General features: G+C 43.1%; 2 protein-coding genes, 1 long non-coding RNA gene and 1 other non-coding gene across 6 annotated transcripts in view; 2 read left to right on the top strand and 2 right to left on the bottom strand.

The window, feature by feature from the left end:
* WASHC3 (WASH complex subunit 3) overlaps nucleotides 1-7,061 on the top strand; it is a 55,620-nt gene extending 48,559 nt beyond the window's left edge. For all 3 annotated transcript variants that reach the window (XM_065921060.1, XM_065921049.1, XM_065921069.1), the window contains one exon: nucleotides 6,824-7,061. In XM_065921060.1, coding sequence (XP_065777132.1) covers nucleotides 6,824-6,908 — 85 coding nt within the window. In that variant the 3' untranslated portion in view covers nucleotides 6,909-7,061. The remainder of the gene's footprint in view (nucleotides 1-6,823) is intronic.
* Nucleotides 7,062-84,390: 77,329 nt separating this feature from the next.
* DRAM1 (DNA damage regulated autophagy modulator 1) lies at nucleotides 84,391-118,107 on the bottom strand. The gene is made up of 7 exons (XM_065937837.1): nucleotides 117,201-118,107; nucleotides 100,819-100,886; nucleotides 98,207-98,349; nucleotides 93,300-93,477; nucleotides 89,357-89,415; nucleotides 86,885-86,977; nucleotides 84,391-86,282 (listed from the first exon to the last, which is right to left on the bottom strand). Exons 1-7 carry the CDS (start codon nucleotides 117,329-117,331, stop codon nucleotides 86,238-86,240), a joined length of 717 nt encoding a protein of 238 aa, XP_065793909.1. The 5' UTR covers nucleotides 117,332-118,107; the 3' UTR covers nucleotides 84,391-86,237.
* Nucleotides 107,741-113,914, top strand: LOC136169783 (uncharacterized). The gene is made up of 2 exons (XR_010663436.1): nucleotides 107,741-107,919; nucleotides 113,041-113,914. It is a non-coding gene; the product is annotated as an uncharacterized lncRNA (long non-coding RNA).
* On the bottom strand, nucleotides 112,458-112,564 carry LOC136156613 (U6 spliceosomal RNA). The gene has a single exon (XR_010661107.1). It is a non-coding gene; the product is annotated as a U6 spliceosomal RNA (small nuclear RNA).
* Nucleotides 118,108-144,179: the final 26,072 nt, after the last annotated feature.

Here is a 144,179-nt window from a genome sequence, read left to right as displayed (position 1 = left end):
ACCATTGAGAATAATGTTTGCTATGGGTTTGTCATGTATAGCTTTTATTATGTTGAGGTATGTTCCTTCTATTCCTGCTTTCTGGAGGGTTTTTATCATAAAGGGATATTGAATTTTGTCAAAGGCTTTTTCTGCATCTGTTGAGATAATCGTCTGGTTTTTATCTTTCAATTTGTTAATGTGGTGTATTACATTGATTGATTTGTGGATATTGAAAGAATCCTTGCATCCCTGGGATAAAGCCCACTTGGTCATGATGTATGATCTTTTTAATATATTGTTGAATTCTGTTTGCTAAGATTTTGTTAAGGATTTTTGCATCTATATTCATCAGTGATAGTGGCCTATAGTTTTCTTTGTTTGTGGCATCTTTGTCTAGTTTTGATATTAGGGTGATGGTGGCCTCATAGAATGAGTTTGGAAGTTTACCTTCCTCTGCAATTTTCTGGAAGAGTTTGAGTAGGATAGCTCTTCTCTAAATTTTTGGTAGAATTCAGCTGTGAAGCCATCTGGTCCTGGGCTTTTGTTTGCTGAAAGATTTCTGATTACAGTTTCAATTTCCATGCTTGTAATGGGTCTGTTAAGATTTTCTATTTCTTCCTGGTTCAGTTTTGGAAAGTTATACTTTTCTAAGAATTTGTCCATTTCTTCCAAGTTGTCCATTTTATTGGCATGTAGTTGCTGGTAGTAGTCTCTTATGATCCTTTGTCTTTCTGTGTTGTCTGTTGTGATTTCTCCATTTTCATTTCTAATTTTATTGATTTGATTCATCTCCCTTTGTTTCTTGATGAGTCTGGCTAATGGTTTGTCTATTTTATTTATCATCTCAAAGAACCATTTTTTGACTTTGTTGGGTTTTGCTGTGGTCTCTTTTGCTTCTTTTGCATTTATTTCTGCTCTGATTTTTATGATTTCTTTCCTTCTACTAACCCTGGGGTTCTTCATTTCTTCCTTTTCTTGTTGCTTTAAGTTTAGAGTTAGGTTATTTATTTGACTTTTTTCTTATTTTTTGAGGTAAGCTCGTATTGCTGTGAACCTTACCCTTAGCATTGCTTTTACTGAGTCCCATAGGTTTTGGGTTGTTGTGTTTTCATTTTCATTCGTTTCTATGCAGATTTTTATTTCTTTTTTTATTTTTTCTGTGATTTGTTGGTTATTCAGAAGCATGTTGGTTAGTTCCATGTGTTGGAATTTTTAGTAGTTTTTTCCCTGTAGTTGACATCTAATCTTCCTGCATTGTGATCAGAAAAGACGCTTGGAATTATTTCAGTTTTTTTGAATTTACCAAGGCTAGATTTATGGCCTAGAATGTTATCTGTCCTGGAGAAGGTTCCATGTGCACTTGAGAAAAAGGTGAAATTCATTGTTTTGGGGTGAAATGTCCTATAGATATCAATTAGGTCTAACTGGTCCATTGTATCATTTAAAGTTTGTGTTTCCTTGCTAATTTTCTGTTCAGTTGATCTATCCATAGATGTGAGTGGCGTATTAAAGTATCCCACTATTATTGTGTTACTCTTAATTTCCCCTTTCATACTTGTTAGCATTTGCCTTACAAATTGTGGTTCTCCTATGTTGGGGGCATATATATTTATAATTGTTATATCTTCTTCTTGGATTGATCCTTTGATCATTATGTAGTGTCCTTCTTTGTCTCCTTTCACAGCCTTTATTTCCAAGTCTATTTTACTTGATATGAGTATTGCTATTCCTGCTTTCTTTTGGTCTCCGTTTGCGTGAAATATCTTTTTTCAGCCCTTCACTTTCAGTCTATATGTGTCCCTTGTCTTGAGGTGGGTCTCTTGTAGACAGCATATATAGGGGTCTTGTTTTTGTATCCATTCAGCCAGTCTTTGTCTTTTGGTTGGGGCATTCAACCCATTTACATTTAAGGTAATTATTGATAAGTATGATCCCATTGCCATTTACTTTGTTGTTTTGGGTTCTCGTTTATCCACCTTTTCTGTGTTTCCTGTCTAGAGAAGATCCTTTAGCATTTGTTGAAGAGCTGGTTTGGTGGTGCCGAATTCTCTCAACTTTCGCTTGTCTGTAAAGCTTTTGAATTCTCCTTCATATCTGAATGAGATCCTTGCTGGGTACAGTAATCTGGCTTGTAGGTTTTTCTCTTTCATCACTTTGTGTCCTGCCATTCCCTTCTGGCCTGAAGAGTTTCTATTGAAAGATCAGCTGTTATCCTTATGGGAATCCCCTTGTGTGTTATTTGTTGTTTCTCCCTTGCTGCTTTTAATATTTGTTCTTTGTGTTTGATCTTTGTTAATTTGATTAATATGTGTCTTGGGGTGTTTTGCCTTGGGTTTATTCTGTCTGGGACTCTCTGGATTTCTTGGACTTGGGTGGTTATTTCCTTCCCCATTTTAGGAAAGTTTTCAACTATTATCTCCTCAAGTATTTTCTCATGGCCTTTCTTTTTGTCTTCTTCTGGGACTCCTATGATTCAAATGTTGGGGTGTTTAGCATTTTCCCAGAGGTCTCTGAGGTTGTCCTCGTTTCTTTTAATTCTTTTTTCTTGTTTTCCTCTCTGCTTCATTTATTTCCACCATTCTATCTTCCAACTTACTTAACCTATCTTCTGCCTCAGTTATTCTACTGTTGGTTCCCTCCAGAGTGGTTTTTTTCCTCATTTATTGCATTATTCATTATTGATTGACTCTTTTTTATTTCTTCTAGGTCCTTGTTAAACATTTCTTGCATCTTCTCAGTCCTTGTCTCCATACTATTTATCTGCAACTCCATTTTGTTTTCAAGATTTTGGATCATTTTTACTATCATTATTCTGAATTCTTTTTCAGGTAGACTCCCTATCTCCTCCTCTTTTGTTTGATTTGGCAGGCATTTATCATGTTCCTTTACCTGCTGAGTATTTCTCTGCGTTTTCATCTTGTTTAGATTGCTGTGTTTGGGGTGGCCTTTCTGTATTCTGGCAGTTTGTGGTTCTTCTTTATTGGAGGTTTATTCCTGTGGGTGGAGTTGGACGAGTGACTTGTCAAGGTTTCCTGGTTAGGGAAGTTTGTGTCAGTGTTCTGGTGGGTGGAGCTGGATTTCTTCTCTCTAGAGTGCAGTCAAGTGTCCAGTGGTGAGTTTTGAGATGTCTATGGGTTTGGTGTGGCTTTGGGCAGCCTGTATAGTAAAGCTCAGGGCTGTGTTCCTGTGTTGCTGGAGAATTAGCATGGTATGTCTTGCTCTGGAACTTGTTGGCTCTTGGTTGGAGCTTGGTTTCAATGTAGGTATGGAGGCTTTTGTTGAGTTCTTATCGATTAATGTTCCCTGGAGTCAGGAGTTGTCTGGTGTTCTCAGGTTTTGGATTTAAGCCTCCTGCCTCTGGTTTTCAGTCTTACTCTTACAGTAGCCTCCAGACTTCTCCATTCATAAGCACTTGATGATGAAACATCTAGGTTAATGGAGAAAAGATTCTCCACGGTAAGGGACACCCAGAAAGGTTCACTGAGTTACATGGAGAAGAGAAGAGGGAGGAGGGAGATAAAGGTGACCAGGAGGAGGAGAGGGGGAATCAAAAGGGGAGAGCACAGTCTAGCCAGTAATCAAATCCCTATGTGCTCTCCACTGCCTGGAACACCCAGAGAGGTTGACGAAGTTACATAGAGAAGAGAAGAGGGAGGAAGGAGATAGAGGTAACCAGGATGAGAAGAGGGGGCATCAAAAGGAGAGAGACAGATCTAGCCAGTTATCAGTTCCCTAAGTGTTTGCCACAGCCCAGAACTCCCAAAGAGATTCACCGAGTTGGGTAGAGAAGAGTAGGGGGAAGGGAGGAGATAGAGGTGACCTAGGGGAGGAAAAGAGTCAAAAGGGGGAGAGGGCAGTCAAGCCAGTAATCACACTCCTAAGTAAAAATGGGTACTGAAGATTGGATTCTTAAAGGTACAAAATTGATAACAAATACCAAAAAACAAAGAGTAAAAATGTAGAGTAGAGGTTAGACTCTCAAAAATACAATATTAAAAAAACAAAACCACAAAAATTATTAAATAGATGAAATTTGCTTTAAAAATAGAATCTTTTTTTCTTGCAAGGTAATAGTAGGTTTTAAAAATTAAAATTAAAAAAGTAATAAAGGACTTACAAAAATTTTTTAATTAAAAAAATGATAATAGTAAAAATATATCTAGGAATTTCTCTGGAGCTGTTGTGGGCAGTATGGGGTCAGTTCAGTTTCAGATAGTTCCTTGATCCAGCTTATACTTCTCAAGGTCTATAGGTCCCTTCCAGTGTAGTCAGTGCTAACTACAGGGTTTTAATCTGTTGCACCTGTCACTTCCAAAGCGGTTCCCTCTGTTTATTTTGGCCTCTTCTGTTTGCAAGTCTCCTGTGTCTAATTTCTGCCCTGACACAAGGGGGCGAAGGTGGTCACTTATTTAGGCTCACTTGTTCAGTCGTGCAGTGGGGAGGGAGGAACACTGCAAGCAAATATCACTGGCGAGTGTGGGGAGTGCGCGCAGTGTCTCCCAGGTTTGCCCCCGCTCATGGAGTGTTTGCTCTCCCCGTCTACACTGCTCAGGCCCCAGGTTGCTGTGCAGGGGAACTGTCTAAAGCAGTCCCTGGGTTGCATGCACTTCCCAGGTCTAAGCCACTCAGGTTCAGGTTCTCAGGTTCTACACAAAGGCGCAGACTCGTTGGGCCTGCGTTTTATGCCTTTTCCAGGTCCACGCCGCCCAGGCGACCAGCTGCTTGGTGAGCACACTCTTCCCAGGTCGGGTGGTGAGTCTTATCACCTCCCCGGTCCCAGAGCGCCATCTCAGGTGTGTCGTGTGTCTCCTCTGGGGCGCTGATCTCTGGCTGCGACCCTCCTGGTGGATGGCCACCATCCAGGATCCCAGGAAGACTTGGTTAGCACCTGGGAGCCTGCTCACAGTTTGGTAGAGGAAGCTGTCTCTGGGGCCGAGATTGCCCCTTTCTGGCTCTGGCTGTTGCCCGCCTGCCTCCCTGCCTCCAGCAGGGTTCAAAGCCAGCTAGCTCTTCTGTGGTATTCACTCAGTCCTTTGTTCTGTGAGCAGGGCGGCAGTGCCTTAGGTTAGAGCTTTTCACGGGAAAGTTCTCTCTCTCTCTTTTCTGTCTCCCTCTGTCTGTCCCACTGTTTGGGTTGCCATCTCACATTAGCTCCCTCAGATTGCCCTCAGGGCATTCAGGCCCAGTCCCTACCCTAAACAGTGCAGCCGGTGCCTCCCTGCTCAGCCCCCGCTTGCTGGTGGCAGATGCGAGTGTCTGGGCTACTTCTCTGCTTGGAGTTGCCGTTAGGCACATGATGTGTGGGTTTTATTTGTTTGTTTATTTTTCCTCCTGGTTATGTTGCCCTCTGAGATTCCAAAACTCCCCACAGACCCGCCAGCGAGAGGGTTTTCTGGTGTTTGGAAACTTCTCCTCTTTTAGGACTCCCTCCCCAGGATGGGTCTCCATCCCTAACTCTTTTGTCTCTCTTTTTATCTTTTATATTTTGTCCTACCTCCTTTCGAACACAATGAGCTGCCTTTCTGGGTGCCTGGTGTCCTCTGCCAGTATTCAGAAGTTGTTTTGTGGAATTTTCTCAGCATACAAATGATCTTCTGATGAATTTGTGGGGGAGAAAGTAGTCTCCCTGTCCTGTTCCTCCACCATCTTAGGACCACCCCCCATAATCTAAAATTGTACAGCAGAGCAAAGGGGTTTATGTTTGACCCATTGCTAGGGAGCAGTGCCAGCATTTCTTCTGTTTCATAGCATGACAGACATGGTATTAAAAACTAAGTCAGAACTCGGCCATAATAACTAATAACATAATTCATGATAACAAGTAAGTAGGAGACTATACATTTTCTTATTTTAGTGATAATTATTATATTTGTGGCAAAGAAGAGTTTTATTTGTTGGTGTCTTAAATCTTATTAAGAATCAAGGAAGCTGAGGGAAAAATAAGTTTTGTAGCTTTTACTTACTAAAATACAGCAGCTATATTAGTCTTCCTTTCCCTCTTAGTTTTCCCCAGGTAGACTTTGCTTAATTTGCTTTCTTGGTAAGAGTGAATAGGTGCTGAGTGATAGTGCTGCCACATTGATCAAATGATTTACTAACAAACACTATGGAACCTATCAAGTTGACTTTTTTAATAACACCAATAAATTTCCTGTGGTTTTTTTATAGCACATCTATACAAAGCTGCAGTTTAACCATTCTCACATCATCTTGTGCCTCGTGAATCTTGAAGACATTGTTTTTATGAACTCATTCTTCTTATGTTTATCTGATGATAAAGCATATAAGTAAAGACACTCAGCGGACATTAAGAACCACCTTTGAACAGTCACTTTCCTCCCCCACAGGATTTCCATTATTGCCTGTGTTTCTTACTGCCCATTCTTGAAATCTCTTCCATTTTTAAATTACTCCCTTCAACTTTCCTGAACCTGAAGGTTTTCTTTTTCTTTCCACTTATAGCTTTCTTCTCTCTGTACCTTACGGACACTTGGAGGCTGCAAGGATTTAGCACTGGTCATGCCAGCCTCTCCAGATCACATCTCTGTCTGTCGTTGGGTCTCCATGGTGATGAGAAGCAGAAAGTGCTGAAGCAGCACGCTGTGTAAGGACGGGAGGGAACGGTGCCGTGGCCTATACAGGAATAGCCCTGAATCCCCTGGTCCTGGAGAAGCCTGCGAGAGGCGTGCCGTGCTAGGGAGCAGGAGGCGCTCAGTTAAGGACGCGAACTTGGCAGATTTATTAGCAGCAGTATTCTAGGATGAACCTCATTTACAGTTAGTGATTTTTTTTTCAACTGGAAAAAGTGTTAAATTTCTTTTTTTTTTCCCTTCTTTTTCAGGAGGCCAGATGCTCCTGTGCCTGATGGTGAAGGTGAAAAAAACACAGAAGAAAGTTCAGATAACGAATCTTCTTTTAGTGACTAAGCTTAATTTTCATAACAATTACATATATGTGTGTTAGTGCACCTTTGCCTTCTGTAAAAGAGCCTGAACTGTAGTTAGTTATAATGACATCAAGTGGCTGCAGATCTGCCACCAAGCTTCCTCCGTGTTAAAAAAATAAAGCATTTATAATAAGCTGGCAGTATGTCTTATTACCAAAATAAAGGGCCCTGCTGAGAAATAGAATAGCCTAAATAAAGTACTAAGATGGAGTATTTCAGAGATGCAAGGAGCATGTAGAGTGAAGTCAATGTGAGGTTAGTGATCAAAAACAGACTCAATGCAAAAAAAAAAAAAAAAATGAATTTGGCAAAGTGAATGATTCAATTTTTGTGAATACTTTAGCATGAAAAGTATTATGTACACTTGTATCATAAGAGTTAAATTTCTGGCAGAAAGTAATACTGGATTGAAATTTTTTGTGACAACTGGAAGCTTATATATCACATTTATTGTTGGTCTGGAACTTACTGGTAGTATTTATTAGCATGTAAAGCTTTTCACAGCTTGTTCATTAGTTAGATATACCATCAAAGTCAGATATTTGTCAGCAGAAATTAAATTGTAGGTAGTTTCAGTGTGGTTCAGAGTGAGCTGATGGCAGAAGCTGACAAAAGGATGTGATGTGGGACAAAAGAGGTGTTTTCTGCTATCTACCCCTTGCCTATGCAGAATTGAGTCCCATGTTACATCTCCCCATCACCGTATCTTCAAAGTGATGAGCAGTCACACTCTATTGAAGACTACCCAGGAGGATTAGTGAGACAAGCTATAGTTCCTGTTTCTACAACTGAACCAAAGACCAAAACGCATATTCATCATCTCCTTCCTGCACCACCAATTTGAGACTTTGCTTGCTCACTTCCAGAAATTCAGCAGGTCTAGTTTAGCTGCCTCGTAGAGTGACCCAGACCTTCATGCCTTCAGAGATCTAGGGCCTTGGTTACTTTGCCCCTTTTCAGCTACAGTTATCACATTTGTCTGTTTGCCCTTCACACCAGGCATGGAAGCATCAGGAATCAGGCAAATCACTGAATTACATGAGTTCCAGATACATCTTCCTTATTTTGTAGTTGTAATCCTAGCTCCTCATTAACCAACACATTAACTCCCCTTTTTTTTTTTTTTTTTTTTTTTTTTTTTGCTTGTTTCCCCAGAGACATGAGCAGTCCAACAGGATCAGTTGGCAGCAGTTCTATTTAAATCTTACTGTGCTTCTTGATAGAAATGTGCTAGCTTTTTCCTGTTCCCCTGGAAATAACCTCCAATCCTGCAGAGCCTAAGGTGGTAAGGATGGGAAGCACCATTATGCCTATAGGTCACTGAGAATGCAGGAGGGCCAGTCCTCTTTCTATCCCCTTGGCTCTTAGCTGCATGAATCCTAGCAGCTGGGACGTGAAATCACATACCGGCTTTTGGTACAGTGCATGTATCCCATCCTGAAAACAGCACCCCAACCCTGCAGACTGTCATCTCCAAGCTGGTGTCTAAGCAGATACTGTAATAGTTCATTTCATGATTCCTTTTTGACTGCTTCTAGATAATGCTGCATATGTTAGGATCATGGGCCCAATAATTCATGTTGCTCTTCATTTGCCGCAAAATAGTTCCTTGATCTGAGGTGAGGTAATGCAAGATACCATGTTGGTAATAGGCATTCTGTAGACTATCAGTAATGATGACAGAGGGACTAATGAAAGGGAAAACAAGAATGCAAATTAATTTCAATGGGAGAGAATTGCTTCCCTCTCCAAGATGGAGGAAAATTAATGCAAATAACTTGCTCGCAAGTGACTAATTTATCTTCTGGAGTGTTACCAAATCACTGGTCTCTACTGCTGACAGATCGCGTATTCAATAGTGGCATAACTACATCAGCCTTAGAGAAAGCCCAAGTTGTTGGATTCATGCATAACCTCTCTCTCTGCCATCACACTTACTTACCTCCCTAACCAATTCCCAGCTGGCCCTTGATGCCTCTCAATAATGAATGCTCATGGTTGAGTATCAAAGATGTTTTTGGTTGTTACAAAACATTATTGCAGCAATAAATACTGATACAACTGACCATAGGGGATTCTCCGTGGATCACAGGAGTAGGTTAAGGAGATACATCACTGCGTGAGAAGTAAATGATAGGGGAACCTGGGCTGCTTGTCTGTGTAACTCACATGTGCCCTCTGGACTTACTCAGGCTTGATCCCAGATATATCATTTGGCTCAAATAATGCATTGTTACTGTTACTATCTGACCTTATGATTTGATGAACCTGACATCTAGCTCATGATGAGTAGCTCTGGTTCATAACTTGATGTCATATGGGAACAGATTCTGAGAGTCTGTTAGGCACAGAGGCATGCCAAGGGTTGCTTTTCAAACAATGAGAGGACAAGCCTTTGATCCAGAACCTAGTGTTTGTTACTGTTAGTTACTAATGTTACTGTTAGTCTTCTGTTGGAGCTTGTCAGAGATGCCATACAATATCCTACCACAAATATCTGTATCTGTGTAGCATTGATAATCTGTCATATAGCCTGAGCAGGAGAGCCACTTGCATCACAGCCTGAGCCTGCAGCAGAGTACTCTCTCTTGCTCTGAGTCCCACTTGAAATGAGAAGCTTTCAACTCTTCCCCAAATAAGAGTGAGGGCAGCATTTAACTTCAGGAGTCAAAGTTACCATCTTAATGGTAGAGGGTGCAAGTTCAATAACTTGTCCTTAACTTGAAGGGCATGTCCCAGTATCCTCCAGACCATTGGACCCCTAAAATATGCAGGAGTCTGAATCTTCCATTCTCTGGCTTGTGTGTGTCTTATAGAGTACCAGGAGTCTTTTCCACTTCCTGTTCACCAGATCTGATTAGCCTGATTTATCAGTACAGGGGAACAGAACGAGGTTCAGTAGAATACCAAGATGAACAAGATACCTGCAGACTTCCCTGTGGGAGAGAAGAGGAGAGTGACAATAGGTTAACATGCATTGTGTGCTATCCTTCCTATGTTAACATAAACACTTTTGATGTGCTTAATGATTGGAAAAAAAAGTTTGTCAAATCAGCAGCCACGTGCCATGCCAGAGCTTGCATTGATACGTTCCAGAAAAAGTATATTAACTGTCATAGCAGCCACAATCAGTTCTGATGCTTCGTTGAGTTTATGGTAATCTGCTGTCTCCTACCATGATGCTTGTGGTTTTAGCAGGGGCCTTACAGGTAAATGCAGAAGGTGCCACCCCTGCATTCTTTACATCTTTGAAGGTCATGCCCATCTCTGCAGTTCTACTCAAGAGTGCATTATTGGCTTTGGATTACTATCTTACCTGGGGAAAGGGGTACAGTTTTAGAGATTTCTGCCTGATCCTCCCCACCATATGGATTTTATTCCACATGGCAGGGAACCAATGTAAAACTGTTAAGAAAATTCCAGGGACCCATCTGACTGCTACAGGGACCCATCTGGATCAATTGAAACTACTGTAAGATGGACTGGAGCCAGGACTTCATTTATTACCCTGGCATCCGTAAGTTCCCACTCTTAAGTGTGGGACATGACATTTTAGATCACTTGGTATCAAGTCAATTCAGCCCTCTTATCCAACTACCTTTGAAAGGATTGCATTGTAAAGTTACTTTGATAAGTTGCTTATGGTACTCTAGAGAAAGTGGGCAAATATTTATTCTATATATTTGTAGTGGCTTAGATAGCATCCTTCAAAGAGCACTGGCCATCTTTTCAACCGATGGACATAAAATAATATTTAAAACACTTTTCCATTATATAACAGTTGACATCAACTTTCTGCTAACCAGCTCTTGCTTTTTTGGGTTTTATAAGTAAAATTACACTCTAGTCTACTCTCTTACACCTCGAACATGAGGTGCACTGTGCTCCTACACATCAAGGAACCTCAGTTGCCCCTTCAGCTTTGCTGCTACTTTGCCAGAGATATTTGGAATACCACTACCTGCCCCCTGCCGTTACTCTATCATCTCGATGCAAGATAGACTAATCTTGTGACATCATTTCCTACTGTGAATTCTGGTCTAGATAATTCTAATTTTCGCAAAGATATTGTTGCCATTCTCATTAATACAGTCTTTAATGCCTTAGTAAACAGAGTAGTCTCTGGGCTCTTCCTGGGAAAACAGTTGGCTAATTTTCTCAACACATGACATAAATCCATTCTAACATTCCTGCCTCTTTGAGCCATTAACCTCTTCTTTAGTACTTTGACAAGGCAAATTCCAGCATCTCCATCTCATTTGGTGTAGGCCACCAAATTTCAAGAAGTCATTCCAAGAGCCTGTTAGCACCTACTGTCCTTGCCAGGATGTTAAATCTTAAACCATAAGAGAGTGTTCCCATGTCAATAAACTCTCCTCTATCCAGTCTTATATTCTGCCACTCTGGTCCAGCACATTCAAGATCTATTCCCACACATGTTCTCCAAACTCCTGCCAGTAATTATTAGCCAGTTCCTACAGTTCTTTCAGTGAAAGCTATCTGTTCCCAGATCAAGAACTATGTTTTCTCTCTCAGCTCAGACTTGGCATTAGTTATTCTTCTCGTGGCAATGGGAGGAAAAGAGTTCAATTTTGAGGTCATCAGAGTCATCTTACAAGATCTACTTCAGGTGGCCACTGCATAGGCTCCAGCTAAGGGGAGGCTGCTCTTCTCTGCTGCTGCTGCGTCACTTCAGTCGTGTCCGACTCTGTGCGACCCCATAGACGGCAGCCCACCAGGCCCTCCGGGCAAGAACACTGGAGTGGGTTGCCATTTCCTTCTCCAGTGCATGAAAGTGAAAAGTGAAAGTGAAGTCGCTCAGTCTTGTCTGACTCCTAGTGACCCCATGAACTGCAGCCTACCACACTCCTCCGTCCATGGGATTTTCCAGGCAAGAGTGCTGGAGTGGGGTGCCATTGCCTTCTCCACTAGAGAGGGAGAAAGGGCTGCTTTGTCTGGTATGGAAGATTCAGAGAAAACCAGGAATTCAAGCTGTTCAAGAGCATCTACCAAAATTGTCTTAACCCAAGTGTCAGTCCCTGTCCTTTGCTATCAGAGCTATGATGCTAACAAAGGAGACTTGTGCAAGCTGCAAATTTCATCTCCTTTGCAGCTCTGCCACCCTTACTGTTACACTCTGAGCCTGATTATCACGGTGGAAGTCCTATGGCTAAGGAGATACTGGTCACTCTAAACACTGCCAAGGTGACCTGGCTTTCCGTGTGGCCTGATTTGACAGTTGGCTGATCAGAATTTGCTACTTTCTTTTTTCAAGGCTTCCAAGGCAGTTAACAAATGCTAGCAAATTCCACAATCCTTTACCCTGCTAGGGACAGAGATACTGGATAACCCATTTCTTCTTGTTTCATTCCATCCCAGGTGAGATTCCCAGGGATTGAGATGCAGGCCAGGGATTACCACCACCCTGCTTATCCTATCACCGAGTGATCCCATTCCAGAATCCCCTCCTCATGGTCTGTTTGTGAGGATCACTCTCATACCAAAGTCGTGTGTTATAGTTCTCTAAAACAGACCTTGAGACAAACATTTGGGTACAAGTAGTTGATCTGGGAATTAATCCTAGGGAGTGGGAGAGCGGGAAGCATGAGAGAGAGAAGAAAATGTAACACAAGGATGCATTACCAAGATTTCTGTGGGAGTGTTTGGGACTTGATTCCAGGATAAGCACTTACTTGTATATTTATGTATTGACTGTGTTGGCTCTTCGTTGCTACCTGGGCTTTCATCTAGTTGCAGTGAGAGGAGGCTCCTCTCTAGTTGTGACGCGCGGGCTTCTCCTTGCTGTGGCCTCTCTTGTTGAGGAGCACGGGCTCTCGGGACTCGGGCTTCAGTAGCTGTGGCCCCCAGGCTCTAGAGCACAGGCTCAGTATTTGTGACACATGGGGCTTAGTTGCTCCGCAGCACGTGGGATCTCCCCAGGTCGGGTCAAACCCACTTCTGCATTGGCAGGTGGATTCTTCACCACCGAGACACCAGGGACACGCCCAGCACCCCTTTAGAAATGAGCAGGTGCTTCTCAGGACTGTCCACCAGAAGAACTAGAGGTTGGATCATATATCCACTAGTCTGGACCCATTAGCTGAGGACATTTCTCCTCTCCACTTTGGGGATACATTTGCATTCAGGCCTCAAGGGCTCCCGTGACCTGGAATAGGACACTGTCGGGAAGTGGAGAGATGAGGTATTCATTTGAGGGGGGTGGTTGTCAGTGAGAGGTGAGTCTGAGGTTGAGGTGAACTGTCCACTACCTATGGCTGAAGTCTAACATGGGCCTGGGCGAGGTGTTTCAAGGCACTACCAGAAGCATCCAAAACATCAACAGCTTCCAAAACACCAAACTGACCTGAACCTCTGTGTGTGCCAAGTCGCTTCAGTCGTATCTGACTGTGGGCGACGCTATGGACTGTAGCCCACCAGGCTCCTCTGTCCATGCATGGGATTCTCCAGGCAAGAATACTGGAGTGGGTTGCCATGCCTGCCTCCAGGAATCTTCCTGACCCAGGGACTGAACCCGTGTCTCTTACATCTCCTGCATTGACAGGCAGGTTCTTTGCCACTAGCGCTACCTGGGAGGCCCAACCTGAACTTACCTTTATTTAAAATGTATAATTTTTTTCTGGGATAGAAGGACAAACTGAATGGTAAGCCACCCTCAAGATTTCCAGAACCTTTTCATTAAAATTTTTAGTTTTAAAAATCTTCCAAGAATGAGCAAAGGAGAAACAATGACTTAATCTATATCTTTATACAGTATGTTTTAATCATAACATGATTTATAAAGGTTTTCTTTTAAACATATCCTACCAAGATCCTCTGTGAAATTTTTTTTTATCTGAACTAGAGCATGGCTTTCATCAAAGAATAAATTGTGTCCATGTGCTGGTGAAGAGTGCCCAGACAATGTAACATTCAGTGAAAACTGTTTTGTTTCTGATCAAGTTCTTCCCCAAAACAAACTTGATTTGTAGAATTCCTGAAGAACTTAAATTCCCACAATTTAACCCTGTACTTTAAACAAATGCTGCAATGGTGCCAAGGTGTCCTTTCAAAAACATTCCATTTTACCTTTCTTGTTAGTAAGATTAATAAACAAAAGAACTGACACTAAAGCAGGTGTCCCTCTGACTTTGATTTCAGATAGATAGCTTTAAATTAAGCATTTATCTTCCTTTGGAACATGGAGTGTAATAATTTTATTTGTGACCCCATTTCTTCTCTTCCCCAAACAATATTACTTTGAATTGGCAGCTTACAAATAAATAACTTTGGAAAAAATTCATTTCACACTCTCTACAAAGTATTTACTAGGTATCTGTGTATACTTATGTTTAAACTAATATAATTAGATTAAAGCACTTTAAAAATAAATACTTTGATTCACAGTTAACATCACAAGCTTTTTTCATGGTAAGTTCTAAGTATTGGAATAATAACATTCTAGAAGAAATGTTAGCAAAATATCTAGTCTAATTGCCTCATTTTTACCAGTGAATAAATTAGCCCAGAGGAGTTGAATGACTACCCCAAGAAATGTAAAAAAGAAAAGAGGTTGATTTATATAAACAGAAGTGCTTAATCTATCAGTAATATTCTTATCTTAAATATTAATACTATTAGTTATTCATACAAAAGCAAAATACTTAAAATTTCAGTAATCTTATTAAAATTTCACATTGTAATCTGCAAAATAGAGTTGTGAAAAATGTTTTATAATTAAAGATACTCTAACATCAATATCTCGGTTTTTTTACTGATATTAAAATATGTGACCCTGTGACAGTCAAGTAATGCTACTTCTACATTTTCTTAGGGACATCTGAGAGAGTCATTTCCTAGGCAGGTTGATAAGAAGTCTAGGCGTCCCCAAGGAAAGAGGGGTCTGGAATTCTCAAGGAGGAAGAAAGGACAAACTTTTTTCCCCTCTACATTCCTTAGGATTCTATAACAATAATGTACCCTGCCGGAGGACAGTCTCTGGATTAAACCTTCTGGCTAATCCTGCTGTCTTAAAATTAAATTATGGGAGTAGGTCTGAGATCTTTACAACCTCCAGATATTCTTTGGATTCATTGGAGAGTATATAACTCCATTGCTAACACTAGCAAGCAGATATTCTTTCTAACCCCTTCTGATGTCTATGTCAGAAGCTTTCTCTGTCTCTTTTATACTTTAGTAAAACTTTATTATGCAAAAGCTCTGAGCAGTCAAGCCTCGTCTCTGGCCCTGGATTGAATTCTTCTCCAGAGGCCAAGAATCCCTGCGTCTTTGCATGATTAAGCAACAACCTTTCACATCTTAACCATACTGGTTTATACACTGTTATGCTATCAGTCTAGTTTTCCAAATCAAACCTTAGAAAGTTCTAAGAAACTGTCAGCATAGTTTTTAAATTAAATGGTCTATGTAAACCCAGAGTACCTAGAGAGCAAAATTTTAAAGACCCCAAGGATAAAATCTATGACAAAATTCCATGAAAGACACAAACTATCAAAAAATCACTCCAAAAGAAATAAATAGTTTGAATAGCCTTATATTTATAAAAGAAATTGAATGTATAGTTTAAAAGGTTCCCATAAAGAAAACTGGACACCCACATGGATTCTTAGGTGAATCCTACCAAACCTTTAAAGAAGAAATAATACCAGTTCTACATAAACTCTTCTAGAACATTGGAAAGGAAAAACCACTTCCCAGTTCATTCTGTGAGGCCAACATTAATAGGACACCCAAAGCAGACAGACATTGTAATAAGACTATAGACTAATATCCTTCTTGAAAACAGAGGTAAATATTCTTTAAAATGTATTAGCAGATTGAATCTAATATTATAGAAGATATAGAGATGTCTAATAAAAATATGAAAATTGCTCATCATCATATATCATTAGAGAATTGCAAATTAAAACTACAGTGTGATTATACCACATACCTATTAGAATGATTAAAATCCAAAATACTGAGGGGCTTCCCTGGTGGTCCCGTGGCTACTCCCAATGCAGGGGACCTGGGTCCAATCCTTGGCCAGGGAACTAGATCCCACATGATGCAACTCAAAGTTCGCATGCCACTACTAAAGGTCCCACGTGCTGCAACTAAGACCTGGATCAGCCAAATAAATGAATTAATTAAAATAAAAAGTTTTTAAAATCAAGACAAATGTTCCACAAAGAATACATGTAGAATATTTTATGGATGTACTGAAGAAGGACATCTAATCTCACCTTGGAGAAGGGAAGTATCAGAGAAAGTTTTTAGGTGGAGCAGTGTGTGATATGAGTGTTAAAGAATGCCATGAAGAGGGGGCAAGATCAGCAGAAGAAGTTTCAAGGACAAATACGAGGATGAGGCACAATGAGGCATCCAAGGAACTGAGTAATTCTGGATGAAGAGAGAGAGGAGGTAGGCAGTTGGGGCATTATGGGTCATGATGTGAGTTTTGAGTTTTATCTGGACATCTGTGGAGAGCTATCAAAAGATAGTCAATTCAAGATATGGAAGTGACATAATTCGTTTCCACTTTAGATGCATCTACTTGATGCATGGACCTGACTGAAAGAAACGAAGGCCAGAAGCAAGGAGGTATGACTAATGGATCCAAAAGAGAAATTATAAGATTGAATTAAGGCACTGACTATAGGAATAAAGACTCATTTGAGACCCATCAAAGCAAATCAGTACAATTTGGTGACCAACTGGTTGTGAGATTTGAAGGACAGAGACATTGAGGATGATGTCAAGGTTTAAGGCTATGATGACAAGGTACCATATACTAACTTAAGGACTACAAAGGAGAACAAATTTAGGGTAAATAATAATTCGATTTAAGACTTGTTTATTTTGGACCACTTGTGGACATCCACATGAAACTGTTGAGTAGAGAAAGTCTGAAGCTTAGGAGAAAACTCTGGACCGAAGATACAGGTTTGGTTGTATCATCCTGTAGTACAAAGATGGAACCATGGACCTGGATGAGATCATGTGGAAACTTGAGATATAGATTCAGAAGGCTGCCAAGGAAGGAACCAGAGGGGAAGGAACGCCTGTACTGACGGGACAGGTAGAGAAAGAGCGGCCCAGCACAAAGGCCGTTAAGGCACAATCAGAATTAGGTAAAGGGGGTCCAGAAAAGATGGCATCTCAGAAGCCAATATCAAAGAGTTGTTCAGATGGGAGGGAGCAGCCACCATCAACCATGGCCGTATCTTGTTACTTAATTGACTTCCGTGCCAGACTTGAGCTCTAGGAGGACATCTGTGCTTCTCACCATCTAGCTCACATTTCTAGCTCCATGTGCACAACAGATATTTACTAACTTTTGTTGAATAAACAGAGATTAAAGCTTAAAGAATCTGTTGGATTTGGTAGCAAATAGGCAACAGGGCAACTGAACAACAGCAACAGGTAACCGGAGACCTTTATGAGAACAATTTTAGGAAAGTGATGAGGGTAAAACCGTAAAGCAGTGGGTGCAGGTATAAGTGGCACTGAGAAAAAAGGAGAATCTTTTCAGAGATTTAGTTGAGAAGAGGAAGAGATGAAACAACAGCTAGGAGTCAAGTAGGGCAGAAGGAACATGGGAGGGTTTTAGTCGTTAAACCTTTAAATTTTTTTAGCCATAGTAGATACCTGAATAGGGAAAGAGGAGATTATTTTGAAGGTAGAAAGGATAGAATCCCGAGCTTGGGTGGAAGAAAGACATAAATATGGCAACCCACTCCAGTTATTCTTGCCTGGAGAATCCCACTGACAGAGGAGCCTGGCAGATTGCAAAGAGTCAGACAGGACTGAACACACACACACACACACACACAAAAGGCTACAAATAGAAACAACTATGCAAGAACTCCTGTCAGCATGCTTAATTGTCAAACAACTGGTGGTTAAAAGGGATCCATGTCAGGAAAGGATGAAATCAGTTGCATGGGACTGGGAACTTTTGGGAAGACTGGGGGATTGGAGCGGGATCTTAAAAGTCTGTGCTAAGGGGAGAAGATAGAGAAGCAGAGGGAGAGCATTCTGCCTGAAGGGGCTTCTGAGATAGTGCTTTGTATAAGAAACATAATTTTAAAGGAGCTCCTTATGGCTTCCCTAGTGGCTCAGTGGAAAAGAATCTGCCTGCCAATGGAGGAAACGTGGGTTCCATCCCTGGTCCTGGAGGATCCCACCTGCTGCGGAGCAGCTGAGCCCGCACCACAGCTGCTGAGCCTGTGCTCTAGAGTTGGGGAGCCGCAGCCACTGAGCCTGTGTGCCCTGGGGCCCGTGCTGCCCCACAAAGGGCAGCCCCCACCTGCCGCAGCCACTGAGCCTGTGCGCCCTGGAGCCCGTGCTGCCCCACAAAGGGCAGCCCCCACCTGCTGCAACTAGAGAAAGCCCTCACAACAACGAAGACCCAGCACAGCCAAAAAGTAAATTTTAAAAATTAGCTATGGTTTAAAAAAAAGGAAGATCCCCAGAATCTTTTTCCAAGCCAAATTTTATCAAACATGGAAAATATCAGCCATTGTTTCTTTTAAATATTTGGTCTGTCTCCACTTGCCTCTCCTTACCTTCTGGAACTCCAAGTACACATATGCGGGGCTGCTGGATGTTGTCCCATAGCTCACTGATGGTCTGTTCAAGTTCTCCAGTCTTTAAATCTCTGTGTTTCATTTTGGGTAGTTTCTATTGCAGTCTTCAAATTCACTGATCTTTTCTTGCCATGTCAAATCTGCTATTAATCTGTGTCCCATCCAGTTTGCTTTTCAGCTGTAGATGTTTGACTTGGGTCTTTTACTCTTCTTGTCAAGCTCATGCTTTACTCTCAACTCCTTGAACACATGGGATATATTTATAATAGCTCTTTTATGTCTTCTACTATTTCCACCATCTATATCATTTCTAAGTCTGTTTCTTGATTTTCTCCTCATACTGGATCTTATATTCCTGCTTCATTTCACGTCTGGTAATTTTTAATGTCAGACTTTGCAAGCTTAATTTTTGGATGTTATTGGATATGTTTGTAATCCTTTAAATATTTTTGTACTTTCCAATAGGATGCAATTAAATTACTTGGAAAGAGTTTGATATTTTCAAGACTTGCTCTTCAGCTTTGTTTGGTGGGTGCCCAACAGCCTCTAGGGTTAATTTGGCCCTTCCGTTGAGGCAATATGCTTCTGAAGTCTCCGTCAGTTCCTTGTATGTTTGGAAGTCTTTCTATTCTAGCTAGCAGGAACAAACTATTACCAGATCTGTGTGTCCTCTGGGGACCATCTCCTTTCCTATGGTTTCTTCTCCAGTGTTGGTAGTTTCCTGAAAATTGTGAAATTTGTGAATTATTATTTAACTGAAGACTCAGGGAGAACCTCTGCAGATATCTGGAACTCTTTCTCATTGCAGCTTTCTTCTCTCAAGTTCTCTGCCCTGTGAAGTCCATCTGCCTGAGCATCCCTGGACTCTGTCCTGCAGCTCAGGAAGATCACCCAGCCTGCTGGGATCCCCTTCTCTGCAGGACCTGGGAACTTCCCAGGCAGTAAACTGAAGCATTCATCAGGCTCATCTTACTCTTTCTTCCTCCTTTTTTGCAGAGATTTCTCTGCCCTAAATTGCCTATTTTCCAGTGTCTGAAAACCAGCTTCGTAGATTTTGACCGGTTTTTCAGTCGTTTAAGGACGTAGGGTACATGTGGTCCCTGTTAATCCTCCACAAATGCAAGTGGCAATTCAATGTGTTAACTTTGTGTGCATGCTAAGTCACTTCAGTCCTTTCCAACTCTTTGCAACCCTGTGGACTATAACCCACCAGGCTTCTCTGTCCTTGGGATTCTCCAGGCAAGAATACTGGAGTGGATTGTCATTTCCTCCCCGAGGGGATCTTCCCAGGTCTCAAACCTGGGATCAAACCCATGTCTCTTATGTCTCCTGCATTGGCAGGTAGGTTCTTTACCACCAGCGGCCCTGGGAAGCCCCATGTGTCAACTTTAGACCCTTATGTTTAATTATACTGTGAGCTCCTGGAAATTCAGCTACCACCTAGAACAGTGCTTAGCACATCATAGGCATTCAATAAATTTTTTTGAATGAATGGGATCCTCTTTCCTCCCAACATTTTCCTCAATGAACTTTTCCCCTTTTAATTCTAACCATTTTCCTAATATGCCAAGAACATTATTGATTGTCTTCTCCAAAATATACCCTGTTTTTTCCTATATTCATCTTGGTGTAGTTAACATTCATTCATATCAGTTCTAAAATGTTTAGGAAAGGACTTCCCTGGTCGGGCAGTGGATAAGAATCTTCTTGCCAATGCAGGGGACACAGATTCGATCCCTGGTCCGGGAAGTACCCACAAGCCACAGAGCAACGAAACCCATGCATCACAAATACTGAGCCTGTGCTCTTGAGCCCAGAGCTGCAACTGCTCCAGCCCCTGCCCCTGGAGCCTGTGCTCCACAGCAAGAGAAGCCGCTGCAATGGGAAGCCTGCGTCCCACAGCCAGAGAGCAACCCCTACTCGCAACAACTGGACAAAGCCTGTGCGCAGCAACCAAGACCCAGCGCAACCAAAAATTAAATAAAAATAGGTAAATAATTAATTTAAAAAAATAAAATGTTTAGGAACAAAATAAAAGATCCTAAGAGAGAACCTGCATAAACTGTAGGTGTCTCTGGTTAACTTACAGAGGTATCTACTTATACCTCCTTGAGCAGAATTTCTAATCAATTGTGTACCCATCACATGGTGATCTAATCCAGTGGCCTAAATTTTCCTCAAAGAAAATGCTTCCTATGCCTCATCTGCCAAAATAAGTTAGCCTGGCCCTGGTCTAACTCTGTAATTTACGGCCTGAAGACTAGAATGTGCTAAAAAAAAAAAGTCTTGAGTTAAATCCTCCCCTAAATCAGATCTTCTTTTAGAAGGATAAAGTAAATTTGGTTCAAAGCTAATAACTGTATTAGTACATAGTGAGCATTTGGGCTCCTTCCATCATCTCTACAGCTGGTCTTCTTTTGTCTCTATTAGCACGTTTGCTCTTTTGAAAAGTAGAATGACATAAGAGTAAAACGACATATATCATTCCAACACTAAGAGGAAAAAAAATCTTTTTTCCCCTCATTTTTTTATAAATCAGATGTGGGATTAAATGGATATACCTTTTAAAGTGAGAATAAAATTTTTGGTAATATATTCTCCTCAAATTAAAATGGAACATGGCATTGGGTCAGAGTGCCACCTACAAACCATAGCATATGTGACATTTTACTGCTACTTTCAAAGGGAGCATTTCCCAACTTATTGTCCTTATTCTACATCCATTTTTCACTATGGAATAATGAATATGGATCCTTTAAGCCTTGGGAGAAATTGGAACCACTCTAAGTAACTTTGCTGACAGTCCCCAGACTCCTGGGGCTTATCAACTAGCAAGATATGGAAGAATAGTAAGTCTGAAAGGGTTTTGGATATTTCTTCTCAGATTTTGATGGAGAGAGCAATGAGTCTGTTTATTTAGGCTCACCGCTGAGTCAAAATTAAGCCACAAATCTCTTTCCTGATTTCTCTGGGGAGAAATATGTTAGTATTTAGTAATATGTTAGTATTTGACAATTTTCTTGTATATGAACTATCAAGTCAAAATTTGTTTCTCATATACACAAGCCTCATAATAGCCACACATTTCTAGAAGTCCATGCCTCTCTTCAAACTTCTCCCTTTAGACATTGGAATCTGAATGGGGGAAAAAAATAATTTCATAGAGTTTCCTTCCTTTAATTCAAAGAATTTAGGGAGTCCCCTGGCTGTCCAGTGCTTAGGATTCAGTGCTTTCACTGCCTTGGGTCAAGGTTCAATCCCTGTTCAGGGGCTGAGATCCCACAAGCCACATGGGCAGCCAAAAACAAAAACAAAAAAATTATTTCAAAATTTAGGGAATACACTGCCCAAACAGGGCAATAAAGTAATGAAAATATAATAGTAGTGAAACAAAGCTCTGTAAAAATTTAATTATTAAGCAGAAAAAGAGTTTGGTTTTACAGATGAAAAAGGTGCTGAAACATTTTGACCACAGCTTGTAAGGTGAAGAAGGGGCTGTAACAAGAGGATGAGAAGGCTGTGTTTAATTTATTTTCCCCTCATTTTGTTTGCACGAGTAATTTGAGGGAAGAATTTTTCAATGCTGGCTATAATTATTAGGCCAAGAAATTTTAGTTGACATAAGGTTGCAACATTCACTATGCAGGAAAAATAGGGCAAGTCAAAGTCAAAATAAGTTTCTCCTCATGGAGCTATGAGATGAGTGGGAACAGCTTGTACACTAACTGCACAGATGAAGTCATCTTTGTTGTACCAATATTAAAGACTTGACATAAGAATCTTTCAGTTCCATCTTGCTCTGCCATGTAATGTTGGCGACAGGTATTTAAGAACTGCCTGTTCTGTCCAAAAGGTTCAGTAGCTACTGAGCACTATCAGAGTGTCTATGTACATAGTTACTGCTCCCAACTGCTTTGAAAGCACAACAGACCATCCATGTGGCAGGCACCACTCAGGTTGTAATTCTCCCCTTTGAATTTCATAGTCATCATTTAACATATGAAAAAAAAAATGTTTTTCTCACACTTCAAAGATAGTGAATAAGATTTTGCTTTTTTTTTGAGACCATTTTTATTTAAAAAACAAACTTACTTGCTTTCTACGTGCAAAGAGCCTTACAGAAACATAGGAAAATACTTTACATAATGTCTCAGAACCTTCCTCAAGTTTGCTTTCATTGCATAATCAGTTCCATTTGGTGGAGAATTCTTGAGATTATTTCACATTCTGTTAAATAAATGCTGCTGCTGCTGCTGCTGCTAAGTCACGTCAGTCGTGTCCAACTCTGTATAACCCCATAGACGGCAGCCCACCAGGCTCCCTCGTTCCTGGGATTCTCCAGGCAAGAACACTGGAGTGGGTTGCCATTTCCTTCTCCAATGCATGAAAATGAAAAGTGAAAGTGAAGTCACTCAGTCATGTCTGACTCTTAGTGACCCCATGGACTGCAGCCTACCAGGTTCCTCTGTCCATGGGATTTTCCAGGCAAGAGTACTGGAGTATTGCCTTCTCCATGCTAAATGCTAACACACCCCAAATACATAGAATCATAGGGGGCTGTTGGTGTGAAGCAGGATGGTTCTGCAAAATTAGAGGAAATTAAGCTAAAGATCAGTATGATAATCAAATGTTACATTTTCCACTAACCCACAAGGAAAAAAGAAAAGAATTGGAAGCCTTGCAGTTGAATCCAGGTATGCTTTTTCTGAACAGTTACTTGGTGTTTACCAATGTGAAAGCAAGATGATCCTTTAAGTACTCTGGTTTGAGAATATCCAATTGTTACTTGATATTCTAATGGCAGAGATATTGACTTCAAGCTTTGCAAAAGAGGGGTATTTTGCAATAATCTCTTCTTTAGAGAAGGGGGAAAAGTGGAAACAGTGGCAGATTTTATTTCTTGGGCTCCAAAATCACTGCTGATGGGGACTTCAGCCATGAAATGAAAAGGTGTTTGCTCCTTGGAAGGAAAGCTATGACAAACCTAGACAATGTATTAAAAAGCAGGAGACATCACTTTGCCAACAGAAGTCTGTATAGTCAAGCCTATGGTTTTCCCAGTAGTCATGTACAGATGTGAGAGCTGGACAATAGAGAAGGCTGCGCACTGAAGAATTGATGCTTTAGAATTGCGATGCTAGAGAAGACTCTTGAGAGTTCCCTGGGCTGCAGAAAGATCAAACCAGTCAATTCGAAAGGAAGTCAGTCCTGAATATTCATTGGAAGGACTGATGCTGAAGCTGAAGCTCCAATACTTTGGCCACCTGAGGTGAGGAGCCCAACTCATTGGAAAAGACCCTGATGCTGGGAAATATTGAGGACAAGAAAAGAGGGCAGCAGAGGATGGCCTCACTGACTCAATGGACATGAATTTGAGCAAACTCCAGGAAATAGTGAAGGACAGGGAAGCCTAGCATGCTGCAATCCATGGGGTGGCAAAGAGTCAGACATGACTTATCAACTGAACTACAAACAACTTCTTTAGAAATGTTGAGTCCATTCAAACATGTCAGAATACAACTTGCCCTGATATGAAAGTTATTAACATGGGAACTTTTCCCTTCCTTGTCTTTTCTTGCCTTTTAATAACCCCCCAAAATGAACTGTTTCAAATTTTATATACATATATATATATATAATTTTTATATTCTACAAACTGTGTAGAACACCATGGCCATTAACATTAAAACAAGCTTACAGGTGAGCTAATCTCCATAGTAATATTGAAAAGCAGATAAACAATTCTGGATAATAGACATGAATACATTAACCTGTTTATAACACTTTTAATTTCTTCCTAGTACACATGTTGACAGCTTCAGTACAAGGAAAAAGTTCAGAAAAATCAGAGGAGATAGAACTATTTTATTTTTGCAATAAAAAATAACACTGAAATTTCTATAGTAGTCCTGTCCTGCAGAATAGAATATAAGCTACATAAAATTATTTAAAGTTTTCTAAAGAGCTTCATTTCAAAAAGTATACTTTAGTAATACATTTTGCTTAATCCCATAAATCTAACAGTATTATCAACATATAACCAATACAAAAAGTATTCATGAGATATTTTAGATTATTTTTCTCACACTAAATCTTTGAAATCTGGTGTATATTTTATACTCACAGACAATCTGAATTTGAACTCTGGTCACATTTCAAATGCTTAATGTCTAGTGATTACTGTGTTGGGCAGAGTGAACCTGTAGTGCTGTACATATTCACTATGTTTAAACAACAAATGGAGTCTATTTAACGGAGATCTCTTGCAGTCTTCCCTTGAACTGTTTAGAAACTCCGTTGCACCCCCTACAAAGGACTTGCCACGTTCCTGTCCAGACTATGCCGCAGGGTGCTCTGTATGCTGTAAGGAAGCAGATCCACCAGAAGCTGGTGGCATTTCACTTTCATGTATCTTCTGCATTAAAATGTGCCCCGAGTCAAAGATAAAACTTGGCTTCTGGCTACAGTATTAATCTTCTAGTACCTTTCACACTTTGGGCTTCCCTGGTGGCTCAGATGGTAAAGAATCTGCCTGCAATGAGGGGGTGACACTCGGGTAATATCCCTGGGTTGTGAAGATTCCCTGGAGAAGGGAATGACTACCAGTATTCTTGCCTGAGGAATTCCATGGACAGGGGAGCCTGGTGAGCTATAGTCCATGGGATTGTAAAGAACCGAACGTGACTGAGCAACTAACAGACACACACACACACACAGCTTTCACACTTCAGGGCATCTGGCCCAGCAACCTACTGCTAGAGCTGGTTTGAATCTAAGAGGAGGCTCATCTAATTCTGATGCATGGGTCAAACGCTGCTGTCAACCTGAGCAGTCTATGAGCTAGCACACATTGAGTATCTACTATAGGCTAAAGTGAAAGAAGTGAAAGTGTTAGTGATTCAATCTTACCAACTCTTTGAGACCCCATGGACTAGGGCCCACCAGGCTCCTCTGTCCATGGAATTCTCCAGGCAAGAACACTGGAGTGTGTAGCCATGCCCTTCTCCAGTGGATCTTCCCGACCAAGGGATTGAAACTGTGTCTCTCGTATCTCCTGCATTGCAGGCAGATTCTTTACCATCTGAGCCATCAGGGAAGTCCATTATAGGCTAAGCTAAGTTCATAACCTCATTTACTCAGATCCTCAATTGCTTTCAGTAGTACTTCATAGCATCCTCATCTCTGCCTCAGTTCCTCCATTCTTAAGTCATGCACTAGAGCCACCAGAGTTTCCTTGGACACATCTGATTGTCGTGCCTCCCCAGTGGACCCCTGGGATGGCTCCCACTGTTAAGAAAGTGCAAACTTTATTTGGTGTTGTATATGAGGCCCACCCCGCTCCCTGGCCCCAGCCCAGCTCTCAAGCTGCAGCTTTGTCTAGTTCCCTGATTGTGTGGCCTCTCCCTCATATTCTCTACACACGTGCTCCAGCCAGATGGCTTCTTGCCATCTGCCGATGGTGCCATATCATTCTCTCATGCTAGGTTTATATACACTGCTTTCTTTGCCTAGAATGTACTTTCCCTCTTGTTTACAGGTCAGAATCCTACATTTCCAATCTACAAAATCCAAGTTAATATTCTAGTTTCTGTCCTTGTTCTTGTTCCATGGAGGGGAGCTGCCTGCTAATCTGAAAACACCTTTGTTTCTGATTGTAGAAGTCAAATCCACCTGCTCTTTGGGGGAGGTTTTCTCAGTATATTTCTTATTCACTGTCTTATTTCAGATGAGAGCTGCTACTAATCCATGAGCAATTCCAATAATGCTCAGGTAGTAGTATAGCACCACTCTTATCAAGAATAATTCTTGATAAGACAAGGAAAAACAAGTAGAAGTTTTTTCAAAGTGCACCTGAAAGTAAGAATGATTATTACATTTTTTACTGTATTTTTAGTACAGTCATGTCAAGAAAAGACTAAAAATAGGACATTGACCTTTTAACTCTTTTTTGTGAGCTGAGCTCATGTAAACCCTCATTTTATATTTGTTAACCTTTTAGTGTTTTTCAGGCCAGTTTCCCATTCATGCTTTTCACAGCAGAGCTATCAACAGTTGACTCTCACATCTCAGCATGTCCCAAGACAAACTCATCACCATCTTTTTAAGCCTGTTCTTTTGGACTTTTCTAGTTCGTTCTGGAAAGTTCATCACTTGGAGTTAAACCCAACACGTCCTTCTCCATCACTCCTGACAAAAATAAGCTGCCATGTCCTCTTATTCTATTCTGCAGTATTTCTGACAATCACTCCTTCTCTGCTGTCTACTGCCTACATCCTAGTTCAGGCCCATGTTGTCTCCCACTTGTGCCCCTGGAATTACCTCAGCCCTATTTCCCTTTAACTCCTAAATTCCAACATTCACCAAGATTTCTAAAGCCCAGCTCAAAGCATGTCACCTCCCAGCTCAAAAACCCTCAGTTCCTCCCCATCACCTAATAAACAAAATCCAGACTCTTTAGCCTGACAGCCAAAGCCCACCCATGATGTGACCCCAATATAATGTTATAATGTGATCTCCCTACTCCCCTCCATGTACTACAGTCAAAATGTACTAGTTGTCTCCCAAATACGCCCTGCCCATCTTAGCATCTGGCCTTTGTCTGTGGTGTATTTGTCTCTTTAACTTCTTGCTAATTGAAATATGACCCCATCCTTCAAGTCCCAGTCACAACCACTGCCTCTTCCATGAAGACGTTCTGCATTTTCCAGCAGGAAATAATCTTTTAGTCCTTGTATATACATTTTTGTATTTTTGTTCTAATCCTTACTACAGCTTATATAGCAAGCTTCTTTGTGTATGTATGTGTGTCAATATATTGTATCTGCTCAGATAATAAAGTTCATTTCATTGATGAACAGATATTTCTTAAGTACTTACTGTGTGCTAGTACAATTCAGAAAACAGAGAGTAAGCTGAGCAATAGAGTACCTATTTTAAATGCCCAGCTTACAGCACCTAGCATGTATGTTGCACTTTGTAAGCACTCAGTGATTCCTTGCCAAACTCATGGCTAAATTTCTAATTGATCTGAAAAATGAATTTCCGGAAAGTTTTACTTTCAGACCAGAAAAGCGAAAATGGAAATTAAGTTTAAAAGGCTTCAGAGCAGCTCAACTAGGAGTTCATGACATAAATGTTTTTGTCTCTTGCACAGTTTAGCCGTGGAGACCCTAGCAAGCCTTCACACAGAGCCCTTTGCTCCCAGTTTACATACATCCTTAACAATAATAATCATGACAACAACCACAGCAAGCTCCAGTATTTGATTTACAAGCTCATTTCAGATGAGAAGCAGGGAATTAGGAGCAGGGAATAGACATGACATAATCAGTCACATTGGCATCAGTGAGACTGACAGTCTAGCAACAAGAGAGGACGCAAAAAAAAGCTAAAAAACAAAACAACGATTAAAAAAAAAGCAATCTGCAGCCCTTTAGAATAGAGACAAACAGTTCTACATACCTCCAAAGAGCCTGAGGGCTTCTCAGCATTATAGCACAATACCACTTCTAATGACAACCTCGAGTCATCAAGTTGGATGATGTTTACAATGCATTATTTTAGAAGGCAGGGAAGATTAATATACTGGAAATGTTTCCATACAAGATAATTAAAACTCTTGGTATTTAAAAGGATAAATCCTCAGCCATCTATTAAACTCATTTATCCAGAATAACTCTCTTGCACCCCCACCCGTAGGCTCTGGAGCCAGGGTTTTATTGTACTTCCTTGCATTACTTGATTCATTTGCCTCAGAACATTCGTTGGCTCTCAGCATTTAGTTTAATCTTAATTAGGTAAGTTTTATTCCCATTTTATTTGCACAACACTCTACAAGGGCCAGTGGAGAACACAACCGATTGGAAAAGTCTAGACCCTAGGCTTGTCTTGGAGATGCCCAAGGTCTTGTTAAGGAGCTGAGACTTATATCCTTGAACCACGTGAAGACACAGTAGAGAAATGCAAATAAGTATATACTGTGAAACAAACTTTGCAATGAAGGATCATTTGGGAAATGACTAGGACTTATTAAGATTACTTTGATATGAGCCTCTGAGCCAGAAGTGGAAGCTTTGGGGTAAAGAAGACAGCACAAAGAGTGCCTACCTGAGGCAAGAAAGAGCAAATTGTGTGCTGGCAGCAGTGGCCAAGAGCTAGACTGACAGACTGAGACTGAGACACCTGCTTGGGGATGATAACAGATAAGTTTGAAGTGTTCCACCTTCTTGTATTAATACAAATCCCTTTGTATTAAAATAAATCATCTTTCTTAAATCATGTCTTAGTCTATTCAGGCTGCCATAACAAAATTAGATAGACTGAGTGACTTAAGCAAAACCACATTTATTCGCACAGTTCTAGAGGCTGGGAAGTCCAGGATTTCTGTTTCTGGTGACAGCTGCTTCCTGATTCATAGACAGACACCTTCTTGCTGTGTCCTCACACTGGGGAGAAAGAGAGCGAGCTCTCTGGTGCCTCTTCTTATAAGGACACTAATAACATCATGAAGGCCCACCCTCATGACCTCATCTAACTCTGATTACCTCCCCTAAGCTCCATCTCCAGATATCATCACACTGGAGGGTAGGCCTTAAACAGATGAATTTGGTAAGATTGGGGGTTGTGGGTGGAGTCACATCTGGTCCATAACAGGTCATTTGAATGTAAATCTCTGCATCTTTTGAAAAACTCAAAAAATCAAGTTTGATATACAGACTAGTATTTATCTTCAGGGTTTCCCAGGTGCCCGTGGTGGTAAAGAAGCTGTGTGCCAGTGCAGGAGACATAAGAGATGTGGGTTTGATCCCTGGGTTGGGAATATCCCCTGGAGGGGGGCATGGCAACCCACCCCAGTATTCTTGTCTGGAGAATCCCATACAGAGGAAACTGGCAGGCTACAATCCTTAGGGTCGAAAAGGGTCAGACACTACTGAAGTGGCTTAGCACACACACACATTTGTCTTCAATCATGTCATTTTACAAGAGAATCTATGTAACAGCTAGTTACAAGCTACAAAGATGATTTGCTTTCTCTATATTCATTTTACAAAAAGAAAAAAATCATAGGAAGTAAAGTTCTCCTTTGGTTAGGAGCTCTGGAAATGTTCTCCTAGAATACATCATCCAGTGTATCTGAAGCTTTGGATGATGGCTAACGGATTCATGAGTTCAGTTCAATCACTCAGTCGTATCCAACTCTTTGCGATCCCATGGACTGCAGCACACAGGCCTCCCTGTCCATCACCAACTCCCAGAGCATGTTCCAACTCATGCCCATTGAGTCAAAGATGCCATCCAACCATCTCATCCTCTGACATCCCCTTCTCCTCCTGCCTTCAATCTTCCCCAGCATCAGGGTCTTTTCAAATGAGTCAGTTCTTCACATCAGGTGGCCAAAGTATAAACACAAATAATGGAGTGAAACTTTCTACAGTTTGTTAACTGGTAAAGACTGGAGATTTATCAGTCTGTTAAAATGAGGTTCTAATAACTGTGCTTTTACCTAAACTGTAAACTCTGGGACCATGGGGTAAGTGTTTTCCCCAAGAGTCTAAACCATCACCTACCACAGAAATGGGACTTAGTGTCAAGTGAAAAACAATAAATGATTGAATGCAAGACAAATTGACTTGTTAACATTTGATTAAAGTAAAATTCTACATTTCTAAAAATTAACTTACCCTGAATTGGCTGAGATGCTTATGACTGATGGATTATGCCTATTTAACAAATTAAACACAAACCACAAAATCAGGGATTTTAAACTAATTTTTTCACAGACACGTTTGTTGTAAATCCAGTACATGTATCCTGTTGAATTGGCTGCTTTGTGTAATTGAGAGCCAATTTCAACGTTCACATGACAATGAAAATCTCAAGCTTAAATTTATTAATATGTTGCCTTGGCAGAACACCAGGCTTCTTAGTAGCGAAATATGGAGAGAATGGATATTAGTCTCCAAAGATTTGAGTTTGATTTTGAAAATAAACTGATGTTGTTCTTTAAAAGATCATTCATAAGGAAATATAACTGTAGAGATGTGGACTAGAAAGCAATTTAAATGAAAAATATTTCAAAGGACAGAGAATCAAAGTTTCAACATGGTATTTGGTTGGAAGGTCCAGGGATCAAAATATTTAAGTGTTTTAAGTCCCACCTGAGCAATTCAAATCCTGAATCATTGCTCATGCATCTATCTGAGAACCCCTAATCTAGACATACTTAACAAAGAATTTGTCAAACACACTAGAATAGGGAACAGAAGAGCTACATATTCAACCAGACAGATCCCAGAAAAGGAGAATTCATCATTTCTAATAGCCAAGATTGTAATTTATTTGGCACACATCAGGTATCTGCCCAGCCCTGTCAAGTGACACATAGGATTCTCTCTCTAATCCTTACAAAAAGCCCATTGAGCAGATAAGGAAACTAAGGCTCAAAAATAGGTTAAGCAAATCAACAAGCCTGTAAATGGCAAAGGCAAGATTTTAGCCTTTGTTATTGACCACTCCATTTTGTTTCACTTCTCCTCAAGAGGTGGTCCTTGAAAGGGCAGCATCAGCATCGCCTGGGAACTTGTTGGAAATCAAAGTCCCGAACTCTACTGAATGAGAATCACTGGCTATGGGACCCAGGAATCTGTTTTAATTAGCTCTGCAGGAAATTCTAATGCACACTAAAGTCTGAGAAGTACAACTCTATCCTACTCTATTTCTCCAAACTTTAGCAAATATATATATTTCACTTTGCCAATGTAGTTTCTTACAAAACTCAGATAATTAATATCACATCCGTTTCTTTGTTTGAACCATAATCACTTGACCAGCAACCTTAATTCTGACAAATAGAATATATAAAATGAGCCCCAAGGAAAACAGCACAATGGCATTACTATCCATCTATAATATAAACGAGGGCTACAGTGATTGGAATTCTCTCAAGACCTGACTACACATATTGATTTAGGATTAGAATAGTAATCACTTAGCTCATTCTAAGGTTTAACAGATAAAATAGATTTTTAATATAAGCTCAGAAATGAGTATCTTGCCAAGAGGGCAAGAGTAACCATCCAATGTGCTGTGACAAAAGTGAAATACAATACATGAAAAGGGCAATCAGAATTCCAATCTATTGCTATGAATGATTGTCTTGCCGGGAAATGAAATGTATTGATGTTGCTGCTAAGCTGTCATTAACATGTTATACAGACATTGAGATTTTTCTAAGCAAAGTTACTGGAAGTCATTCAAATATTTATAATGGTGTAATGGGTGAACTGGAGACTTTCTCTTTCAGGAAAAAAAAAAAAAAAGTGTGTTCCAAGCTCCTTGATGAGAAAATATTTGGAATAAAGCACAATAGATTTATATACAGACTTATAGGGTTGAAATTGATTTTTGTTTCCCTGGGAATTTAAGAATCTTTTTAATAGTGGAGAGCTGGTGTACAGCTGCAAGAGGTTGGCTTAATACAGAGCCAATATTTATGCTTTCTTGATAGAACAAATGAGAGTCCTTGCTCTGTTTTCTATCTTACTTTTGTTGAAAGTCTGGCAACACTGGGATATAATACTTGCTTCTTCAAAATGTTTCTAAATTGTTCACTGTTTTGCATTTAATCTTGAAGCTGCTTTATTTATAATATTATTAAACCTCAAAGAAACCCATATGGTGGAAGGGAATGGAGAAATTTTGTGATTTCACTGTTTTATTTTTCTTTAATAGAATTTATGTGAAACCAAAAATCGTTCAAGTTTGTGTTTTTATTTTCAAGGAGTGTGTCCATGCCTTGCAATAGGACTCCTTAAACAGATGGATAAAATATAGCACATAATGAATTTTATGACCAATACGTAATTCTGCAGAAATTGCCCTCTTTCTAACAGGTGAGTGAAGGTTTATATAGAGATTTGTTATCTCTATATTTAAATTAAGAAAATACAGCCTTGAAAAAATATAAACATGTCTTAGTCCAAATGCATATCCAACACATAACTACCAACAGCCTCTATTTTTTAATAATTTCTAGGTTTAGGCCAGCCTTACTTATTTATTCCTACTGCTTACCATTTGTCTACTGTATTGATGATCTACTAAAGGCCAGTATTGTGTTTGTGTTTTGCCTGGATATCAAGTATACAGGCGCAGTATTTTGACATATGATAAGCACTCAAGCAAATATTATTATCTATATACAACTGCCAAAAACACAGAATTTGCCTGTAAACAAAGTAATTTATGCTTCTTGGATCCTAGGTCTCACTGGCAGAGTTTTGACGTCATCTGTACCATCTTTTAGCATGCATAACTGGAATCCAACTGGTCAGTGTATGGTAGTGGCTAAAATCATGGACATTGGTACCAGAAAACCATTATTCCAGTCTGTGTTCTACTGCTTACTACCTGTGTGACCCTGAACCAGACATTTCAGCTTTCTATTCCCTGTTTCCTATCTCAGAGTTGTTGTACAGATTTAGTCAGAGACTGCTTGGAAAAGTGTTTGGTGTGGGGTAGGTGGTCAATGTTTGGTAGCCATCATTGTTATTCTCTGGGCCCATTAAGTCACCTGTAAGTAGATGTAATAAACAAACCTATGGAAGGCTCAGACAGTAAAGAATCCACCTGCAATGCAGGAGACCTAGGTTCAGTCCCTGGGTTGGGAAGATCCCATGAAGGAAGGCATAGCAACCCACTTCAGTATTCTTGCCCGGAGAATCCCTGTGGACAGAGGAGCCTGTCAGGCTACAGTCCATGGGGTCGCAAAGACTCGGACATGACTGAGCGACTAAGAACACAGCACACATGGAAAGCTAGGGGTTCCGTGAGGCCAAGAACCATGTATGTCTTTTCACTATTGGATCCTAGCACAGAGCCTAGATGCCTGTCTCACAAATAAAAAGTAAATCAATAAATGAAATTATATATATGTACATAGCAATTGACACAGTGCACACAGAACCCTTGCACATAGCAAGGATTCAATAGATGAAGGCTGTTTTAAGTATGTTTAACTATTTTGTGAACTTCATTAATAGAGTTTTAGTTCAAGTCTGACCTCTGTCCGTAATACTGGTAAGTCTTCGGGGGAAGTCTTCATTCCCTGGAACTAAGACCTCCAGGGAGCTCTGTCCAGTTGCATTATGGAATAGCTCCTTAAGCCTTGACTAGAAAGGAGTTAGTGGTAAGGGCATTGGGCCAGAAAAGCAGAATATTTGATTCAAGTCCTGGTTTTGTGGTTACCTGGTTACATGGCCTTAGACAAGTCATTGCCCCTCTTTGGGTCTGTTTCCTCTGCTGTAAGATGAATGGCTTGGATTGAGAGATCCTCTTTGAATTCTGGATCTCTATAATTTTAGAAACTGTATCATAATTCCTTGTTCCTGAGCATATGAACAATTTCTATGACTTACCTCTCATGTATATAGCATATCTGTCACACACATGTGAATGCACACTCATGCACACACACACATAAATGTATATATATGAGTCAGCAAAGCCTTCTGTGAATTGTTCATCCAATAGAGGAACTTTTCTTCTAAAACAATGAATTCTTCTCTCCATTTATACCTTTCAGGGTGATGCCTACATGTGAATTATACATTTAGATTTGGCATCCATATTAGATTAGAACTGAGAGATGTTTCAAAAGGAAGACTTAAGAAAAATTAATGACTTATTTTGTCGGCTCCAGCCCAATGTAATTTCCCTCCTCCATACTAAACAATTTTTCTTGTCTGTGCCAATTGTTTGCCATTTCTTAAACATCCAACTGCTCAGATGTGTGCGTGTGCCCTGTCCCCCCATATAAGAAGAGCTATCACTTATTAAACACCTACTGTTTGCCAGGCACTGTGCTAGGAAATTCTCTTAATTCTTTCAGCAGTCCTCAAAAATTACAGATGAGGAAACTGAATTTCGGTGTTTAAGTCGGTGCTCAAGTTCAAACCACAGTCATTGATGAAGCCTGCATCTGAACCTGGCTCTGTCTCATAAGACCCAGTGTCCTTTCTTCTCTATACTATCTTTTAAACAGCTGCTTGCCACGTCTAATCCCATCAGTCTAAACATCTCCCTGGCAGTAGATCTGTTTATTACATTTATTTGAATCCCACCCTTCCAAACACAGAGAGCTGTGAATATAATAGGTGCAACATAACAACGTAATATGAAATGTATGTTGAATAAATGGAAGAGAAAAAAAGACATACTGGGTCTTCTTCAGTTTTGTTGCCTCATTTCTCTCTTAGCGTTCTTTTTTTTTTGGATCAAAACAGGAAGTGGTAAGGTTGTCACATGAGTACAAGTCATTGAGTGGTGACAAGTGCCAATCTGGCTCTAAGGCATTAAGGAAGTCAAAACAGTTCTGTTTCTTTCCCAGCATTCACAGGCCTAAACATCAGTCACCCCATCCTAGCCAGCCTCTGTAGGTAATAGACTGGTTAGCCTGGTCCTAACCAGGCATGGGGATCCCTGGACCTTTTCACATTTTACACCAAAGAGTTTTCTCTGGGTTTACTAAAGTATATTTTGGGAGAAGTTGATCAGCTCTTTGGTTCTGTTACCACTCATGTGTATTTCAAGGACTATAAAAGTGAGAGACTGAACAAGCCATTATTTTTGATCATGGAGATGGGAGAGCTCGTACTTACACAAAGTAGTAGATTCAATTTTGGAATCTACTGGGTGCTCTTGAAAAGTAGGTAGTCATGATCAATCTAGGAAGGTTGCATTAAACTTAGCACTTGAATTAGGCAAGCTTAAACTGACAGTGATAAAAAACAATCTTCAACTTCTTTCTATATTTTTAGGACCAATCTCATTTTTAATAAGGTAAAAAAAGAAAAAAGTCTAGAGGAAAAAACTCCTCTTTTTGCCATGTGATGTTCCACAGTGTAGCTGTAGAAAAGTTCTTGTCAGTTGAATAAAAACCACATTTGATAGAGGAAGAAAAAAGTTTATGGCTGACACATGCAATAGTGTAATGCAAGTATTCCTGGTTAGTAAGATGCCCTAAATAGTATCTCAGGGACCCAAGTTCTTTTGTCTTTGAAGTGTTACCTCTTTGAGATCTTCAGAGTCTTCTCTACTAAGCTGCAGGAGGGAAAGAGAGAGATTGGAAGACTGGACAATTAAGCAAAAAGTTTTGTAGACCAGACTGGATGTATATCATTTCCCACCCACGTTCTGTTGGCCAGAACTCAGTCATAGGGTCCTACCTAACCTCAGGGAAGACTGGGCAAAGCAGCCCGGCAGAGTGCCCAGTAAGAAGAGGAACTGGGGTAGTGAACTCACAGCAGTCTGCCGTAGCCCTACATGTGTACTTCCCACCCGGCATCATGGTGCTAGCAGGGGTCCCTGTGAAGGCCACTAAATGGTTACTGTTGTTGTTAACAATTAGTACATCTGATACAATCTAATAACCATTATCTGAGGCTATGTGGAGCAAAGCCAAGTGTTAATTGTGGGCCATGACAAATAAGACAGGACCTCACTCCCTAAGAATTTTGCTCTAAAATAGAACTCTTTAAAAAATAAAATAAAATAGAAACTGTTAACCAACCCTTTTTTTTTTCTTTGTTCCATGCCATGTGCTTTGTGGGATCTTAATTCTTTGACCAGGGGTTGAACCCAGGGCCCCTACTATGAGACCACTGAGAGCTAACCACTGGACTGACAGGGAATTCCATGTTCTCTTTTCTTTTCTCAGCCAACTCCAAAATGGAGAAAAATAAGGTAAAGATAAAGTGGAGGTGAAAGTCTTTTGTAAATAACATACATTTCATTATATGTCTGTTTAGCCTAACTTTTAAGTCACTCAGGACTGAGACCTGATAACATACCTTTGTGTCTGTGGTCTTTATTCAGTGCCTGGCATATAGTGGGTATTACAAAAGTGATTTTTAAAGAAACAAAATAAAGAACCATGTTGAAGTTGTGCAGAGAAGGAAAAATTACTTACGACGATATAACTTTATATATATTTATATAGCTTTAGGAGATGCAATTCACACTGTAGTCATCGTGAACAGCTCTCCTTACAGTTGCATAGTACACATCCTGGACAGCTGTGAGAGGCAGCCCTGGGCAAAAGAGCAACCAGAAAATGCATCCAGGAGAGCATGAACATTGAACTGAGTTTTGGCATGTATTAATACAAAGGATTTCTACATGTGAAAAGGAAAAAGCCATTTTATGCTGTGAAAAGAGCTCATTCAGAAATGAGAGTCCTTGAAAGGGAGCTCATAGACCAGGTAGCTTGGAGTTGTAAAGGAGGAGTTACTTTGTTCTTCAACAATGAGTGGTGTTGACTGCTACAGTGAGAAGTGTGAAGCGACTCATTTTAGGAAGGCCATTCTGGCCATCATGTGGAAGGTGGAGGAAAGAAAGGATAAGTAAGAAGACCACATGTGAGGCCACCATCATAATGCAGCTGAGAGGTGACACAGAACTAACCAGAACCATGACAGTGGAGAGAAAAAAGAGGATTTTGTGACTTACTGGCTGCCCCAGATAAGAAAGAAGAGTGAAAAATTACTCCAAGGTGACTTGGTAGACAGCGGGAGCAACTAATTGCAGAAGAGAACAAGAGTTTTTAAAAAGGAGATGATGTGTTCAGTTCAGTAGCATTTGAAGTGTATTGCCAGTAGGACTCCTATGTAAATCTATATAAATACCAGGTCCATCTCACCTCAGGAAAGAGGTGAGATGATTTCTGAACTATCAACCCATCGTCAGTGGCTAGAACCATATCAGCCAGGTAGACAATATAGGGCAATAGTTCTTCACACGGTTGCATGCACGATGGGGAGAGAGGTTGGTCTGGTTTACTTATTTTTGTGTAACAGCTACCCCAAACTTAATGTTTAACACAATCATTTATTTTGCTCATGATCTTGTGGGCCAAGATTTTGGTAAGAACTAAGCTATATAGTTTTGTTCCACATGGTATTAACTTTAATGGTTGGGCCTGGAGGAGCCACTTTCAAGATGGTTCTTCATTTACACATAGTGCCTCAGTGTTCTGCACATGAGGTCTTATCCTTTGAGCTGCTCCATGTGACTTGGGTTTCTCACATCACAGTGGTCTCAGGATCTCCGGTCACACTTCTTACAAGTGGCAGGAGTAAAGCTACCAGGTTAGTCAAGGGCCATGTCCAGGACTGGCAGTGTCACTTCTGCTAAACTTGGCAGGACCTAACTACATCCAAGAGGCTGAGAAACAGAGTCTACTTCTTGATGGGTAAAATGACACAGTCACATTGGTGAAGGGCATGTGAGATGGGAAATATTAGGGGTTATCTTTGGAAAATACTAAATGCTACCAGAGTGTCCACCAAACTCACATGAGGAGTTTTTTTCAAATCATGACTATTATGCTTCCAAACTTTAAATAGGTACTATGAGGAATTCTGATACATATTTTGACCTCAGACCCACTGATATAGAACAGAAAGAAAAAGTTGCTCAGGGCCAAAATGTAAAAAGGAAAAACAACTCTGAGTAGGGAGTTTCTGCTGATAGACCAGAGATGAAAGAAATGAGCGCAGAGCATGACGGGAGCCAAGGGAAGAGATGGTTTCAAGGAAGATGTGGTCAGAAGAGCCAATGCTATAGAGACCATGAGAATGAGGAGAACTAGGCAGAGGGGCCCAAATATGGCTTTAAAAGCTCTCCAGGGACTTCCCTGGTGGTCCAGCGGTTAAGGCTGCATGAGTTTGATTCCTCGTTCAGGAAGATTCCACAGTCTGCATAGCAACTAAGCCCCTGTACCACAACTACTGAGCGCTTGTACCGAGAGCCGTGCTCCACAACAAGAGAAGTCGCTGAAATGAGAATCCCACACACTGCCATGAAGAGTAGCCTCCGCTTGCCACAACTAGAGAAAGCTCGTGTGCAAAAATGAAGACCCAGTGCAGCCAGTATAAGTAAATGAGTAAAATACTTTCAAGAAAAAAAGGTCTCTCCACATCTCTGTTTCAGTTTGGGTTGTAATCCAGAATCAAGCTTAAAAACTGAGCTTTCAACCATAATAGGTTCCATTTTGTCCCCTAGTAGTTTGGCTATCCCCAAGAAACCCTATTTGTTAGGGCTGGAATAACAGCTGTCTGACAGCAATACCTAAACTGAAATGAGAAAGGTTGGTGACAGACTTTACAGGTTAATTGTGAACTTCAAAAAAATGGAGATGTTTCCTTCTACTCCTCCCTTTTATCTTTACAACTACGTTCTTTCGCAGTTACTTTGGTACTTTTCTTTGTTTCGAATATGAAGTCAAAATCAGTGTATCAGCTGACTCTTGCTGTACAACAAATTGTCCCAAAGTCAGTGACTTATAATGAAGGGTCTGCACGCTACAGTCTGTGAGCCAGACACTTGTCTTTGTAAATATAGCTTTATTTGGACATAGCTGTTCCTGTTAATTTACATGTTATCTGCCTTATATGTTTGTCTGTTTTTTACGCTACAATAAACCGAGGGCTTTTCTGGTACTTTACTCAGTGGTAAAGAATCTGTCTGCCAATGCAGGAGACATGGGTTGGGAAGGTCTCCTGGAGAAGGAAATGGCTACCCACTGCAGTATTCTTGCCCGGGAAATCCCATGGACAGAGGAGCCTGGTGGGCTACAGTCCATGGGATCACAAAAGAGTCAGACACGAGTCAGTCAAACAACAACAACAACAAACAGAAGAAAGTTACTATAGAGCATAGGCCTCATGAACCTATAATATTCACTATCTAGCCCTTTAAAAAAAAAAAAAGGTTTGCTAGATTCTGCTTAAAAAATAAGTATATTTTATTGCTCATGAGTCAGCTGGGTAGTTTTTCTGGTCTCAGCTATGCTCGTTCATGATCAGCTGCGGGCTCTGATTCTCAGGTTAGGTTCTGTCGTATATCCTAGTTGACTGGTTGTTGTCCAGTCTGACTTTCGCTGGAGTAACTGGGATCTTCTGTGACTTTTCATTCTCTACCAGAATGGTGTAGGCTTCTCCTTATGGTGTTAGTAAGATTCCAATAGAACAAGTGGAAACTTAAGAACTCTTGAGATTAAGGCTCCAAAGTGGTATACCATCACTTCTACCACATCATCCCACCATTCTACTACATGTGATACTGACCCAGATTCCAGAGGTGATGAGAGGACCTGCTAAGTTATATTTCAAAGATGTCAACATGGGAAGGCATGAAATATCAGGGCTATCTTTGCAATCCCATCTACTGCATAGAGTGTAGAAAGAACATCAGGCTGAATTGGAGAGAACTGAGTTCACATCCTGAATTGGCTGTAAACTCACTCTGTGACCTTACACAAGTCACTCAAGTCTCTCTGGGCCTTAGGCTCCTTAGCTCTAAATTCTACATTCATATTAAAAAATGCCATATTCTGTTCTTGTTTGCATCCAACAAATGTTTATTTTCTTGAAATACTTTTTAAGGAGACTTGAAAATACTCTCTGTTTTCTAATGTGGTATTACTTGGGGCCAGCATAAGGGAAAAACATCTGCTTTTATTTCATTCCTTTGACAGGGATTCTAAATATTTGTAATTTGCATGAAAAAAATTACAACAGTCATACTGGGTTTCTTTCAAATATGAAGAAAGAGAAAAGGTTTTGCAAATGAAAATGATAGAAGCCACCTTAGCAAGAGAATAATCTAAAGATGACGCTTGCTCAGAATGACTCAAAAAAGTCCCCAAGTCCTTGTCTTTACTAGGAAGTCCTGGTAGATAGGTAATATAAGACAGATTTAGGTTGATAAACTCTCTGGAAAATTTTGTAAGAAGGGTTATGATGACTGGGTGTGCTTTATGCTTGTCAACTCCTCTCCAAATGAAACTAGTAAGAGTGGTGCAAACCTGGATGTTCCCAGATCAGTCACTGGGAAGATCCTCAAGCAGTATCTTTCCTACCCAGCCCCCAACAGGGCTCCCTGGGCATCTACCTTCAGCAAGGCCAAGGCAGAACAGAGTTTACACAGCTGCACCTGGGTTTCATGTAGATCTTCCTTCTCTGTAATCTGGTTCTCAGTGCTACTTTGGGATACCTCTGAAGATGAGGAGTCTATTTAGCAGGCTAAATAGTGTTCAGAGTGCTTGTAAGTCAGGGTTCTAACCCCCTCCCCCTGCCTGATCATGCATGGACACGCACACCCACACACCCACACCCACACCCACACCCACACACACACACACACAGGGAAACCTCAGATGCAATTAATGTATCCAGAATTTTGAAATGTAAAAATCTATAAAGAATTTATTTTAACATGTGTAACCTCTGTGACATTTCAAGAAATAACATTTATTCTATATCACATGGGGAGAAGGGGCACAAAAGGGGTACTTTTTTCAGTTTAGGGTCTTTTAGAGTTCTTGACTTTGTAATGATCTCTCCTCTGAAATGATATTGTGCTTACCATGTTTTCCACAGACTTTGGCATTTAATTGTATATTGTCACGTGTATGTGTGTGACCTAGTGGCTGAGCATATGGAATATTAACTCTGACACCCACGAGCTCTGTGACTTTGGGCAAAGTATTTTTGGCAAATAGTCTCCAACCATGGCTGTGATCAACTCCCTCCCTCCCTGACACTCCTTCCAAAGTGAAGTGAAAGTTGCTCCATCGTGTCTGACTCTTTGTGACCCTATGGACTATACAGTCCATGGAATTCTCCAGGCCAGAATACTGGGGTGGTAGCCTTTCCCTTATCCAGGGGATCTTCCCAATCCAGGGATTGAACCCAAGTCTTCCACATTGCAGGCAGATTCTTTACCAACTGAGCCACAAGGGAAGCCCACCATTGAGAGGTGAAATGTGTCTCCTCTTCTCTTAAATCTTGCTGGGCCTGTAACTGCTTTGACCACTGAATCACAGCAGAAATAATATTATGAGACTTCAGAGGCTAGGCCTTAAGCAAACTGGAAGGTTCCATTTTTTTTCCTCTTGCACTGCTCCTTCTTGGAGTCCAGCAGCCATCCCAAGAAAGGCAATGGCGGAACGGAATGTGGTCTGATAGGCAGTCCTGGCTGTGCTCCTAGCTGACATTCAGCACCAGTTGCCAGCCATATGAGCAAGCTATCTTGGATGTTCTAGGAAAATGGAGTCTTCAGATAAATGCACATCATCATGGGCAGACGACATCACATGGAGCAGAAGAACTGCCCAGCTGAGCCCAGTCAACTCAGAATCATGAGATATAATAAAATAGTTGTTACTTCAAGCCACCAAGTTTTGGGGTCTTTATTATATAGCAATAGATCTTTGAAATAGTGTTTAAGCCTAGTTAGATTTGGTTTCTTTCCATGTAAAATGGGTCAATAATGGTACCTATGTCATAGGATTTTTTTGAGGATTAAACAGGATGAAATATATGTTGCAGTACTTAGTGATGTGATGCTATATATTTATGCTATGTTGTGGTGATTACAATATTTTATGTTTTATTTTTACAGCTTGCAGGATCTTTGTTCCCTGGCCAGGGATCAAACCCAGGCCATGGCAGTGAAAGCAAAGAGTCTTAACCACTGGACCACCATGGAATTCCGTATTTTTAAACATGCAAGAAAAGGCTCTGTCATTGGTGAAAAGATTTCAAGAACCAGAGAGCAGGAGGTGGTGGGGCAGGAGTGAAAACAAAGATATAAAAAATAAATGGTACTAAAAAAAAAAAAAAAAGAAAAGAAATGATAACTAATATTTATTGGTAACCTACTATGTGCCAGGCCTACACTAGGTTTTTGCACATATGATTGCACATGCTCATCACATAAACCTTGTTAGGCACATGTTTTTAGTCTTTATACCATTGAGTGGAAGTTCAGAGAGGTTAAGTAATTTAACCGAGGTCCCACAGCCCAGAGTGACCAGAACAGAGTGCAAGTGGGCTTCAAAGTGCACTGACTGCAAAGCCTTTTCTTATTTTTTTTAATCCTCCAACACATTTTGGATAGAGGAGCTTCCTGAGATCTTTCAAAATGTAATTACTGTTTTCAATGAGAAATTAAACATTCAGTCAGACTCTATTCAACCCAACCAATATTCTGCCTCTGGTAGGAATACTGATGAAAATTTAAGAACATCCCCTGAAGTCCTTCACTTCCAGTAATAAATTATTACAAACCTAGCACCAAGGAATCTAGATTAATCTTTCATGATACTGGTTATTTTTAGCTTATGTCACATCTCTGATAAACAAGTTCCATGCATGTGAAGCTGTACTTCCTTTCATTTTTTCTAAAATACCACTTTTAATGCTCTAGGAAGGGCTGCCCCTTTATGTCTGTATACGTTGCTGCTCAATTTTTATATGAGAAGTTGACTTGTCTTTTCTCATGGACACAGTTTGCTTGGTAAGGTCAGCAAAACGCTAAGAAAACCTGAATGATGCCCCTCAAGCTGGGCCTCTGAGATCCCAGCTGAAAGCTCCCCACAGATCTGTGTCCAATAATAAAATTCTCCTCGAATCTGGGAGCACTCAGTTCATTCCTGCTGTTTCAATCCTTTAAGTGCCTCCTTCCCATGCTCCTTCTTTTCCTTCTCTCCCCAGCCTCTCGCAAAATCTTGTTCCAGAATGTCAGTCAACCATCAGCTAATGGGATCAGAAGTTGCCTCACAGTCACAAAAGCCCCTGGTTCCCGGCCCAAGCGCCCCCCGTTGCATGCAGTGTCCCAAGATGACCTCCCAGCGCCCATGACGTAAGGGAACATCGCAGAGCAGCTTCACAAACGGAGACTCATTCGTTATTTTTTTCAAGGGGCCGAGAAAAGAAAATGTTATGAATAAGGAAATTGTTGGTGGGTCACTGGCCAGGACTCTGAAATCTCAACAGCGAACAATTAATTTGAGGATAATATAAACAGGTTTCATTGTACAGATTTTAGGACTATGATAGGAATAGTCTGTTGTTTTGAATTCTAGAACGTTACTCCCCTGCTGCACCCCTGCCCCGATTCCAGGCCATCTTACTATGAGTTGGCATTCTCCCTCCGCCTGGTTGTTTTCTCAACCCTCTGGTAGAGCACAAATGAACTCACTCTGTGATTGGCTTCATGTGGTTGCCTGGCCATTTATTCTGGTTTCCTATTGTGTTGCCGACACACATTTTTAAGAGTTCCATTATATTAGGGTTTTTTTTCCTACTCTTTTCAGAAAAAAATGACTTTTCAAAGGAATATTAAAAAGAATTTTTTTTTGTTTATAGAAATAAGGTTGCTTCTAGTTCTTTGTCCTCTTTCACAATCACAGCCATGCAATCCATAAGGAATCCATTAACGTGCAAGATGCATTGAAGCTGCTGGATGGGTGTGTGTGTGTGTGTGTGTGTGTGTGTGTGCACGCGTGCACTGTTTTTTTCTTTTTCTCTCAGAATCTTGCCGCTGCCAACCACTGATTTAGGAATGTTTAGGGGTAAATGCCAACTCAATAATCAAAATCATTTCGGTACTGGGAACCCAAGCTTACTCTCTGTAGACCAGTGGAATTTATTGCTTGCTCCAGTTTATTAAGTAATAGTACCAACAATGTTTTGAATAAAGAAGAGTCTGATAAGATGTGATAGAATGTCAGGATAATTCATTCTGATCATAAAACAATGCTTGTTTTGAATTTGAAATACAAAAAAGCATGAATAACCTGATAGACCTCGGCTTCCTTCCCCTGACCTGATACAGGAATACAATTCCTAGCTCACTTCACAAAAGAGGCTCAGGACAGACTGTGATTTTCTGCTGCATCCACACCTCTGTATTCATTCCCCAAATGCACATCTAGTATCAACTGTGGGCCAAGCACTGGCCTAGGCATTGGGACCACAGAGGTGAAGAGGATAATGCAACTCCTGCCACACAGCACTTTCTGAAGGTAGATATCTTGGCTGCAAAGATTTCTGACTGTTGAGACATTTGAGGCACATGCAAAACAGAGTAATTAATAGTGAAGCTTGTGGGCTGAGTTCAGATCCAGGCTATACCACCCTAAGCTGTTTTATCTTCAACAGTTGACATGGCCTCACTAAGCTTCAGATTCCTAAAGCAGTGGTACTTATGCCATAGAGTTATTTTGAGGGTTAAGGGGAAAAGCCCTTGTGCAGCTTTTACCATAACGCCTGGTTAATAGCCACGAGTAGTGGTGTGTTCGTAGGGGGCACTGGTGGTGAAGAATTCATCTGCCAGTGCAGGAGACACAGGAGACTTGGGTTTGATCCCTCAGTCCAGAAGATCCTCTGGAGTAGGAAAGGGCAACCCACTCCAGTACGCTTCCCTGGAAAATTCCATGGACAGAGGAGCCTGAAGGGCTACAGGCCATGGGGCCGCAGAGAGTCAGACATGACTGAGCACCAGCGTAGCAGCAGATATTAGTAGTAGGAACCACAGTACTCGTAGGTGGGCCATGTTGTCCCGCAGCAGAGAAGGCCATGGCAAGTCCATGGACCCAGCCATCACCGGGAGGTCACAGAATCATCCCACCCTGGGAGTCTTAAATTTGAGGGAGAAAATAGGCTTGCCCCATGCTAGAAGCACAACTTCTGCCTTCTAAAGCTGCAGTGCCTCTTACTGCTCATGGAAGAAAATGCAGCTCCTTCCACCCTGTGTTTGCCAGCTGGCTGTGACCAGGATCCCTCACACTGAGCCCTGCCTTCCCTGACCCCAGAAAATGTGACTCCTCCTGATCACTGCAACTGTGGAAGCCTGCCATTCGGGGATGTTGACTCTTCTCACCCACTCTCCCCCTTCAGAGCCTCATCCTGCTCCATGTTGAGCCCAGAATAGCAGCTCTGGAACTTCTAGGGTTGCCGGGGCTTCAGAGCTTATAGAAACCCATCTTCCTGATGGACCCTGGGTTGTTTCTCCCCCTTCACCTATCTCCAAAAGAGCACCAAACGGTTTCCATATGGCTGCCACGTGCCCTCATGACTGCCATACTTAACTAGAACTCATCCAGAATGGTCACGAGGTTCTCCTGGACACAGCAGGGCTGCTCTGCCCAAGCTGTGATGCAGAGCAGAAAGTACACCGCCTGGTCCCTCTGCACCCATGCCGCTCCAGAAGCTATGTCTTCTACCTGGCAGGAAAAAGAAGTTCACTTGGTTTCCATTGTAGGGATTTGATACAAAAATAACCTATCATAGCTAACTGGCCCACTCCTTTCCCTGTGAAGTGGACAGGCACAGTAAATCTCCCTACCCCGCCCAGCTCATCTACCCCTAAGGGGCCTTGCGATAGCTAGCCATGTGGGAGGAGAACAAATTTAAATGAAATCAGCATGAGTTTCCTCTTAACGATAATCAGTTCGGTTCAGTCACTCAGTCGTGTCCGACTCTTTGCGATCCCATGAACTGCAGCACGCCAGGCTTCCCTGTCCATCACCAACTCCCAGAGCTTACTCAAACTCATGTCCATTGAGTCAGTGATGCCATCCAACCATCTCATCCTCTGTCATCCCCTTCTCTTCCTAACATTAATAGTTCTATTCACTCAATGCTTACTGAGTTCCCAATCACCTACTTGGTGCCAGAGGCGAGACAAACCCCAGCCACCCCCTCGGTAGTTTGGCAAAAGGCTGGCTGAGCGGGTCTGTGTCCACTGGAGGAAGAAAGCCTTGTGCAGCGGCTGAGCTCTAGAGCACTGTCTTCCAACCAGACTGCTTCTTTAACCAGGAATGCCCCCATATTGCCTGCTGTGCCAGATCTTCTGTGCTATGCTTTTCCTATAAATCTTTTGAGCAGTACAGAGTGGGGTTCTTCCCCCGGAACAGTCTCCAGAGTGCACTCAACTTTGGTTGGTCAAGCACACATTCTCTCTGTTAAATGGTGTAGGCCCAGGGTACATCCTCGCGTGTGTGCGTATTCACTCACTTCCGTCGTGTCTGACTCTTTGCAACCCCATGGACCATAGCTTGCCAGACTCCTCTGTCCATGGGTTTCTCCAGGCAAGAATACTGGCGTGGGTTGCCATGCCCTCCTCCAGGGGATCTTCCCCACCCAGGGATCGAACCCCAAGTATCTTGTGTCTCCTGCACTGGCAGGTGAATTCTTTACCACTAGCGCCACCTAGGAAGCCTCGCTATTACACCACTACTCATGGCTATTAGCCAGGCATTATGGTAAAAGCTGTCCAAGGACTTCACTTAACCCACATCTCCTGCATTGCAGGCACGTTCTTTATCACTGAGCCACTGTGGAAGCCCAGGTACTGACACATTCTCTAGACTCTGTGTGGAGGCTTCCCCAGGAAACCATGCTTCACTTTTTGCTGCATGTCACCGGTCAAGTGGGTGTCTTTGACACCTTGGTGTGACAGCACACAGGTGTGAAGAACACACAAGGAGCTCACAGCCTCGTGAAAAAGAAATCCAAGAAAAAATGGACACGAATACACTGCAGTGCTGGAGAAGACTCTTGAGAGTCCCTTGGAGAGCAAGTCAATCCGAAAGGAAATGAATCCTGAATATTCATTGGAAGGACTGATGCTGAAGCTGAAGCGCCAATACTTCGGCCACCTGATGCAAAGAGCTGACTCATTAGAAAAGACCCTGATGCTGGGAAGACTGAGGGCAGGAGGAGAAGAGGGCAGCAGAAGATGAGATGGTTGGATGGCATCACCGACACGATGGACATGAGTTTGAGCCATCTCCAGAAGATAGTGAAGGGCACGGAAGCCTGACGTTCTGCAGTCCATGAGGTCACAAAGAGTCAGACATGACTAATGACTGAACAACAAACATGTATAGACATATAAGAAGGGATTTTGACAGTCCATGATTGCAGCCCCCACCTCAGGCAGCAGATTTTAATCTTACTGAAAACTCATCTCCGGCCTGATTAACAAAGTCCTGGAGGGCCACATATAAAGGGGTATCCTCATTTCATCCTGCAGGGAAAAAAGAATCCCCGCATAGATGACTTTCACTAGGAACAAACTCCAGGCAGGAGATTTTTGTGGAAAATGAACTAACTTTTGTAATGAATGAACTGCACAGTAACTCTTTACTTACCTTGACTCATTTTTAAAAATTAACAATAACTAAGTTTTTGCTTACGCACACAAGTAATGTTTCAACATAAGCAAACACCCCAAGTGGATGGAACTATAGCTGTCAGGCCTTTGAAGTGAGATGGTGAATACTCAGGCCCGGGCTGTATTCAGGTCAGGCCTTACACACGTGTGCAAGACAGGGGGAAGGTGGTACTGAAACTAATCTTCATTCCTCTTTCGGTCCATTTGTATAGGTGCAAGCACCCAGAAGAGAAGACCCCATACTTTTCTTCCTCACACAGATACTATCTGCCTACAAAGCCTAGAGGAAACCACTTTTCCTAATTAATCTGCCTGAAAAGATCCCTTTTATAATAGGTATTATCATTTGTGTGTGCTGGTAGATGCTAATCCCTCAACTCAAAGCCCTTCAGGACTTGACAGTTCTGAGGGCAAGTGGGATACAGGGCACTTAACTACTCGTAGTTCATAGAATCCCCCCCACCCCCACACTTGGAAATAGCAACTTCATAAAGCCCCTGGACTTCTTTCAGACTCTGATTTTCTCCCAGGGGCTAACTAGGGAGCTTTTGAGAATAACTGATGCTGTACATTAAAGTTGAGTGCTTTTTTAACTAAATCTTTTTATTTTGCAATAATTGTAGATTCACATGCAGTTGTAAGAAATACAGAGAGAGAAAAAAAAAGAAAGAAAGAAATACAGAGAGATACCATGTCTCTCTGTAGAGAGAGAGGTTTAATATTTTTAAACCAGAGGCTTAAATTTTTTAAACCAACATCTACTGAGAATTTTTTCTATGCCTCAGGAAAATAAAAATGTTTCAGATGAGGGACTTCCCTGGTGGTTGAGTGGCTAAGACTCTGCACTCCCAGTGCAGGGAGTTTGAGTTTGATCCCTGGTCAAGGAGCTGGATCTAGCCTGCCACAACTAATACCAGGTGCAGTCAATAATAAATAAAATAAATATTTAAAAAGAGGCCTCAGTTATTAAAAATATACCTTCCCTTCAGCACCCCAGAGTCTCGTGATGAAGACACACACAGCAGATCTCTCTGAAGAAGTTCATCATACAAATTGCTAAGAGGTAAGCAAGCAGTGTGGGGGAAGAATCCTATGCAGTGTCTTGGGGTCTGAGTAGAAGTGGGGGTTAGAAGGGGCAATCTGTGAAGAGAAAACAGCATGGGCAAAGGCTTAGAAGTATAAAATAGCATGGTGTGTGCTGGGAGCCATTCAAGTAATTCGGCATGGATAGGAACAAAAAATTCAAGGGAGTTCAGAGGCATCTGGGGAGTGAGAAGGGAATGTTGTGTGATGCTGGCCTCCCACATTCTGTGCTGGAGGAATGAAAAACAGATGGGAAATATGTTCCCAAACATGGCCCGAGCATGGTTCTTAGCGAAACAGAAGAGAATCCTGCTTCGGTTTGAGGAGTCCAGTGAGCCCTCCCTTCTAATCCTTGGTCGATGACCCACTTTCTTCCATGACCTTCACCCAAGGCCAAAGGCAGGAAGTCTAGCTCACATCCTTCTCTTCTGCACAAGGACAGCAGCTGGAATGAAACCGAGTCCCCATTCTACCAATCTGGGCTGCCACAGGGACATGGCTAAGCCTAGCTGTCCCCAGCTCCCATCTGGCACAGAGATCATCCAGAAGTGTGCCTGCCCCCGCTCCAGGGCCAGTGAAAGACACAGAAAGTAGTCAGTGGTGCTGCTGGCAACTCAGCAGAGGGTGACCAAAGTGGGACTATAGGGCAGACCACCTGAGCTGGAATCAAATGGAAATCCCAGCTGTTCTTCAAAGAAATACACAATCTCAGAAAGCTGAGAAGAGGCAAATTAACTAAGAAGATCCCAGCCCCTGATGAACTGAGAAAGAGCAGACCTGGGGTATTCTAGCCCCAGGCGTCTGCAGAAGGTTGCTAGCAGAGTGAGGAGTAAAGGTACAAGGGGAAATCACTCTTCAAAGTCAATGAAGAGCCAAGGAGCAGCTTGGGATCGGAATCTCCACGTGCCCACCTCCACAGTGACAACAAGCAAACCCTTGTTACTTCCAGGTAATCTGGGAGAAGACAGGGAGGGCATGTTGAGATACTTAAACATAAATTCCTTGTGACTCAGCAGACTGGGCTCATAAGGAAGGCTGAATCATTTGTAGGAAACTGAGAAAGCCACATTTTCTTTGAATAACTGAGTATACTGTGTACAAATGATCACGTATGTATGTGTGGTTTATGAACATCCCTGGCTGGGTGTTTTGGGTGAAATAATTCTATTTTAATTTGGAATGATGAGAATTCAGTGCTGGTTGGTGACTTCTAAATCATGCCATACTCTCTACCAAGGCTGAAGTACTTCTTCCTTTTAAAAAATAATTTTATTTATTTATTTTTGGCTGTTTTGGGCCTTGGAGTTGCGGTGAGCTGGGACTACTCTCTAGTTGTGGCGCTCGGGCTTCTCACGGTGGGGCTTCTCTTGCAGAGCATGGCTCTAGGGCACCTTGGCTTCAGTATTTGCAGCTCCCAGGCTCTACAGCACAGGCTCAATAGCTGTGGCCATGGGTTTAGCTGTTCCTTGGCATGTGGGATCTTCTCAGATCAGGGGTCGAACCTGCGTCTCCTGCCTTAGCAGGCAGATTCTTTACTACTGAGCTACCAGGGGGAGAAGGAAATGGCAACCCACTCCAGTACTCTTGCCTGGAAAATCCCATGGACAGAGGAGCCTGGTAGGCTACAATCCATGGGGTTGGGAAGAGTCGGACATGACTGAACGACTTCACTTTCCCTTTCCACTTTCATACGTTGGAGAAGGACAGGCAACCCACTCCAGTGTTCTTGCCTGGAGAATCCCAGGGACGGGAGAGCCTGGTGGGCTGCCATCTGTGGGGTCGCACAGAGTCGGACACGACTGAAGTGACTTAGCAGCAGCAGAACCACCAGGGAAGTCCTAACATGTTTCTTACTGAGGAAGAGATGAGCTCCTTTTTACTTCCTCTCAGGTCCAAAGGCATCACAACCCTGGTACACCTTGTCACTGAAAGCAAAGGAGGAAAAAAGATGGTGTGGGAGTAAGAAGAAAGCAGTATCTTTTATGGGCAAGATTTAGAATTTGGTGACTTAAGAATCACAGCTGGCCTTATCTTTATGTATGTCTTTGAAAGTAAAAAAAGGAATTTTCTTAGTAAGTAAATCTCAGGGACTTATTACAACAATGGTTTATTTCTTCCTCCTGCTATCTGGGGGCTGAGCTAGGCTATGATTTTCACCAGGCCCTGTGGGCCTCCTCCTGTGTGTCTCCTATTTACTGTCACGCCACAACCACACTCACACTTTTGACACCAGATGTGGGGATGAGGGTGTTCCCGCACCAAGCAGGTCTATGACACCAGCTGGATGTCCCACAATTCAACTCAGTTCTGACACTATCTCCCTGGAAATAGTGTCAGATCCTATAACTTAAGGGCTCAGTCCCACAGGACAACCCCTCCCCTCACCCTTTCAGACGCTAGTTAGAAGTCTAGGTTGTCATCCGTGCTGCTGACCAATCATCCACAGATCAAGTGTTTCTACCCCTCCCTCCACGTGCTTGATTAATTTGTTAGAACAACTTACAGAACTCAGGAAAGGAGTTCCCTTACTATTTATCTGTTTATTATAAAAGGACATGATAAATGATACGGTGAACATCCTGGGGGAAGAGATAAATAGGGCAAAGGTCTGGGAAGGGGTGAGGAGCTTCAGTACCTTCTCTAGGTGCCTCTCTCCCAGCACCGCCATGTGCTTACCAACCCAGAAGCTCTCCAAACCCTGTACTTCTAGGATTTTTGTGGAGGTTTCATCACGTAGGCATAACCAATCATTAACTCCATTTCCAGGCCCCTTCCTTCTCTGGAAAATGCGGGAGAGAGTTGAAAATTCCAAGCTTCTAATCATTTCTTGATTTTTCTGGTACTCAGCCTCCTACCCACCAGGAGTCACCGTATTAGAACAAAGACATTGCTATCACCCAGGAAATTCCAAGGGATTTAGAAGCTCTGTCTCAGGAACCTGGGTCAGAGACAAATGTAAGAACAAAAGATACTCACACCAGTGCTTTTATCACTAAGAGAATTCCAAGCGTTTTAGCAGTTATGGGCTAGGAACGGGAATCAAATATATACTTCTGTTATCTTACACCCTGGGCTCTGTTCTGTTTTCTGATTTCAGGACCCAGGCTGAAAGAACAGCTTCTGCATAGGTCATGTCTGGGAAAGAGCAAGAGCATCGGCCAGAACTCAAGATGAGTCATAAACCTTCTGCTCCAACATGCTAAATGCCATGTTTACCCACATTTCATTGGGCAAAGCATATCACATGACTGAACCAAATCCAGTGAAATGAAGATATAAAATCTCCCCATAGGAGACACAGTAAATCCACAGGGGGTGGGTGGATAGTGGTTGGGAAGAATAATATATTCTACCAAGGTAATACAAGCTAATTATAGATAATCTGGAAAATATACAGCAGAAAGAAGAGAAAATTACCCGCAGTCCCACTGTTAATATTCTGATATATCTTCTTCCAGGATGTGTGCTTATGTGTTTGCTTGTTTTGAAAATTTTAGGATTACAAAGAGGCTCTTGAAGAACATGTAAGAGGAGAGTGAAAAAGTTGGCTTAAAACTCAACATTCAGAAAACTAAGATTATGGCATCCAGTCCCATCACTTCATGGCAAATAGATGGGGAAGCAAAGGAAACAGTGACAGACTTTATTCTTTGGAGCTCCAAAATCACTGAAGATGGTGACTGCAGCCATGAAATTAAAAGATGCTTACTCCTTGGAAGAAAAACTATGACCAACCTAGACAGCATATTGAAAAGCAGACATTACTTTCCCAACAAAGGTCTGTATAATCAAAGCTATGGTTTTTCCAGTAGGCATATATGGATGTGAAAGTTGGACTATAAAGAAAGCTAGTGCCAAAGAACTGATGCTTTTGAACTGTGGTGTTGGAGAAGACTCTTGAGAGTGCCTTGGACAGCAAGGAGATCCAACTAGTCCATTGTAAAGGAAATCAGTCCTGAATATTCATTGAAAGGACTGATGCTAAAGCTGAAACTCCAATACTTTGGCAACCTGATGTGAAGAACTGACTCATTTGAAAAGACCCTGATGCTGGGAAAGATTGAAGGCGGGAGGGGAAGGGGACGGCAGAGGATGAGATGGTTGGATGGCATCACCGACTCAATGGACATGGGTTTGGGTGGACTCCGGGAGTTGGTGATGGACAGGGAGGCCTGGCGTGCTGGGGTTCATGGGGTCACAAAGAGTTGGACACGACTGAGCAACTGAACTGAGCTGAACTGAACATATACAAATGTATACCAGCTTTATAGCCTTCTGGTTTATATAGAATTTTATAATGAACCCATATAAATAATCATTCCTTTAAATTATCACCTTAGTGCCTGCACAATTTTCATGTTAGTTTGGATAGACAGGTTTTGTGGCAATAACAAAAATCTCAGCTTCGTTACCTGGCTTCAGATCACAAAGCTTTATTTCTCATTCAAACCACAGGCCCGATACAGGTTGGCATGAAAACTGTGCTCACCTTGGTTGCTCTGGAACAGAGGCAAACAGAGCAGCTACCTTCTAAATGCATCTGGTTACACTGTAGGAAGGAAAGGAGAATACAGTGAAGCATTCATTGGGTCTTAAAGTTTCTGCCCTCAAAGCTTTCACATTTTATTAGCTAAAGTAAATCACACTTGGTGATTTCTTTTTTAATGACCACAATATCTTATAGATCTTCCAATCAAAAGATTGAGTCTGACATGCACCCCAATGTTCCTTGCAGCACTGTTTACAATAGCTAGGACATGGAAGCAACTTAGATGTCCATCAACAGATGAATGGATAAAGAAATTGTGGTACATATACACCATGGAGTATTACTCAGCCATAAGAAGGAATGCATTTGACTCAGTTCTAACAAGGTGAATGACCCTAGAGCCTGTTATACACAGTGAAGTAAGTCAGAAAGAGAAAGATAAATATTGTATATTAACACATAAATATGGAATCTAGAAAGACGGTACTGAGGAACCTACGTGCAGGGCAGCAGAGGCGACACAGACATAGAGAGCAGACTTGTGGACACAGGATGGGGAAGGAGAGGGTGGGAGGCACTGAGAGAGTAGCACTGAAGCATGTACTTTATCATATGTAAAATTAGACAGCCAGTGAAAATGTACTATATGATACAGGGAGCTCAAACCTGGTGCTCTGTGATAACCTAGAGGGATGGGATGGGTTGGGAGGTGGGAAGAGAGGTTCAAGAGGGAGGGGACAGTATGTATATCCATGGTTGATTCATGTTGATATATGGCAGAAACCTACACAATATTGTGAAGCAATCATCCTCCAAGGAAAAATAAATTAATTTTTTAAAAAAAGATTGAGTCTGTTTTTTCACATCTTGACTCTGGACTTGGCCATATGACTGACTTTAGCTCATAGGACATTAGCAAATATAACTTAAGCAGAGACTTAAAAGGTGCTTGTGCTTTAGGAATTGATCTCTAGAGCATTTAGAATAGCCCAACCTTGACCTAGAGGATGACAGACCACAACTGTTCTGGCCATCCTGAATATGTAAGTGAGGCAATTTTCAACCATTCAGCTCCAGTCAGTCCAGACCAGAAGAACTGTTTAGCCAGTCCACAGATTTTGAGCATGTTTTAAGCCATTTAATCTTGGGGTGGTTTGTTATGCAGCCAGAGCTGGCTTGTACACATGTTTACATCTAATTTCATCTGGGAGGGAACCATGGCAACTTTTTAAAAATCTAAATGATTACTTCAATATTAAATCTTGATGTGCCATCATTTATCTAACCATTTTCTTGCTCTTAGAACCACACTGTTACCTAATGCATTACATCACATTTATTACAGCTATAAACACTACCATGAATATCTTTGTGCATAAATACTTATCCACATTTCCGATTATTTAATTATAATCAATTGGTGAAAGAAAATTACTGGGTCAAAATTTAAGACTCTTAATAAGTACTTTTTTTTTTTTAGCTATGCAGCATGCAGGATCTTAGTTCCTCGACCAGGGGTCAAACCTGTGCCCCCTGCAGTGAGAGAACAGAGTCCTAACAACTGGACTCCCTAACAACCGGGAAGTCCCTAAGCCTCTTAATAATTACCGAATTATGATACCAAGGATTGCATCAATTTATATAGCTGATGAAAGTAGACAAGTGTGCCCATTTCACTGTACCTTCACTCACTATCAAGTGCGAGCTTTTAAAAATCTCTACTAATCTAACTTCCACCAGGGCTTCCCTGGTGGCTCAAACAGTAAAGAATTCGCCTGCAATGTGGGAGACCTGGGTTCAATCCCTGAGTTGGGAAGATCCCCTGGAGGAGAGCAAGGCTACCCACTCCAGTATTCTTACCTAGAGAATCCCATGGACAGAGGAGGCTGGTGGGCTACAGTCCATGAGTCACAAAGAGTCAGACATGACTGAGCAGCTAAGCACAGCACTAATCTAACAGGGGAGAAAAAAAATTCATTTAAATTTTAATTTGTTTGAAATTGAAGTTGACTTTTTCTTTCATATATTATTCACAGTTAAAAATTCTTACACCACACTCAGAGTACATATGAGTATTTCCTTATTTTTCTGCATTAAATTAAATCCAATCTGAGTGCCCCAAAGGACAAAATAGGCAGGAAGCTCAATACCAGGTATCTGTCCTAGCTTCCAAGGTGGTAGAGAATCTGGACCTCTGCAGTGTAAAGGCACGAGATTCAGTGCTGATGGCTCCCTGCCCTGAAAGCTTAGGCAGGGGAAGCTCCAGGAAGAGTTAAGTTCATCTGGATTCCCACGACCTTGAAGGTCATGCCCAATTCTCACACTTAGACATAGCTTATTCAGGTCCAGCTACCTCAAGGGCATCAGAGTGGGTGCAGGTCCCCTCTGGCTCATATCTTTAACTACCTGCTATTTGCCCAAGATTCGAACCTCTAGTTCCTTTGATTTGACCAAGTTATAATTTGGGAAAGCTTTTATGTGGTGTGTAGAGGATAGAGAGGTGAAGGGACGTGGCTGGGATGACCAGAGGTAATATGCATTTCAAAATGCTTCTCCCACTCTTTGGTCTCAGCAGCTGCAGCTCGAAGGCCTACCACCTTCAGAAATTGACCTGCGGCAAGTGTGGTTATCCGACCAAGCGAAAGAGAAAGTATAATTGGAGTGCTAAAGCTAAAAGACAAAATACTACAGGGACTGGTCGAATGAGGCACCTAAAAATTTTATACCTCAGATTCAGGCACAGAGTCCATGAAAGAACAACACCTAAACCCAAGCAAGCGGCTGTTGAAACATCCAGTTCCTCTTAAGGATTTCAACAATTAGTTGGGCAATAAATGTTCTGGCTTTTAAAAATAAAAATAATTAAAAAAAAGCTTCTCCCAGTGAAATGAGCAGATATCTCAGATGATAAACAGTATAACTATTCAGAGCAGGATATAAATGTCAAAAGCCTAAGAAATTACATATGGAATTATTGAACCATAAGTCATCATATTTCTTTTGTAACCAGGAAAAAAATCACATTTTTATTGAGTTAGAAAAGAAATATAAAATCAGACTATGAATACCACCTCATTAGCAGACTCTCTGGATTCACACCTCACAAATTCATTGTTTTTTCATACACTGCTCTTTGAAAACGCTTCACTTTCTACCAAAATGTCAGGGGATACAGTTTTAGTCAGTCGACGAATCAACAACTGTTCTAATCGCTTGGAGTGGTGGAGTGGATCCCAAACCCAATCATAATTGCTTGCCTCCAAGGAGCATGTAGCCCTGTCATCAACTCTTCTTTCAGGTAAGGGCTTCCCTGGTAACTCAGACGGTAAAGTGTCTGCCTGCAATGCAGGAGACCTGGGTTGGGAAGATCCCCTGAAGGAGGGAATGGCTACCCACTCAAGTATTCTTGCCTGGAGAATTCCGTGGACAGAGGAGCCTGGCCGGCTACAGTCCATGGGATCACAAAGAGCTGGACTTGTGCCTAACACTTCGGGTAAGGTAGCTGAGTGACAAAGCCAAGTCCCCACAAAACCTGCTAACTGACCTGCGTGCCTGTCTAACAGAGGTCAGTCAGGATAAGGGCCAATTGCCCTCATGGAAGACAAATGGGGAACTTGCAAGGAAACACATGAAGGCTGCTAAAGCCCAACACGTGACAAGGCAACGCTGCCTGTGCAATGTGTGTGTCCCGTGGTCTATAAAAGCAACTCAGTCAAGGAAGGAAATGGAAACCATCCCCAACATGGACAACCTCCCCTCCCCCACACAAGCTAGAGCTGGGGCAGTGGATACAAGAGTGGGCAAAGGAGAGCTGTGGGGGGGACGTGACCCTGAGAAGGCAGATCAGAAGAGAGGTCAGCTCCTGTACTTGGAATCTGTTGCTGGAAAAGAAAGGAGTGTTTAGATAGGACTCCCACAGAGCTGTTTTTACTGTTCCAAGCCTGCTTGGGGTCCTTTTGAAGTAGTCACTCCACAGACATCTCACATCTCCTTTAAGATTCAACTTCATCTGAGGCCCTGAAGAAACAAGGCCTCTTTTGAAAGAACAGAAGAGTCCAGAAGCTTCTGGGTTCAACAGGCCACTGTCTAAACTGACAACCTGCTCTCCAGCCCAAGGGATGATAGATAACACTTCACAGACTGGGAGAGAATTCCACGTCAGGAATGTCTGCTTCTGACAGCTCACTCTGATTGCCCTCATCCCCATTAACAAAAACAGATGTGTGCTCACGAGTAAAGTCAACATTCAAGGTCAATATACATTGCTCTCTGGCAATCTAGTTTGGCACTTCAATACGAGCAAATAGGCTATGAAGCGGAGTGGAACTTTTCTATAACATTGGTGTCAAATGACAGGACTCATATCTGTGTATCAGGTTAACTGTTACGTTAAATATCTATAGAATAGACTTTCTGTTTCATGGGGAATGATTTGAGCTATGGGAAATCTCCTGACATGGAATAGTTATTCTCTATGAGCGAAACAAGAGAGTATGATATTTAAGAGCCTGAGTTTGAATGCTAGTTCTAGTGCTTCCTTCCTATGTTTATAATCTTAGGCAAGTCATTTAACTTCAGTTACTGTTTCTAAATGAAGGGTTTGAGGGGTTTTGTTTGTTTTTTTGTTTTTGTTTGGCTGCACGGAGTCTTCATTGCTGTGCATGGACTTTCTCTAGCTGCGGCTAGCAGGAGTTACTCTCTTGTTGCAGAAGCACAAGCTTTAGAGACACAGGCTCAGTAGCTACGGCACACAAGAATAGTTGCCCCACGCCATGCGGGATCTTCCCGGACCAGGGATTGAACCTATGTCTTCTTCATTGGCCGGAGGATTCCTATCCACTGGACCACCAGGGAAGTCCTAAATGGAGATTTTAACAGTAGTTATTTCCTACCTTGTCAGCACTAAGCATAGAGAAATATGAGCTCATTCTAGGTTTATTCCAGGGCACTAGGGGAAGTAGTATGTTGGGACCAGCCCAACAATGAACCAACCTGAGGGAACCGTGCCGCAGAAGAATAAGGAAAAATAAGACTCAGAAATAAGGTGGGGATCAAGGAGCTGATGCTGCTCGCAGGCAAAAGCTCAGATCCTAATCCTTGCATCCTTTTTATTGCTAACATCTACTTCCTTGTACATGCTCTAGAGATATCTGTTTTTTACAATCTCAGATAAAGATGTACAATGCACAGTCCTCAATGTCAAACCTTCAGGACTTTCATGACTCTGTTTAGCTCTTCCGCTAGTGACAACCTTTCTCAGCAATTCCCTCAAGGCTCAGGTTACAAGAACAGTCACTAATGGTTTTCCATCAGTCACATCAGTACTTCAACATCTTGTTTTCAAGATGTTTTTCCATGATATACTTTTTACTGCTCCCAGCCCTTCGCCTGGGGGTGATGAGAAAGTCATTCTTGTTTTTCAAAGAAGCCCTGTTAATTATAGTACAGGCCTGTGCATAGCATATCCCCTACATATCCCCCTTTTTTATTTTTTTAAGCTTCTTTTTGGTGATTATTGTTGATCATAGAAGCCAAAGCAATAGTCGCTAATTGCTGTTGTTGTCCATCGACTTTCTTGGTGATTCGCCACCAAACTATGTAGAAACAGAAAAAAAGACATAAAAAATAACATAAAAACAGCCATTGATCCTCCGATAGTTTTCAATTGAGGAATGGGATTTAATTGAGAAATTCCATCTGCTACTGCCAGCCATTGATCCTCCGATAGTTTTCAATTGAGGAATGGGATTTAATTGAGAAATTCCATGTGCTACTGCTTCCAGTAGATTAGATCCATGCAAAAGGTGTAGTTTCTGAGAGAAAGTTTCCATAATCTCTTGCTCTAAGTTATTAATATCCAGAGATAGATTACTTTGATTTAAGAGGTGTTGCTTAACTCTGTCCCAATGAAATGAAGATTCACTATATTTGTGAGAAGTAACACAAAAAGAAGTAGTGGTCCAATCACACTTAAGATGAATCTGTTTTTGCAGATATTTACTTGATCACCTAGTAGTATAACAACAGCCTGTTGTAAATCAGCCATTTGTGCAGCTAATTTTCCATCTATTTGTCTTGGGGTAGACCAAAGAACATCAGAATCTCTATGCCATTCTTGCACAAAGTACATGGTCTGTCCACTCTGATCTAACGCCACTCCTGCTACAGCTGCTATAGTAGCTACAGCAGTAATTCCTAAAATGGCAGCAATTAACCGTCCAATAGCCTGTTTAGTGTGTTTTAACACTTTCTTAAGGATTTCTTCTACAATATAGACTGTGGGGCTATCCTGCCATGGTCTATTCATTTTTAGAGGAAGCCATACTCCAGATCTGGTTTTTAGAATATAAACAGAATAGTCATTGTGAAATTGGAGAGAAGAATTGATACAAGTGTGAAAGGAACAATTTTGACAAGTAAGTAACCCACAAGAGGCATTATAAAAAGTAGGTCCTATCAAAAATATGAAAGGTAAAGAAACACATGCTTTAATCCAATGGGTTGAATTTTTATCAAAACATAAGGAATGACTGGATACTGTTGAATTAAACTGCCCCTTCCATGCTGTTATGAGTTGGAAGGCAGCTGATATCCTCCACAATTCTGAATGTAAAGGCATATTAGGTAATTGAGGTAAGGGAGGGGAGAAACTCCCTCCATGCCAATATATAGAACTATTAACAATGTTATTCATGGAGTCTAATGTATTGTTTAACAATATAGGCAAATCCAAGTTATTATTTTTGTCCAGAGGATCTCTTTTGGGACTCCGATCAATAATTTCTCCATCAGAAGTATTGGCCATAATATGTCCAGTATTAGCTTTACATAATTTCCATTGTACCAATGTTCTATTCCAGATTTTATAGAAATAATACAGTTAGGTAGATGGGGTGGAAACATAGTAGTATTTTCTCCTGTGATATTAAAGGAAAATGATTCTAATAAGAAAAAAATGAATTTTGTTCACTTGAGGTTCTTTAACTATAGATAGCCAACTTTGTAATCCTCTTTTAAGACAATGAGTTTCTGCTCCCATACATATAGGGGTAAGATCTGTTCCCACAGTATAATTAACACTAACATTTGAAAGTTGTCGGCCCTCTTCTGGTTTTAAAGGAAGGCTCGGGTCAAAAGGTCCAGATAACCAAGAAGAGTCATTTATGAAAATTGGAACAGAAGAATCCTCCCATGTAATTGGTCTTAATAGGGGAGGATTGGGCATATATGCCCAATAAGTATGATTGGCACCAACTGCGGTAGTTACCACAGACAACATAGCCTAGAATAAGGTAGCTGAGGTCAAAGGCTGTCCCTGTTCTTTGATCAATTTTTCCCCTTCAATGGTCAGTTTCTCCTGTTGACCCCAAGTGGGCAGTTTGGCTTTGCTGCTCCTTGGAGCCAGTTCAGGGCGATTGCTGATCGTCAGTCTTATTATCCCCATCACTGGCGGCTCTCCAGGAGGATCAAAGTCAAACCATGTCCTCTTCTTTCCTTTCTTTGACATGTCTTCCTGGTATCCAATGGTGTTGTCCATCATCTGAAATGACAAGAGCATAACCTTGTCCTCTCTTAAGCCTAAGGCTCTTACACCAATTGTTGCACCACTCCCTCAGGTCAGTTCATTGTTGGGCTGGTCCCAACAGTAGTATCCAAGAGGCTGGATACCTAAATTTGTCTTCATTCATCCTTTCATCAAGTTTTTATTGAGGACCTGCAATGTGACAGGTGGAGATGCAGCAGGAATGACAAAAGACACACCTGAAATTCATCATGGAGCTTATGGTCTCCTGATTTGTCTGCCACCCTCCCAAGATGTGACCAGTTTCTCAGTTATTTCAACCTAAGAATCACCTTCCTGGGTGGCACAGTGGTAAAGAATCTGCCTGCCAATGCAGGAGACACAGGAGACACGGGTGTGATCCCCGGGTCGGGAAGATCCCCTGAAGCAGGAAATGGCAATCTACTCCAGTATTCTTGCCTGGAAAATCTCATGGACAGAAGAGCCTGGTGGGCTACAGTCCATGGGGTCACAAAGAGTTAGACATGACTGATCACACATGCAAGAACCCCTGGCACTCTTATGAAAACAAAAAAAAAGCAAATTCTAAGACCTCCCCTCATCCTACTGAATATCACATAGGATTCTGACTTTCTAGTCCTCCTTGGCAAAACAGGGAGCAGAGCAACCCCTACCACCATCATATGATGTGTTCCAAGAGAAATAGGATATGGGAAAGATCTTTAGAAACAGTGAAGTCACTTTCCAGCGTGTGGCATCCAGGCTCTCTCTAGAGATTCAGAGACACCAGCCAAAGGCCTGTAGTCTGTTCTGGGGGCCTCCTACCTCACCTCCTCTTTCTGGACTCTCTGGAAACAGAAGTAACCCATCCCCATTCTAACCTAATGAGCTAATGAGACTGAAAGTGGAACCAGTCCCAAGTACACCACCAAGAAAAACAATTGCACTGTATTCTGGGAGTGCCTATTACAAAGCTTCTGAGGGCCAGTCGATGGCCACGAGTGGTGGTTTTCAGTGGACATCCCTGCCTTCACTTGGTACCTGCCCAAACGGGAGATGAACCCAAAGACTAGAGTGGTGAGCTGTAGGGCCTTGAAAGTTCTCATCACCCAGCCCCTTCCCACCTCTCCAACTTTATCTGCCACTGTTCCACCATACGTCCACTAGCCCTTCTTTCAATAATCAAACTCTCTGGTTTCCATCGGTCACAAGGCCATCTAGAATAATGACTGTATTTCCCAGCCCTCTTGCTACTATGTTCAACGAGATATTGGCAGAAATGTCGTATGGCCACAATATGACATTGTGGAACAGTCCACAATAAACAACTGGCATGTGTTTTATCCCTTTTCTATCCTGTGCCTTCCTCCATCCTGCTGCTTGGAAAGCAGATGTATTATAACAACTGAAGCTCTAGCCTCTGTTTCAGATGCTGAGAATGAGACAACATGTTAGGAGTCCTGGCGCCCTCAGCACTGCATGGGGCTGAATCTCTGTTTTAGTCTTGAACTGTCAACCTCTGGACTTTCACATAAAAGAGAAATATGCTTCTATCTAGTTTAAACCAGTGTTATTTTTTAAAAATATTTTAATTTATTTATTTGGCTGCATTGGATCTTGCGGCATGCAGGATCTTGTTCCCTGACCAGGGATCGAAACTGGGCCCCCTATATTGGGAGCACAGAATCTTAGCCACTGGATTACCAGGGAAGTCCCAAGCCAGTGTTATTTTGAGTTTCTATTACTCACCCCCAAAGTGAGATTTTACTGATACAGTGCTTAAAAGAACAGATTCTGGAATAGACTCCCTAGGCTCAGTCACTTATTAGCTCATAGCCACAGGGATTTTGCTTCACTTCTTGGCCTCAGCAACAAAATGTAGATGCTAGGGACTTCGCTGGTGGTCCAGTGGCTAAGACTCCAAACTGCCAATGCAGGGGGCCTGGGTTCAATCCCTGGTTGAGGAATTAGATCCCACATGCCACAACAAAGACCTAGAGCAGCCAAATAAATAAATAAAAATAAATAAAATGTAGATGATGAAGACAGCATCAACCATCTAGGATTGTTGTAGGAATGAGCTAGAATCTGTGAACCTGAAAACATGTAAAGCCTGTTGCTGCTGCTGCTAAGTCGCTTCAGCCGTGTCTGACTCTCTGCGACCCCATAGACAGCAGCCCACCAGGCTCCTGCGTCCACAGGATTCTCCTGGTGAGAACACTGGAGTCGGTTGCCATTTCCTTCTCCACATGTAAGGCCTGGCACACAGTAAACACCCAGAATAAACATGTGCCCCAAGGGAGCGAGACTGAAGGTTAGTCTCTCAAATCAGAGGCAGGCTTTTTAGGGCTGCAGCAATACCAATAATAGTATCTTTTTAAATTTTATGGAATACTTTACAGGAATCTTTTCAACAGTTATATATGAACTATGTATTGTGTATGTAGGCATTATTACTTGCCTTCCACAGAGAAAAAAATTCAGGCCCAGAGAGATTAAGCTATAAGACACTGTGATAGGATTCACACTCAGGTTTTTTACTTTCAAATTCCATACATTTTCTGAAAGCCTTCAGTGACTCTTAAATGCAAGTTGTTATATTGCTACATGTTCTCTTTTTCTGGATGCCCAACACATATACATTTTTTTTTCTTTTGAACTTATTGTTTTGTATTGGTGTATAGCTGATTAATGATGCGCTAATAGTTTTGGGTGAACAGCGGAGGGATAAAGCCAAACATATACACGTGTCCATTCTCCCCCAAACCCTCACTCCCATCCAGGCTGGCACATAACACTGAACAGAGTTCCATATGCTCTACGGTAGGACCTTGCTGGTTATCCCTGTTAAATATAGTGGACACATACATCTTTTGCAAAGAAATTCCCAGGCTAGATTTTTCTATAAAACAAAATTTAAAAAACTTTTTTTAAATTTTTTGTAAAAAATCAAAAAGGGTGCCCAAATTCCCCACGTCAGAACTTTTGTTTTCTGGTCACTGACAGCTCAGATGTGAACAGGCCAAGTATTTGATCCCATAAAATGTTAGCCCTGCACTGTAGTTTAAAGAAAGGATTTGATCAGGGCTGAGCCCAGGGGTGGTGGCGGAAGAAAAGCCTCAATCCATCCTGGCTGCAGTCTGGATAACAGGGCCTGATTCTGAGTGATGTTTCGGTTGTCGCTGTTGCCATCTTTCAGTCACTGAGTTGTGTCTAACTCTTTGCAACCTCACAGACCTTAGCACTGGTTCAGAGGACCACACTGGAGCCAGAGATGGTGCTCCTCTGCCCTGCACCATCTCTACTTAGCAGGTCAGGCTCCTCCATCCTCCACTGTCTCCCAGAGTTTGCTCAGATTCGTGTCCATTGAGTAAGTGAGGCTATCCAACCATCTCATCCTCTGCCACACACTTCTCCTTTTGCTTCAATCTCTCCCAGCCTCAGGGTCTTTTCCAGTGAGTCAGTTCTTCACCTCAGGTGGCCAAAGTATTGGAGCTTCATCTTCAGCATCAGTCCTTCCAATGAATGTTCAGGGTTGATTTCCTTTAGGATTGACCTCCTTGCAGTCCAAGGGATTCTCAAGAGTCTTCTCCAGCACCATAATTTGAAAGCATCAATTTTTCAGTGCTCAGCCTTCTTTATGGTCCAACTCTCACATCTGTATATGACTACTGGAAGAAATATAGCTTTGACTATATGAATGTTAGCAAAGTGATGCTTCTGTTTTCTAATACAACTGTCTAGATTTGTCATAGCTTTCCTTCCAAGGAGTAAGCATCTTTTAATTTCATGGTTGCAGTCACCATTCGAAGTGATTTTGGAGCATGAGAAAATAAAATCTGTCACTACTTTCACTTTTTCTCTATTTGCCATGAAGTGATGGGACCAAATGACATGGTCTTATTCTTTTTATTTTTTTTATTTTTATTTTTTTGATCTTCTTCTTTTTAATGTTGAGTTTCAGGCCATCTTCTTCATTCTCCTCTTTCACCTTCATCAAGAGGCTCTCTTAGTTCCTCTTCACTTTCTGCCACTAGAGTGGTATCATCTACATACCTGAGGTTGTTGATATTTCACCCGGCAATCTTGGATCCAGTTTGTGATTCATCCAGCCTGGCATTTCGCATGATGTACTCTGCACTTAAGTTAAATAAGCAGGGTGACAGTATACGGCCTTGACTTACCTCTTTCCCAACTTTGAACCAGTTCCGTGTCCAATTCTAACTGGTGCTTCTTGACCTGCATACAGGTTTTTCAGGAGACAGGTAAGATGATCTAGTATTCCCATCTCTTTAAGAATTTTCCACAGTTTGTTGTGATCCACAGAGTCAAAGTCTTTAGCATAGTCAATGAAGCAAAAGTAGATGCTTTCTGGAACTTCCTCCCTTTCTCCATGATCCAATGAATGTTGCCACTTTGATATTTCAGACTCACCTTAAAAGGGGCCCAGAGCCGAGCATCCGGTAGGAGTGAGACTTCCTGACAGCACATTGATTTCGAATTGACAATTCTTTTGACAGAAGCAGTTTGAAAGCAGGACTAGAGGAGCTGCTGCTCACTGGAATGTTGTAGCCATTATCCAAGTTCCTGAGGGCAGGGCAGGGGCTCCCATTGCATCTGGGGTGCGGGGTTAAGTTAGGGAACTTGCTTGCTCCAAGGACTATGAAAGGGGGACAAAATGTCATTGTCGAATATAGTTATCTGTGCAAACTTGAAGAAAGTACAGGAAAAAATCTTTCACATTTAGAGGATATGAATTGAATGTTATTGTAGCAGAAAACAGGAGTTGAGAACATAAAGTAATGGTATAATGGTTCTGAGCTGTGAACACAGACCTGAGTTCAAAACTGAGTTCATTAGTTCAGTGATGCGGGCCCATTTCCTTAACCACTCAGATCCCCTCCCTCCCTTTATAAAAGGAGATTATAATATGCCTACCTCTGAGAGTGACTGTGAGATTGAAGAAAAATAGTTTCCCTGGTGATTCGGAGGTAAAGAATCCACCTGCCAATGTAGGAGACGTGGGTTCAGTCCTGATCCAGGACGATCCCACATGCCACGGAGCAGCTAAGTCTGTGTGCCACAACTATTGAGCCTATGCTCCAGAGCCCACATGCCACAAAACTTCTGAAGCCCACATGCCCTAGAGCCCCTGCTCCACAAGAGAAACCACAGCAATGAGAAACCTGTGCAGCGTAACTGGAAAGTAGCAACAACCCCTCCGCAACTAGAGAAAAACCCACCCAGCAACAAAGACCCAAGACAGCCAAAAAATAAATAAAATAAAATTCTAAAGAAAAAAATACATACAATAAAAGGGGAGGTGTTCAATAAACACTCGTTTCGTCCTTTTTAAAATTGATTATTAGTGGAGTATGGCTGCTTTACAATGTTGTATTGGTCATTTCATCCTTGACTCATGAATCTTTCCCTCTTTTGTGACTATGATTTGGACTTCGTAGAATTCTAAGGCTCTGAAAACTTTCTGAGGAGCTTCAACTGCCTAATTTCAAGTTTCCTAGCTCTTCCCAGTCTTCCTGTCTGAGAGAGCCCAGAGGTAAAGATGGATCAAAACATCAGGCACATGACTTGACCTTTGCCCCATGGCCCAGCGTCACCCTCCATGCTCCACTGTCTCCACTGTCCTCCCTGGGACAAGAATGGGATGGTCAAAAGCAAGGTGCTGCATGTGGTGTGGAGAATCAGGGCTTCTCAGGTGGTAAGCATGGTAAAGAGTCTGCCTGCCAATGCTGGAGACATAGGAGACTTGGATTAGATCTCCTGGGAGAGGAAATGACAACCTGTTCCAGTATTTTTTTTAATTATTTATTTCTGGATTTATTTTTAGTTGTGCTGGTCTTGGTTGCTATATGCAAGCTTTCTTTAGTTGTGGCAAGTGGGGTCTACTCTCTAGTTGCAGTACATGGGCTTCTCATTGCAGTGGCTTCTCTTATTGTGGCGCACAGGCTCTAGGGAGCAGAGGCTCAGTAGTTGCAGCTCACAGGCTCAGTAGTTGCAGCTCACAGGCTCAGTGGTTGCAGCTCACAGGCTCAGTGGTTGTGGCTCAAAGGCTCAAGAGCACAGGCTCAGTAGTAGGCACACAGGCTTAATTGCTCCGAGGCACGTGGGATCCTCCTGGATCAGGGATTGAACACGAGTCTCCTGCCTTGGCAGGTGGATTCTTTACCTCTGAGCCAGCAGGGAAGCCCTGCTCCAGTATTCTTGCCTGGAGAATCCCACGGACAGAGGAGCTTGGTAGGCTACAGTCCTTGGGGTCCCAAAGAGTGGGACACGACTGAAGTGACTTGGCATGCATACACGTGTGGAGAATCAGGGAGGAATGTAGCTGTTTCTTAATTGTGCATCATACTGCCTGCAGAGATGAGTGCCTGGGACCTAAGGGCTTGGGCCTGGGGTCCAGCCTGAGGAGGTAGGAAGCTCCGAGGCCAGGCTGGCACACCTCCCTGTATGGCCTGGGCACTCGGGTCCCTTGTGCACACAACCAGATGAAATCCGATGAAGGCTGAAGACTCTCCAAGCTCAAAGTTCCTCTGAGCCCAGCTGTAGAGAATTTCTATCTGCGGAAACTGATTTCTCTGTCCTTTGTTACTGTGGGCTACACTCCTGAATCTTATTTATGCTTTCTCTTGAAGAAAAAGTTGTGTAAGCCTATGGAAAGTTTCTTTCCTAAGGGATGGGTTCTGTGTAGGGGCAGCCAGGGGCCGAGGTGGGAGTTAACAGTGAGGGAAGATGTAGGGAAAATGAAAATATCGACTTAGAACCAGTCACTCCAATCTCTTGTGTTTGACTTGGACAGGGAAGCCTGCCTACTTTGTCCTACTTCACAGGAAAATGAGGACAAAGAGAGGATAAGTGAGAAAAAGGTGAATTATGTATATCCCATTTGCCTCCAAGTCTCTATAGCCACGTCATTAAAAAGGCTTACTGTATAAACCCTACACCCAAAGATGAGAGAAAAATATTAATTGAAAAGAACTTTTTATATCTTTGTGAAATTTGTTCTTTTCTTCACCTGTACAATTTTTTTTTATGAGAGAATAAAGAAAGAATTCCTTTTTCAACTCATCGGCTCTACATTTAGTCCTCTAAGAACTTCCACGGACGAATGTGAACACAGCCCCAACGTGAATGCAACCCACACAAAGCCCCAAAGTGAACACAGCCAACCACAAGCAGTTGGAAAGAGTCGCTTTGTATGATTTTCTACATACAAAGGTAAAGGGCAATTGTACAATGTTATCTATCCTGATTCAATCCCAATTTTTTCTCCAAAGAGGAGGGAGAGAGAGCCAGAAGGCAGCGGAGTTCGCTGCCCTGGATGGTGGCGTTTGTTGCTGTTTGTGGAGGGGTGACGATTATGCAGTCTGCGAGTGCCCTCTGTCGTCCACTTCCAGAAACTCACAGGGCAGGGTGAACGGCTAAATCTGAGCAAGTGATCTCAACACCCTGAAAACTTTTCTGACAAAGAAATCTCAAAATTTTGAAACTATGCTTCCAATCTGATTCACTGAAGGGCGGCTTATAGTCAAGTTATATTATTTCTAGACATAGAGGGTTTTAGGAAGGCTCTTTAGAAAATATTTAGCCAGTTGTTTTTACCTAAATGTAGGTATTAGTTCTGAGAGATATTAGCAGTTACTATGTGAAACCAAAATGGGTTAGGAAACACTGGGTTAAGTAAACAGTAGTTAGGAACTTCCCTGGTGGGCCAGTGGTTATGACTCTGTGCTTTCAATGCAGGAGGTATGGGTTCGATCCTTGGTTGGGGAATTAAGATCCCACATGCCACATGGCATGGCCAAAAAAAAGTTAAAATTTAAAAAAATTAACATTAATTAAATACTAGATAGGCAGGTTCTTTCTGGCTGGTCTTCTCAGATCATTGAACATGGATTGTATGTCTCCCAAGGGGAAATGCAGTTTCTCAATATCATCTGACAACAAGAACCACTTTATGTATGAATTTCTTGTAGGGCTAATATTTCAGAGAAGACTTCAGAAAAGTGCTCATTGAGTTCAAATGAATCTTTCTACAAATGAGGGTACAGTCTCAGAGAGGTGCCAGAGGCTGGGAGGCAGCAGAGCCACCATGAAGACCCACCAGGAGTCTCCCAGGCTTTCAGAGCTGCTTCTTCACCCCAGTCTCCATCCCCTTCCCAGAGCTGATCCTCAGTATTCCTGCTTCCATAAAGTGTGTTTGTTTGTGGAATGCGAAATGGCATCGCCCTCAGCCAAGAACATTGGGCAAGAAACCCCTTTCAAGAATGCTCCAACTCTTTGGGAGGAGAAATTGCTTCTTTTATTTTCAATTCAATTTCACTGTCTCTTTTGAAGAACCTCATTGTTTTATTACGACAGAGGATGAGATGGTTGGATGGCATCACCGACGCGATGGACATGAGTTGAGTAGGCTCCGGGAGTTGGTGATGGACAGGGAAGCCTGGAGTGCTGCAGTCCATGGGGTCCCAAAGAGTCAGACACAACTGAGTGACTGAACTGAACTGATTGTTTTATTAAAAAAAAAAAAAAAAAACACAAAAACGTTATATTTAGCAAATACTTATGATGCACATGACTTTCTGGTTCTTGGAAGATTCAAGATGATATACCATGTTGGGTAAGAGTAAAGGCTTGGAGGTCAAATTCCAGTTCTGTCACATTCCAGTTATGAACATTTGGACAAGTTACTTATCATCTTTCGGCTCAAGATGTGGAAACAATCTAAGTGTCGATTGACAGATGAGAGGCTTAAGAAATTATGGTATATATATTGGGTTGACCAAAAAGTTTATTTGGGTTTTCCATATATTGGTCAACCCAATGTATACAATGAAATATTATTCAGCTTTAAAAAAAAAAAGAGGAAATCTTGCCATTTGCAACAATGTGAATGAGCCTGCAAGACATTATTCTAACTGAAATAACCCAGACAGAAAAAAAACTGCATAATCTCACTTATATATGGAATTTGAAGTAGTTGAATACATGGGAGTTAAGAATAGAATGGTGGTTAACAGGGGTGGGAAGGTGGAGGGAGTGGGGAGATGCTGGTCAAAGGTACAGAGTCGCAGTTATGTAGTCTAGAGACCTAATGTTCGGGTTGTAGTTAAGAATACCATAATGATTATTGGAAATCTGCTAAGACAGTAGATTTCAGGTGCTCTTGCTAACAATAACCAAAAAAGGTAACTATGAGAAAAGATATGTTAATTAGCTTAAATGCAGTAATCATTTCACTACATATGTTTATCAAATCACCATGCCATACACCTAAAACATTTACAAGTTTTATTTAAAAATCAATTTATAAAATAAATAAGAAATTCAGAATCCCTGTCTATAAAACAGAGATAACACTAATCCCTCATCTACAGAATTGTGCTGAGTGTTAAATTAGAGAATACAATTGTCCCTTGGTATTCATGTGGGATTGGTTCCACCACCCACTCACCTTCAACAGAAACCCAAATCTGCAGATGTTCGAGTCCCTTATATAAATACCTAGTACAGTCAGCACTCCGCACCCAAGGTTCTACATCCGTGCAGATTCAGCCAACCAGTTTGAAATCCAAGGTTGTTTGGATCTGCAGATGCAGAGCCTGGATACAGAGGGCTGACTGTGCATGTAAAATAGTCCGTAGAGTGTCAGCGCCTCTAAGTGTTTAAAAGGTATTTGTGGCTACTATTATTATTGTTTTTGTTATCATGATTGTGGATGTTATTATTGTTATTAAGATTCTTGTTACTATTACTATTACTGTTCCTGTCCTGAAGGACTTAATAGACCAGTTGGTGATAGAAGACAAGCACAGTTAGAAACTTCAAATAACAGTGTGAGGGACTGGAACAGAGATGGCAACTAGGTCTGGTGTCACTTGCCGTGGGCCTGCAGTGGCTGCCTCAAGTGCTATGTGGAGAAGAATTCCAATGTTCTTGACAGTCTTGGAGAAAGAGAGCACCCATACCATTTGGTGATATTTTCCTGGGAATGAGGCATATGAAGGAGGTTATACTGCACATATTTACCATTCTTAGAATAAATGATGAAATGCCACAGTAAAGTCATTTCTGTAGAAAGTAAGATAGCTGGACCTTGGAAGATGAGTTTACTGTGCACAGAAGGAGATGAAGTAAGGGAAGGAAAGGTATCTGGCACCAGGGATTTTGTGAGCAGATGTGCCAAGGATAAGATCCATATGGCCTATTTGGGTGGCAATAAGTAGACCAGCCTGTCCAAAGAAGGGTCTGATGCTAAAGATTAGCTCTACAAATATGGTCGCCAGAGCCATAGAGCTAGGGACCCAACATCAAATAAGCTCCTCCCATTGTTCCCATAAGTTCCCGCTTACGCACTGGGCCATTTGCCTGGATTTGAAGCTCAGACAACGTGGGTAATAGCAAGTCTCTAGCAGCCTCTTGTCTCGTATGGAGCTGTTCAAAGGCTCTTTCCCATCATCCCTGCTCATGAAGACCATCCCTTCATGTTTAGCCCTTGACTGCTGTTCAGAGCCCACTATTCTACATGCACTTGGCCCTGCAGCCCCAAACATCTGACTCTCAGCAAACGCAACTGCACACGTAGATAAAAAGTCATCTCTTGTGTGAAAACCATATAAATCTTATTCATGTTGAATTGATTCTTGGTGCTTTTCAGGTCTACCACATCCTTCTACTTTTCTGTACAGTTTAATTTTTGAGAGTTTGGTACTGAAACTCTAACTAAAAATCTTAATTTATCTAGTTAAAAAATAATTGTAACATACAGTGAAACTGTATGTAACTTTGTCCTGTATTTTCCAAGTCTCCTGTAAAAGTGTTATCATACTTTCATAATTTAAGAAAGAAAGAAAAAAAAAAGAATCCACCTGCCAGTGTAGGAGACATGGGTCCGATTCCTGATCTAGGAAGATCCCATGCGCTTCGGAGCAACTAAGCCCGTGAGCTGCAACAATTGAGCCGGTGCTCTTGAGGCCAGGAACTGCGATGACTGAAGCCCGCTGCCCACCCTAAGGCCCATGCCTCTCAATGAGGGAAGCGTCTGAGATGAGAAGCCTGCACACCACAACTAGGGAAGAGCCCCCACTTGCTGCAACTAAGGAAAAACCCTCACAGTAATGAAGACCCAGCACAGCCAAAAATACATCTTTTAAAGTCATCAAAGATGAAAAATAAAGAGTCAACCTACTAGAAACTGTAGTTCCCTGTGCCTTCCCTCTGTTCAGAACTGGGCAAGCTCTGGGTGGGATATCAGAGGGATTTATTAAGAACCACAAATGAGGATGGGAAATTCTGAAATATTCCTGTTTTCAAAACTGCATAATGTGGCATAATGGGATCTTATTCATTTTTTGATGGAGTCTCTGCCTCTACCACAGAACAGAAACTTTTGTATTGGTTGGGACTTATACGGTTACAAACGACAGAGCACTGACAAACTCGCTGAAGCAGAAGACGGGGCCGTCACGAGGGATAACGTGGTGCCTGTGAAACCCAAAGACAGGCATACACCTGGGCACGGCAGACACCGGGGCACAGAACTCCAAGACCATCAGGGTTCCCATTTACTCTTCTTGTCTCTGTACCTCCACGCCTTCCTTTCTTACTTACATTCTTCCTTTGAGCTGGCCACCACCTTTCTCCAGGTGATGAAAAACACGGGGGTCGACAGCTCTTAAATGCACCAGTACAGCTACATAGCTTTGGGCACCTAAGAGATCATCTTCACATTCTCTCTGGTTCCAAGGTGAAAATCCCCCTAGGAGGACTCAGTGAAGTAGTGTTAAGTCAGACAGACTTCAGAGAGCCCTCAAACAACATGGCAGCTCCTATGGAACCATAAAGACGGGTGAAGAATGAGGAAACTTCTGGAAGAAAGCAGGTGAGGCGCTGGGCACACAAAACTAGAGGTACCTGTAACACCTTCTCTTATTTGTTTTGTCATGCCAGCTTAGCTTTGCTATCAACCAACAATTCCATTCATTTCATAAGCATTTAATAAACACTTACTGACTGTATGCTGTGTGCCAGGTACTATGCTGGGCCCTAAGGATGAAACGACAACCATGAGGCTCTTAGAATGCCAGACATTCAGAGATGCAAATACAAACTAGACTTGGTTTAGGACCTCTAGGAGCTTACCATTTAACTGAAGGCAGAAGACTGCATCTGGAGAATCACGAAGGGGTAAGCTGTGTGCTATGGACGATGAGGGTACAGGAAAGTGAGTGGGGTCAGTGAGGCCTGAAACATTCCCGAGAAGCATCTTGGAGAGGGTGATACCCCAGCAGGGTCTGTAAAGGGTGAGGAAGTTTTTGTTTATGACTACATGTGTTTAAAGTGCAGGATTTTCACGGCATCACACTAAGTGAGGCCTCTGCTCCTGGCTCTCTGCATCTGGAGGCCTTCCGGAATGCAGCTGGCGGCCAGTGGCCCTGTTCCCCTCTCAGAGACGGGACTACCACCCACAGCTCTCTGATAGCCTAGTGTTTTATTGCCATGGCCTGTTGGATCAAAGCCTCTGAGTCTGAGGCAAGTTCAGAATAATTTCCTTCAAGGATTAACTCATCTTTCTGGGCTTGGGGAGCTACACAAGCAACATCTGGTACAGCCTGCAGAGGGGTGCTTCACCCAAGGAGTCTCAGATTGCAACATGTGAGCCACCCTGCTGAATAACATCATCGACGGGAAACGGCACTCAGAGACCTCGGCTTGCCGTAACAAGAGCTCTGCGTAACGCCCCGTGGTCGTGTTTTGCACATGACCATGATAAACGGTGCAAACGGTCACAGGTTTATCACTTTGTCTCTTGCCACGGGGACTGAATTCCACACTGATGGGGTGGAAATCCCCTGTGGGTGTCTTCTGGGGTCATCCCATAGCCCACGGTAGCACTCTTAACCACTCTCATCCTATGCACGTGCCAGCATGTAGGCTCACGTGTTAATGTGGTCACAGGGAATCTCTCAGTCACTTCCTTTTCTCAGAGTCTGTTCTCACCTCCCTGTCTGCCCAGGTATCCTGGAAAATCCTTGGCTGGGCCCCTTTCCTTGCTCTTTGGTAAATCTTGGCTTTATTCCCCCACACTGTGGTTTTGATATACCTGGCTCTTCCCTCTGCATCCTATAGGTCAGTCCCACCACTCCTGGAGTTCTCTTCAAGGTCAAGATTTTACCATGCTCTTCAAGGTAAAACACTGCGACTGTCGGGTGTTACATGTTTATCATCTATATGAGTGCTACTCTCATCATGCGAGAGTCACCAGTGAGCAAAAGGAAGCTCTGTGTGAACTGCCCAGGTTACAAGATAGAAACCCATGTCCATCGCACTTCTAAGACTGTGCTCATCTTAAGGGATAAACATGGGAAACCCAGAACATGGTCATAGGAGTCCCACGTGGAATCCCTACTTCCAAGACGGGGAGGGAGAAGGAAAGAGAAATAAGGACAACGCTACCCAGAGCAGTGACTCTGAGTTCAGAGGAGGAGAACCTTGAGACATGGTGAAGTGTGTCTAAGGCCACAGTTGGCAAATATTGAGACCTCTGGCATGCAGAAGGTGACTGGCAAGTATCGTTAGGAGAAGCTTCGGTTGAGTGATGGGTCTGGAAGAGGTTAAGTAGTGGGTAGACTCCAAACAAAAGGAAAGGGCCACCAGACAGATGAATAAAGTGAGAGACTGTTATATATCTATTAAACTTGAAACTTGGAGAAGGGGAGCGTACCGAGACATTGTTTTGACAAGTCCTTCAGGTGATTCACATGCACACTAAAGTTTGTGAACCCCAGCCTTGGTTCCACACCGGAATCACTTGGAATAATGATGCTTCTGCTCTATTCCTGAAATTGAGTTAGCTGTTCCAGGCAGTAGGGGTGTACAAAGCTCTCCAGGTGACTCTAATGTGTAGTTACAGTTGAAACTACTGCTATCTCAAAGAGGATGGGGAAGGAGTGAAAATAGCAGTGATGCAGAGGATTAGCTGTGCCAGGCATTGTGCTAAAGATATAAGAACATGCTTTTCAAGGGACTTCCCTGGCAGTCCTGTGGTTAAGAATCCACCTTCCAATGCAGAGGACACAGTTCTATCCCTGGTCAGGGATCTAGGATCCCATATGCCATGAGGCAACTAAGTCCTCAAACTACTGAGCAACTACTGAGCCCACCTGCTCTTAGAGGCTGAGAGTTGCAACAAAAACCCAACACAGTCAAAATTGAAATTAAAAAAAATTTTTTTATAAACAAAAGAAGAACATACTTTGCAAATGTCATTAATGGGCATAAGGAAAACCCAACATGCTCCCCAATACCTTATAGGCTTTGCTTCAGTGAATCTTCATGACAAGTCTATGAGGCAGGTAATATTGTTATTCCCATTTTACAGGTGAAGAGACTGAGGTTCCAAGAAGTTACCTGACTTGCTGGGGTGTCAAAGCAGGAACTTGAAAATCAAATCTTTGACTCCAAAGTACTGATTCTTTTTTTTTTAACTGCAATAAAATATACACAATGTAAAAATTGCCACTTTCACCATTTTGAAACATACAGTTTCAGTGGCATTAAGTATATTCACAATGTTATGTAACCATCACTACAATTCATTTCCAGAACTTTTTCATCATCCCAAACAGAAACTCTGTACCCATTAAACAATAATTCCCCATTCTCCTCTCCCGGCACTCCCACTCTGCCCTGCTCCGAGCTCCTAGTCATTTCTATTGTTTGTCTCTATGAACGAACGTATACATTCTAAATCACGGTTTCCAGATAGGCTCAAAGAAAAAATGGAGATGCTGAAATTGATCAAATTTCTCCCTTGAATAAGGGTATTTCTGTGTTAGATGAGGCTCCCACCTCAAATCTAAATACTGAACAATGTGTGAAGTGAAAGTCTTAGTCATTCAGTCATGTCCAACTCTTTGGAGTCCCATGGATTGTAGCCCTCCAGGCTCCTCTGTCAATGGAATTCTCCAGGCAAGAATGCTGGAGTGGGTAGCCATTTCCTTCCTTCTCCAGGGGATCTTCTTGACCCAGGGGTCGAACCCAGGTCTCCTACATTGCAGGTGAATTCTTTACCATCTGAACCACCCGGAAAGCCCAATTCCCACCAAACAGCCAATGTTCTCTTGCCTCGGTGCCACAGCACAGGTGAATGCCTTTTCCCACCTCACTTCCACTGAGCAAACTGTCTCCTCCTTCAAGTCTCCTTCTGGGCATGACCCTCCCTGAGGACCCAAGCCAAGTTCTTCAACTAGCATGGTGCCACAGACCCAGCTTTGCAAACTAGTGTTAACTCCAATCACCTACATGTCTTATTAAAACGCAGATTTGGATTTAATGAGTCTGAGTTGGGGCCCTAAGCCTCTGCATTTCTATCAAGCTTCCCGGTCCCTTGAGCAGTGGGGTCAGAAAGGGCAGTACTTCACCACTGCACATTTTTCTTTCTTTAGTGTTTCTTTGGCTGTTTCTCCTCTCCACTATAAATACCTTGAGGGCAGAAAGCCATCTCCTTTATTGTTATATTCCAGAACCTAGCATGGTGCCAACCCAGAGTAACTCTCTATAAATGTTGAATGAATGAATAAATAAATGAGCTCACAGGTTGGAATGATAAAAAAGAACCAGATCTGTGAAGAGCCTGGTAAACCATACTAAGGAATTTGAAATTTATCCTGAAGCTATGGGGAGTTACTGAAGGATTTTAAGAGGCTGATATAACACATGTGTGTATGCATGTGTGGTGTGTAACGCGTGTTGGAAAGAACCAAGAATGAAACCAAGGAAACCATAGTGAGCTATTGCACTAGTCCAAGCAAATAATTATGAAGGCCTGCACTAAGATAGTGATGGTGGGAATGGGAAGGAGGAAGAGGATTCATGGCCATAGAGATGATGAACGACACAGTCCCCATTTGCTTCCCACAGACCCAGTTTATTCCTGGCACACTTATTAATAATGTCACTTTTATTTACAGAATGCCCTGGTTTGGATGATAATTATCTTTTAACCCTGTACATAGGAGATGAAGTTAACAGAACATGAGGTGGGGGTGAGGAGCAGTGTTTCTACCTTGAGCGACCCAGTGAATGGTAATACCATTTACCAACCAGGCAGTCCAGAAAAAGCAGTGGGAGAAGCAGTTTCTCTTTAAAATAAAAATAGTTAAGTTAACAAGTGCTAAACTGGGTGTGGGGAAAGGGAACCCTCCTAGACTGTTGGTGGGAATGTAAATTAGTTCAAGTCTCTATGGAACAGTATGGAGGTTCCTTAGAAAACTAAAAATAGAATTGCCAGAAGATCTAGCAATCCCACTCCTGGGAAATACCCACACAAAGTTATAATTTAAAAAGATATATGCACCCCTATGTTCATAGCAGCATTGTTTACAATAGCCAAGATATGTAAGCAATCTAAATGTTCATCAGATGAATGGATAAAGATGTGATACATATATGCAATAGAATACTATTCAGCCATTAAAAAGAACAACATGATACCATTTGCTGAAGAAGGAAATGGCAACCCACTCCAGTATTCTTGCCTGGAGAATCCCCATGGATGGAGGAGCATGATGGACTACAGCCCATGGGGTCGCAAAGAGTCGGACACGACTGAGTGACTAACATACAACGCCACTTGCAGCAACATGTATGCAACTAGAGATTACCATATTAAGTCAGAAAGAGGAAGACAAACACCATATGAAATCACTTATATGACTCAAATGAACCTATTTACAAAACAGACTCACAAACATAGAGCTTAGACTTATGGTTGCAGATGGAAAAAGGGAGAGGGATAGACTGGGAATTTGGGGGTGGTAGATGCAAAATACTACATTTTTGAATGGATAAACAACAAGGTACCACTGCATAGCACAGGGAAATATATTGAGTCTCCTGGGATTAAACCATAATGGAAAAGAGTATTTTTAAAAAGGAATATATATGTGTGTGTAAAAATAAGTCACTTTCTGTACAGCAGAGATTGGCACAACACTGTAAACAACTGTGCTTCAATCAAAAAAATAAAAATGAAACATAGTTAAGTCATTGACAAGTATTCAGTAAATTGTACTTAAGAGCATCACAAAAATCACAAAGGAGACACAAATGGCTGAAGTTTGGGGAATTCTGAGGGAAAGGGTTATCCTTCCACTCTGAACCTCGGAAGCTAATTAGCCTCAGGACCGTTCATTAGGAAACCTGCCCTCATCTGCCATTCACACTGACTGCAGATGAGATTCGAAATGGCCAATTCCAACTTTTGTTTCTCACTTATTTTATTCCTTTCAAGTCACTGCTACATCTGCTCCCAACAGCTAAAGACTTTAGAGTATCTTCAGCATTAACTGGATCCAAGCTGACCATGGTCGTTCAGACAGTCAAAATAACGGCCTGGTGACCGAGTCTACTCACAAGAACACGTGCCCTGGTTTGAGCCAAAGGTCAGGGAACACCGGAATGTTCTACCACCTTTATAAGCCCCGTGACCCAAAATCCTAACTAATCTCTATTCCTGCTTGCCAGCACCTCAGCTCTTTCTTCCTCTTACAACATGTCAACAACTGGGTAATTATTTAATAAACTTCAGAATATACCTTTGCTGCTTCTCCTGACCAGAGACACCAGGGATTTTCCCGGTTTCAGTTTCAAGGTGGCTCTGACTTTAGAGTTCCAAGTGCAGTCAAGCAGAGGAATAAATTCACTAGCTAGAGCCTTTGGGGGAACTTTCAAACAAAACTGTGGCTTTTCAAGTATTAAGAGGAAATGACAGACTGAACTAAGCTCAGTATTCATTTTAATACACGTGTTAAAGGTTATGTTAGCAGCTGTCAAATCGCTGGCTGACCCTAACTACATCACTCTTCGCCCTAAATCAGATATCTTGAGTGGTACCCGAAACTAGCTTCTCTGGTCTGACCCTGAGCAATAGGGCTGTACTGGAAGGTGAATTTTGTCTTCCAGACATTCCTATCCCTTGGCTAATATTAGCCTGATGAGTAAGAGAGCTGGAACCCAGGACTCCGAGCCCTGAGACCCTTCTGCTGCTGCTAGAGGCTCTGAGAACTCTACATCCTACATCCACATCGCCTGCCAGAGGTCGAATGCCAAGCCCACTGGTCTGCCAGGTGTGAGGACTTCTGTTACCCAGTTGGGGGCAGCCTAAGTGGTCTCTCCTCTTCTCCCTACTATGACTGCATCCTTGGCTAGTAGAGAGCAGATGTTTCTAGCCCCAAGCCTGTCTTATTGCACCAACCAGAAGCAAGAGCTACTAAGAGCTCAGAGACCTAGGAAACCACCCTTAAAGCCACCGGAGCCTTGGGCATATGGAGAGTTACCCCGAGCCTGCAGCCCTGCTGCCCCATGGACTCCTTAGCCGTTTTCATCACTCCCCGGCAGCCGTGCATGGCGTGGGAGAGCTCCTCCCAAACTCCCCCTGAAGACCGGTGGGCACCGAAGCCCTGCCTCCAAGTGTCCCCACTGCCCCCCGCCACCCCGCCCACCCGCCAGTCTTGGCAGCACAGAGCACTACCAGGATTCACTCCTTTGAAGTAGCAAAACGGGCACTGCATTTTCTAAACTCGCTAGGTTAGGGATTTCACCCCCTCAAGGCCTTGTGTGGTGTGATCCTACAGACGCTGATAAGCTAACTCATACTCACGTGGGAACAGATGATAACTACACGGTCCTGGTGGGCAGGCTGACTGTCGGGGTCACATCCCTGGGTTTGAAGCATCATCACTTGGGTGGTACCTGCTGGGTGACAACCTCACAGCACACACCTTCATTTCCTTGGTGGTAAAATGGGGCTAATTATGAGATGATCGCCTTCTCACATCGTCTTTGCCGTGGTTGGATGCTCAGTCAGTATTAACAGGACATGAATAATAATGCAAGCAAGTAAAAACATGTTCTTGGTGGTTAAGCAAAAGTCCCTGAATACCTGAAAAATACTGAAAAAAAGTGAACACTGTCTCCCCATAGGTAAATCCAATTTTGTCTTTTTCAAAATGAAAAAAGGATTTTGTGGACAGTGAAAGTATTTGATACGATGCTACAATAGTGGATACGTTTCAGTACACATTTGTCAAAACTCGTGGGATGTGCATCACACCCAGAGTGAACCCTCATGGATGCTGTGGATTATGGTGTAATGATGGATCAAGGGCCTGTATCAAGGTAGGCCATCTTTAAAGCCTATTCTCTTTTTTTAATATAAATTTATTTATTTTAATTCGAGGCTAGTTACTTCACAATATTGTAGTGGTTTTGCCATACATTGACATGAATCAGCCATGGATGTACATGTGTCCCCCATCCTGAACCCCCTGCCACCTCCCTCCCCATCCCATCCCTCAGGGTCATCCCAGTGCACCAGCTCTGAGCACCCTGTCTCATGCATCGAACCTGGACTGGCGATCTATTTCACATGTGTTAATATACATGTTTCAATGCTATTCTCTCAAATCATCCCACCCTCGCCTTCTCCCACAGAGTCCAAAAGACTGTTCTGTACATCTGTGTCTCTTGCTGTCTCGCATGTGGGGTTATCGTTACCACCTTTCTAAATTCCATATATATGCGTTAGTATACTGTATCGGTGTTTTTCCTTCTGGCTTACTTCACTCTGTATAATAGGTTAAGCCCATTATTTCTAAGTTATGTTTCTCAAAGCTGGAATCTCTCTCTCTGTGCCCCCTGTTCCCCACTCACTGGTCATTCCACACTGACCAACAAGCTGTAAGGTCCCGGCAAAAGCCTGTGAATTCCCCTGGGTTCTGTAATGAGTCAGCTTGCCAGAAAGAGGAAAGGGAATATGGTGATTGATGACTGATGTCTATTAAAGCAAAATGTTCTCAGACCGTGAGGAAGTGTAAGTGAAGTGGCAGGCCTTCAAAGAGATCCCAAAAGAGAAAGTGGATAGAAAACGGGCAAGATTAGAAGAGGCAGAGACAGAAGTGCAAGATCACAAAGAAAAACCCAAGAGAGAATGAGAAATGCCATGACCAACCTAGACAGCATATTAGAAAGCAGAGACATTACCAACCAAGGTCCATCTAGTCAAAGCTATGGTTTTTCCAGCAGTCATGTATGAATGTGAGAGTTGGACTATAAAGAAAGCTGAGTGCCAAAGAACTGATGCTTTTCAACTGTAGTGTTGGAGAAAACTCTTGAGAGTCCCTTGGACTGCAAGGAGATCCAACCAGTCCATCCTAAAGGAAATCAGTCCTGCATATTCATTAAAAGGACTGATGCTGAAGCTGAAATTTCAATACTTCGACTACCTGATGTGAAGAAGTGACTCATTTGAAAAGACCCTGATACTGGGAAATATTGAAGGCAGGAGGAAAAGGGGACGACAGAGGATGAGATGATTGGATGGCATCACTGACTCGATGGACATGAGTTTGAGAAAGCTGCGGGAGTTGGTCATGGACAGGGAGGCCTGGCGTGCTGTAGTCCATGGGGTCACAGAGTCAGGCATGACTGAGTGACTGAACTGAACTGAGATGGAGATGCTCTTGACCATGGACAGGAGGAGAGTGGGCACCAGAGAGGAGGTGGTAGAAGACAGGGATGGGGTTCTGTTTGCAGAGAGGTGAGCAAACAGCCTCACCCTCCCTGCCCTGGGAGCTTAGATAAGAAGGGGAAGGAAGAGGGGTTTGTAGAAGAACAGTGACACAGTCAGCTGGTCTCTGCCCTATACCCTGTACTGCAGAATCCACGTGATGAATGAATGAGTTGCCCAGAAAAGGTGAATTTACCATCAGTATACCCAGTTTGGATGAAAGGGCAAAATAGCTGGGAGATTTTCCAACCAAAAATGCTGAAGTAAAGAGGCTCCAAAGGCAAGATGACAGCATTTGTCAAATCCCAGATGCAGTTCCCATGGTTGCCACCATTCCCATGTACAGGATTTCTCCTGCAGATGTCCTTGCAACCGTGTGAAATGCTGTATGTACTAGGTCATTCACTTGTAATTGCAAAGCGTGGAAACCACATGACTGATCATCAAACAGGGGACTTGTTAGATAAAGGATGGCACATGGAATACTATACAGGGGTAAAAAACAAAACAAAGAAACACGAAGAAGCTCTCTATGTATTGGTAAGGACGTATCTCCGAGACACACTGCCTAGTCAAAAAAGGCAGACTCAAAACTGTTTGCAAGGTATGCTACATTTGGGAAAGAAATTAAAAGGGAAATCATTTTAAAGGTATGTTTCTGCTTGTATTTTCATTGAAAGGGGCTATCTGCCAGAAGAGGGGTGAATTAAGTGTGGGAAGAGGCAAGTACAAAGGCTCTTCACAGAGGACCTTTTTATACTGTTTTGATGTTTGAATCGCATCAATATATGACTGATTCAAAATTTTAAAAGTAAGAAAACATGATTCAGAGTTGAAGGACTGCGAGTGAGGAACGGTTGAATGGCCGCTTATCTAGAAATTATCTTTCCACCCCAGCACAGTAAGTCCAGGAAACAATAGTTTGCTATATCTGCATGTTAGAACTCTTGAGTGTTTGTATAAATCGGGACTCTTCTAGGAATAAGCATGAGAAATCCAGCCCGCGTCTACCAAAGTTAAAGAAAGACTCACGTAACTGAAGAGTCCAGAGGTGGAGCCGGCTCCGTGGATGGAGGGCTTTGCGCATCACTGAGGGACTGCCTAGGCTGCAGGTTTCCCAGGCATCATCTCACGGCACCCCGGCCCAAACCACAGGGCAGATGGCTGGTAGCCCCGTCAGCATTTTCCAAGCATCGATTCTGTAGGTTGCCACCACCCCCAACTCGACTTTGGCATCCTGTTGCCCTTCATTTTAGAAGATGGATCTGCTGGGGGTGACCCAGGAGCATCAGAAACTTCTCCTCCAGGGCTTGAGGCTGCGGTTGCTTGCTCTCTTGTGCAACAGACAGGATGCAGATGTATGACATTCTGGCCTGGAGAATGCGGGGCATTCAGAGCCAGACCAAGAGTATGTGTGTGGGGAGACGGCTGGGCTTACAGGCTTGCCAGAATCAGGCAGTGGGAGAGAGTGAAGACCACTTATCTTCCTCCCACTGCCCCTTCCTCATTCCAGGCCCCAAATACCAGGCCAGGGCGTCTCCAGCTGAGTGAAAAATGGGAACATGGGACCAGGCCACATGTAAGGGATGTTAGGAAATCCAGACACAGCACAACACTGATGCACTTAATTTGGTTTATGAAATGCAATTTCTGTGGAATCCTCTGTTAGTGTTTAGGGGGCAGAGGAGATGCACTTGATTATTAATCAGGAAAACAAGAGACCCAGACTGGAATCTGTGGCAGTAGAACCCCTTACAGGTCACTGAACTTCTCTTTTTTTTTGCCTTAGCTTCTTCATTTGAAACATGTGACAATTAACTGTCTGACTAACCTCACAGAGATTAAATAAGAACACAAGAACTTTCAAAACATGTAAACATGGCTTTGAAGTTAACTGAAAGCAAACTGATTGCCTATATGCCTTACATTTATTATTATTTTTTAACCTGAAAAGATTGGCAGCCGGTAGAATTTGGTTTACTCTGAATCGGGTTGGGCTGGTTTTTCTGGCCTTTGGAGTCAGGGAGGACTGAATTCTGTAGTGGAATCTGGAGCTTGACATCGGTGCAAGACCCGTTTCCCAGCCCTTTCTTCTGAGAAACGACTTTCCAGCGCCTTTGGGTGGTGTGGACGCCTCAGGGCTCCAGGGGTGAACACGTGACACTGGTCTGACCAATCAGAGCACTGCACTCCCCTGGGCGACAGGCTGAGCACGTGACCCAAGGCAGCCAATCAGAGAAAGTGAGTTTCAACTGGAGGGCTTTGGTTACAACTTTTAGGAAGCCCTCTCATTCCACTGGACAGTTTGTAGCCTGGGGCTTCCAGAAGCCATCTCATGGCCATCAAGGGGAAAGCCTGCCTGAGAATGATGTCAACAGAGAGAAGGAGAGAATAGATGGAATCCTGGTGACTTTCTGACCCAGCCATCCCTATAGTCAGCTCCACCCCAGGACCTCCCGTAACTTGAATCAATAGATGCCTCTCTTTCTTTCAACAACATTGAGTTGGATTTATGTGCAAACTTCTGATACTACTATTCAAAAATCTCTACAAAGATAAGCCATCCTGCCCACATGCAAAACTCCATGAATCAAGAAAACATAAGGTTTGGGACTTCCTCAGAGGTCCAGTGTTTTAAGATTCCACTTTCCAATGCAGTGGGTAAGTATTCAATCCCAGGTCAGGGAACTTAGATCCCACATGCTGCATGGTATGGCCAAAATTTTTTTAAATAATAATAATAATATTTTAAACTCTACCTCTATAGAATCCAAGTGGAGCTAGAATACTTTTCTGAATAAATATACTTCATAGTAGTACCAAGTTGACATATTATCATTTAACAGAGACATAGATTACTAAAATAAAGAAATATTTCATTTTATTTTACTCTTTCAGCCATGAGGTCCAAGGAAATGCAAGTTCATGGAAATCAGAAATAATACCAAAATACGGAGGAGGCCAGCTTTGGAGATTTCATGAAATCAGCAGAACATGATTGTCTGGAGTGAGTTTGGGCATTCTCAGTTTGCTAAGCCAGGTGTAGCATTTGGTCTAGCCCATGGAACAATTTCTGTGATAACTGTCCAGGATGAAGAGAGTCGTCATAGAATGGAGACGCCCAAACAACTGAAACATTTACAGCACACAAAGCAAAACCGTCAATACTTAAAGGTGACATAGACTATTTATTACCTCATTAAACCAGAGTAAATCTCATTATGCAGTACTACAAATATCCCCCAGCCATGTCTCCACTTGCTCACGCCCTCATTTATGCATTCACTGAGTTTTTATTTATTAATTACCTACTGTGTACCAGGAGCCAGCCTGGTAAATGCTGGAGTAACAAAGATTAAGGCACAGACTTCTGCCCTCAAGGAGCTCCCAATCTAAATCATGCAGAGAGACACAGAAATGAAGGATGACAATGAATGTGTCAAGAAGGGCTGACAGCAACAGTCTGTTCCAAGGGAGACCCAACCCTGGATTCGGTTCCACAGCAAAGGTTAGTGGCTTTCCTCCTCTGCAGAACACAAATGTAACCAGCATTTCAGTTCCAAGTTACCACCGACCCAGAGGTGGGTCTCAGTCTCATCGAACCCTCAGCGGGGATAGGGTCTGTCCTTGCAGAGGGGGCTGACCACTACTGAGCCTCCTTCTTCCATGGCTGGCCAAGTGAGCTGCTCTGCCCTTGGCATGAGCCCTCAAGGTCTGGACCCTCTTGGCCAGACGTGGGTTTCTGGCTTGGAGGGTCCCTGAAGGTGAGTTCCTTCTCTTCCACTTTTAAACCTTCGCATCTCAAGACCCACTTCTTCCTCTGGAAAGACTTGCTTTTCACTCATCATTCGTGATGTGCTGTTACCGAGCAAAGGAGCTGCTTCACATTCTCATAAAGTGCAGACATCCAGCCGTGAGGATGAAGAAGAGGAGCAAAGAAACTCCATCCCGCACCGTGCTCCCCTCCCCCCCCCACTCAGACCTGCACTCCCGTCTGAGGCCGTGGACTGACGAGAAAGGAATGTGAGATGTGTGGTGCGGCTTCTGAGTCAGACAGCCAGTAACAATAAAGGGCAGCTCTGTAAGTGGAATGTGTAATGCTTTTCGCAGGTTGGTTTCTGCGGAGGTTTAGGATTGAGCAAGTCTCCTTCCCATAATCCCGCATTCCTCGGATGTTCCCTGAGACACACTCCCCACCCTCCCCTCATCACTCTGGAATCCAGTGAGATCTTCTTGTTCGTTGCTCACCTCCATTTCACTCTGCTGTTAGGAGGATTTGATTTCTAACTTGCCTGGCTGAATCCATCCCACCTGGAACACATCACTACAGACTGCCATCGGTCAGCAGCAAGGGTAAAAGCTGGGTCTCTGAGCAGGGAGGCCCAGCGGGCGGGGGACGGAATTTCAAAACCGAGGTCTTCCCTGGTCACTGAGTTAATGTGCATAGTGGTCTTAAGGCCTTTCGATAGAAGCTTTTTGCTTGGTTCATCTAAAAATCAGTCTCTTAGTGTTAGTTTATTAACTAAATCTTAATGATCATTTTAAACTGAATTTTAGAAATGCTCTTAAGATATAAAATTATACAGTGCATTCTCTAAAAATAAAATCTCAAAAAGAACATCCCCTGATTTTACTTTTGAATGAATTCCTCAGTTAGTGTATCTCCACAAATCATTCACACAGAGACAAATTAACAAAAACAGAATTTGTATAAAAATAAGAGGTCTCCATTTGCTAGAAGACCTTATTTTGTCTGTCAGAAATTTGTTAATACAAAATAGTGTCTACTTGGAAAGTTATAAAAACATTGCTACAATGTCATAAATGGTCTACATTCTCTAGGAAAACATACCTTTGGAAATAGTACAACTATTGGGAATTCTTAAAGAAATTCAAGTCCTGGATGTACTGCAGATGAATCCCACACAGGGCAGCGTTAAAACCCTGTCTGTCCTCTGTACCACTTCCAGGAATTGTCTGCCACTTCCACCGAGTGAAATAGAGTTCTTCCTTCTTCAAACATCACCATTGATTTCTGTGGATATTCTTAAGGTGACACTCTATTTAAAAAAAAAAAAAACAAAACAAAAGGTTTAAAAGAAGGTAAACAACACCACTGCCAGCTCTGAAACTCCTAAGGGCTTTGCACCCCCTCAGAGATGATCTCACTATGGTTTGTAGTGAGCTTGAGTTGGGTCCTCAAGAATTTTCTTGGCTTTCTGTAACCTTTTAGTTAATAATTCACTTGTTTCAAGATGCAGGACTTTCCCTGTTGCCAAATCTGACAAGGTCCCACCTTCTCTCCGCTTTCAGAACATTTTTCAACAACACACTTTTATTTTTAAGAAAAGACATATTTCCTGTTATTTGGAACTTGTAAGTGAGACCTCCTCACAAAATAAATAACCAGGATCTATGACCATAAGCATCAAATGGCAGGGGACAGATGAATATTTCCTTGTTTGGGAGAACTATTCAAGATGCTTTCCTTTGGGAATACACTAAGTTGCACAATACTTGCAATTTTTTTTTTTTTCCCAAACACATAAGGGTAAAAAAGAAAGCTAATGCTCTTATGTTTCTTTAATGCAAGAAATGTTCTATGACTTCCTACTAACCCTCGTCATCAGTAACTTATAACATATGATGGATAAATACCAACCTGGAAATCGTGGATGAACGTTAGAAAGTAGAAAATAAAACCAAAGGCCACTGTCCATTCACAGATCGCACTCACTACGTGATATACATAATCCTAAGAGCAACAACAACAACAAAAGAAACAGAATTGAGCCCACATGCATTCACCTCGGTGGACATACTGACATAACAATGGGCAGAGAGGGACAGAGGAAGAAGCTGCCCAGTGAGGATAAACCAACCCCCGGAGGACACACGGTGAGCAAGGCCGCAGGGCTGTGCATCGGTGCAGCTGCCCAGCGGGAACGTGAACACCATAACCCCAACGTTTTCCCTGGTTCTTACACACTCTGGCTTTACAGCTTGTCTGTGGAATTTCAACAGGCAGAAGGACCACAAAATGGCCGAGAGTGGGAAGCAAATGTAGACTCAGTAGAAGAAAGAACTTTCCATACAAAGCATGACTGGTTCTCCCACCGCTGGGAACCCCAAAGTTGAAAGGCAGGCTTGAAAAACACCTGTCTAGTGTCTGTGTGGTTACTCCTAAGATCTGAAGTGTGCATCTAAAGGAGACTGACTTCCGTGTTTCTCTGTTGCTACAGAGAACATCAGTTCAGACAACAGGTCTGCTTGGCGTTATAAGGTTAGCACAGCTACAGAGCGAAGGCTAACATTGATGCCAAACTAGCCTGTGGACTGTCATCAGTTGCAGCCCTCTGATTTCAGATCATAACCTGTATTTTCTTCCTGCTTCAGTCTGCTCTGCTGTCCGTTACAAAGGTGAACAAACAAATGTGCTAGATCACAGGTGGGTTCTTTTCTTTGCTCCACCACAAAGATCTCACAAAGGTGCATCACACTTGATACCACTGCTCCCCTCCCCACAGAGGGCTGCATCCACCCGCTGTTCTCACCCAGGCCACTCCGGGGAGCACATGACCAGCTATACTGGGCGGTCAAGAACCAGGGCCACGTCCTTTTCGAAGGTGATAGGCACTACAACATTAACCCCATCTCACGTCATCCCTGGACAATGAAGATGGCTTATCCAAACAGAAGCAGAATCTGGGGGGAGGGGAGGATATCTGCAGCATGACGTTAACGACAGTGCACTGAAGCAGGGGTCCAGGCTCCGGCCCTACATTCTATTCCGTGAATTGATGTAAAGGATTTTCTTTGCATTTGTGGATATTGGGAACAGAAGGCAATATGAGTGGGATAGCAATTTTTGGAGTGAATAGAAAAATCAGATACTTTCCATATTTTTAAGACAGAAAATGAATGGGGGGGGAGGGGGTTTTTAATTGTCGGAGGATTGAGTAATCTTTCCCAGCAGCAGACTTGTTTCATTTGATTTGTGGTGGAAGGACTCCCCCCAGTGCTTAAAAAGTAAAATACACCCGAGGCTGCTCTGCTGTGACCTCTCTTCAGAAAGAACTTTTTCCTCCTAATTTCTGCCTGGCTGGTCCTCACCATCTTCACACTCTCTCTTTTGCCTCCTGCCGGGTTCCATCACCTGCCAGAATCCTTCCTAATGGGGGAAAATCCTTCCTCAGACCCCAACCAGGGATCAAATCCGTGCTCCCCGGAGTGGAAGCATAGAGTCCTAACCAATAGACCACCAGAGAAGTCCTTGATACTGCTTTTCGAAAAGCATCAGTAACTCCACTTCTGTCTTGGGAAAAAACTTCTGCTCCTCAGTAACTCCCATCTCTCTGTAGGTTAACTAAGGGCATGAGCTGATCTCAATTCAAAACATCTGATTCCTCCTGTCCCCATGTTTGGTCTGGAAATTACCTGTCACTCCACCCTATGCTCCGATGGCTCTTGATCCTGTCCCCGCTAACTGGACATTTCTCCTCGCTGTTTCACTGTAGCTTCAGATTCAACTATTCTAAAACCAAACCCATCCATTTCCCCCATGGAATCATTAATTCCTGTTAGGAACCGAATCTGTTCATGAGAACACGTTCTTCAGTTCACCCAAGACAAAAGCTTCGAAGTCATTTCACTTCATTTCCTTCCATTCTCATGCTACTAATTCCAATGTAGGTGAATCTTGATTTAAAATCTAATCTAGTGGAACTACCTTCTTCCTGCCATCTTACCTCCGGGCTCTCTCCTCTTCAATCCATCCCAGGGGTTGCTTTTGACTAATGATACTCATCCAATAATATTCTTTTCATTTACTTTCCTGTTCAAAAGCCTTCAAAGGCTTATTCTGATCACCTACATCAAGCGCGAGCCTCTCTGCCCACCCCTTAAAGACGTGCACAAACTACTAAGCAGATGCCCCGTCTGCTTTGCACGTCTGCTTCCTCTGACCCCCACACCTTCACTCACATCATTTCCCTGCCCTTCCATCTCACTTCTTTCACTAAGCCTCAATGGTTGAAGGGTTTAACATAGAATTAGAAATTCAAATTTTTAAAAATAATTTTGAAAATGCAGGAACCAGGTTTGACAGTCACATTTAAAACAACTTAAATTTTACCTTTTCTTTCGGATTCCACTCCAGCTTGGTTATAGAAATTAGTGAAGCACAGGCAATCACTAAAAAGGGGGAATTGGTTAAGGCAACTGCAGACGAGGTCCTTTAGTGTTAAAGACTAGATCATTCTTCTAATAATACAACCATTACACAGTGTTCAAATGCTAGTACCAACATATTTACAATCAAACCAGTTGTATCAGCTTCTTACCATCTCAAACCTTAAGTCTGATTAGGACAGAAGTTTAAATACAACATGGAAATAGTCCTTCCTTAGCAACACTTTGGCAGTTATGTATAGAAGATTTTTAATCTGTGGCTACATTTTGCTTGACCCTGTTGTTTAAACTTGCTCACAATGACAGACACGGAAGTCTAATATGGGGGATTTTGGAGTACTCTTTCCCTAAAATACTATTTTCCCTAAATTAAAATGTCAACTACAATTCTCCTTTAAAATATTATGTTCAAGGCAATAGCTTCAAGGAAAAATTAACATTTCAAAGTACCAAAGTATTACAAAGTACCAAGGCTCATATACAAAAACAAGCTTCAGCAAGTTAAGGTATTATTGTTTAAAAAAAAAAAAACAGACTTTTTCCATTGAGTTTTGGGTATGAGTGGAGCCCTTAACCCTTGGCCCGTGCGCGCATGTGTGCTAAGTCGATTCAGTGTCCGACTCTGCGTGACCCTATAGACTGTAGCCTGCCAGGCTTCTCTGTTCATGGAATTCTCCAGGCAAGAATACTGGAGTGGGTTGCCATCACCCCTGCTCCAGGGGTTCTTCCTGACCCAGGGATCAAACCCTAGTCTCCTGCATTGCAGGTGGATTTTTTTACCACAAGCGCCACCTGGGAAGCCCCTAGTCCTTGGCCCAAAGGGTTTACAAATCAAAGAGATACGTCCTACACCTGACATCCTACATCTGACCTAGGGATGAAAGACAAACCCTGAGAGGTCAGTCTAATAAACCCAGGGACTGAGGCTACAGCGCAAGGTGGACAAAACTGTCTGCACAAAGATGGTTGCAACCATTTTGATTGAACTTGGAAGACAAAAGAAAGCTAGAGAAGTAATGGGGATGCTCTTTCATGATAAAGTTTTTGCAAAGAGTTACGAATTCCAAGTGTTGCGTCAATTAATGACGAGTTGAGCACCTCCTCTTTAGAGTCAGCATTCTCTCTCCCTGCCCTTCCCCACCTCCCATGTTTTGCCATTCTTAACACTTCTCAGTTTCTCAAAGTAAAAGTAGAGAGCGTCGAAGGTCCCCTGATCATGTCATGACCATCCTTCTGTTTCTAATAGCTTAATTCTCTTAATTCTTTCACTTAATTCTTTACCTCACCTTTAGTCCCATCAAGTACCATGCTGGGGAGAAGGTGGAGAGGTGGGAGAAAACTCTGGCAAAACAGAGCTGGTCTCAGTTCCCAGAAATATCACAGCCTTGATGGACCCCGGGAATGTGCCTCGTTAGAGAGAAAAGAATAGGGTGCAGTGATGACTCAGAGCGGAGATTAGATATCTGGTTGGTGAAGGCAGCACCGCCAAAAAAAAAAAGCAACAATAATAAGCTGTGAGGTTTGAGGAGCTCTCTAGGACAGCTTCCCAGGCGGCTCAAGTGGTAAAGAACCCGCCTGCCAATGCAGGAGACGCAGGTTCGATCCCTGGGTTGGGAAGACACCCTGGAGGAGGAAATGGCTACTCACTCCAATATTCTTGCCTGGGAAATCCTATGGACAGAGGAGCCTGGCGGGCTACAGTCCACGGGGTCGCAAGAGTCCAACAGGACTGAGCACACAGCTCGTGAGCCAGAACAGCATTATCCCACAGAAACTCAGGCCTATAACTGCAAGTTTTCCATTGCAGCAACCACACTGGCAAAAACAAACAAGGACCTAATGAAATTAATCTTAACATGTCTTACTTAACCCAATATACCAAACATGTTCTCATTTCAACATGTGATACTACAAAGAATTATTAATGAGATGGTTTACATTTTTCTCATTAAGTCTCTGACATCTGGTGTTTCACACTTACGGCCCACCTCTGCACAGACTACCCACGCTTCACGTGCTCCCCAGCCCCGCGTGGCCAGTGGCGACTTAGACTTGCTGGCCGGACAGCTCAGTTCTAGAAAGACAAGGTGGAGAAGGGTATCTAGGTAAGAGAAGAGCATCAGCAAACGCAGACAACAGCGAAGAGCCACACACACAGGGGAGAAAGTGTAAAACTGAGGTTGGAGAAATAGGCAGCCTCAGATCACATGTCTCAAGAAAAGGAACCTGGCCTTTGCATCATTAGTGATTTTGTGAAGCCTTCTGAAAGCTGCAGAAGCTGGATGCAAGATGGACAATTTAGCGGGACGGGCTTAGAGGCATGACCCCAGGCCTCGGTTTCTTCAGGAGTCAAATGACACTGTTTCATGGAACTAATACCGGACAGTTTAAAGATGCTTGAAAAGCTTTGTAAGGAAATATAAATCCATGATGCTAATGTTTAAGATGACAGACTTTTTCATATGGGTGCATTTGTTCAAATTAATTGGATCAACCTGCTTCTGTTCGGGGATTCCACCCCTCAGCAAGGATCCTAGGAACTTCTAGAAATGGGAACTATTAGTATGTGAAACTCTGGCCTGAAATGCTAATTCTATTAAAACTCTTTCATTTTAATACCTAGAGATCTGTCTCCAAAGTTGGAAGCAAGGAAAGCTTTCCTGCATAGAGAAATTTTGTTTTTAACTTTACAAATGGTTTTATAAATCCGACAACTAAAACAACCTAGAAGTTTTGAGGAGATAGGTGTCAAGAGAAAGCATGAATGTCTTCTATCCATAAATAGGATAAGGAAACAGAGAAGGAACTATCTTAGGAACCAAAGTTATAATTTGTTAAATTTCTCAATACTAGGATTTTGTTCCTCTGTGCTTAGAAATTTTTATAATGAAATATTTCCTTCCCTAAATGACAAAAACAAAGTCCCAAACAATTCTTAGACTTCACATTTTGTATAGCTTCAATTTTGAAAGAGAAATGCAAGGCTTAATACTTAAAAGCACATGAGGACGCCATGCTTTTTTTACTCAAGCTTGTCCACCACATACCACAACCCAACCCAGATGAACAAAACCAGCGCTAATAAAATAGTTGCTGCTTTCCAGTAATCTGACACCAATCATCAATTTTTAATGACTCTTTAGTATTCAACATGACTGCAGATTATATTTTGAAAGATGGGAAATTTTCAATTTCCTGCATCTTTTCCCTGAAAGACCAGTTTTATTTTGTCAAATACCTCTTGGGGGAAAGAAAAAAGGAAAAGAAAGAATGAGAAAGAAAACAACAAAAAAGAAGGGTTGGTTTTTCTTTTCTTCTAAGTGAGAATACATAAGTATGATAAATTTATATTTTCCTTTCACATTGTTGACATAGAAAAAAGTGCATTTTGAAAATGAAATCAGTGGTGAAAAGAAAAGGCTAAATGTGTTTTAAATGACTTAGAAATAAATAGTATAGAGCTTTTTGAAACCTCTTAATGTGGACAAGTAAATCAAACCCTCTAATCACAGTCTGGCTTCTTGGGAATCCACTGGGCTATTACTTTAAGTACAATATCAATATTTGATGTCTTTAGCCAACCACTACAAAGAAAAATACATATTTTCACACGGCTCATGAAACAGACCCTGGTGAAGGAAAGTAAACAGAGACTGAAGTGCTCTGACACTTTTTTTCCATTTTCGTTTCACACCATTCTTTTCCCCAAAGATTCTTCTGATTTAACCAGACAAGGTTGAGCTATTTTCCTTGTGATTTGCCCAGTCGTTCTTCTGAAGCCTGCTGACACCTGGCCGTCAGCCTTCGCTGTCTCCATTTTGGGGGAACAGGAGTGAGGAGAAGGGGGCGTCGGGCCGCACGGACTCTGACAAACGCTCAAAGGATACTGGGTATGACCGCCGCGCAGGACACAGCAGAGATGGCCATTCGCACGTGGCATGTGGAAAGGCTGTTCCACTGCGGACAGGACTTGTAGGAGATGACGGACTGCAGGAGCGTGTACACGACGCCGCAGACAAACGCCAGGAGGGCACCACCGTCGTGGACCACGGGGACGGCCAGCTCCTAGAGAGAGCATCACACACGAGCTGTTACTAACTCCACACACACCCAGAGTCGCACACTCACTGGCTCTGGGCTTCTCGTCCCACCAGGCATCACAAAGGCACCTGCCCCGTCTTGGGAAAATGCAGCGGCTTGCAGAAGGTGACCAAGGCCTTTCCAGCATTGAAGTAAAATGCCAGCAACTTGGTTATTCCACAGCATACCCTTGGCTTGCTGCAAGTTGGGCAAAATGGGCCTGGTTCAGCAACAGTATCTTAATAAAACTGGGCAGGGAGGTGTGCAAGCCCATATTAAACAAAAAACATAAATGAAAGAAATAAGAAAAACATATTCTTTTCACCCCTTGAATCTTAGGCACAACTGATAAAGGAAAGATAAAGAAAAGACGAAGCATCTACTGCGAAGGCCCTGAGGTTATTTTAGGAAGCATCTTCTGAGAATCCAGGTACTTTCCACTCTCCATTTTCTTTTCATGCTGGTAAGCAAATCAAATCCAGAACTTACAAACTTTGTTTTCCACGGCTACCCCACCCCTCTAACTAGCACTGTCAGGAAATTTGCTTCCTCAACCCTGGCCAATTCAACACATCCTTTTGGATCTTCTTCTGCAAATTCCAAGAGACCCACATTAACCCTGATGAAGTCAGGTCCAAAGGCCCTCAATTTAGCAGGAGCTGTATTTCCAGTGCGCCTTTTTCTTGGTGGAATACATGTTCTCTCATCCAAGATGTCTTTCAGAAGGGAAATGACTCAGATCAGACATGAATTTTGCATAGAGATTAAGATGAAAACCTTTTTTTTTTTTTAAACTCTCTTATTAAAGATATTGAGTTGACCAAAAAATTCATAGTTTCTTCCGTAAGACTGTACGGAAAAACCCAAATGAACATTTTGGACAACCTAATAGTAACACTAGAGAAAACTGGACTATTCACGGGATTCAACCTCGGGAAATGACTTTTCCAAAAAGGAGACTTTGTGAGGGACACAAAAGCATCGACAGAGTTGCTTGGTGAGAACACACCAAAATACAGCCATCCGTCACCCGCAGGAGAGAAAGCTGGCTGTGAGATTCTGATAAATGAGGTTTCCTCCCACTCAGGAAAAACCACCACTCAACTCTCTCACTTGCCCTCACATCTCTAAATCTTGAGATAACTGCTCATGTTGGTTTGCTCACAGCAGGCCGAAAATGAATTACAGGATATCAAACAAGGAAGTTGTAAAGATATATTTATGGGTCCAATGACAAAGTAAACACTTGGCTCTCAGGAAAAGTTAGAGATTCTATTTCTGGCCTTTATGAAGATATAATCACATCACAGAAGCCTTAAAGGGAACCAAAAGTGTAATTATCTAACCACCCAAGTCTTCTTCCTAAAGTCTGCCCTTTATGGTTTAAACACAGACACCCGCATCACTTGTGATGTTGCGTTACTGTGAGAACGGCCTGGCGGGATATCACACAGGACATAGTGTCCCCCACTGAACAATTCACACCACACTCCACCAGACAAATTATAACTTTCCAGTTCATCACCTTTCCATTAAAAAAATGTCTAACTATATGGCTGATTCATGTCAATGTATGTGTAACTATATGGCTGATTCATGTCAATGTATGACAAAACCCACTGAAATGTTGTAAAGTGATTGGCCTCCAACTAATAAAATAATATTAAAAAAATAAAAATAAAAAAATAAAATAAAATGGAAATACAAAAAAAAAAAAAAAAAAGTCTTTTCCATCGTGCTTTCTACCACTAGAGCTGTCAATTGTATACATGCTTTTTTTCTCACAGACTTTGCCTCATTCTGGCCTTGACATTAACTCTTCCCTAGAGGTTCTGGGCAGACTGCTTCGATTCAAAAGTGACCTCTGCCTTTCATGATTCATGAGATTTTGGGAGACTGTTAACCTCTCTGTGTCTCCATGTCTCCATTGACAAACTACTAACTGTTTTCTGGGGTCGTTATTAGACTTATACAAGTAAAGCATGAAATGTTTTCATAAATGTCCATCACCTAGAAAACTTCACTAAATGCTGTTTGTTATGGAATATAAAATGCACACAATCATAAAGTAAAAGGCAATGTCATCGAGTGGCTTTATCACAAGACAATGTGGCAGCATTGGTGTTTATTTCCTCATGCGTGTGTGCTAAGTGGCTCAATCGTGTCCAACTCTTTGCAACCCTAAGGACTGGAGTCTACCAGGCTCCTCCGTTCATGGGATTCTCCAGGCAAGAATTTTGCAGTGGGTTACCACCTCCCTTCTCCAGGGAATCTTCCCAACCCAAGGACTGAACCCAGGTCTTCTACATGGCGGGCAGATTTTTTACTCTCTGAGCCACTAAGGAAGCCTGAACTTCTTGTGATCCTGTCCATGGGATACTCCAGGCAAGAATACTGGAGTGGGTTGCCATGCCTTCCTCCAGGGGATCTTCCTGACGTAGGGATCAAACCCATGTCTCTTACGTCTCTTGCATTGGCAGGCAAGTTCTTTACCATTGAGTCACCTGGGAAGTGCTTATTTCCTCATATGAGACAACGAGAGTAGGAAAATTCAACAGAGCCAGAAGCAAACCAAGTTTGCAGATGCCCCCCCGGAATCCTTATAGGCTTTGCTCCAGAGAGCTGCAGCTCTGGCTGTCACCTCTGGCCAGTGTTAAGAGGGAAACACTGGTAGCTGTGGACTTGTAACATCCCAAACAAAAACACGCTGGCTGTCGACCTGGGAGGAACATCCCTGCCCTGGGCTGTCCGGAAGATTCTGTGTCATACGGGGGAGGCTGCCTCACCCCCACAACCCAGCGCTGGGCTTCCCAGGGCACTTTAGTATAGTCTCCCCTCACAGACAACACGAATGTGAGCAAACTCCGGGAGACAGTGGAGGAAAGACGAGCCTGGAGGATTACAGTCCACGGGGTCACAAAGAATCGGACACGACTTAGCGACTACGCAGCGAGGACGACAGATGGCTTCCTCCAGGAGCAGTGCAGACAAGGTGATTCCGAGGCCCGCGAGGGGCAGGTGAGGCAGCGGGCTCTGACGATGGTCTAATGCCTGCAGACACGAGAGAACAGGGGGACAGCAAATGGTGCAGGCGGGGGCCTCCCAGGTCCACGCTGGGGGGGGGCGCCCTCCTGCTGCAGCTTTAGTGGACTTGGTCAGCCAGCCAGCGCTGAAGGCTGACACCTTCTTATGGAAGGAAGCATCACACAAGATCAACTCACTTCTGGTGGGGCAATGGTTGAAGGAGTTCTCCTGGGCAGAACTAAAAATCCTCTAGGAGTAACTTCCACGCTGTGGCCACAAAGGGACAAAGGTGATGGCAGAGCAGGCCCTCTAGGGCGCTGGCCTCTGGTGATGGACCAGTGACCATCACCAAGTGACCGCCAAGTACAGACAGCCAGGTACTGCGCATTGTCTCATTGCATCCCAGCAATAACCCTGTGAGGCTGGTACTCGTACTGAGTACTCCTTTGAAATTCAATACGTTTTAAAAATATAAAATATTGTCTCCGTTGACAAAGAGGTCCCACGCTTTCCCTGGAAGAGACCTTGGAATCATAGGAATCCACAAGTTAGAATAAAATAAGTAGGCAGAATTTCCTGGCAGTTTTGTGGTGAGAACTCTGCGCTTCCACTACAGGGGGCATGGGTTCGATCCCTGCTGAGGGAACTAAGATCCCTCAAGCCACACAGCGTGGCCAAATAAACAAAGTGTTCTTCCAACCCTTGACACAGTAAGAATAGATCAAGCAGACTCTTCAGTAGTCATCACATAAGTTAACATGCTCCAATAAGGCCATATGTCAGCCCTGCAACTGATTAGCTGAGTAATCCTGAGCAGATTCTTTCACCTCCATGAACCTAGATCCTCATCTGTGAAAGGAAGAGATCATGTTTCTCTTTGAACACTAGCGGTTCAAACAGTAGCATCAGTAAATATACACATGCTCACATGCAAAAATATGTTCACACTGTTAATGAAGTCATTACAGTGACTGCAGAAGCTCTCCCAGCGCATTAAACCACCTCAGTAAGAGCAGAGAGCCATCCAGAGCCCACAGCAGGGGCTGAAGCATGCTCCTTTTCACAGCCACACAAACATGCACCCCATCTCTCCCAAGACTGACTTTCAATGATAAAGATTTGTTTCTGGGTTCTCCCATTGGCTCAGTAGTAAAAGAATCTGCCTGCTGATACAGGAGACACAGGTTCGATCTCTGATTCAGGAAGATCCCACATGCCATGGATCAACTAAGTCTGTGTGCCATAACTACAGAGAGAGAAGCCACTGCAATGAAGAGTAGCCCCCGCTTGCGTCAACTAGAGAAAGGCCCGCGAAGCAACGAAGACAGCACAGCCAAAAAAAATAAATACATAAATCTAAAAAACAAGATTTGTTTCTAAACAGCAAGCTATCCCAATTTTCATATACTCATTAACTGTTTGAGAGATCTGTTGGCACAAGCGTGCCTCTGCTGTTCTTGCTTCTTCCCTCCAGATACTTCCCTACCCTCCATATCCCTGGAGAAGGGAATGGCGACCCACTCCAGTATTCTCGCCTGGAGTATTCTTGCCATGGACAGAGGAACCTGGGGGGCTACAGTCCATGGGGTTACAAAGAGTCGGACAAGACTGAGTGACTAACACTTTCACTTTTCTTTCCTGATACATATACTCCATCACCCCCAGTAACTGAAAAGACTTCAGGTCGTACCTGGAAATTGGCTACAATACCCATTCCGATGCATCCCACCAATCCGAGAACCAAGGACACCAAGTTAAAAACAGGAGTGCTGAAGTAGGTGGTTTGATTTTGCTTCTCGACTATTTTATATCTTGTGTACATTGTGGCTGCCCCTGAAAAAGAAACAGACTGTGATGAATTTTTAGTGACCTTTTAGAAGGAAAAATACATGAACAGTTTTGTATGGCTTTTACCAAGATTGTATTGGTTGTAATCAAGATTGTAATCAGTCTCCTGATTGCAATAGTCTTCCCATGCCCTCACCCCTGCCCTTGCTCACCTTATTTCCTTCTGCCATCAGACTCGGACTTGGACTCTCTTTCTCTCTTTCACACACACACACACACATACACACACACACACACACACACACACACCTGACTTCCCTGGTGGCCCAGTGATTAAGAATCCACCTGCTGATGCAGGGGACGAGGGTTTGATCCTTGCTCTGGGAAGATCCCATATGCCAAGGGCAGCTAAGCCCATGAGCACAACTTCTCAGCCCACACGCTGCAACTGCTGAAGCCCGTGCTCCACAATAAGAGAAGCCACCACATTAAGAACCCGAGGACTGCAACTAGAGTGTAGCTCCCCAATCTCGGGAACTAGAGAAATACCGCGTGAAGTAATGAAGTCCCAGTGTAGTCAAATATAAGCAAATTAAAAAAAAAAAAGTACCGTGGGGATCCTGCCAATGTCAGCACAAATAGGTCTATACACCTCATCATGATGTACACTGAAATGCCACACTTATCTCATCATTCTCCTAATGATAGATTTCTACATTATGTGCTTTTCCCATTACAAGCAATGCTCAATGAATATCCTTGTTCTTTGGCACACTTTCAGTGTTTCTGAAAGACGAATTCCTCGAAGTAGTATTCCTGGGTCAAAAAACACTATGCTCAATTAAAATGCCAAGTAGTACCTCCAAATTGCTCCAAGACTGAGGCAATTTATACCCCCACAGAGTACGCAATTATTGCAAGCCCTTGTCCTTTTAATGACTGCCAGTGCAACAAATGAAAAATGGCAACCTGTTGGTTTAACTTGCATTTCTCTGATTGTCCGTGAGACTGAGAAACCTCCAGTATGTTCACCAGTCCTTTGCATTTCTCCTGAAAATCGCATGCTTATCTTTTTTTTATTTTTCTCTTGAGTTTGTTCATTTTAAACTTGGAGTTGTTTTTATATACATTAAGTACATTAGTCTATTGTCTTCTATAAATATTACAAATTTTCTTCTGGTCTGTTGTTTGTCTTTAACTTTGTGTATCTTTCATCCCTTAGAAGTTTTAATTTTTTATCTACCCAAATCTGTCAGTTCTTTCTTATTTAGCTTCTGAGTTTTGCCTAAGCTTAGATAAGCTTTTCCATCTTAAAGGTTTTAAAAATATTTTCCTATAATTACATCCAAATCTTCTTATGGTTTTGTTCTTCATGTTTAGTTCTTTAATTGCCACTGGCTTTTGTGAATGGTGTGAGAGGGTACTATTCCTTTTAACTCAGCAAATTTTGCTTACAGAAAAACTCCACATGATATGCACAGATCCATTTAAAATACATTCACTTTAGCAATGTAAATTACAAAATAAGAAATAGCCTAAAATATAACAAAAGGGGACTGAATTATAAATTATCATATGTCCATGAGATGGATATTATGCATGTGTCAGGATAAAGTAGATTTCTATGTATTCAATAGTGTATGATGGCCATATTTTTTACTGAATTTTTAAAGGCAGACTAAAAGCTAATCATTTATCAGAGAGCATTTTAAACAAAGATATTCATGTCAGATTCTGCCTTGCCTCGAAGCAAAAAGTCACACTGGTGGGGAGATGTTGATAATGGAGAAAGCAAGGAGGAGGAGTATGAGGGAGAAAGGCATATATGAGAAATCTCTACATTTTGCTCAATTTTTCCATGAATCTACAAGTGTTCTAAAAAGTAATGTCTGTTAGAAACAGACTCACAGACTTCCAGAAGAGGTTACAGTTGCCAGGGTGGAGGAATGGGGAAGGAATAACAGGGGATTTGGAATGCGCATGTACACACTGCTGCATTTAAAATGGGTAACCAGCAAGGACCTCCTGTGTAGCACGGGCAACTCCACTCAATGTTACCTGGCAGCCTGGATGGGAGGGGAGTTTGGGGGAGAATGGATACATGTATGTGTATGGCTGAGCCCTTCTGCTGCTCAGTTGAAACTACCACAACACTGTTTGTTAATTGGCTTTAAAAAATAATGCCTGTTAAAAAATAACAATAAAAAAGATACATTAACTATAACATTTTACTTAACAGGAGATTGGGAGTTTTTAATTTACTTATAATAATTATTGTGTACTTAATGACTCAGAGGGTAAAGTGTCTGCCTACACTGCGGGAGAGCTGGGTTCACACCCTGAGTCAGGAAGATCTCCTGGAGAAGGAAATGGCAACCCACTCCAGTATTCTTGCCTGGAAAATCCCATGGATGGAGCAGCCTGGTAGGCTACAGTCCATGGGGTTGCAAAAAGTTGGACACAACTGAGTGACTTCACTTCACTTCACTTCACTTCACTTCACTGTGTACTTACCAAGAAATGCAGAGAAGTTTATCATAAATCCAAAAATGCCACTCTCTGGAGGTGTTGTTCCTGTGTCACTGAGAAAGAGAAAGAGACAAATATGTCCAAATTAGTAAAAAGGAATTCAGTTCAGCCCCCTAGGCAGGCACGTAATTGGCAGGTATTATATTGTGTTCCTTCCACGTGTAAAGCCACTTTGAATTCCAAAGATTTGATCTGTTTTGTTCCAAAGCATTTTCATGTGGGCTCTGAAAAATTTAAAAAATCCACTTTTCTTCCCCAGTTTTATTGAGATACAATTTTAAAACAACACTGTATACATTTAAGGTGTATACATAATGATCTGACTTAGATACCATGAAACGATCACCACAGTAAGTTTTGTGAACATCTATCATCTCATAGAGATACAATTTTTTTGAAAAGAAAAATTTTTCCTTATGATGAGAACTCTTAGGACCTACTTTCTTAACTTTCATATGTAACATAGTGAAAGTGAAAGTGAAAGTCACTCAGTCATGTCCGACTCTTTGTTACCCCATGGGCTATACAGTCCATGGAGTTCTCCAGGCCAGAATACTGGAGTGAGTAGCCTTTCCCTTCTCCAGAGGATCTTCCCAATCCAGGGATTGAACCCAGGTCTCCCACATTGCAGGCAGATTCCTTACCAGCTGAGCCACAAGGGAAGCCCATGTAACATAAAACTGTTAATTATATTACCCATGTTGTACATTACATCTCTGGTACTCATTTATCTGAGAACCACAAGTCTGGTCCCCTTTTCTATGAGTTTGTACATTTGTTTGTTTTGAAGTATAAGTGACAATGCTATGTGAGGAAATACTTGAAGTGAAAGGTGGTTAAAGTGAATGGTGGTTAAAGTGAATGGTGGTGGTGTTTCGCAGGTGATTCCACCTGAAAACTCAGGAGTATGTGTTCATTTTGTGTGTGTGTGTGTGTGTGTGTGTGTTCATACCTGCTGAGGTCCTGACTCTTCCAGGGAGGAAAAAAAAAAGACCAAAAGTCACGTTTGAAAAATCTACTATTTGAATATTAAATATATATAAGCACATCATTTTAATTTTTAACATGACAATTTATGCATAAAAATTTACATTGTTGAAAAGATGATGGAAGGCTGAACAATAAATATTATTGATGCTTATCAGCGCTTTATAGAAATAACAAGATATCAAGGGCATACTCATGATGATAAATTATTTTAACAAAAAAAAAGCTTCTAAGAGACATTTTTCAAATGTAGTCTATCAAGGAATTAAAGCTGGAAAGCAGCATTTGGCATGTGCTGGTTTCTATTCTTTCACGCCAAGGTTTACATTTTTATGCTCTCAAGCTGCTCACATAAAGCAGCGTTTCAAAGTGACAGCAAAAGCGTTCCCAACATAAAACAGCTCAGACCCGTCTTGAATGTTTCCACATTTTAAAACAGCTCTGAAATTTAAGGACTGAAAAATGGATCGAGTTGAAAAGATGCACTTCAAAGTGAAGTGTCCTGTATGTGCAGGAAGCAGGAGCCTTTGAGCTTTGTGGACATTTAATATTTGGCGAGTATGAAGAGGTTAATGTTCTCCCTTCCCATGAACAGCCCTGGTCCCAATTACTTCAACTTCAGTGACATCGGACTTCCCTGCTGGTCCAGTGGCTAAGACTGTGCTCCCAACGCAGGGGCCCGGGTTCCAGCTCCGGTCAGGGAACTAGATCCTGCCTGCCACAATGGACAGAAGATCCTGGTGCCAAACTAAAACCCAGCACAGCAAATAAATATTAAAAAAAAAAACCCTCAGTGTGCCTTGTAATTGTAAGAGTTAACATCACCATTTTTCCTACAATAATCCTCTTTCTCACTAAAGCGATGTTGACACGGAGAAGGCTGCCGGATGTGCAGGACGCCCTTCTGAGCACGGCCAGGCTCTGAGTGGGTGAGCAGGGGACGGGAACCAGTGATGGGGAGAGGTGGAGACAGCACGTGTGCGCCCTGGGGCAGCACTTTGCCAGAAGAGTAATTCACACGGGGGAAAGAAGCCTTCTTTTCTCGCCCTCAGGGTATAAAAAAGCAGCTTCCCAGTGACTCATGCAAGACTACTTGTTGTCACAGGTCTGAGAGGAACCTGCCACGTAAGGGGGTAGGCGGAAGGGGGAACAAAGGTGCTCCAACAGGAGATGAGAAGATGCCCAGACTCGGGGACCATCCATCCAGGGAGAGCAAACGGGGACATGTTTCAAGGGCCCAGGCGTGCAGTCCACGTGACATTAGACATGCCATTCGAAAGCGCGGGATTTCAGAATGGTATTTTACTCCTGCTTATCTGTACATTTTAAACCATACAGGCAGAATCTGGGAATTCCCTGGTGGTCCAGTGATTAGGATTCCAAGTTTTCACTGCTATGGGCCTGTGTTTCATCCATAGCCAGGGAACTAAGATCCTGCAAGCCACCCGGAGGTGGGGGGGGGCCCCCCAAAAAAAAAAAAAAGGTGGCCACTTCTAAGAACTTTTAAGGACAGCGTGTGTATGTGCTCAGTCATGTCCAACTCTGCGACCCCATGGACTGTAGCCTGACCCAGAGATTGAGCCCAGTCTCCGGTGTCTTCTGCATTGGCAGGCAGATTCTTTATCACTGTATCACCTGGGAAACCCTTTAAGGATAGTAGTGGTTGCCTACTCTTGTTAATACAAACAGAAGGCTCCCTCTTTCATCTCAGCCACTGACATGCCATCCTGACGAAGAAGAGCCAGAAACTCAGGGTCCATGTGAGTTATGGCCATGGTACATCATCAAACATCAGAAGGACTGGGAGGTCTGGGTAATACGGAGGGCATTCATCACCACACAATCAGCCTTGACAAACATCACCCAGCTCACTTTGGGAAAGTTGGAATGAGGCATCACCACTTAAGAGAGGAATCAGAACTTCTGCCCGACTGTCAACCTTGATTAAGTGTGGACCAACTCGGGGTAAATACGGTCAAAAACAAGACTGGAGCTGCTCTGAACACTGATGTGGTGTGATCCGGCTCCTATCAAGCTCTGAGGAAGAGCTCCCAAAGCATCCTGTCCTTGTAATCAGATAGGGTGGGGGGCCCTGGAGGAAGTGAACCAGATGTAGCTATTTGTTAGAAGAGAAACCACTTTAGGCCTAAGCGCTTCGTGATCTAAGTCTGGCCACAAGGCTTGCCCTTGAACAGGTCTCAGCAATAATGATCTTGAGGGAACAAAAGAACAAACAACTGCCTTCAGGCAAGAGGAATAAAAATAGCAAAGGTAACAAATAATTGTAAAGACTCACAGTTCTGTTCAATAGGAAAGTTAGCCTGAAGCACTTTCTGGAACTGTTTTGTGGAATTCGGTTTCCCTGGGGCGCAGACGGTAAAGAATCCCCCTACCGTGCAGGAGACCTGGGTGGATCCCTGGATGGGGAAAACCCCCTGGAGAAGGAAATGCCAACCATTCCAGTATTCCTGCCTGGGAAATCCCACGGACAGAGCAGCAGCTGCAAAGAGTCAGACAGGACTGAGCAACCGAGCAAAACCCCTCTCCAGGGCTCACCCACCAGATCAACGGGACCCTAAGGGATGAGAATGTTGACCTTTTCTGACCTTGAAGTTCTCAAACTTGGATACTGTTGACCTCTGCCTCAATTCTGTGCTAAATTCCCCTCCACTCAAGCCCCTTCATGAGTAGGCATGTGCTCTTAGCTAAAACTTACCTAATTTTACTTTGGGGGTAGATACTGCTTTGGGAAAGATCCCCAAGTGTTTTCCTTACTTGCTGCAGTCAATAAACCCTTCTTTATTCTGTTCTCTGGCTTGGCTGTCTGCTGGCTTGATACCCACCAAGAGATAAAGTCAGTTTTGGGGGTAACATCATCTGGAAGGTTAAGTTCTTCAGTAGAAGAGCTGAGGAGAATATCAAGGGTGTGTGTGTGTGTAGGGGGGAGGTGGTGGGGAAGTGGCTGTGTCCTAGCAGCTCGAAACCACATGGAGGGAGGGCTATTAAATGTTCACAAGTGCTTTTCTTTAAAACTATATGCATATATATTTTTTCATATACATATCTGTGCCAGGCAGAAGCTGTAAGGCTATGTACATATATACATACATATTTTATGTATATTATATCTATATGAAAGACTTTCTGACCTTAAAATGTTCTTTAAGTCTTTTGGTCTCCACGCGAATATTTTACATAAGTAAATATTGTGTCGCATTTTCTGCCCTACACTAGAATCCAGAGCATAAGAACCAAGGGAGTACCAAGGGAACCTATGGTACTCTTTTTATTTACTTAAAAAAAAAATTTATTTATTTGTTTGTCTGTGCTGGGTCTTAGTTGCCATATGTGGGTTATAGTTCCCTGACCAGGGGTCGACCCCCCACCCCCTGCATTGGGAGCGTGGAGTCTTAGGCAAGTCCCGCATTTTACGCTTTTTACGCCCACAGTGAATGGTCACCTTGTGCAAAAGGAGAGGCAGTAGGACCTGGTTGATGCAGCTGTGCCTGGGCACCTGATTCAGGGACGTGGAGGACGAATGCCAAGCCCGACCAGCGGCCTCCCAGCTTGGCAGAAGGAGTCCTCTTACCCAACTCCCACCACAGAACGCTCTGTCACTGACTTAAGCCCTGCCTGGGTCCCATCCACATCCTCACCTGCCTCCCAGTAAAGAAGGCACTTCCTGGAAACAGTATGGGGATAGGAACTCACTGTTCACTCGCTTGGGGCTTAGAAGCTGTGGAGGCTGTTATGTGTACCCAATTTTGCCTAGGAAATCAATTTACGCCTATATTTACTGTATTTGGAGAAGGAAATGGCAACCCACTCCAGTACTGTTGCCTGGAAAATCCCATGGACGGAGAAGCCTGGTAGGCTACAATCCATGGGGTCGCAAAGAGTCCGACATGACTAAGTGACTTCACTTTCTTTCTTTCTTTCTTCACTGTATTTACATTCTACAAGTTTAGTTCATCACGGAAAATTCCAAGTGGTTTATCAAACATCATTCTCCAAAATAATGTAAACATTAAGCCGGTTCATAATCTACCTGATGCTCAGAGGGAGAAAAACAATACAAATAAGACACACATGATAACATGTTTGGTAGAATACTGCTCTTTAAATCATTGGATACATGTGATTCCATTCCATTACCCTAAAGCCTAGGCTCATGGTTTATTGGGGGAAGTGAGATGCTGACAGTATGCAAAATTATCTGTGTGCCCAGACTGAGGTTTATTAGATTCCCCTAAAATCCTAGGCCCATTGTTTGGATGATTAGCCAGGACTTAGAACCGAAAAACACTTAATGCACCAGTAAAAGGAGACAATCATTTCCTTTTTCTTCACATTTAAATATATTATTCGAAGTAAATATTATAATAAATAGTCATTCCAGGGAATTCTTTTGGTGATCCAGTAGTTAGGACTCAACGCTTCCACAGCCATGACCCAGGTTCAATCCCTGGTCAGAGAACTAAGATCCCACAAGACTCTTGGCCAAAAAAAAAAAAAGAAGAAGATACCATTTTATTACTTTAAATTATTAGGGCTAATTTTCTGGCAGCTTCACTCAGTGATTATTCTAGGGCAAGAGGTACCCTATAGCTATGTAAACTTTTTTTTGAGGTGTAGTTGATATACAATATTATATTCAACTACTTTTAAACTTGAGAAGAATATCCTAGTCATAAACGCAAACGTCTTGCTCTCTTCTCACTTTATCCACATGCAATACAACAACATTTAAAAAATACTGCTAGGCACCTCCTACTTGGTGGGAATTGTGCCTGGTGGTGAGGATACAAAGGTGAACAGATAATTCACTCTGAGAAGCTTTAGGCAGTTCAGTTCAGTCACTCAGTCGTGTCCAACTCTTTGCAACCCCACGGAAAAGCTTAGTATCTAACAAAAAAAATCAGATTCATTGATTCAACTTATAGTTACTGGTAGCCTTTTATGTAGCAGGCAATTCTGTAGAAGGGCTTCCCAGGTGCTCAGTGAGTGGTAAAGGATCTGCCTGCCAATACAGGAGACGCAGGAGCTGTGGGTTCCATCTCTGAGTTGGGAAGATCCCCTGGAGAAGGAAATGGCACTCCACTCCAGTATTCTTGCCTGGGAAATTCCATGGACAGAGGAGCCTGGTGGGCTACAGTCCATGGGACCACAAAGAGCCGGACGTGACTAAGCAATTGAGCACGCACACATGAATGCAGTGGCAAGCAAAACAGAAAAAGTCCCTCCTTTGTGGAATTACATTCTTGTGGGAGGCAATAAAAATCATCTAGGAGTAATGCATGCTGTGAAGAAGAGGCAAGCCGGATAAGAGGACAGAGAGAGATAGATGAGCTACCCACCCGAGACAGGGTAATGCGGGAAGGGTACTTGAAACAGAGATCTGAATGAAGCGGAATGTTTGGGCCAGGAAAATTACAAGCAGAGGGCAAAGCCAGGTCAAAGGCCAGAAAGTGGCGTTATATCAGGGGAACTGGAAGGAAAGAGGCATGGCTGGAGGGGAGAGAGCCAAGACCTGAGTGCATGCGGGCAAGGGGATCATGGAGAGCCCATGGGTCATGTGAGTCAAGGCAAGGACTGTTATTCTAAGCGTGAAGGGAAGCCACTGAGGGCTAGAGCAGGGAAGTGATATCAAGTTGACTGATGTTGTTAAAGGATGTTGCAAAAAGACTGTGAGGAGGCAGGCATGGACCAGGGAGACTTAGGAAGTAATTTCAGTAGTTAATCAAGGGAGGACAGTGGCTTGGACCAGAACGGTAATGAAGAGGGAAGCATAAGAGGTCAGACTCTGAAAATTTTTCTGAGTGGAGTCTCTAAAAGACCATCTCTGCTTGGACTATAGCTGCTAAGATTACAAAAGGAAAAAAGTTAACATTGCCTCAACACTTATATTTGGGCAGGTTCATCTTATTTGGTGTTTAGAATGTTATAAGGACAGTACTTACTGTCACCTTAAAGATGGAAAATGGAGTCACAGAAAAGAAACTTGCCCAAGGCCAAAGAAACTGTAAACGGGGAAGCCAAGTCATGCATCTGGAGCTGTCTGACTTCGATGGATACAGTTTAGAGCTCTACTATGCTGTGGTATGTTACATTTCTTTTCATTATAACACGTCATCTCCACATGAATTTAAAGAACTGTGTATCTTACAACTGGGTTCATACCAGCTCCCTTCTGAAGTCATTAGTAGGTTGTCCTTAGTATGCTGTGACTCTACGCTTCATGTTCCTGATGGACTGAAATGCAATTACTGTCGGAAAGAAGACTGTTCAGTGGGGCACTCTTTTTTAAGTTGAAATTGAGCATTAATGTTGAAAAGTTGTCAACCCTGCATCAGTCAAGACTTCTGAGCAACCCTCTACTTGCCTTTTACAAAGTAGGGCTAGCAGAAGAAAAACATGCACAGGTTTAAGTCAGTGGGGAAAAAAAGAATTTTATGTAATCAAAAGATGTTGAAAACCTTAAGAGAAATTATATACATTTATAGTTGACTCAGAAGCCAAACAACACTATGAGCTGCGGAAGTTTAGGATCTTCGCTTTCCTTAGGGCACTGTTAAGACTGAAATGTCATTAAGTCACGTCAGAATATGAGACTGTATAGACAGAGACCTCATTACCCTAGTATTTATCTCAAGTCCCCTTGTTGCAGCTGAGCGAGGAAGCACAAGTCACCATGGCCTGAAATTCACTGTAGTTAATAATCAAAAACTCGGGACTTCCCTTGTAGCTCAGTCAGCAAAGAATCTACCTGCAATGCAGGATACCTGAGTTTGATTCCAGGGTCAGGAAGATCCCCTGGAGAAGGAAATGGCAACCCACTCCAGTATTCTTGCCTGGAGAATCCCATGGACAGAGGAGCCTGGCAGGCTACACACAGTCCATGCGATCACAAGAGTCGGACATGACTTGGCGACTAAACCACAATAATCAAAAAACCTGGTTTAAGCAGGAAACCATCAAAAACTATGTGGATATGGCAGGAGTAGGGTGGGGAGTAAATCAGGAGTTTGGAATGAACAGACACACACTAATATATATAAAATAGATAAATAACAAGGGTCTATTGTATAGCCCAGGGAACTATATTCAATATCTTGTAATAATGACCTATAATGGAAAAGAATTTGAAAAAGAATAGGTATATACATAACTGAATCACTTTGCTATGCAACTGAAACTAACAAAACATGGGTAATCAACTATATTTCAAGTAAAACCAATAAATAAAAATTACATGAATATGCACACACCACAAATATACAACTGTCCATACATTCACTTGCCCACGTACTGACGCCGGCCAAGGCTGTAACGTGTGCTCCATGAGTCCACCACGTGTCCTCCTAGACACACCACATGTACTGTGGGTCATCTCATTCCCAGTTTGTGTCTTTACATTGAAAGGAAATCTTAAAAACACTTTTGAAGCAGTTTCAGTACCGAAGCCTTCTAAGTGTTTCATCAGGTTCTGTACATCTTTACACTTGTCATAAACACTATTAAATGGACTGCAATTTTTTTTTTCTTTTTTCTTTTTATTTTTTTTTGGACTGCAATTTTTGACAACTTGTCTCTTTGGAATCTTTCCAAAGCACTCAGCTGAGTTCCCTTAGAAATGACAACCATCTTCTGGCATTCGCAGACCACCAGTTCCTGTACTGATTTTAAATCACACAGTCACAGTGAAGAAAACACAACTGGCATAAACTCACTTGGGAACAAACAGAGCTGGCATCTGACAAGTGGACAAAGAAATAGATGAAAGAAGGGAGCGAGCAGCCCTGAGAGGCCACTGATGGGAAGGGTTTCCAGGGACCCCCACTTCCATCACTGTTTTTCAGAGAATGAGTCTATCAGTTAAGAGAGCAAGTTGATTAAGTCGAGGTTGGTTAAGAAAGCTGCTGCTATATTCACAAACTGAGTGGTTATAAAATTAGCCCTCACCTCAACCAAATGTCTTTTCCCACTTGACACTGGCATCTATCCAGACCGAAGTGGACTGGTCCCTTGATATTACTAATAGCAAACACTAACAGAGAACTTATGTTCTTGACCAGGGCGTTGATGAGTCCTAAGTGAGTTCACATGTTCATGCATCAGGCAGGTGCTATTATTAACCCACAGAGACGCAAAGAAAGTTAAATGAATTGTCCAAAGCCCCACAGCTGGTGTACATCACAGAGTTGTATTCAAATCAAAGGTGTCTACTCCAAAGTTGTCCCCTTACTTACCACACTATGTTCCCTCTCAGTATGATTATCAAGTGTTGTAAATACTCACAAATACCACTACAAAGTGAGGGTGTAAAATATGGAAACTTTCATGAAGTCAACAGAAACGATTTTGGAGAATAACTGGAATCACAGTCAAAGTTAATGAACAATGAACACTGGCAGAATGAGCTAACAGTTGCAGAGAGGCTGAGAAAACTAATAATACGGACCTTTGTGCTGCAAATGATCTTAGCAATCACACAGAATATATTAATCACCTACTACGTGCTTCAGTTGACTTTGTTGGCAAAGTAATGTCTCTGCTTTTTAATGTGCTGTCTAGGTTTGTCATAGCCTTTCTTCCAAGGAGCAAGTGCCTTTTAATTCTATGGCTGCAATCACCATCTGCAGTGATTTTGGAGCCCAAGATAATAAAGTCTATCACGGTTTCCATTGTTTCCCCATCTATTCATTACAGGAACTTTCTCTTTTGTTCATTACGGGAGCTTTGTCTTTTCATTCTGGTTTAGCCATTAGAAATGGATTTTGTTCCTTATAAGCATTAGCACATAGTTATGATTATAACCTAAATTTCGTGATTACTAACTAAACAAGGATAATTTTTAGATCCAGTTTTGGAGTTAAAAGACCCAACCTCTTTTACTTTGTTCACTATGTGATTTGACCTCCCTTTTGGCTTAATTCTTGGTGATCCCAGTTTTCTGCCATCACTCACTAGGCAGGGTGTGTGGTCATGAGGAGGAGTAATGGGAATAGCCAAAGACTACAGCCACCCAGGTGGCGCAGTGGTGAAGAATCTGTCTGCAATGAGGGAGACCCAGGTTCGATCCCTGGGTTGGGAAGATCCCCTGGAGCAAGAAATGGCAACCCACTCCAGTATCCTTGCCTGGAGAATCCCATGGACAGAGGAGCCTGGTGGGCTATAGTCTATGGGGTTGCAAAGAGTTGGACACAACTGAGTGACTAACACACATACGCACAAGCCACCCAGCAAAAAGTACTTGCACAAAAAGTGAGACTAGGCTAATGAAAAGCAACCAGGATGCAGAATTGGCAAAAATTTAAAACTAAAGGGCCACAGAATATTCTGGAAGTAGGAGACACAGGCCAAAGCAGACGGTATAAAAAGAGAAAGGCTTATCAGCTGGGATAAAGGTGACTGAAAATAGCCTGAGGGATTTGGTAGGAGAAGAAATATAAGAAACTATAACAAATTAAGCATGATTGTACTTAAGAATATGGGTGTGGCCTTGTAAAAATCTAAACGAATTCTTTGAGGTTGATTTTTATTTGTCTTTGGTTTTCACATCCCTGCATTAATGGGCTTCTCAGGTGGCGCGAGTGGTAAAGAACCTGCCTGCCAATGCAGGAGAGGTATGCCTGTGTTGAGAAGATTCCCTGGAGGAGGAAATGGCAACCCACTCCAATTCTCCACCTGCCAGAATCCCATGGACAGAGGAGCCTGGCGGGCTACAGTCCACAGGGTCGCAGGGTCGGACACAACCAAAGCGACTTAGCATGCACACAGAACAGAAACTACTTGTTGAATTTGGTGGCTGTTTTAATCCCCATGCTTCTTTTTTTTTTTTTTTTAATCCCCATGCTTCTAATTTAATTTTCTGATAGGAAACATTCATTTGGCTAAAAAACAAATCCATCTAAAAAGGTATGGCAAGTTTAGAAGATGTTACCTTTGGGAGAAACTGGGTAAAAAGATACATGAGGATGACCTATGGGGGTAGGGGGTGTGAATGGGAGGCAGGCTCACGAGGGAAGGTATATATGTATACTTACGGCTGAATCACGTTATTGTACGCAGAAGCTAACACAACATAGTAAGGAACTATCCTCCAATTAAAAAAAAAGGCACATGGCATCTTTAACATTTTTTATAACTGGATGTAAAATGACAGTTATCTTAAAATTAAAACATTAATTTTTGTTTTTAAGGATGGCAAGGCAAGTGTTATTCCCACCCTTTTATTTCCATCTGCTAAGGTCTCAATGACCATGTGATCATGGCCACCTTCTTCAATCATACATAGATAAACCACTGTTATTAGTTTCTCTATGCAAGCTAATACAAACGCATATTATTTCTCCCTTACCCCCTTTACCATGGTAGCTTATTTGGTTCTGAGTCTTGCTTTTCTCCATGTAACAATGTAATGGAAATTTTTTTTTTATTAGTTGGAGGCTAATTACTTTACAATATTGTAGTGGTTTTGTCATACATTGACATGAATCAGCCATGGATTTACATGTGTTCCCCATCCCGATCCCCCCCCCCCCCACCTCCCTCTCTACTCGACCCCTCTGGGTCTTCCCAGTGCACCAGGCCCGAGCACTTGTCTCATGCATCCAACCTGGGCTGGTGATCTGTTTAAAAATATGGAACGCTTCACGAATTTGCGTGTCATCCTTGCGCAGGGGCCATGCTAATCTTCTCTGTATCGTTCCAATTTTTGTATATGTGCTGCCGAAGCGAGCACTGTAATGGAAATTTTAAAGAGAGTATTCTATGTGTTGAGAGCTTTTGTTTGAGGTATTCTTAGGTAAATCATATTTATTTAGCCAGTCCTCTACTGATGGACATTTGTATTGTTTCCAACCTTTTGTTATTAAAAGCCATTATTAATACTTTAGATATTATATTTGTGTCATTTTGATAACTAATGCCTAAGTCCCTCCACAGAGACTGAATCATTTTACATTCCCACCAGAGATGTACGGGAACCTGTTGTCCCAAAGTCTCGACAGTACAATGTGTTATCAAACATCTGGGTTTCTACCAGTCCAGTAGATTTTAATTTTTATTCCATTCATGAGGTTGAGTATATTTCCATTTGTCCATTATAATGAAGAATAACAATGCTATCAGAAAATGTCTGATAAGAAAGCTGAATTTGATCATTTTACTGGAAAGAGGTCCTTCCACAGTTCTGAATCCTATTTTTAAAATGGCTAGGATTTCCTTGGTGGCTCAGCGGTACAGAATCTGCCTGCCAATGAAGGAGACTCGGGTTTGATCCCTGACCTGGGAAGATTCCACCTGCCGTGGAGCAACTAAGCCCGTGGGCCACAACTACAGAGCCCGTGCTCTGGAGCCCGAGAGCGCCATTGAGCCCACGTGCTGCAAATTACTGAAGTCAGCACGCCCTAGAACCTATGCTCCTCAACAAAAGAAGCCGCTGCAAGGAGAAGCCCGCACACTGCAATGAGAAGTCGCTCCTGCTCGACTCAACCAGAGAAAAGCCAGGGCAGCAACAAACACCCAGCACAGCCAAAAGGAAATAAGTAAAATTAAACGCAATGGCCAGTGGGGATCATTTCATCATGTACAGAGATTGCTATGCTGCAAACCAGGAACTGAGGAACTGTTGTAAGTCAATTATACTTCAAAACAAACATCAGATCTGAAGTTCCCAGAGGTGGGGGTGGGGAGAGGATAACATGAAGGTAGCCAAAAGGGAAGCCTGGCGTGCTGCAGTCGGTGGGGTCGAGAAGAGTCGGACAGGACTGAGCGGCTGAACAACAAGCCAAAGGCGCACACTTCAGCTGGAAGAGAAGGACGTGCTAGGGACGTAAAGTACAACACGCGTAACGTAATGAACACGGCTGTATGTTAAGAGAGTAAAGCTTAACGGTTTTCATCACATGCAAAAAAATATTTTTTCTTTCCTTTCGTATCTGTACGAGATGACAGGTAGTCACTAAAATTGTTGTGATGATCATTTCATGATGTACATAAGTTAAATCATGATACTCTACACCTTAAGTTTATACATCACTATATGTTAACTGTATCTCAATAAAACTGGAAGATAAGTAAAACTGTAAAATGCAGTGACTTTTATTTAAAGTGTTCAGTGATGCTTAAAAACATCAGAAGATCAGATTGACTGAACAATGACCTCACGTCAAAGCGTCGTTGTTCGGTTCCTAAATCGTGTCCGACTCTGCGACCCCATGGACTGCAGCACGCCAGGCTTCCCTGTCCTTCACTATCTCCTGGAATTTGCTCAAACTCATCTTCATTGAGTCTGTGATGCTATCAACCATCTCATCCTCTGTCGTCCCCTTCTTCTGCTCTCAATCTTTCCCAGCATCAGGGTCTTTTCCAACAAGCTGGCTCTGCCTCAAGTGGCCAAAGTATTGGGTGCTCACCCTAAATATGTCCAAATCACTGACCCACCACCAAGGGCCTATCAAGCCTTCCCTAGAGGGCTCAGCCCTACCCTGGAGGGAAGAAAACCAAGACTCACAGATGAACACCCAAGAAATAGTAAATTCAAAATTTACTTCATGGATCTTACATGACCAACATAATAAATTAGCAAATCATATCGTTTGTTAGAAGGTAATAGGTGCTATGTTAAACAAGACTGGATTGAGGCCAGGGGATCAGGAGCTCCGTGGGCCATCAGAACAGGCCTCACAGAGATAATATTCGAACAAAGAAGGAGATAAGGGAGAAAGTCGGTGACAATCTGGAGGTAGAGCATTCTGGTAGACAACGGCCAGTGCAAAGGCCAGAAGGAAGATATATGCCTAACATGCTCAAGACCCAGGCAGGAGGCCAAGGAGGCTGGAGGAAAGTGGAGGGAATGAGGGGAAGGAAGAATTGGAGGCTTCTTTGAGGGCAGAGATGAGTTAGACAGTGAAGTTGCTGTGCAGGCTCAGTCGTGACCGACTCTGTGCGACCCCACAGACTGCAGCCTGCCAGGCTCCTCTGTCCATGAGATTTCCCAGACAAGAATACTGGAGTGGGCTGCCATTTCCTTCTCCACGGGATCTGCCCATCCCAGGGATTAACCCATGTCTCCTGCGTCTCCTGTGTTGGCAGGTGGATTCTTTACCACTGATCCACCTGGGGAGCCCTCAGAAACCCCTGCAAAGACTCAAACGCTGCCTCTGATCACCTACCCGATTCATACCAAATACTATCTGCCCTGGCTCCCCTAATAGCTCAGTTGGTAAAGAATCCACCTGCAATCCAGGAGACACTGGTTCGATTCCTGGGTCAGGAAGATCCACTGGAGAAGGTATCCCTTCTACCCACTCTGTATTCTAGGGCTTCCCTTGTGACTCAGCTGGTAAAGAATCTGCCTGCAGTGCAGGAGACCTGGATTCGATCCCTGGGTTGGGAAGATCCCCTGGAAAAGGGAAAGGCTACCCACTCCAGTATTCTGGCCTGGAGAATTCCATGGACTGTATAGTCCGTGGGGTCACAAAGAGTCAGATACAACTGAGCGACTTTCACTGTCACTATCTGCCCCTGACCGTCAAACTGGTGACAAACAAGGCTACTACTTTCTCAATAAAAAGCATTACAGGGAGGGAACTCTTTCTTTTTACACCAGTCTAAGAGGATCCATCCCACTTCAGAATCAAGAGAAGCGAGACGACGAGGACAGAGACTATCGAGGAGAAACCAAGCCGAGGTTTCTGCAGGGGCGGCAGGCCTGAAGGAAAGTCATCTTGCACGGGCAAAACCACCGCTACTCCAGACTGGCTTCTGTGCATCCTTCTGTGCTTGCATCCTTGCACCTTTAAACTCTAGCCCCAGCTTGCTCCACCTTCATTTCCCCTTTGCCGCCTACTAAAAAGACTATGTAGAGCATTGCTCTCCAGGCAGAACGGCTGCAAGAGGAAGAGGCCCTGCAATTTCTGTAATCTCTACAATCCCTACAATAATTAAGAAGTAACCTTAGTTAGTTAGTTAAGTCGCTCAGTTGTGTCCAACTCTTTGCAACCCCATGGACTGTAGCCCACCAGGCTCTTCCATCCATGGGATTCTCCAGGCAAGAGTACTGGAGTGGGTTGCCATTTTCTCCTCCAGGGGATCTTCCCGACCCAGGGAACGAACCCAGGTCTCCCGCATTGCAGGCAGACACTTTAACCTCTGAGCCACCAGGGAAGCCCAAAGCAGTAACCTTAGGTTTCACCAACTTTCTAATCCCCTCACCAATCAATATAGATCCAGAGGGGTAAGACAGGATGGATACACCACTAGGATAAGGATGGATCTTTCTGACGTTTAAGGAATACCATTACCATGAGAAAGGCACAGAGCTGGGAGCCACAGGAAATCCAGACATGTGTTCTGGACACTGACAAAGTGACTCTCAATAAAGGTAGAGGCCAAACTTCAGTGGTTCAGACTGTGACTTCTAATGTATGGGGCATAAGTCAATCCCTGGTGAGGCAGTTAAGATCCTAGCAGTGTGCCCCCACCCCCCAAAAAAGGTAGAGGCAAAAACGTCTGAAAAATGAAACCATATGGCGACAACATCTGAGATGTCACCAATCACTGACTATCTGAAGAGTAAGTACCCAGAGGGATCTTGGGCAGCTCCATACAAAAGAACTTAGAGAGGCTCTCAAAGACCCGAGGGTAGCACGGTGGTGCTTCTCATAGGGATTAATCTGGGTGTGAGTTCTGCTTCCAATTTCCCCGCTGTGACATCAGTGTCACAATGATGATATTTCAACATCTGCTTAAACTTAGTTTCCTTGCAAGAAAGAGGAGCCAGACAGCCGCTTTTCGAGGATGTTGGAAAGTGGAAGTGAAATCCAGGAGCTGCTTTAGCATAGGGCTTCCCAGGTAGCTCAGATGGCAAAGAATCTGCCTGCAATGTGGGAGATGCGGGTTCCATCCCTGGGTCAAGAATACTGAATACTGGCAACCCACTCCAGTATTCTTGCCTGGAGAATCCCGTGGACAGAGGAGCCAGGAGGGCTACAGTCCGTGGGGTGGCAAAGAGTCAGACGCGACTGGGCGACTAGATTTACCTCTTACACACTCAGCAAGTGCCGTCCGTCAGGACCCACTCTGGTCTCAATACCGCCCAAGAGGCGTCTGCCCGGCACCCAGTCCGTAAGTTCTCCCGTCTATCCTGAGCCTCTCGGGATGCCACTCTGTTCAGTGTCGGGGTAAAATCGGAACTGCTCAGCTCCCACGCCCTGTCTCCCAGTCCATCCCAGGACCACCGGGGGCACCCTCTTCTACACGTGGGTACCCCATCTTTCGGCTGGACGCGCAGTAGGTCTGGACACCTCCCTTCCGCATCAGCAGCGCTCCCCGCGCGGGGCCCCGCGTCCCGCCTCCCTCTGCCGGCTCCTCACCTGATGTAGGGGAGAAAGGGGTTGACGTGCCCGGAGAGCACGGCGACCACGTAGGAGATGATGAAGGCGGCGGACGACCAGGTCACCAGCAGGAAGGGGACGAAGGCCATCCCCCGGAGAAAGCACAGCATCGCGCCGCCACCGCCGGGAGGGCGCTGCGCTCTGCGGGGCCGGGCCGCGGGGCGGGTCGCTGGGCTGCTCCGCGCTGCCGGGAGGCTGGGCGGCGCACGTGCGGCGAACAGCCGCGGGCGGCCGGGCAGGCCCGGCTCCGGAGCGAGGGGAGGCGCGGAGAGCGGAGCGAGGCGGCTGGCGGCTAGGCAGCGGCCGGGGGTGGGTGGGGCGCGGGCGGCCCGGGCTTGTTGCGAAACCAGTGAAGTCACAAAGCGGCGGCCCTCGCTGACTTGCCTGGAGCGCGGCGACCTCCCCGCGGACGCGACGCCGGGGCTGCGGGGGACCCGGCTCCTTTCGCTTTTGGTTCGGCCTCCCGGCGCGGGACGCGGCGGGGATGCCCGCCCGGACGGTCCCAGTCTCCCCGCGCCGTCCTGCCCCTTGCGCAACTCCGGAGAAACGATCAACTCCTCCCCGCCCCTCCTCCTCCCCTCGGGGTTTCCGGGGTACCGGGCCTCGAACCCCGACGGCTTCCTCTGCGTGGTCCCGCCGCCCGCGCGTGGCCAGGGAGAGCGTGACCGCCGCGTGGTGACATCTGCCGCGTCCCGCCCGGCTGCACGGCTCCGGGCAGAACTGTCGGGGGACGTGCTCCCGGCCCTGGGACGCGGATGCGGCACCCACCTGGGCGGTGTCCACCTGGAAACCGGGGCGTGTGGAGGCCGGGGGCTGCGGGGGTGAGGGTGCGGGGCCGGGCTGAGCCCTGGCCGAGCCTGTGCGGCCCACAGTTCCTCCCTTGTCCCTCCCACCCCCGGGCGGACTTCACTTTCCTAGAAATTAAGTTTCTGTTTCTCTCACGGATCAGGGTTAGCCCGGGCTTGGATCCCTGTCGTAAGACTGGTAATAGTGACTTGGTACATTTCAAACCCTGCGAAAGGGATTCGTGCTCTGGAGGCGCTTGCAAGCACGGAGATTTTGAAATACAGTTTAGGAGCTCTGAGCTCAAGGAATGTGACGTCACCGGGTCACTGGTAGCCAAACGTGGGTTCCTTTTAAGCCACATGAACATTTCTTGGGTGTCACACCTTGCTAGGGGATAGGATACGAAGATTTAAATAGTTTCATAGGGTTTAGGCAACTGACATATCAAAATAAAATACATTGTATGGAATATCAAGCAAACATGATAATCTTTTTTAAAAAATAAATAAGAGATATGCATAGAGTTGAGAGGCAGGTGCTGCTGCTCAGATGAAGAACTAAGGACCTTTTCCTGACTGATATTACAGTTTTTTAAAGTAAACGATTGCTCTTCAGGCAAAGAAAGGGGAGACTAGCATTTGTAATTCAAGGAGACAGCAGGAGAAAATGCACAGATTGCGAACTACCTGGTTTTCTGGAACTGGAAAGGCATGCAAGAGGAACTCCGTGGTAATCCAGTGGTTAGGACTACACTCTTCCGCTGCAGAAGTCACTGGGTTCAGTCCCTGCTGGAGGGACTGAGATTTCACATGCAGTGTGTGTGTTTAGCGTTCAGTCATCTCCCAGTCTTTTCAACCCTTTGGACTGTAGCCCGCCAGGCTCCTCTGTCCATGGAATTTTCCAGGCAAAAATTACTGGAAGAGGTTGTCATATCCTCTTCCTGGGATCTTCCCTAGGGATCGAACCTACCTCTCCTGCATTGGCAGGTGATTCTTTACCACTGTGCCACCTGGGAAGCAGAACTACCAAATGAATAAACGAACCATTAAAATGCAGACAGACAAGAAAACACGCTCCTGTAAGGTGGGCAATGGAGGGGTGAGCAAAGAGGCTGCAGCACCTGAGCCCTGCTAAGAATCTTACTTATGTGGTTTTGGTTTGGTAGTGAGGGCAGTAGGAACACGGACAGACTTGTGTTTCAGGAGATTGTTGAGGCTGTGGGAGCAGTGACCACAAACCCAATAGAGCAGAAGCTTTTAATTGCACTTCTTTTTAAGAAAATGCTACAAAAGCCACCATCCTTAGTGATCGGTTGTAGGTCTCTCCTTAGGTTTCTCTGCTCTGAAAACCCACTCCCTTCCCTGGCCTCCCTTCCCTGTCTCCTCCTGTTTCTCTCCTCCTTTGCGAACATGAGTACTGCGCTTGTCTGTCGCTCAGTTACGTCCGACTCTTCTCAACCCCATGGACCACAGCCCACCAGGCTTCTTTGTCCGTGGGGCTTCTCCAGGCAAGAATACTGGAGTGGGTCGTCATGCCCTCCTCCAAGGGATCTTTCCAACCCAGGGGCCGAACCCAGGTCTCCCACATTGCAGATCCTTTACCAGATCCTGGTCTGAGTCATCAGGGAAGGCCACTCTACAACTGATCTGTTTTAAAAAACCCTCCCCGAGGCAGGGGAATTAGGATATCAAATGGAATTCACTTGACCATTTTATCCCTCTGTTCCTTAAGTCACTTAAACAATCCAATTGGTTAATCACTTTTTGTTTGTTTGTTTTTATTAAACTTTTTACTTTGGAGTAGAGCTGAATACCAGTGTTGTGATGGTTTCAGGCGGACAGCAGAGGGACTCAGCCGTATATATGCATGTATCCATTCTCCCACAAACTCCCCTCCCATCCAGGCTGCCACGTAACATTGAGCAGAGTTCCCTGTGCTACACAGTAGGTCCTTGTTGGTTATTCATTTTAAATATAGCAGTGTGTACATGTCCATCCCAGACTGCCTCACCATCCCTTTCGCCCGGCTAACCACTTTTAACCCAAACATATAAGAGTTGTCTGACTATAAAGTAGTAAGAATTTAGTTGTTTAACATAAGTATGTACACACGTATATATTTAAAATGGATTCATAAGTGTAACTAACTATACACGCATACATATGGTGTCTACGAGTCCTAAGGAGCCCAAGGCTGCCTTCCCTTCCTAAAGTTTTTGATGCCATAAGTCTTATGACACCCACTCCTTAGAATAGTAAAGTTTATATGGTATGAAATGCAAAAATACTGAAAAACATCCTTACTGGTGAAGGAAACCAGAATATGTCACCCCCAAATATGTCTCTTTAACATATTGGTTTGAGCTGAATCCAATTAAGAAGGAGCAAAAGCAGAAAAAAGTTCTCTCTACCCTCTTCCTTTCTGTCTAAAGCTCTTCTCTTCTGCTCTCAGTTGTGTCCGACTCTTTGTGACCCCATGGACTGTAGCCGGCCAGGCTCCTCTGTCCATGGGATTTTTCAGGCAAGAATACTGGAGTGGGCTGCCATTTCCTACTCTAGGGGATCTTCCTGACCCAGGGATCAAACCTGCATCTGTTGCATCTCCTGCATTGGCAGGCAGATTCTTTATCACTGTGCCACCTGGGAAGCCCCTTTCTATCTAAAGGCGGAATATAAATTTCCTTTGTTGAAGAGAGTTCTAGATTCTTAGCCCAGAGATGACATCAGAAGAATCTGCAAACAAGCTCCACTCACTTCCCCCAAAATATTACATTCCCAGTTTCCTGCCCTTGGAAGCCTACAAACATTTTCCTTTGTCCTGTCATTTCTGTACAAACTTATTGTTTCTTTGTTAAGATGCTGTATACACCCAAGTTCTAGCTCGCCCTTTGTTACTCATACTTGAGTTTCTCCCATGCATTTATGAGCTGTATATATTAATAAACTTCTTATTATTTACCTTTAAGATGCGTAATAAATGTTTTGCTTCTCCCCTGGATTTGATTCTGACTTTCTGTCAAAGGAAGTTATTCTGTCTCAAAGTAAGGATCTCAGTGGGCTGTCCTTTTGAAGATGAAGTCATTCTTCCTTGATGACCATCATTTACTGACAGGTAGTGTTGTTCTGATCCAAACAAACCTCACACCAAAGCTCAAGTGTCATCCTCTTTTTATGGGTGAGGAAACTGAAATTCAAGGCCATTAAGTTATTGAATTGAAGTGCAGAATTTGAATTCAGGTTTATCTGACTCAAAAAACTGTAACCCTAACAATTGTGAGGAACTGCCTCACCATTCTAATTCCCCAAACTCCAGAATTACTGAAGGAAATCCTTAAAATATATACAGTTATCTTATTTTTAAACTTTTGTATGGATATACTTATGCATTCTGAAAAATTTACACAATGTATAATAACAACATAAACAATTGAGAAGCATTCATAATTGCCTGGCAATATGTCAACTTTCTCAATTTCCTAGCTTCTATTCTGTTCTTTTACATAGGAATAGTTAAAATCAAATTGTAGTTACAAGTGTGTAGTTTGATTATTTTTATGTATGAAACATCTGTTCCATGTTGTCACACTCTTTGAGTTACCACTTTTACTAGGTATTTATCCACTGAATTAATGAGCTATAATTTATTTCATGCCCCAAATTGTTAAACACTGGAGGCAGTGAAATAAATTATGCACATCCAGATAGCATTTAAATGACGTTTAAATGACATTCTACAAACATTTCAGGTTTCTGCTTTTCTTTTCACTTTAGGTAAATTGCCATGCATGGGATTGCTCTGTCAAAGGACAATACAAACTTTTTAAAAATCCATGTTAACATTCTAAATTATTTGAAGCTGTAGTACCAATTTCATTGCTTTAATAACCTATTGCAGTTTCATCATATACCACATCTATTTCTGTATTTTTTTTTTCTGTATTTTTTTTTTTTAACATTTATTTATTTGGCTGCATCAGGTCATAGTTGTAGCATGAGGGATCCAGTTCCCTGACCAGGTATCAAACCCAGGCCCCCTGCATTGGGAACATAGAGTCTTAGCCACTGAACCACCTGGGAAGTCCTGGGGCTGGTTATTTCTTGCTCACCCTTACTTTGGCCCCACAACCCTGGTCTCTAAGGCTTAAATACCTTACTTAGAAGGTGACTGAAAGCCTAAAATTTCAGTTGCACTTACTCAGAGTAGATGCCCCTGACCAAATACAGTCCCAGAGCTGGGCCCACACCTCTGGATTTCTATTCTTTTTGGAGGTCTTGTCCCAGTAACTTATCTTTTAGTTAAATCTGATGCTTTTAAGATGGTTTTATATTTCCCCAGATTTTTCAGTTGTCTGAATTTCCTAGTCCAGCGTTTTTATAAGCAGCAGTTGAGGCATTGTGTTAGGTCTTAGGTCCTTGTCTTTCTTTCTTTCTTTTTTTTTTTTTTTACAAAAGCAGATTTTTAGAATTCACAGTTCAATATCTTGGTCATTTATCATTACGAAGCTCTTAAATTATCAGAAAAGAGAGTACGAAAATTAGCACTGCTAATTCCATTTTCCTCACCATTCTTTAGTTAATCTCTGTATTTATTCACAGGCAAGCTGGAATCAAGATTGCTGGAAGAAACATCAATAACCTCAGATATGCAGATGGCACCACCCTAATGGCAGAAAGCAAAGAAGAACTAAAGAGCCTCTTGATGAAAGTGAAAGGAGAGTGAAAAAGTTGGCTTAAAATTCAACATTCAGAAAATAAAGATCATGACTTCATGGCAAATAGATGGGGAATCAGTGGAAACAGTGACAGACTTTTTGGGGGGGCTCCAAAATCACTGCAGATGGTGACTGAAGCCTTGAAATTCAAAGATGCTTGCTCCTTGGAGGAAAAGCTATGACCAACCTAAACAGCATATTAAAAAGCAGAGACATAACTTTGCCAACAAAGGTCCATCTAGTCAAAGCTATGGTTTTTCCAGTAGTCATGTATGGATGTGACAGTTGGACTGTGAAGAAAGCTGAGCACTGAAGAATTGATGATTTTGAACTGTGGTGTTGGAGAAGACTCTTGAGAGTCCCTTGGACAGTAAGGAGATCCAACCAGTCCATACTACGGGAAATCAGTCCTGAATATTCATTGGAAGGACTACTGAAGCTGAAACTCCAATACTTTGGCCACCTGATGCGAAGAACTGACTCATTGGAAAAGACCCTGATGCTGGGAAAGATTAAAGGCAGGAGGAGAAGGGGATGACAGAGGATGAGATGGTTGGATGGCATCACCGACTCAATGGACATGAGTTTGAGTAAACTCTGGGAGTTGATAATGGACAGGGAGGCCTGGCATGGTGCAGTTCATAGGGTCTCATAGAGTTGGACATGACGGAGTGACTGAACTGAGCTGAACTGAAAAGTATTTCTCTCTTCTAAAAGCTGCCACGTCCCCTCTCCATGAATATGGACTGAACTTACTGACTTCTGAAGATGAAGGTATGGAAGGAGAAATAAGGTATCTTTACAGAGAGAAATCTTAACATCACCTTAACTAGATGATCAAAGCTAACATCACCAGTAGTAAACTGATGTTCTATATTCTACAGATTAATATGTGCGTGTGTTCATGCTCAGTCACTTCGTTTTGTCTGACTCTTTGCAACCTTCTGGACTCCTGCTAGGCTCCTTTGTCCATGGGATTTGTTTTGGCAAGAATCCATTTCCTCCTCCAGTGGATCTTCCTGACCCAGGGGTCAGAACCCAGGTCTCCTGCTTCTCCTGCATTGCAGGTGGATTCTTTATCTGCTGAGCCATAATCAGTCGGGGAAGCCCCACTGATTGATATAATAATAATATATTCTATATACTGATATAATAAGATATCCTGATGTGATGAGAAAGTATTTCACCTCTGGTACTTTCCCCAAAGCCTATTACCTCCTCCCCGTTTCATCTAATCATGAGCAAAAAGGACAAACCCTAATTGAAGGCCACTCTATAAAATACCTGATTGCTACTTTGAAAAGTGTCAAAGTCATGAAAAACAAGGAAAGACTGAAAAACTGTCACAGACTAGAGGAACAAAGGAAACATGACATCTAAATGTAATACGTGGGGAGGGAGGTGATGGGGGGGTTCAGGATGGGGAACACATGTGCACCCATGGCGGATTCACGTCAATGTATGGCAAAAACAATACAATATCGTAAAGAAAATAAATAAATAAAACTGAAGAAACATAATACGGTATCCCACAATGGATCCTGGAACAGAAAAATGACCTTAGTGAAAAAAACTAGTGAAATCAGAATCAAGCCTATAGCTTAGTTAATGGTAATGTGCCAGTGTTAATTTCTTAGTTTTGATAAATGCACCATGGTACACGTTAATCTTAGGGGAAACTGGGTCAAGGGTATGTGGGAATTCTCTGTCCTATCTTTGCAACTTTTCTATAGATCTGCAATTAGTCCCAAATATTTTTTAAAGTTGCAGACTTCCCTGGTGGTACAGTGGATAAGAATCCGTCTGCCAAGGCAGGGGACGTGGGTTCTATCCCTGGCCTTGGAAGATTCCACATGTCTCAGAGCAACTAAGTCCATGAGCCTCAACTACTGAACCCACACTCTAGAGCCTGTGACCCACAACTACTGAGTCCATACACCTTGAGCCTGTGCTCCAAAACAAGAGAAGCCACAACAGTGAGAAGCCCTGTCAGTTAGAGTAGCCCATCCTCGCTGCAACTAGAGAAGGCCTGCACGCAACAACGTGCACCAGAAGAAAGACCCAGGGCAACTGAAAATAGAATTTTTTAAAGTTGCAGTAAAGTATTCACCAAAATTCAATAAGATCTTGTACTTAAAATCTCATACCTCATTAGTCACCTTTTGACAATCATGTTACTTTTCTCAATTGTATTGTAGAAGTAGAGAACATGCAGTATGCCTAGATGTTCCCCTAGAATGAAGGATTCCTCTAAAGAGAATTGATACAAATGAAACAAACTCACAGACTTAGAGAATGAATTTATGGTTGCCGGGGGGAAGGGTGGTGGGGAGGGATAGTTAGGGAGTTTGGGATGGACATGTACACATCACTACATTTAAAATGGATAACCAGCAAGTCCTACTCTACAGCTCAGGGGATTCTGTGGAATGTCATGTGGCAGCCTGGATGGGAGGAGAGTTTGGGGAAGAATGGATACATACCTGTGTATGGCTGAGTCTCCCGAAACTATCACAACGCTGTTAATCGGTTATACTCCAATATAAAATTAAAAGTTAAAAAAAAAATAGAATGAAAAATTTCTGCGACCTTTCCATTGCCTGGCATTTGCCAGGAAGAGGTTCCTTAGGCAGGAACTTTATTTTCTAGTTCTTACCAGTGGAGGTGGTGAGTCACTTCCCGGTGAAACAGTGGGTATGCCTCTTTCTCTTTCTTTGCCCGTTGGCTGGTGGATACCAGTGCCCTGGGTGACCTTGGAAGTCACTTGTATGAATAGAGACTGCCAACCTGGATCCCTGAACAGCCCTGTGAGGCACAGAACTCCATCCAAACCCCAGTGCCCAACCATTCAGAAACACTGGCTTGGGTCTTTACATAAATGAGAAACTAAAGTCTTTGAGATTTCTGGGTTTATCTGCTACAGCAGCTCACATCTCTCATTGTATGTGTGTGTGCTTGCTCAGTCATGTTTGATTCTGTCACTCCATGGACTGTGGCCCACCAGGCTCCTCTGTCCATGGGATTCTCCCAGCAAGAATGCTGGAGTGGGTTGCCATTTCCTTCTCCAGCGGATGTTACCAACCCAGGGATCGAACCCACATCTCTTGCATTGACAGGCAGGATCTGGGAAGCCCACTTCTCAATATATACATATGCTTAAGTTGACTCTCCCACCTTCTTTAACTCATCTGAACTATTCACATGGTATCTCTAGATTCCCAGAGAAAGTCAGGCAGAGGTTAAAAAACATTGCTATGAACAACAAACATAGGAGAGCTAAAGTGAATAAAAGATGATTATAATTCAATACATTCAAAATCAAATCAAAATAGTGTATTTTTCAATGAATGGGAGGGCCCTAGGGATCATGCCACCCAAGAGAATGTCACCATCCTTCTCTTTCCAAGAGTCTCTGAAACAGTCAAGGAAATTTATCTGAACAAAAGGTGGTTGTTGTTCAGTCGCTAAGTGGTGTCTGACTCATTGTGACCCCATGGACTGTAGCACACCGGGCTTCCCTGTCCTTCACTATCTCCCGGAGTTTGCTCAAACTCTTGTCCATCGAGTCAGCAATGTCACCCAACCACCTCATCCTCTGCCACCCCCTTATCATCCTGTCCTTAATCTTTCCCAGCATCAAGATCTTTGCCAATGAGTCAGTTCTTCACAACACGTGGCCAAATTACTGGAGCTTCAGCTTCCGCAACAGTTCTTCCAGTGAATATTCAGGGTTGATTTCCTTTAGGATTGGCTGATTTGATCTTCTTGCTGTTCAAGGGACTCTCAAAAGTCTTCTCCAGCATCACAATTCAAAAGCATCAATTCTTCAGTGCTCAGCCCTCTTTATGGTTCAATTCATATTCAAGCTAATGTCTACCATCTCTTTAAGAAGCACCGTATATAACTTCCAATGTCCCTTTTATGATACAGAAGAACTTAAAATATGCTCTTAGAGGGAGGGGCTAAGTAGAATCTCTTTCCTATATTCCTACTCCAGCAAAGGGACATTTTCACAATGGGATGTTACCACTGGGGTGTTGTTGATCACCGTTTGAGTGATCCACACTGTGTGCGTGCATGTGTATGTGTCTGTGTTTATTTGGCAGGGATCCCTGAACTGTGAATAGATTCTGAGCCCTGTTCCCAGGTATGAAGAGAAGTCACCTCTGTACACAAAGGCAGGAAATGTTACACAGTGAGCCAGATTTTTCTGGTGCCTAAGCTTACTCACTTTTATCAATACATAATTAACCTTTGAAGATATATTGTTTATTTTATTTAAATTGTTCTTCTGGAAAATATTCTTTGATACGTTCCCGTAGAATAGCTGGAAAGAGTGTTCTTTCTGCTGTGTTCACTGCTCTGCCCCCAGGTTTGGATCAGTGCTTTGACATAGGTGCTTAATAAATACTCGCTGAATCCAGTCACCTCACAATGATCTTCTTCAGGAAGTCTTCCCTCTGTGCTGCTCTTCTGCATCTGGGAGCATCTGGGCTACTTCTATTATATACTTCACAAGGTAACATCTCAGCCTACCCGCTAGACTCAAAATTCTGTGGGCAGAAACTAAACCTCCCTATATTTGTATCTCCAGCACTAGGTTTTGGGCTGGTCTCAGGCTATATCAGTAACCCATGTGGCTGGACCAGACTGTGTGGTTATTGTGAGTGCAAGAGGCCCTTTAGCAATAAGCATAAGGAAACTTTGAAAAGATAAGGGGTTATTACATAAGACCTGGAAATCATACAGCACACCTGTGAAGTCAGAGAGAGAAGTCAGCACACCTGTGACAGAGAGGGAGGGCGGGCCCAGATGAGCCTGAGTTCTGCTTTTATTGGGGTGGGACAGACTCCTGCAATTTTAACAAATATTTTGGAATAATTTTAGATTATGGAAAAGTTGCAAAGATAGCACAGAGCAGGAATTTAAATCAAGGGAAGAAAAAAAAATAGTCCACATGGTCAGTTATTGAAGTCAATCAAGATCTCTAAAACAAAGAAATGTGGCTCTTTATCTAGTGTGTGGCTGGTAATATGTTTTTCTGAGATGGTGATCCTTGGATGCCTTGGCGACCAAATCTTAAGTCAGGGGATTTCCCTGGCAGTCCAGGGGTTAAGACTCTGCACTTCCACTGCAGGGGCGTGGGTTCAACTCCTGGTTGGAGAATTAAGACCCTGCATGCTGAGTGGCGATGGGTAAAAAAAAAAAGAATCAAGCTCTTGCATCACAAAAAAGGGGAAAAAAAAGTCAGGGCTTATAATACACACCAGCACAAAATAAATGGTTAATAAATGTTATTGAAAAAATGTGTACCAATAAATGCTTGATACTAATTTAATACTGTTACCGACAGAACCTTTATATAGTCATATATACCATCAGGACATTAACAACTCCTAAGAGATACTACTTCCATAAGCCTCTTATCCTTATCCATCAGAGGGCAGACAGAATGAAAACCGCTAACACAGAAACTAGTCAAACTGATCACATGGACCACAGCCTTGTCGAACTCAATGAAACTATAAGCCATGCCATGTGGGGCCACCCAAGATGGTCGGGTCATGGTGGAGAGTTCTGGCAAAACGTGATCCACTGGAGAAGGGAATGGCAAACCACTTCAGTATTCTTGCCTTGAGAACCCCATGAACAGTATGAAAAGGCAAAAAGATATGACACTGAAAGATGAACTCCCAAGGTAGCTAGGTGTCCAATATGCTACAGGAGAAGAGTGGAGAAATAACTCCAGAAAGAATGAAGAGATGGAGCCAAAGTGAAAACAATGCCCAGTTGTGGCTGTGACTGGTGATGGAAGAAAGGTTTGATGCTGTAAAGAACACTATTACATAGGAACCTGGAATGTTAGGTCCACGAATCAAGGTAAATTGAAAGTGATCAAACAGGAAATGATAAGAGTGAACATTAACATTTTAGGAATCAGTGAATTAAAATAGACTGGACTGGGTGAATTTAATTCAGATGACCATTTTATCTACTACGGTGGCCAAGAATCCCTTAGAAGAAATGGAGTAGACCTCATAGTTAACAAAAGAGTCTGAAATGCAGTACTTGAGTGCAATCTCAAAAACAACAGAATGATCTCTGTTCGTTTCCAAGGCAAGTAATCCAAGTCTATGCCCCGACCAGTAATGCTGAAGAAGCTGAAGCTGAATGGTTCTATGAAGACATACAAGATCTTCTAGAACTAATGCCCCCAAAAAGATGTCCTTTTCATCATAGGGGACTGGAACAGAAAAGTAGGAAGTCAAGAGATACCTGGAGTAACAGGCAAATTTGGCCTTGGAGTACAAAACGAAGCAGGGAAAACTAACAGAGTCTTGGCAAGAGAACACGCTGGTCATAGCAAACACCCTTTTCCAGCAACACAAGAGAAGACAGACTCACCAGACTCACACATGGACATCACCAGATGGTCAATTCCGAAATCAGATTGATTATATTCTTTGAAGCCAAAGATGGAGAAGCTCTATATAGTCAGCAAAAACAAGACCAGGAGCTGACTGTGGCTCAGATCATGAACTCCTTATTGCCAAATTCAGACCTAAATTGAAGAAAGGAGGGAAAACCACGAGACTATTCAGGTATGACCTAAATCAAATCCCTTATGATTATACAGTGGAAGTGACAAATAGATTCAAGGGATTAGGTCTGATTACAGATTGCCTGAAGAACTGTGGACAGAGGTTCATGAGGTTGTGTAGGAGGCAGGGATCAAGGCCATTTCTAAGAAAAAGAGAAATGCAAAAAGGCAGAATGGCTGTCTGAGGAGGCCTTACAAATAGCTGAGAAAAGAAGAGAAGCAAATGGCAAAGGAGAAAAGGAAAGGTATTCCCATCTGAATGCAGAGTTCCAAAGAATAGCAAGGAGAGATAAGAAAGCCTTCCTCAGCGATCAATGTAAAGAAATAGAGGAAAACAACAGAATGGGAAAGACTAGAGATCTCTTTAAGAAAATTAGAGATACCAAGGGAACATTTCCTGCAAAGATGGGATCAGTAAAGGACAGAAATGGTATGAACCTAACAGAAGCAGAAGATATTAAGAAGAGGTGCAAAGAATGCACAGAAGAACTGTACAAAAAAGATATTCTTGACCCAGATAATCACAGTGGTGTGATCACTCACCTAGAGCCAGACATCCTGGAATGCGAAGTCAAAGGGCTGTGGGAAGCATCACTATGAACAAAGCTAGTGGAAGTGATGGAATTCCAGTTGAGCTATTTCAAATCCTGAAAGATGATGCTGTGAAAGTGCTGCACTCAATATGTCAGCATATCTGGAAAACTCAGCAGTGGACACAGGACTGGAAAATGTCAGTTTCCATTCCAATCCCAAAGAAAGGCAATTCCAAAGAATGCTCAAATACACACACAATTGCACTCAGCCCACACGCTAGCAAAGTAACGCTCAAAACTCTCCAAGCCAGGATTCAACAGTACATGAGCCATGAACTTCCAGATGTTCAAGCTGGTTTTAGAAAAGGCAGAGGAACCAGAGATCAAATTGCCAACATCTGTGAGATCATGGAAAAAACAAGAGAATACCAGAAAAACATCTACTTCTGCTTTATTGATTATGCTAAAACCTTTGACTGTGTGGATCACAACAAACTGTGGAAAATTCTTCAAGGGATGGGAATACCAGACCACCTGACCTGCCTCCTGAGAAATCTGTATGCAGATCAGAAAGCAACAGTTAGAACTGGACATGGAACAACAGACTGGTTCCAAATTGGGAAAGGAGTAAGTCAAGGCTGTATATTGTCACCCTGCTTATTTAACTTCTATGCAGAGTACATCATGTGAAAGGCCATGCTGGATGAAGAACATTCTGGTATCAAGATAGCCAGGAGAAATATCACTAACCTCAGATATGCAGATGACACCTTTCTTACGGCAGAAAGTGAAGAAGAACTTAAAAGCCTCTTGATGAAAGTGAAAGAAGAGAGTAAAAAAGTTGGCTTAAAACTCAACATTCAAAAAATGAAGATCATGATATCTGGTCCCATGACTTCATGGCAAATAGATGGGGAATCAGTGGAAACAGTGACAGACTTTATTTTTGGTGGCTTCAAAATCACTGCAGGTGGTGACTGCAGCCATGAAATTCAAAGATGCTTGCTCCTTGGAAGAAAAGCTATGACAAACCTAGACAGCATATTAAAAAGCAGAGACATCACTCTGTCAACAAAGGTCCATCTAGTCAAAGCTATGGTTTTTCCAGTTGTCATGTATGAATGTGAGAGTTGGACTGTAAAGAAAGCTGAGTGCCAAAGGATTGATGCTTTTGAACTGTGGCGTTGGAGAAGACTCTTGAGAGTCCCTTGAACTACAAGGAGATCCAACCAGTCCATCCTAAAGGAAATCAGTCCTGAATATTCATTGGAAGGACTGATGCTGAAGCTAAAACTCCAATACTCTGGCCACCTGATGTGAAGAACTGACTCCTTGGAAAAGACCCTGATGCTGGGAAAGATTAAAGGCAGGAGGAGAAGGGGATGACAGAAGATGAGATGGTTGAATGGCATCATTGACTCAATGGACATGAGTTTGAGTAAACTCTGGGAGTTGATGATGGACAGGGAAGCCTGGTGTGCTGCAGTCCATGGGGTCGCAGAGTCGGACATGACTGAGTGACTGAACTGAAATGAAGAGGTACTACTAACCCCATATCACTAAGTGCAGAGATGGGAAAATCTCAGCAAAGGTTTAGAAATTCTGGTTACTCAAAGAGAGAGAAGCCAGAGCCCTTTGTGGGAGTGATATCTGCTCATTACAGGTTACTACAGGTTTGGGCAGTGGAAAAAGAAACTTCTTCAGTTTCAACATATTTCTTAACAGATATTTTTAGGCTCCCAGAGATACAGAGGAAAGAAAGTATTTGAGAAATTTGGGGATTTCCATTGCAACAAAGAGAGTGAGAATTAAAAATTTTAAGAGTCTGTTTCTTTTTTTTTTTTCTCCTTCCCCTTATGAATAGTTTCTAGATTAACTTACAAATATAGGAACTCACATGATCTGACTTTCTTAAGTTAACTAATCTTAAATATTTACTTCAATAGTCCTACATAGATTTTTCTTAGGAGGTGTAGTTTATGCTTTAGTTGTCACAATCTATGAAAAACTAAGGTATATGCTCATGTTTATCATGATCTCATGAATTTATTCTTGTACATAGTAAAGATATTATAGGGAAGGGGGGAAAAGATTTTGTCAAAGTTGTTCTGCTTTTGATACTATGGCACGAATTGGACAAGATTTGAAAATGGCTAGGATAATGGAAGAAATACTAGGACAGCAGATAGTTGCGTGCCTCCCACTCATCTGAAAAAAAAAAAAAGTAATTTCTCTTTTTTTGGCTATACTATGTGGCTTTTAGGATCTTAGTTCCCTGACCTGGGATTGAATCTTGGCCCACAACAGTGAAAAGTACCAAGTCCAAACGACTGGACTGTCAGGAAATTCTGAAAAAATGATTTTTTGAAGAAGACAGTCCTTTAACAATTATTTTACTTACTAACCTGGTAAAGAGTCCACCTGCAATGTGGGAGACCTGAGTTCAATCCCTGGATTGGGAAGATCCCATGGAGAAGGGAAAGGCTACCCACTCCAGTATTCTGGCCTAGAGAATTCCATAGACTGTATAGTCCATGGGGTCGCAAATAGTCAGACACGACTGAGCAACTTTCACTCACTCACTCAATGTCTTATTAAAGAACCAGTCACTCAAGATTTGTGGTTCACTCATTCAACAAACATTGACTGAAGGTGTACAAGTTGTCAGACATGTTTTGAGATTAAGGGTACATATAGTGAACTCTCAGTGCCTAAAATTAATGATTTGGTGTTCAAATAAACTTGCTTTGCTGAGGGGGAAGAAAAGTGGTCTGTGTGACTGGAACACAAGAAGATAAGACTGGGAGATCCTGGAATGACACTGTGAAGGGATTTGCATCAACATGGTAAAGTGATTGAATATAACATGGAAGAAAATTTTAAGAAAAAGAAGAAAGTTCATCAGTAGCATGGTTTATTCTTTGTGGTGAAACTCCTGCAGGCCTTGGGTGAATGGACTCCAGATAGTAGTGGGTATTAAGGGCAGGTCGTTTCTTTTAAGAAATGCTAACCAGAAGAACTATACTAGAAAGGTCTTAATGACCCAGATAACCATGCTGGTGTGGTCTCTCACCTAGAGCCAGAAATCCTGGAGTGTGATGTCAAGTGAGCCTTAGGAAGCATTACTTCAAACAAAGCTAGAAGAGGTGACAAAATTCTACCTGAGCTATTTAAAATCTTAATAACTGGTGCTGTTAAAGTGCTGCATTCAATATGTCAGCAAATTTGGAAAACTCAGCAGTGGCCACAGAACTGGAAAAGGTCAGTTTTCATTCCAATCCCTAAGAAAGGCAATGTCAAAAAATGTTCAAACTACCACACCATTGCACTTAATTTCACATACTAGCAAGGTTATGCTCAAAATCCTTCAAGCTAGGCTTCAGCAGTATGTGAACTGAGAACTTCCAGATATACAAGCTAGGTTTCAAAATGACAGAAGAACAAATTGCCAACATTCATTGGATCAGGGAGAAAGGAATAAAGCTCCAGAAAAACATTTACTTCTGCCTCACCGACTACACTAAAGCCTTTGACTGTGTGGATCACAACAAATCTGTGGAAAATTCTTAAAGAGATGGGAGTACCAGACCACCTTAACTATCTTCTAAGAAACCGTATACAGGTCAAGAAGCAACTGTTAGAACCAGACATGGAATAAGGGACTGGTTCCAAATTGTGAAAGGGGTATGTCAAGGCTTCTCTGATAGCTTAGTTGGTAAAGAATCTGCCTGCAATGCAGGAGACCCTGGTTCGACTCCTGGGTCAGGAAGATCCACTGGAGAAGGGATAGGTTACTCAAACCAGTATTCTTGGGCTCCCCTTGTGGCTCAGCTGGTGAAGAATCTGCCCGAAATGTGGTAGGCCTGGGTTTGATCCCTGGGTTGGGAAGATCCCCTGAAGAAGGGAAAGGCTACCACTCCAGTATTCTGGCCTAGAAATTCCATGAACTCTATAGTCAATGGGATCACAAATAGTCAGACACGACTGAGCAACTCTCACTATATTATAAATCCTGTTTATTTAACCTCTATGGAGAATGCTGCACTTATAATGCCAGCAAATTTGGAAAACTCAGCAGTGGCCACAAGACTGGAAAAGGTCAGTTTTCATTCCAATCCCTAAGAAAGGCAATGCCAAAGAATGCTCAAACTACGTACAATTGCATAGCTCACATGTTATTAAGTAATGTCCAAAATTCTCCAAGCCAGGCTTCAACAGTACATGAGCCATGAACTTCCATATGTTCAAGCTGGTTTTAGAAAGGGCAGAGGAGCCAGAGATCAAATTGCCAACATTTATTGGATCATCAAAAAAGCGAGAGAGTTCCAGAAAAATATCTACTTCTGTTTTATTGATTATGCCAAAGTCTTTGACTGTGTGGATCACAACAAACTGTGGAAAATTCTTCAAGAGATGGGAATACCAGACCACCTGACCTGCCTCCTGAGAAATCTGTATGCGGGTCAGGAAGCAACAGTTAGAACTGGACATGGAACAACAGACTGGTTCCAAATTGGGAAGGGAATACATCAAGGCTGTATATTGTCACCCTGCTTATTTAACTTCTATGCAGAGTACATCATGTGAAAGACTATGCTGGATGAAGCACATTCTGGAATCAAGATTGCCAGGAGAAATATCACTAACCTCAGATATGCAGATGACACCACTCTTATGGCAGAAAGTGAAGAAGAACTAAAGAGGCTCTTGATGAAAGTGAAAGAGGAGAGTGAAAAAGTTGGTTTAAAACTCAACATTCAAAAAACGAAGATCATGATATCTGGTCCCATGACTTCATGGCAAATATATGGGGAATCAATGGAAACAGTGACAGACTTTATTTTCTTGGGCTCCAAAATCACTGCAGATGGTGACTGCAGCCATGAAATTCAAAGATGCTTGCTCCTTGGAAGAAAAGTTATGACAAACCTAGACAGCATATTAAAAAGCAGAGACATTACATTGCCAACAAACATCCATCTAGTCAAAGCTATGGTTTTTCCAGTAGCCATGTATGAATGTGAGAGTTGGACTGTAAAGAAAGCTGAGCGCTGAAGAATTGATGCTTTTGAACTGTGGTGTTGGAGAAAACCGTTGAAAGTCCCTTGAACTACAAGGAGATCCAACCAGTCCACCCTAAAGGAAATCAGTCTTGAATATTCATTGGAAGAACTCATGCTGAAGCTGAAACTCCAATATTCTGGCCACCTGATGTGAAGAACTGACTCATTTGAAAAGACCCTGATGCTGGGAATGATTGAAGGCAGGAGGAGAAGGGGATGACAGAGGATGAGATGGTTGGATGGCATCAGTGACTCAATGGACATGAGTTTGAGTAAACTCTGGGAGTTGGTGATGGACAGGGAGGCCTGGTGTGCTGCAGTCCATGGGGTTGCAAAGAGTTGGACATGACTGAGCAACTGAATTGAACTGAACTAAACTGAACTGGTGCAGAGTACAGCATGTGAAATGCCAGACTGAATGAAGCACAAGCTGAAATCAAGGTTGCTAGGAGAAATATCAATAGCTTCAGATTTGCTGATACCACTTTTATGACAAAAAGTGAAGAGGAACCAAAGAGCCTCTTTTTTTTTTTTTTTTCCCCCCAAAGAGCCTCTTGATGAGGGTGAAAGAGGAGAGTGAAAAAGCTGGCTTGAGACTCAAAATTTTAAAAACCAAGATCATGGCATCCAGACCCATCACTTCATGGCAAGTAGATGGGGAAAATGCAGAAGCAGTGATAGCTGTCATTTTCTTGGGCTCCAAAATCACTGCAGATGGTGACTGCAGTCATGAAATTTAAAAAAGCTTGCTCATTGAAAGGAAAACTATGACAAACCTAGACAGCATATTGAAAAACAGAAACATAACTTTGCCAACAAAGGTTCATATAGTCAAAGCTATAGTTTTTCTAGTAGTCATTTATGGATGTAAGAGTTGGACATAAAGAAGGCTGAGCACTGAAGAATTGATGCTTTTGAATTGTGTTGCTCAAGTAAACTCTTGAGAGTCTTTTGGACTACAAGGAGATCAAACCAGTCAATCCTAAAAGAAATTAACCCTTAAAATTCATTGGAAGGACTGTTGCTGAAGCTGAAGCTCCAATACTTTGGCCAGCTGATGTGAAGAGCTGACTCATTGGAAAATACCCTGATGCTGGGAAAGATTGAAGGCAAAAGAAGAGGACAGTAGAAGATAAGATGGTTAGATAGCATCGCCGACTCAAAGGACATGAATTTGAACAAACTCCAGGAGATAGTGCAGGACAGAGGGGCTGGTATGTCCATGGGGTGACAGAATTGAACATGACCTAGTGACTGAACAACAACCTGAGGTAGTGGATTGTAGATGGACAAGAGGATTTGGTGGCCAATTGAATGAATGGAATAAGAGAAAAGAATTGAAGGTGAAAAGCAGTTGATTTCCTGCTTAAGTGGCTCAGTGCCTATGAATCATGAATTGAGCCAGGAAACAGCAGTATAATTTTGAGTTTGGTTTTAGATACAACAACAATTCAATGATTAGTTTAAGATGCTCTAGGAGGATTTCCCTAGTGGTTCCGTGGTTAAGAATCCACCAGGGAACATGGGTTCCATCCCTGGTTCAGAAACTAAGATCCCACATGCCTTGGGGCAACTAAGCCCATGTGCTACAACTACTGAAGCCCTCCTGCCCTAGAGCCTGTCCCCCACATCAGGAGAAGCCACCGCAATCAGAAGCCCATGCGCTGCAATGAAGGGCAGCTGTAACTACAGAAAGCCTACATGCAGCAATGAAGATCCTGCGCAGCTGAAATTAAGTAAATAATTTGTTTTTCAAAGATGCTTCTAGGAAACCTAGGACTTCTAGGTAGGGGGTTGAAAACTGACTTAGGTCACATCAGTGGACTGAGGGTGGGGGGCAGGAGCAGTACATTATTAAAATAGGTGAGACCACCAAGGGAGTAAGTGACCCTGTGACACCAGGCACAGGAAGAAAAAAGATGGATTTGGGCAGATAAACTGTCAATGAACATCTGTCTCTATGAGAGAAATTTCACAAGTGTGCTACAAACAGAAGTTTGACTGCATTGAACTGAAGGTAGTAGGTTTAAGTTTCAGATTCCCAGATGATAGAGAGTGAGAAGTACATGAATACAAAATGGAAAGATGTTCACATTGATGGTTTAGGACAGAATTCAGTCTGAGGGAGAATTTGAAGACTAATTAGGAGAGGAAGTAAGAGATGAAACCAGGTCTTGGTGGAGGAGGAGAAAATGAATAGGAGCAAAAGTGTATTTCATTTCCAGAAATTCTTTGAGTTTCTCGGTTTCAGTCATGTAATTTCTGAGCCTGTGCTTAGATTGGACCTATTGAAACCACACACCTCATCTCAGATGGGACTGGATCTCAGCCAAAACTCAGATTGGGACTTGAATCCAAGACTTGGTCCTCACCACTGGACTGCCAGGGAATTCCCATGAACCCATTGTCTTTTAATTAAAATTGTTATGCCCGATGTCCAAATCCCCGAGCGGGAAGAGAGAAGGCTTCTAAGGCAATGCAACTCGCAAAAAAAGGGAAGTTTATTACTGACTCGAGCCAGGGCCTTCTGCCTCCGCCATCACAGTGGTGCAGGGTCAGAAAAGCCCTGAGCCCAAGCTGTTACAGAAATTTATAGGACATGCATAATCAATTAGTAGCTGGCTTAAGCGGATTGGTTACATGTTTACAAAGCAATTCTATTGGTACAGACATTCGCGGGCTTTTTCAAACCTGGGCTCTCGCGGGCTTTCTCAAACCTGGGCTTTCGCGGGCTTTTCAGCTTTCCCCTTTGTCTCTTACTGGGCGCATATTGATTGGCTGGCTTCAGGTTACCTGATGGGGGTGGGGAATCTTACCATTTCGGGGAAAGCTAAAACTTAGGTCCAGGCTGCCTGTCATGGAATTAACCCTGGCAGCCTCACATTTTCCCCTGTCTTCTTGTTCCTGTAGAGGAATCTTTTTCTTCATCCTGGGCTACCATCTGATATTGCTGCCTTAATACCATAATCTGAATTGTATTGAGACGTTTTTTAATAAATGACATTAGCCAGTTTAAAATACAAGGGCCAAATGTAAGTGTTAATAATAGCACTATAAGTGGCCCCAGGAGGGTGGAAACTAAGGTGGTCAGCCAGGGGGAGCGTTGAAACCAAGACTCAAACCATCCCTGTTGGGCCTCTCGTTCCCTCTTACGTTGCGCCAGCCCTTTTCTCACTTTTGTCATAGATTTTCTTACCACTCCTGTATGGTCTGCATAGAAACAACATTCTTCTCCCAGAGCCGCGCAGACCCCACCCTGTTGGAGAAAAATTAAGTCTAATCTTCTCCTATTCTGCAAGACCACTTCAGACAATGAAGTCAGAGACTTCTCTAAGTGGCTGATTGATTTTTTTATGCGAGCTATATCTTCATCTATGGCGGCTCGTAGGGAGGAAAACCCTTGGCCTTGCAGAGACAGTGAAGCTATTCCTGTCCCTGCTCCTGCCAGCCCAAGACTGAACAAGGCTGCCATGGTAATCGCACTGATTGGCTCTCTCTTTTGTCTTAGCAATTCCCGGCCTCAATGTGAGTACATAACCTCTTCAGAGTGGTATAAGATTTTTGGCATTACAGCAACCAGGACACAGAATTCTTGATTCTGGTTAAAAACCTTCACATTTAAACATGGGGTTAGCCCAGTATGTGAACAAATCTACCAACCCCCAGCCTCTGGCACAATCTAATTTTTGCCATGTAAGCGTAGGTTACTGATAGTCCGGGCACAGAGGGGAGTTTTATCACGTGGCACTGTGCCCAAACAGAGTCTCTGTCCCCAAACTTCATTCATTGTGAGGCCAACCTTGCGTTTTTTCCATCGGCATTGGGGCGGGTTCTGGCCTGAAGACAAGTGGTAAGAGACATTGAGGCCTATAGCCTCATAAAAGGGTGGGTGAAGATTATAACAAAGCCAACAGGACTGGGTCGCATTAGGGTTGGTATGGTTTAAGACCGTAAAGGCTGCATTCACTAAGGCCCATAGGGGGTCCTGAATTGTTGAGCTAATGGTAACAGCCAGAGGGCCAGGGGTCTCCGTCAATTTGCCTCTAAGGCTCGGAGTAGAGGAGATGTTAAATGTTCCCGGCGAGCTGGGTCTGAAGGTAGTTGGCTTGGGGGTTGCCTTGTGCCCCTGTAACGTTTTGATCAGATTGGGACCTAAACTATGTACCTGCACTGGCTCAATAACCTGTTTAATGATCAAAAGCTCGCCTGGGTAGGGGCCGGGCCAATTTACATGAAGCTGAAAACCCCAAGTCAGTCCTGAGGTCCAGCGGTTTTCTTTTTTCGCCCGTTCCTGGTTAAATTGTACTCGTACCTGAGGGCCATGGTGTCTACGGTCCTTGAAGGTGAAGCTAACTAGATCTCTGTTTTCGACATCTCACCTCTGGGGTCCATCACAAGAGGTCACACAACTCCAGCTCTTGCAATAATAGCTTTCTATGCCACCACAGGTTTTCCAGTTATTTCTTACATAGCCCGGGCAAGCCCAGAACCCCAACCTATGGTTTTTTATCCCATCTCTATAGTACTTATCATAGAGACCGTCCTGCTTTGCGAAGAGGCTTGAGAGGTCGAAGTTCAGGTCCGGCCACCAGGTGTTCGGAGGGTGGATTCCTGATGTCTCATTGAACAGCTCATGAGTTTGCCCGTCGTTGAGTTTCTAGGTGATCTTAGCAGGTTGATGGGGGTTATGACTGGTCGCTCCTGGGTCGATGAGAGCTGCCATCAGCAGGAGAATTAGGAGGCCTCCCGGCGGGCAAGTTTCAGTTTCAAAGGATTTGACGGGTGAGGACTCGCCTTCCATTCTGCTCGTGCTTTTTCCTGTTCTTCCGGGGTGGCTTACCGCACGTGATTGCAGTGAACCCAGGGTCCAATTCCGTCGACCTTGACAGCAGTAGGAGTGGTAAGGAGAACAACATAAGGGCCTTTTCATCTAGGTTCTAATATTCTAGATTGGTGTCGTTTTACCCAAACCCAATCACCTGGGCCAATATTATGTGAGGGAAGAGCCCTCCTGTTTTGGCCCTCGTGTATCTCTCGAATCAATTTTCAAACATGGTTATGCACCTTACTTAATGCCATCAGAGTTTGCTGGAATTGTCCCAAAGTAGGGGGCGGCAGGCATTTTCCTTCGAAAATAGGATACACAGGAGGGGGTCTCTCATATAAAATCTCAAAAGGAGTAAGATTTAGCTTATAAGGGGTGTTACGCGCCCGAAAGAGTGCAAAGGGAAGGAGGGTCACCCAGTCCCCGCCAGTCTCTATTGCCAACTTTGTCAAAGTTTCTTTTAGGGTCCGATTTATTCTCTCAACCTGTCCTGAGCTCTGGGGATTATATTCGCAATGTAACTTTCATTTCGTCCCCAGAGCTTGGGCCAGCCCTTGTACAATCTGGCTCACAAAGGCAGGTCCGTTATCAGAGCCCATAGTCACTGGCAGCCCATACCTAGGCACTATCTCCTCTAAGATCTTCTTAGCAACCACTATTGCTGTCTCTCCCTTAGTGGGGAAAGCTTTTACCCACCCCGAGAAGGTATCTACCAGAACCAACAGATAGCGATACCCGTACTTGCCTGGCCTTACCTCAGTGAAATCTATCTCCCAGTGTTGCCCTGGCTCTTCCCCCCGGTACCTCATTCCCGAGTGCAGCTTTTTCTCTGCCCTCATCAGCTGGCACGCTTCGCAGGCTTGAATTATCTCTCGTACAGCTGCATTTTGTCGAGGGAACCTCAGGCAGGCCGTCTGGAGAAGTGTTAGGGTCTTTTTTTCTCCCAAGTGGGTAGTTGTGTGCAGGTGTTCACACAGGTGACGACCCAGGGTGGCAGGCAATATCAGGTTGTTGTTTTGGTCCCGGTACCATCCATCTTGGTCATCTTTCTGGAGGGTGGCATCCTTGTTGATCCAAGCGAGATCAGGGAGGGAATAGTCGGGGACTGGTGGCAGAGTCCCCATACCAGGAGGTGGAAGTCCCACAGCTAATATGGGGGCGGCGTAGTCCCGGCTAGCCGCTTCTCGAGCGGCCGCATCAGCGGCACGATTGCCCCGCGCCTTAAGGTCTTCTCCTTTCTGGTGACCGGGGACATGTACTATTGCTACTGCCCGGGGCAGTTGGACAGCCTCCAGGAGCCTGCGAATCTCGGGCAGATTTTTGACCTCTTTTCCCTCAGCTGTCCGAAATCACCTTTCTTGGTATATGGGACCTTGAATATGGGCAGTGCTGAAAGCATATCGGCTGTCAGTATAAATGGTGACTCTCTTTCCTTTGGCTTGCTCTAGAGCCTGTAGTAGGGCAATCAATTCTGCTTTTTGCGCAGAAGTGTTTGGGGGAAGTGTCTCAGCCCATATCGTCTGCCCTGAATCATCAACTATGGCGGCTCCCGCCTTCCTTTGCCCATCTTTTACATAGCTGCTCCCATCGGTGAACCATACTAGCTCACTGTTGCTTAAGGGAACATCAGTTAAGTCTTTTCGTGCCGCCAGGGCCTCAGCCAGTATCTCATTGCAGTCATGGAGAGGGCGGTCCTTCTCTGGGTTAGGTAGGAGCGTGGCCGGATTTAGGAAGCAAGGGGTCTGAAAACGCACCCGTGGGGCATCGAGCAGCAAGGCCTGGTAGTGTGTCAAGCGGGCACTGGAGATCCACTTACCCGGCGGCTGCTTTAAAACCCCTTCGATGGCGTGGGGGGTGTACACAAAGAGTTGCTGTCCATACATCAACTTGTCAGCGTCGCGGACGAGGAGGGCTGTAGCTGCAATGATGCGAAGGCAAGGGGGCCACCCAGCGGCCACCGGGTCTAACCGCTTCGAAAGGTATGCTACCGGCCGCTTCCATGGTCCCCATTGTTGCGTCAAGACCCCCTTTCTTATTCCTTGCTTCTCATCTACAAACAGCTGGAATGGCTTATTTGGGTTAGGCAGGGCAAGGGCTGGGGCTTCTAGTAGGGCCTGTCTAAGCGTCTGGAAAGCCTTTTTCATTGGCTCAGTCCAAGTCCAGTTTGGGGTCTCTTTACTTCCCTCATACAAGGGCCGGGCCTTCTCAGTAAACCCCATAATCCACAGTCTGCAATATCCAACAGTCCCCAGAAACTCTCTCACCTGGCGAGGGGTTTTGGGCTCTGGTATCTGCAATATTGTTTCTTTCATGGCCTGAGTTAGCCACCTTTGTCCCTGCCGGATCTTATACCCCAAATAGGTGACCTCTTGCCGGGCTATTTGTGCCTTCTTTGCGCTAGCGCGTTACCCCAAGATGCCTAGGGTCTGTAAGAGGTCCCCGGTGGCACGGCTGCATGCCTCCTCTGTGGTTCCAGCCAACATGAGGTCATCTACATATTGTAGCAGAATGACCTCTGGGTGGCAAGCCCGATATTCACAGAGGTCCTCACTCAGAGCCTCATTAAACAAGGTAGGGGAGTTCTTGAACCCCTGTGGGAGACGGGTCCAAGTTAATTGTACTACCGGTTGGCCCTCCCCCTCAGTCCACTCAAAGGCAAATATCTCCTGGCTCTGGGCCGCCAGGGGTAGGCTGAAAAAGGCATCCTTCAAGTCCAACACAGTATATCAAGTGTACTCAGGCAGTAAACTGCTCAGGAGGGTATATGGGTTAGGGACAGTGGGGTGTATGTCACTCACCCGCTTGTTGACTTCTCGCAGGTCTTGGACAGGTCTGTAATCTGTCCCCCCTGGCTTCTTCACCGGCAGTAAGGGGGTGTTTTAAGGGGATTGGCATCGCCTGAGAATTCCGGCATCCATGAGACGTCGAATGTGGGGAGTGATCCCCCGCCGAGCTTCCTGGCTCATGGGGTACTGTTTCACCCTCACAGGAACTGCCTCTGCCTTTAGCTCAATGACGACCGGATGTCTCTGTTTGGCTAGTCCCATCCCTGCCGTTTCTGCCCAGGCCAATGGGTATTTATGGACCCATGGTTGTACATCTAGTGCTATGGTCTCTGAGGGCTTAGGCACAAAAAGTCTGTATTCATCTCTTAAGGCTAGGGACAAGACATGTATCGGTTGTCCAAGTCCATCCGTGACTGACATTCCCCCCGGGTCAAAATGAATCTGAGCATTAACTTTAGTCAACAAATCCCGTCTAAGTAGAGGGGCTGGGCATTCTGGTATCACCAAAAACGAATGGGACACCTGGTGGGTCTCCAGATTTACTTTCCGTTCTGTGGTCCAACAATATTTTTTTGTCCCCGTGGCTCCTTGCACTAAGCTGGTTTTTTTAGACATTGGTCCCAGTTTTTTATTTAAAACAGAGTGTTAGGCGCCAGTATCTACCATGAAGCCAACGGGTTTCCCCTCCACATGTATGGTTACCCAGGACTCGGGGAGGGGCACCGAGTCTTGACTCCCCTAGTCACTGTCTTCCCCCACATATAGAACTCGAGTTCCAGGGGAAATTTTCTCTCTCTGGGTCATTCCTCTCTTTGAGTCCCTCTTAGGGCACTCGTTTTTCCAGTGCCCCTGTTCTTTGCAGTAGGCGCACTGATCCTTCTTTAGGGCCTGCCTTTTTGGTTTTTCTTTTTTTCCCATCCGGGGGTCTCGAGGTTCCCTCAATTCTGTTCCGGCCTTTATCCCAGCAAAAAGGATCTGGGCTAGCTCCCTCTGGTTCTTCCGGTTTTCCCTCGCCCTATGTTCCCTATCTTCTTTCCTGATCTTCTCAACTAATTCCCTTTCCTCCCGTCGAATTCGTTCTTCCCTTTCTTCTGGGGTCTCCCTATTATTAAATACCTTTTCAGCTACTTTCAGTAAATCCTGTATTGTCTGTTCTCCCAATCCCTCTACCTTTTGTAATTTCTTCCTAATATCTGGGGCTGCCTGATTTACAAACGCTAACAGAACTGCAGCGCGTGACTCCTCAGCCTGGGGGTCCATAGGTGTATATTGCCTGAAAGCTTCCATCAGCCTCTCTAGGAAGGCTGCTGGGCTCTCAGTGGGCTCTTGCCTTACTAGATTTACCTTTGCCAGATTCGTCGGCTTTCTTGCTGCAGCCCGCAGGCCAGCCATTAGAGTCTGGCGGTACACTCGGAGATGTTCCCTACCCTCCACCCGCTCAAAATCCCAGTTAGGCCGCAACAGAGGAAACCCCTCGTCCACGAGATGAGGCTGGGCGGTTGGTCTCCCATCGGCCCCCGGGACCCGTTTCCGTGCCTCTGCCAGGATTTGCTCCCGTTCTTCCGTGGTGAAGAGCACCTGCAACAGCTGCTGACAATCGTCCCAGGTGGGGTTATGAGTGAACAAAATGGAATCTAAGAGGTCAATGAGGCC

The sequence above is a fragment of the Muntiacus reevesi genome, chromosome 1, assembly GCF_963930625.1.
Source record: "Muntiacus reevesi chromosome 1, mMunRee1.1, whole genome shotgun sequence".
Lineage (NCBI taxonomy): Eukaryota > Metazoa > Chordata > Mammalia > Artiodactyla > Cervidae > Muntiacus > Muntiacus reevesi.
This window is presented reverse-complemented; position numbering and strand designations above follow the sequence as displayed.

Excerpts from the sequence above, each read along its gene's own strand:
- DRAM1 (XM_065937837.1), bottom strand. The coding sequence starts at position 117,331 with ATGCTGTGCTTTCTCCGGGGGATGGCCTTCGTCCCCTTCCTGCTGGTG. Across the intron at positions 100,887-117,200 it reads CCCTTTCTCCCCTACATCAG|TGACACAGGAACAACACCTC; the intron begins GTGAGGAGCCGG and ends TCTCTTTCTCAG. Across the intron at positions 98,350-100,818 it reads AAACTTCTCTGCATTTCTTG|GGGCAGCCACAATGTACACA; the intron begins GTAAGTACACAG and ends TTTCTTTTTCAG.